The 106,813-nt window shown below is 33.4% G+C and overlaps 14 protein-coding genes, 1 long non-coding RNA gene and 1 other non-coding gene across 22 annotated transcripts; 8 read left to right on the plus strand and 8 right to left on the minus strand.

Moving 5' to 3' along the window:
- The first annotated feature begins 6 nt into the window (after positions 1-6).
- On the plus strand, positions 7-2,187 carry LOC105130072 (diacylglycerol O-acyltransferase 2-like). Its single transcript, XM_011032405.1, has 4 exons — positions 7-436; positions 698-795; positions 1,074-1,161; positions 2,008-2,187. Exons 1-4 carry the CDS (start codon positions 392-394, stop codon positions 2,107-2,109), a joined length of 333 nt encoding a protein of 110 aa, XP_011030707.1. The 5' UTR covers positions 7-391; the 3' UTR covers positions 2,110-2,187.
- Positions 2,188-3,587: 1,400 nt separating this feature from the next.
- Positions 3,588-7,129, minus strand: LOC105130073 (protein FAR1-RELATED SEQUENCE 5-like). Its single transcript, XM_011032407.1, has 3 exons — positions 7,047-7,129; positions 4,553-6,816; positions 3,588-3,991 (listed from the first exon to the last, which is right to left on the minus strand). The coding sequence occupies exons 2-3, from the start codon at positions 6,806-6,808 to the stop codon at positions 3,824-3,826; spliced, it is 2,424 nt and encodes an 807-aa protein (XP_011030709.1). The 5' UTR covers positions 6,809-6,816; positions 7,047-7,129; the 3' UTR covers positions 3,588-3,823.
- A 4,458-nt stretch (positions 7,130-11,587) lies between these two features.
- Positions 11,588-16,751, plus strand: LOC105130074 (uncharacterized transporter YBR287W-like). 2 transcript variants are annotated; one of them, XM_011032409.1, is made up of 12 exons: positions 11,588-11,790; positions 12,327-12,376; positions 12,534-12,707; positions 13,074-13,153; positions 13,257-13,381; positions 14,402-14,523; positions 14,633-14,848; positions 15,030-15,122; positions 15,840-15,940; positions 16,048-16,100; positions 16,212-16,397; positions 16,504-16,751. In XM_011032409.1, the coding sequence occupies exons 3-12, from the start codon at positions 12,573-12,575 to the stop codon at positions 16,626-16,628; spliced, it is 1,236 nt and encodes a 411-aa protein (XP_011030711.1). In that variant the 5' UTR covers positions 11,588-11,790; positions 12,327-12,376; positions 12,534-12,572; the 3' UTR covers positions 16,629-16,751. The 2 variants fall into 2 exon arrangements, with proteins under 2 accessions (XP_011030711.1, XP_011030710.1); XM_011032408.1 differs by having other exon boundaries at positions 12,340-12,707.
- Positions 16,752-18,725: 1,974 nt separating this feature from the next.
- Positions 18,726-21,886, minus strand: LOC105130075 (uncharacterized transporter YBR287W-like). The gene is made up of 10 exons (XM_011032410.1): positions 21,573-21,886; positions 21,280-21,461; positions 21,108-21,187; positions 20,771-21,017; positions 20,484-20,681; positions 20,254-20,346; positions 19,949-20,049; positions 19,608-19,660; positions 19,296-19,481; positions 18,726-19,140 (listed from the first exon to the last, which is right to left on the minus strand). Exons 2-10 carry the CDS (start codon positions 21,412-21,414, stop codon positions 19,016-19,018), a joined length of 1,218 nt encoding a protein of 405 aa, XP_011030712.1. The 5' UTR covers positions 21,415-21,461; positions 21,573-21,886; the 3' UTR covers positions 18,726-19,015.
- A 4,590-nt stretch (positions 21,887-26,476) lies between these two features.
- LOC105130076 (AT-rich interactive domain-containing protein 6-like) lies at positions 26,477-35,808 on the plus strand. The gene is made up of 13 exons (XM_011032411.1): positions 26,477-26,820; positions 27,258-28,032; positions 28,132-28,171; positions 28,647-28,699; positions 29,584-29,629; positions 30,723-30,860; positions 32,265-32,372; positions 32,465-32,516; positions 32,608-32,677; positions 32,790-32,856; positions 32,945-32,995; positions 33,533-33,625; positions 35,436-35,808. Exons 2-13 carry the CDS (start codon positions 27,266-27,268, stop codon positions 35,535-35,537), a joined length of 1,587 nt encoding a protein of 528 aa, XP_011030713.1. The 5' UTR covers positions 26,477-26,820; positions 27,258-27,265; the 3' UTR covers positions 35,538-35,808.
- A 498-nt stretch (positions 35,809-36,306) lies between these two features.
- LOC105130077 (serine/threonine-protein phosphatase 7-like) lies at positions 36,307-40,877 on the minus strand. Its single transcript, XM_011032412.1, has 5 exons — positions 40,324-40,877; positions 38,103-38,597; positions 37,462-37,608; positions 36,724-36,831; positions 36,307-36,620 (listed from the first exon to the last, which is right to left on the minus strand). The coding sequence occupies exons 1-5, from the start codon at positions 40,846-40,848 to the stop codon at positions 36,540-36,542; spliced, it is 1,356 nt and encodes a 451-aa protein (XP_011030714.1). The 5' UTR covers positions 40,849-40,877; the 3' UTR covers positions 36,307-36,539.
- Positions 40,878-48,853: 7,976 nt separating this feature from the next.
- On the plus strand, positions 48,854-51,039 carry LOC105130078 (thioredoxin reductase 2-like). Of its 2 annotated transcripts, XM_011032414.1 has the most exons (3): positions 48,854-49,942; positions 50,694-50,781; positions 50,850-51,039. In XM_011032414.1, exons 1-2 carry the CDS (start codon positions 48,931-48,933, stop codon positions 50,762-50,764), a joined length of 1,083 nt encoding a protein of 360 aa, XP_011030716.1. In that variant the 5' UTR covers positions 48,854-48,930; the 3' UTR covers positions 50,765-50,781; positions 50,850-51,039. The 2 variants fall into 2 exon arrangements, with proteins under 2 accessions (XP_011030716.1, XP_011030715.1); XM_011032413.1 differs by having other exon boundaries at positions 50,694-51,039.
- An 882-nt stretch (positions 51,040-51,921) lies between these two features.
- On the plus strand, positions 51,922-51,994 carry TRNAK-UUU (transfer RNA lysine (anticodon UUU)). The gene has a single exon. It is a non-coding gene; the product is annotated as a tRNA-Lys (tRNA).
- Positions 51,995-52,185: 191 nt separating this feature from the next.
- On the minus strand, positions 52,186-55,585 carry LOC105130080 (3-hydroxy-3-methylglutaryl-coenzyme A reductase 3-like). The gene is made up of 4 exons (XM_011032415.1): positions 54,372-55,585; positions 53,609-53,790; positions 53,167-53,513; positions 52,186-52,977 (listed from the first exon to the last, which is right to left on the minus strand). Exons 1-4 carry the CDS (start codon positions 55,358-55,360, stop codon positions 52,729-52,731), a joined length of 1,767 nt encoding a protein of 588 aa, XP_011030717.1. The 5' UTR covers positions 55,361-55,585; the 3' UTR covers positions 52,186-52,728.
- Positions 55,586-59,280: 3,695 nt separating this feature from the next.
- LOC105130081 (PI-PLC X domain-containing protein At5g67130-like) lies at positions 59,281-62,426 on the minus strand. Its single transcript, XM_011032416.1, has 8 exons — positions 62,064-62,426; positions 61,841-61,963; positions 60,843-60,980; positions 60,645-60,743; positions 60,250-60,553; positions 59,936-60,159; positions 59,733-59,819; positions 59,281-59,467 (listed from the first exon to the last, which is right to left on the minus strand). Exons 1-8 carry the CDS (start codon positions 62,151-62,153, stop codon positions 59,435-59,437), a joined length of 1,098 nt encoding a protein of 365 aa, XP_011030718.1. The 5' UTR covers positions 62,154-62,426; the 3' UTR covers positions 59,281-59,434.
- Positions 62,427-66,941: 4,515 nt separating this feature from the next.
- Positions 66,942-74,395, plus strand: LOC105130082 (trafficking protein particle complex subunit-like protein). Its single transcript, XM_011032417.1, has 9 exons — positions 66,942-67,449; positions 67,542-67,603; positions 67,696-67,810; positions 67,887-68,010; positions 68,390-68,470; positions 68,587-68,928; positions 70,277-70,443; positions 70,529-71,364; positions 72,325-74,395. Exons 1-9 carry the CDS (start codon positions 67,115-67,117, stop codon positions 73,800-73,802), a joined length of 3,540 nt encoding a protein of 1,179 aa, XP_011030719.1. The 5' UTR covers positions 66,942-67,114; the 3' UTR covers positions 73,803-74,395.
- Positions 74,396-79,985: 5,590 nt separating this feature from the next.
- On the plus strand, positions 79,986-89,585 carry LOC105130083 (MORC family CW-type zinc finger protein 3-like). Of its 4 annotated transcripts, none has more exons than XM_011032419.1 (15): positions 79,986-80,208; positions 81,262-81,294; positions 81,555-81,627; positions 82,213-82,366; positions 83,214-83,590; positions 83,746-83,929; positions 84,045-84,146; positions 84,227-84,556; positions 85,129-85,212; positions 85,310-85,468; positions 85,971-86,054; positions 86,730-86,867; positions 87,623-87,735; positions 88,648-88,787; positions 89,206-89,585. In XM_011032419.1, exons 2-15 carry the CDS (start codon positions 81,270-81,272, stop codon positions 89,304-89,306), a joined length of 2,064 nt encoding a protein of 687 aa, XP_011030721.1. In that variant the 5' UTR covers positions 79,986-80,208; positions 81,262-81,269; the 3' UTR covers positions 89,307-89,585. The 4 variants fall into 4 exon arrangements, with proteins under 4 accessions (XP_011030721.1, XP_011030723.1, XP_011030722.1 ...); XM_011032421.1 differs by having other exon boundaries at positions 79,986-80,134; XM_011032420.1 differs by lacking the exon at positions 79,986-80,208 and adding an exon at positions 80,240-80,259.
- Positions 89,586-91,754: 2,169 nt separating this feature from the next.
- On the minus strand, positions 91,755-94,369 carry LOC105130084 (SNARE-associated protein-like protein). Of its 2 annotated transcripts, none has more exons than XM_011032424.1 (4): positions 94,093-94,369; positions 93,230-93,382; positions 92,980-93,034; positions 91,755-92,074 (listed from the first exon to the last, which is right to left on the minus strand). In XM_011032424.1, exons 1-3 carry the CDS (start codon positions 94,304-94,306, stop codon positions 93,000-93,002), a joined length of 402 nt encoding a protein of 133 aa, XP_011030726.1. In that variant the 5' UTR covers positions 94,307-94,369; the 3' UTR covers positions 91,755-92,074; positions 92,980-92,999. The 2 variants fall into 2 exon arrangements, with proteins under 2 accessions (XP_011030726.1, XP_011030725.1); XM_011032423.1 differs by having other exon boundaries at positions 93,218-93,382.
- Positions 94,370-95,679: 1,310 nt separating this feature from the next.
- Positions 95,680-96,864, plus strand: LOC105130085 (uncharacterized). Its single transcript, XR_843183.1, has 2 exons — positions 95,680-95,936; positions 96,522-96,864. It is a non-coding gene; the product is annotated as an uncharacterized LOC105130085 (long non-coding RNA).
- Positions 96,865-97,896: 1,032 nt separating this feature from the next.
- Positions 97,897-100,425, minus strand: LOC105130086 (Pentatricopeptide repeat (PPR) superfamily protein). Its single transcript, XM_011032425.1, has one exon. The coding sequence runs from the start codon at positions 100,012-100,014 to the stop codon at positions 98,311-98,313; it is 1,704 nt and encodes a 567-aa protein (XP_011030727.1). The 5' UTR covers positions 100,015-100,425; the 3' UTR covers positions 97,897-98,310.
- Positions 100,426-103,867: 3,442 nt separating this feature from the next.
- Positions 103,868-105,290, minus strand: LOC105130233 (protein ALTERED XYLOGLUCAN 4-like). The gene is made up of 3 exons (XM_011032639.1): positions 105,161-105,290; positions 104,777-105,060; positions 103,868-104,647 (listed from the first exon to the last, which is right to left on the minus strand). Exons 1-3 carry the CDS (start codon positions 105,288-105,290, stop codon positions 103,868-103,870), a joined length of 1,194 nt encoding a protein of 397 aa, XP_011030941.1.
- Positions 105,291-106,813: the final 1,523 nt, after the last annotated feature.

The following is a 106,813-nucleotide window of genomic DNA, read 5'->3' on the forward strand; positions in this document are numbered from 1 at the left end:
CAACTAAGTAGATTTTCCCCTGTCTGGCTTAGAAAGTTTTGGATCTAGGACTTATGCAACCTACCCTGCCTGATCCTTGCTGGTTCATATGTTGGACGTTGATATATTTTACAGTGTAGTTCTTACATGTTTGTGTGTGTTTATTATTGTTCCTTCTTATTCTTTAGCCCGTCCTTTTCTTCTATTTAGATTGTGATGGAAAGCTATTACTTTTACATCCCTTTTACGTAGAATCCTTGGGACTTGAAATTGACAGACATCATATGCAAACCAAACTGAAAGAGACCGTTGTTTTTTTTCACCCTGAAGAATAGCTTGGTTGTTAATCTTGGGTGCTGCTTGCTCTCAGATTGCTTTCCTCAAGTCAAGAAGAGGATTTATCAAGATAGCCATGGAGAACGGTGCACCCTTGGTTCCAGTTTTCTGCTTTGGTCAAGTATTGATTCTTTTCTTTTTCACTTTGTCACCTGTTGGTTAAATGCAAAGCATAGTATTTTCTTGTTATGTACTCCATTTACTTTGCCAGTGAATGCTGGAACTATGTGGATTGGTCCATTGTAAAAGACATTGGTCCTCTTGTGTACTGCTCGAGGTTAATGTTTCAAGAATTGAGTTTTCATCTTATGGATTAATTCTCCCTTTTCCAATTACACATTTTTCATTGATAACATGGTTAATTTTCTTATTCTTGCTGCAGTCAAAAGTGTATAAATGGTGGAAACCCAGCGGAAAGTTATTCTTGAAAATTTCTAGAGCAATTAAATTCACTCCAGTTGTCTTCGGGGGGATTTTTGGGTAAGTAAAAATTTGGGGAAATTCTAGTTATGTTTAGATAAACTCCATTTGTGTTTAGTGTTTAGGCCCATGGTTATACCCACTGCCAGGTGCAGCTTTCTCCAAAAAATCTGCTAATGTTTAATGAGAAAGACAAAATGACTCCTTTTTTTATTGGGGAAGTGGGTTTGTTGTATTATTTCCTCTGTATATTTGAAATTTGATAGAACCCCTCTTTATATATATATAAGATTAAACAAAAACATATTTGCAATTTATAATTGTTTGCTGCTTTTCAGGACTCCCTTGCCCTTCCAACGCCCGATGCATATCGTGGTTGGTAGACCTATTGAGCTTAAGCAAAATCTTCAGCCCACTGTGGAAGAGGTATGGTGCCACTTAAATCTGCAATCTGATGAATCAGTTCTGACTGGAACTGGTGAACATATCCATTTTGTTTGAAGTACAATAAATTCGTTTTATGTTTTAGATTAATGAAGGATTAATACGGGAGAGACCTCCCCTCTTGCTTTTGCAAGAGCACCATTGAGCTCCAAAGCCCATTGTTCATTTATAGATTCCTTGTTCTTCAAGTATTAGTTAGTAATACTTCCTGCTCTGGTCAGTGGCAAAGCCACCCCAAATTCCCAATTTCATTAGAGGGGCCAAGAAAAACTTACATACCATCAAGTGAAATTTGGTTCCAAGGATGGTCATACTCCCATCATGCCATTTGATTACTGGAGAATATAATGTAATGTGAAGTGTTGACACTCAGCTCAAAGCTCTGTATTGTAAAAATCCATAGCCTGCAATTTAAGATGCCAGCATTTCCCAGTCCCAAACTAGTTACACGCTGTACAAAATGTAGCAGATTGTAAAGCTTTTATAATTTAACAAGCTCAGAAACTCAAGGCCCTAGTACTGGTACAAAAAGAAATCCAGTTAGGGTGGGACTTAAAGCTGCCTGCATTCCTCTTTTCACTATATCTATAGACTAATGACTGAGTGATATTAGAGTGTGTTTGGTATTGCGGTAGCTGTTGTGGTTGTGATTTGAAAAGGTTGTTTTATAAAAAGTATTTTTAACTGAGGTTGGTTTGATTTTATAGGTGTTTGGTTAAAATTGTGGTTGAAATTGAGGTTGAATAAAAAGTAATTTAATGTGTTTGATTAAGAATATTTTTAAAATTGAAATTATAACTGTTGCTCATACATGGATTTATTTTGCAGCTCGCTGAAGTGCACGGTCAGTTTGTCGCCGCACTGGAAGATCTTTTTAAAAGGCACAGAGCACGGGTTGGGTTTGCTGATCTTGAATTGAAAATTCTATAATTTGACTGCACAACTTAGACTTGTTTCTGAATGTTTCTTTTTTACATTTATTAATCTTTTTCTATGTTTTCTTGGTTATATGTTGTATATATTGATTTTTTTTTATGTGTTACAAACTATTTTTTAAATTGTTTTTTGTCTAAAAAAACATTAAATTGATTTTTTAGGTGTTTTTGGATGATTTTAATGTCAAAAATAAAACAATAATAATTTGAAAAACATCATTCTAATGCATTTTTAATTATAAAGTATTTATAAATAACATCATGTGCCACACTATTAAACATTCACTGAAAATTAAACTTTGAAAAGCTAATAAATATTCATTCAAGGAATCCATTGTTCTTGGTTACATTCTTTTAGTTTAGGGAGAATGCACAGAGATGACTTGTAAAGCGACAGTTGCAATATTCATTGAAGGAATCCAATTTCTTGGTTACATTTCTTTTAGTTTAGGGAGGCTGCACAGAGATGACTTGTAAAGCGACAGTTGCAAGTAATTTTGGTATCAGCAGGGTTTTGCATTCCAGAAGCACATGCGAACAGTTTTCTGCAGAAATGATAATGAATTGAGTGCTGTTTACGGCTATGAGTTACTATCATGCAGAAACGATAATGGGCTGAGGTCCTTATGTGATGGAGTTACAAGTGAGGACTTGGGCAGCCAAAAACAGAAACAGCTAAAATTATTATATAGAAATTTGAATGACGTGTGAGGTTCAATGCCATTATGTATGGGCTAATTGGTTTCATTTTCCTGTTGTTTTTTTATTTATCGAACTATCAGGTCAGTACAATACATCACATCGTCTCCACCTCTGTTCTATAAACTCAATTAAGTAGCACATGATGTGCATATGTGTGACTATTCCTGCTAGATGATGAAAGCCCAAGTGAGATTATTTTGCCTTAACCTGAAAATTTGAGGGACAAAAATATAATTAAAGGTCAAAAGTCTATATAGATTTGATCAAAAGTTCAGGAGGTCTCTCGGACAATCAACCTTGTATAACTCTTTGAAACCACAACATCTGGTTCTTGTACATTTCCGTAAAGCAACTGTATCATTTCGGTACAGACCTGACTAGAAATGTAAGTTGAGGCTTGAATGTCTTTTCATCCGAGCCCAGTTTGAACTAACCAGCTTCTTTCATATGTCAACTCAAGCAGTTACTACAACAGAGGATGCTGTGGATGATTTTGGTATTTTTAAAACCAAAACTGGTAAGCCAAGGTTGATCATATAAAGATATTGCTTATCACTGTTAAAGGGGGATTCCTAGAACCTTGGCCATTTTTCGAACCTTGCTTAGCCAGTTCATGTTCAAGTAAATTTAAAAGGTAGCATCTCTCACACGAGTTCCCATTTCCATACAGATGCCATGGCACTACCTTAAGACGATAGCATTTTCACCAAGGCCAAAGTGCAGTATAAAAAGTTTCATAGACTAAAGCCATCAGACTCAATTGACGGGAAAGCAATTGAGGAAACCATCACGACAGGAGGCAGGATGAAAACCATCACCAACTGAGATCAGAACACTATAAAAATATGAAGGATGATATAACTCAAAGCCAAAAAGGGTTAATTTCATCTTCTATCATAAGAAACAAATTACACTTCTCATTTGTGCGTCTCATCTAGCTAGAGAAAGCCGAAGGAAGGGAAGGAGAGGGGGGCGGGGATAAGCTGACACCAACAAAGCCATTTGGGTTAATCTTTCATTCCCAACTTAATATTTTGAACTTTAATAGACAATTGTAATTTCTGCTCCTCAATATCTTTCAGCACTGAAAGCAAGTTTGCTCTATATGCTTCACATTTTTGTCGCGCGCGATCCAGTTTGTGATGCAGTTTCTGGATTTTCTTGTCCTGGTCATCCTGCAAATTGATACATATAATATTCAATTGCATTCAGCTGAGGAAGTAACAAAACAAACACAAGCCAGCTGTGTTTTGTTCTACTATCCCACAAAAGTAGAATGCAACTATCAGGACCAAGCCTCCACATCATCAACTATTAGGAGTAGGAAAAAGAAAAAGAAAATTAAGAAACATTCTGCATAAAAATAAGTATTCTATTCACACAAAAAAAAGAAGATAAATGTTCCAAAACAGCAGATGCAGTGAGAGTTTAGGCTGTTAATGGAAACAAAATCAGATGATGGTATGACAACGATGATGATTACCATGAATCTAAATAGCTTGTTTCTGCTACAAACTACAAAGAGACCCATTGAAGTCGACAAATTAATCTCAACTGACAAAGTCATTAGTTAATCGGAATTAAAAGAGCAATTTTTGCATTAATATCACCTATATTCCAGCATTAACAGAAAAATCTGTAGAAAAGGGAAAAAATAAGTATCAAATATTACTGACAAAGGAAAAATTAAATGAATAAATAACTAAAGTGTGAGAGAGAAGGAATGAAAAACTGACCCCAGAAGCAGGCTGTTCTGAGCCCTGTTGCTGATTATGATTGTTATTATTTGCTTGACTTCCCTGAGGAGGATACTCTTCTCTGCCAGCTCTATTTGCTATTGCAACTTTCCCACCATTCTTTCTTGCAAGAGCCACTTTATTTGCTGCCTCTTGCAAAGCATCCATTGAAACATTGTAAATTTCTAAACTTTGGATTCCATTATCAACGTACTTAAGGGCCTCATGGCGAAGGTTGCTGTATCGAAAGGTAAGAGATTCTCGTGAACTACTAAGAAAATCACTGGCGTGTTCCTCCAATATGACACCACTCTTGGCATTCCTTGTCCATCGTTTCAAAACATAATGGGAAGGCAGTGTAAGAACATTTGTCACCCTAAAAACTGTCAATATGTGTCTGCAAAGAAGGCCGGAGAACTCAAACATCAGACAACTACAAGAGGCTTTCATCTCACGAACAGTAAAGCTAACAGTATAAGCTTTATGACTTTCACCAAACTTAGCAACTCTATAAGTGGTGATTGCACCATCATCCCCAACTTTGGTTGCCAGGAAAGTTAAAGTCTCAACCAGCTCTTCTTGAAATTTTAAAAACAATTTCCTGGAATAGAGCTCAGCCACTTGCTTCTCCATAGGTGAAGGTGTCTTCAGAACTGGGGCGGTATTTATCGAATCATAGTCAGCTTTGACTTCTTTCTCATAGCGGCTTTCCAAAGCCTTCTCATACTGCTTAACAAACAACTGTAGGGTAGTTGAGGCATTGATGTATCCATCAAAGTAAGAGTTGATGCTGTCACTGCGCTGTGTTATAGACATTTCTGCAAAGAATGTATCTCTCAAGTAAGCTGGGACCCATTGGCGTCGATCAGTATAAACTGCTTGTAGCCACTCGTGCTCCCTGAGATTATATCTATTAAGTAGAGACAACCAACAAGACTCAAATTCCTCAACTGACTCTGTGAGGTTAACACATTTATGGAGCTCCGCTTCAAAATTAGGATGCTCAGAAAGCACATGGGACAGCTTCTCCTGGAATTCTTTAAAGATGTGCCACTTGCAGATACGATGACGGGTTTCTGGAAAAACCTGGTTCACGGCTAGACAAATTACCCTATCATGATCAGTAGTGATTGAAACAGGAGGCCGTTCAGACATTGCCATAAGCCATGTTTTGAAAAGCCAGAGAAAAGAAGCCTCGGATTCATTGACCAAGAGAGCACAACCGAACAAAACAGGCTGCCCGTGATGGTTAACTCCAGTGAACGGTGCAAAGGGCAATCGATAGCGATTTGACCGGTAGGTTGTATCAAAGGTAACAGTGTCACCAAAGTATGTGTAGTTAGCCCTTGCCTTTGCATCAGCCCAGAAGATATTGCTCATACACTGATCTTCATCACCCTGCACAGCATAGAAAAAAGCAGAATTCTCAGCCTGCTTGTTTCGCAGGTAGTCCAAAAGGTGCTGAGTGTCACCACCAAGAGTTCTTTGTCGACTGCTCCTCATGTAATTCCTACAGTCACGCTCAGTAAAACCAACATTACTGATTCCACCATATTCTTTGATGAGGGCAGACATAATACCACTGGGACCAATCCCAGCACACTGCAAGGTATCAATCAATGATTTGGCAGAGCCGGATACATGGCGGTGAGAGCGGAGACAATGCACCTTGTCAGGTGGAACAAGCTCGTGGTTATGTTCCCTTACAAATGCCGAAACAACCCACCTACCACAATCCTGGATTTTAACGACCAACATGGCCTTACAACCAACACGGGTTTCAGCACGAGGGCGTTTGACACGCACATCAGAACGTGCAGGCTTATCCTTGTCAATGCGGAAACCCTCTTTTGCACAAACAAAAGACCTCTGAATGATAGCACCATCACGTCTAGACCTGCGGGACATACTGACACGAGTACTAAATCCCACACGACGAGCATACGAATTGTAAAAAGCCTTCGCAGCCTCCTCAGACTCAAATTCCATACCCTCATAAGGCTCAAGATTAGTGTCCCCTTGAGGGATATAGACTTGACCAGAAATGGAATTGTGGGAACTTTGGGGGTCATAAAAATTCAGCAGTAAATGGTTTCCTTCAACTTCTCCATCTCCTGCTTCCTCTTCTTCCACTTCATCAACACCAACATCAACAGACTGATGCTGAATATCATCCACAGTATCGTCTCCCAAACCCATCATGTCAAATTCAATAACTTCATTCCCCATAGTCAGTGGTTCCAACTCCATTATCATATCAACCACTATAAAAGAAAAAAAAATCTAAGCACAGTTGCAAATATTAAGAAATCAAACACTGCTACTTCGCTTCCAACTAAAGACGAAAACTTTCAAACCCAAGGTGAAAAAAGTTCCAATCTTTAAACAGAAAACAAAGAAAAGACACAACACTACCACAAACAGAAAATATATCCTGTAAGAAAGAAACCCATTGATGAAAACTTGAAGGAGAGTGAAAATGAAGTAGACTGACCCACTTGGGCTTGGCTTGTATGAAATAAGGAGTTAAAAGCTTTCACTTTCTCAGCTCCTGAGAGGATACACACATGATGTTGATATGAGTTCACTCAGTCACTTCAAAGAACATTACTTCTTGAAAATCAAACAGCAATGGATGTTAGAAACACATTCGCAGAATCGAAGTTTTAAGGACGAGAACTTAAATTGTGGAAGTAATCAGACAGAGCAGAGCTGCCTTTATTTCCTATTCGGGTTTGGAATAACTACAAATCCGTATACATAATATAAAGTGAATAACATATCAGGATCTAAACTTCATGATCTTTCTAACTTCTCTACAAGTTTCATTCCTTGGTCAATTCCCATCATCACAAAGCTAGAGGAAAGGGGTTACAATTGATTTTATTAAACTTAATTCTATAAATAATACTACCAAATATATGATTTAATCTTATATGAAAAAAGATAAAAGCAAAATATTTTTTTATTTGATAAACTAAGTGACATTTTTTCTCTCTGTAATCTTCTTTTTCATAGCTTTTTTGTTATAATTCCAAATCATCTAGCACCAAAAAATAGAATATTCAATTTTGATAAACTTTTGTTCTTAGGAAGTAGAGGGACTAAAGTATTAGCTTCTCACACATACAAGGCTTAATATACAATTTACTCTTCTTTTTTATTTACTCTTCCTTTTATATGAAAGGTTTTCCTTTTTTATGAGAAAGTTATGAATTGCTGATTAGGGGGGAGTGCAAATTAATGAGAGTGGAATTATGCTGTTAAATTATTTATAGATCCTGTTTTAAGACTTCATTTAATTTGATGGTTAAACTATCATAAAAAAATTTATTTAATATAATATGATCAAAAACTTGGATTGATCTACCCGGTTAATCCAAGAAAAATATAATTAAAATCAATTAATAAAATAAAAAAATTAAATTAATCCAAATTAATCTGGATTACCTCACTTAATTCGTCTCTTGAAATCTATCCTAAATTAACTTTGGATTGGATTTAAAAAAGAAATTGATATATTTCTCTCGGTTGTAAATTCATATTTTTATTGGAAAAAAATAAATTTGTTTTCTTTCTCAAGAAAAAAATTAATGATTAAATAAAGAAAGTGAAAAAATATCTAGGAAAAAAAAATTAGAACACACAATAATCCATTCTATTGTTTTTGTTAATGATTTATCCCCTAGTGTTTATTATATGATGATTTTATCAAAGCTGTGTCAAAGCAAAAGAAATATTACATTTTAAAATGGAACTTCACGGGGGTTAAATTGTGTTTTGTCTTTATTATAATATTAAAAGTAATTAAATAATAAATATTATAATTTTGCATGAGTTTTATTGAAATTCCTCTCTTAAAATTTTGGTTATACATAAAAAAAAATGTTTCTTAAACATGTTTTTTCAAATTATAACTATAAAAAGTACCATAACATCAAACATGTACTGCATCTTCTAACAGTAGAACCGTAACCAGATGGTTGCATAATGTTTTTGAGCCTCTAAAGATACCTGGGATGCATGCATTTAAAATTTATTTAAAAGTGTGATTGTAATTGATTTTTTTTAAAAAAATTATATTAAAATAATATTTTTTATTTTAAAAAATTATTTTTAAAATCAACATATCAAAATAATTTTTTTTATAAATATAATTTACAGCATATTCTCAAACATTCACTGAGCCTAGATAGTAAGCTTTTGTGTCCATATTTCATTATTTCTTCGATAGCAATTGCAATTGCCAGATGCTGAAGCAAATCTAAGCTAAGTCCATTGCCCACTCTATAACTATGCTTCTTAATTATGTTACGTATTCTGCAAAGGTGTTGCCAACAAGTGCTGGATTCAAGACAAAGAACACATCAATTGAAATTGAAAATGCAAATTACATTCTTTCTTTGCTAGGGAACTCTGAATGCTTCATGCACATCAATTAGAGCAGTATAATTGGAACGAAAAAGTTAAGAACGGATCAGTAAACTCAATAACCAACTGTTGATTTGGAACTGCTTATATGAAAATCTATCATGCCCTGAAGGAACTTTCTGGTATACAAGATTGGCATGCATCTCAATGATTTATCAGATATGATATAGGAGATTTTGATCAAATATGTAATCTTATGCTAAGGGTTATAAATTTCAATCTAATTGCTGGATTGGATTGAGATTTTTCTCTGTATTTATTATTTTTTTTGTATTGTTCCTAGTTGCGTCGCTTGTGATGCCAAAAAAAAATCAACATGTATAGGTGAGAGATGGAGTCACCAAACTAAATTTGTGGCAACTTTGAAAATTCAAATATACCTATGAAAAAACCAAATGTTAAAAGTCAATACAAGTTCGAGATGAATTTTGAATGAAGTTGTATAAAAATTAAGTTTAGAAACTTAATTAATTGAATTTTTAATGGGCTAATTTGATTTAATAATGAGCTTAATTAAGGGTTTAATTAAATCTATAAATTAATTTAGGCATAAATTAAAAGAATTAATGAAGTGCAAGAACTTAATTAGACTTTTAATGGGTCAAATTACTTTTATTCAGGATTTAATTATTCAAAAATTTAAGTCTGAAAGCCTAATTTTGATGTAATTGATAATATTGAAATTTTAGAAGACTAAATTCAACTTTTACAAGCTTATTTGGATGAAATTAGGGTTGAAATTACAAGAAAAATCAAGATTCAAGGTTTAATTAAGGGCCGAATTGAAGAACCTCATAATCAAGAATCAAAGTACAAAAAACACATACATTTGATGACTGAAATCAATCAAAATAGGTGTTAATTTGAAAGAAATTGAAAGTTTGATGGTTGATAGGGGTTAAATTAAACAAACTAGAAGTTTTAGAATCAATTGAGGATACACATGCCAGAATTGAAACAACAAGAGCTAAATTAAAGTTTGCAAAATCATAATTAGAAAAACTTAATTTATTGAGTTTACTCTAAATAACGTGTCACTCATCTTTAATAAAGAGAATGAGTTACATGTCATCTAATCTTTGTTTGTCATCTTTTTCAGCCAATAAAGTTGATCAAGTTACCACTTTCAGGCAAATAAATATAGCATTTCTAACCATTTCATAGGCTTAAACCATCATTAATGGACTTATAAACACCCTTTTTTTAAGAATTAGTGATCCTCGTCACATGTTTATAACTATTTTGACTCAATGAACTCAACAATATTTTTTCTCTAATCAACTTCCATTTTAAACTAATTAAGAGCTTGTATTTTAATCAATGAATATGAAGTTTTAAATCTTCAAATTATATAATATTTGATCCATATGATAAATATATATTTCCTCTACAAATATTAACTACTTTTATCTCATTTTTATATATAGTTTTGTTATGATAATCTCTTCAAAGTAGCGCTCATTTGGTCAATCATGATTAAAGAAGAAAACCAAAATGATTGTTTAAACTTCATGATTATCTTCTCTTGACAAGTTTGAGATGAATATTAAAAATTAATTTACGAGTTGCTTAAGATTAATTTGGAGGGGTTGCAGTAGCGAGATCAATTACTCTCTTCTTGTCTTAGAGTTTTGTTAACTATAAAAAGTATTTTAATAAAATAAAAGGAGAAATGAGCTTAGATTTTGACAAACAACACCACTAACAAGATGGAGAAAAAACCTTTGTTGGATTTGGGTTTTTCTTAACTGAAAAATGTGCTTGAAAATATAATTTAGACCTTTAAATTGATCTGCGCTCTCCTGGGAACATGTTCCCTTTATGTACAGGGCTAAATTAATAAAACACAGGGAGAAATATACCGTATACAAGTTTACCTGTTGTAAAATTGTCGCAAGGTGCTAGAAAGAGCAAGCAAGAGTGAATAAAGAGTAATCATTTATTAATGTGTGTAATGAGATAAAATTAGAACAGATTATATTTGTGGAAAGATTTGTAGAAAATATTGCAAGGACGTTAGAAAAGGCAATGGTAATAGTGAATGAAGAAAACAAGTGTTCTAATATGTGTTTTTTTTTTTTTTTTGTGTGTGTCCTTCCTTGCTCTACATGCTGTTTATTTATAAGCGATGTGCACATAAGAATCAACTGACGTAGCTTCCATTAAGTATTAATGGAGCTTCCACTAATTATTAATGGAGCACTAATTGATGGAACTTCCTTTAATAGCATTTAATTGTACTTTTTGTTTATCTTTTTTAACCATTAGTTAGCTTGTGGAGAGCTTGAACCATCTTATTGACTCAAGGAACGTGCATGGGTGCTCCAACAAAGACATTAAAATTGAATCTTGATTTGCTTTCATCCAAAAAGCTTAATGAGAGGTGGAAAATGACTGTTGTATCATTGAATCGAGCTCATATTAGGATGGAAAAGAAAGAGATTACACCCGTCTGTGTTCCAGAACTCCATTTGAAACTTACAATAAACGAAAAAACAGGCAAAGAAAACAGTTGTGTTTTTTCTCCCATAAAATCTTCCTGAATTCCCATTAACATACACCACCCTAAAAATAGTGTGCCATAGTTTAAGACCTTTCAGATATGAAATCCGTGCCCTCTGCCAACAAAAGCAATCACCAGTAGCTAGTCCATGCGGAAGCGAAACAGCTGGGGGTTTCTGTTGGTTTTGTCAAACACTTCACAGAGTGTGCATTTCTTCTCTGCATCTCTTGTTCGGCTAAAGTGTTAAACTGTCGTCACTCGTTTTGATAGTCGAAAGAAAAGAAAGGCTCTCATCTACTTTCTGGTAACTTTTCAAGACTCCTAACTTCTTTCTTTATCAGTCTTGTTTTGCTTTCTTTGTCTCTCTTTTGGGTCATTTTCATTTCCTCTATCAATTCTTTCTGTTACCATCTTTCTATCTGATTGATTTTCAAAAGCATTTCTGTCACAGAGTAGTTTCTTGCTTGCCCAAATTTAGTGGAGAACATAGCATGCATGCTTGATCTCTCATTGCTCGCGTGCCTGCCTTGCATAAATGATATTTGTGCAGTTTCTATATTGTTGGGGTGCAAACTTTGTTGCGTTTTAATCTTTCTTCTCCTCTTATTTATCGTTTTCGAGTGCTAGGGTATGGTTCTTTATATGTGTGATTTTCTGCTCTATTTTAGTTTTATTCTGATGATGATAGCCACCCCTTTTTTATTACTACCATAAAAAAAACTTGGCTCTTTTTGCTTTATTTTATTAGTTTTATAAGCCTAAATTCCCTGTTTTTGAAGATATTTTCTTTATATATACCTTGTGTTAACTTCCAATCGATTTTCCTGTTTCTGAATCAAGCACTGGCTGACAGGTTGCAGATGCTTGTGGCCTCAGACTATTCCAAACTGGTCAGTGAGTTCTAAAGCAGTTGACACCCTCACACGCCTGACTCCACATGCAATCATTAGTAATACTTCAGAATTCAGAAATGTTAATTACGAGAATCATCTTCAGTGACTTGTTAATGTCTGAGACCTGCTTAATGTGCTGTTACCTTTTATTCAGTAAGGTGTAGGATTGAATCTGAGACCTGCTTAAGTTTCTATGGGGCTTTGGCAACTGTTCGTTGTTTCACTGATGCCAGTTGTGAAGGTGCTCCTGATGACTACATTAGGTGTATTTCTTGCAACTGAGCGCATGGATATTTTGGGGACGGATGCGCGGAAGCATCTGAATAGTGTAAGTACCAATATTTTTCCAAGGTATTTTAGAATAGATGATAAATTTAACAAAAGAACTTGGTCAGAAGGATCACTAAGATGTCTGCCAATGTATACTAGACAATTTATTTGGGGGATGACAGATTTTCTTATAGTTTTAAATGTACAGCTGATTATTTAGTATAATGGTCCATTCTTTTTTGAACTTCTATTATAACATCACCCTTTGAAGAATGAAAACCTGTATATATATTTCGATACAAAGTGGGAAAAATTGCAGATAAATTGTTTATCAGTTGCTTTTCTCCTTTCAATGCTGCTCTAGTTGTCCTGCGTCGAGTTCCCTAAGAATAAATGTGGATTTTCTATTTCAATTCTTGTGCAGCTTGTGTATTATGTCTTGAATCCAGCACTTGTTGGTAGCAACTTGGCGAAATTCATAACGTTGAAAAGCATAGCTATGCTGTGAGTTAATTTCTCTAATCGACTTTTCTGCTGCTGTTTTCTTTCAATGTGGTTTTTTTTCTGCTAGTATATTACAATCAACGTTGGTTGAATTCTTATGTAGGTGGTTCATGCCACTCAATATTTTTATCACCTTTATCGCTGGCTCAGCGCTTGGATGGCTACTAATAAAAATTACAAAAGCTCCTAATCACCTGCGGGGCCTCATCGTGGGCTGTTGTGCTGCTGGTGGGTTTCATTATTTCTGGTTGAAGGAAGATATACGCACAGCTTTTAAGTGCTCCTTGCTGATTTATAAATTTTCACAAAATATTAGTTGATTAACCGAAGTCTTCATGAAATAAGAGAGAAGGTCTGAGCATTTTAATTCACTGGCATCGGTATCAATAGCAAATCAGTTTCTGATGATGTGCCCTTTTACTGATGATTGTGATTTGAAGTATAGGTTTTTACATCTTTTACTTGCTTTCTAAGATCTCTTGTCGGATATTAATTCCATGTCAAGGAGGCCTCTGCTTTGTTAACTGATCATCATCCTTCAACTAAAAGAAACAAGTTTTTAAGATTTCTGCTGTAGATTCCTCTCCTTCTGTCTTTCCTGCCATCCAACCCATGCAGATCAACCGCCTTAGAAAAGAGGCTGATGTGCCGTTTCCTGCAAGTGAATTAAGCAGAAATGAAAGTCTAGTAATTTTGCTATCTTTGGTCTGGTTACCATACGCTGTTATGAAACACTTTAGACATTCTGATCTAATTATATATTCCTGTCACACATCAATATTTACTCTTTTTTTCCCCAGCTATTTAGACCCCTCTTGACAGTAATATCATGATTTGTTAGCGGCAGCATTACATTTGTCATGGCGAGTCAATCAATATTTGCTTTTTTTCCCCCAGCTTTTTAGGCCCCTCTTGACAGTAATATCATGATTTGTTAGCGGCAGCATTACATTTGTCATGGCGAGTCAATCAATATTTGCTTTTTTTCCCCCAGCTTTTTAGGCCCCTCTTGACAGTAATATCATGATTTGTTAGCGGCAGCATTACATTTGTCATGGCGAGTCAATCAATATTTGCTTTTTTTCCCCCAGCTTTTTAGGCCCCTCTTGACAGTAATATCATGATTTGTTAGCGGCAGCATTACATTTGTCATGGCGAGTCAATGTATTGAAGCTGTGGCACAAGCTTCATTACATTCGACCTTTTGTACCTGATTTCTAGTTTACATGGGCGGTTGAATGTGAGCAGGGAATCTGGGCAACATGCCTCTCATAATCATTCCAGCTGCCTGTGAAGAAAAAGACAATCCATTTGGCGACGCCAGCATCTGCAAAATGCATGGATTGGCATATGCTACGCTCTCTTTGGCAGTATGACAATGTTTCTTACCTGAATTTAATTTTTTATGTGCTCTAAGAAAGGCAGTATAATAGGTTTTGAATTGTTTAAAATTCTTTCCATTTTTTCTTGATTTTTCAGATTGGATCCATCTTGTTGTGGTCATATGTGTACAATATTGTGCGAATATATTCAAGTACAGATTCTGATGAAACCAAACCGGATGCCTTGCCAGAGGGTCTAGAATCTGCCGTAGAAATAACACCAGGGCCCATGCTTTTCTTAAAAGAGCCCTCAATCGATGAGGGTATGGAGAACTTTGAGCTTGATCGTGCAGTGTCGAACGGGAAGGCGAAGGTTGCTTGAAAACATTATAATTTCATTTCTTTCTGGACTCTCTTATCCTTTTCCATATATTGTTTGATGCTCATTATGAGCACATGTTGAAGTTTTCACGATACTATTGGTTCCTCTTGTTCCCTTGAATAAAATGTTTCTGAGAGCAATCATCAACCTACCAATCAATATTTCTTGACAGGTACCATTTCCAGAAAACATTAAGCGAGGATTTCAGAAGGTTCTGAAGAAACTCAACCTGAAGAGATTGCTTTCACCTTCAATTAATGGAGCGGTACGCTAATGGCAAGTTCTTATTTTTTCTGTGTTGGCCGAAGGGCATATTGATTCCTTATGGAAGTGTATAAAGCATCTATTACTCTTTTTTCTAGTTTGGGAAGTGTATAAAGCATCTACTACTCTTTTTTCTAGTTTGGAGATCATATATAGCAAGACAAGGCTCACATTTCAAATTTGCTCACGTTATATAGCATACTGAAATGATCATATACATATTAGAGACTGCACATTGCAGAAAGGCTTAAGCATCAAAATGATAGCTCATGAGCAAGAATATTGCTGCTGGGTAGCCGATGAGCTTCAGTGGATGAAAAAATACTTCAGAAGCACAACAGATGCATCCCATGCTTTCTTAAAGGATATAAATTCATGCTTCATAGAGGATCAAGTCCACTTCTTCTGTAGTACTATTCCATTCCTTCCATTAATTTTCTAGAACAAGCTGCTCTTTTATAAAGTATTATTTACAACAAGCCTGCTCTTCATACATTCCTCATTGATCTTTGAACCCTATCGAAATTTAAAGACCATTTATGGAGACATTGCCATGGAGCAGCCATCAGCAAGCAGCTTGCTGGTTTAAGCTGGATTGTTTTCCCTCTTCAGTTGTTGATCACATTTAAAGCATCTAATGCTGAATAGACTAAACAGGCTACTTTATATTTCAGTATCGATGCGAGTATTGACCCCCCTTACTGCTTTATTTTTATAGATTGTTGGATTTATAGCCGGTACTATCCCTCCTTTCCGAAAATTGTTGATCGGTGACAGTGCTCCTCTTCGTGTGGTTGAAGACTCTGCATACTTTGTCGGGTCAGTATCCCTCTTTGATGATATATATGAACATTCCCGAGAAACCAAAAAAACATTCAGCTACCTCACATGCTCCCCTAGAGTTCCTTTCTGTTGTGTGTTTGCAGGGAGTCAGCCATTACAATCACCACTTTGATTGTAGGAGCAAATCTTCTGAAGGGTAATCGCGATCATTTTGATTTTTATCATGCTTATTTTCACTATCCTGCCCTTCTTCACTAGTTGAGCTTGCCGAAGCATAGATACAATGATGACCGGAATGTGTTCTCAGGCTTCAGGGGGTCAAAGGTGCCGATCTCAGTGATTATTGGTATCACGGCAGTCCGTTATATAATCTTGCCGATATTGGGAGTTGTTATCATTAAATGTGCAGTCCATTTGGGGGCAGTGAACTCAGATCCTCTGTACAAGTTTGTTCTGCTGCTTCAATTTGCACTGCCTCCAGCAATAAACATAGGTTTTAACATTCATGCAAAGTTCAACGATGTCCTTATCTGGAAACAGATTGAATCGGTTCCTAACTAGAAATCGGTTTTTTCGCATGTTCTTTCCTGATTTGGCAGGCACAATGACCCAGTTGTTTGGAGCTGGCGAAGCCGAATACTCGGTCATCATGCTATGGACCTATGCCTTGGCCTCTGTTTCGGTGATGCTCTGGTCAGCATTCTTCATGTGGCTCGTCAAATAACTATCGCTTGCCTCTTGGATCGCTTCCAACATACTCAATCTAGGCAATGCCATTTTATCCTTCGCATAGATATTTCATTAGTCTTGGCCAATACGAACGTAAATGAAGAAATTATGAAAGGCACAAGCAAAAGTGTGCATTACATAATATAAAATATTACATTATATAAAATATAATGTAATATCACATTGGGAAAAAAAAATATTACATTATAAAATAGAAATTCAGTGGTGGTAAAATTCTAGATTTAATTTATCAAGAAAAAAATATTACATTATATAAAATATTGTTATATCTATTTACTTAGAAGCAAATATACTTGAAATGTATGCATTATATGAATAAAGTTAAAAATCAATAAATAAAAAATAAAGGTAATGAGAAGAGAAATTGGTGGAGAATGAGGCATATTTTGGTAAATTTTGTTCTTAAAAAAATATTATCTATCAAATTTTATTAACCTCGTTAAAATAATATTGTTAATTATGAAAACCAATTTTTTTAAAAAATGATGAATATCATGTTAATAAATTTGAGAATATCTCATAACTTGTAAAGAAAATAATATTGACTGTCAATTATATACTTATTAGAGTTACATACAAGAAGTTGAGAAAGACATTATATGAGTTGGGGAAAAAAAATATCTTACTATAAATACTTTAAAGTGTAAAGATGGCTTGCAAAAATGACAATGTCTAATCCTAAAAGATTAAAATATGATCTAAAATAGCAAATTATGTATTTATTAAATATATTTATAATAGTAGTGGATATCAATTTTTTATATACAAATTAAGTATTAAGGGCATTTCTATCAATACATTAATAAAATCAAATATTCTGAAAGTTATGAAAAGGCACAAGAAAGCATACAACAAACCATAATCTATGATCATTGGTTGATATACTTATTATTGACGTTGACGAAGCAACACAAAAGAGATAAAAAACATAATTAAAAATATAAAATTATATAAAATGGAGATCACATAAAAATCTTAATTTGAAATTTTATTACTTGAAATTTTCTTGTTAAGTAGTCTGTATCTACAAAATATTTACAATTCCTTAAATAAACTTAAAAATTTATGTGAATAATAAAAAAAACTTGAAAATAAAAAAAGTAATAAAAATCCTAAAAAATAGGAAAAGTTGTTCTAAATAAAGCCAATAAAATAATAAAAAGCATCTAAATCAAGTACCAAAAATAATTCTAAATCAATTAAAAAAAATATAATGAATCTCAAATAATAACTCACCCGTGATTATTATCAAAAGACCTTTTTAATCTTTGATTATTTCAAGATTTTAATCCTATAAAAGATAGAGTTTTTAGAAAATCCTAGCAAATTCTTAATTAAATACAATAATTGGATTAAAAATTATGTTCATGTATTTTATTAAAAAAATCTTTTCTAATAGATAATAAAAGTATTTAAAAAGAAAAAGATTCATGATACAAGTCAATTTAATAAATAATAAACACATAATTTAACGTTATATATAAATTATGAACATAAAAGATATCTTTAATATGTATAATCAATGATTTTCATGATATAATTCTATATTTTTAAATTACACATATTATTAATATTTAAATTTGATTTTCAAAGTTGCGATTATTTGGATACGTGAGATTTTTTCTCCAATTTACCCAATCCTTTCCACTACACGTGATAATTATAGATGCATCTAATTGGTTATAGACATAGTTGTGGGATTTACCTAAAAAAGGAAATACATTATTTTAGCTAAAATAATATTCTTAAGTTTCTTATAGTTAATCTTTTCAAGTTTGTCGGATTAATCAGATTATTTAAATTAACTAAGTTAATATTTTCTTTTATTTAATTTAAAATTCAGTCTCAATCAAATCTGATTCATGAATTTTTTAAGTCAATTTAATAACTATTATTAGAATGCAATTACATGAAAAGGTCCGTCGTGACTATTGTCGTTCTAGATTCAGAGGCTGGCAACGGGCCATCAGTTCGGAAAACGGGCTGCGCAGTGAGGAAACCGATATTTCAAATTCCCAGGTTGCCGGAAGCAGAGCCTGCAGACAACGGGTGGTCCGGTCACGTCTTCCAATTTATCAGTCGGACCCATGCCCAAGTCCATGATAATAGAATCACAATTCATAAGCACACAGATGTCCATATCCCAAGATGATTGACACTATATATTCTACAAATTTAATCAAATAATATGGTGGCTATAATTAATAAATATCATGGAACAAAGCTTCATTAGCTTAATTTACTACTAAATTACTGATGCCACATGTGATCGATGTGCCTGAAGGATGAAGATGAGCTTGCGGCGGCCTCATTTTGTCATGGCAGGGTAGTTCCAGGGAATAGAAGGAACCCTAATTGTGCTTACTGCAGCAGCCACATGTAAAAGGTTGACCAGAGGGTAAGAGACAGTGCTGATAAAGCATAGCTCCACAGCATAATGACTGAACATTCACCTTCACCGGCCTCGAAAAGCTGTGCAATCACCCCTGTCAAATTAACAGCAAATAACAAACAGATTAGCAAGCTAAGTACTCGTTAGGTTATTTTTTCACTGGTTTTGTACCTGGCTCGACGATACTTCTTACCGTCAAATCGGAAAAATAAAACATTAGTTCCAACTTTTAGTATCAAGTTGCCATACCTACTGTCATTGCAGGTGGAAGTGCATATTGAAGCAGAAGGATAAACTGATACAAGGAGTCTGATTCAACCATGCCGAGATGATGTGCCGCTTTGACAATACCGATGCCAATAATTGGCAAGAAAATATTTCGCACAGATACAATCCCTGCAATGACTGATACACTCACTCCTGTTTTTCTTAAACCTGAAAGAGTTTGGAGTTGGTGATTAGAAATCTTGAGGATGTAAATTTGATTCTTCAGCAACTAGAGGCAGGATGCGTGTGAAGGAAATTAAGCAAGAGTTCATCTAGGTAGATTCAGGAAATTACCTCTGAGAAGGTTAGATCCTACTATCAGTGTCATGCATGGAATTGTTGCCTCTCTGCAGGTCAGAAAATTGTATAAACAAGATCAACAACAATGTTGCTGTAAGTTCCTAAATAACGAAGAAAGTTACATTCTGGGTTATATTACACAGGACGTGTATGGGCAAATCTAATTGCAAGAAGAAGTGTGGACGAGAGTATATTGATGAAAACAGGGATAACTTTTAATCCGGCTGTTGAATTAGACTAAAATTTGACCACCCAGGCTAGTCCTATAATGGTCAGCTGTAAAGATAGACTTGCCATCATCAAAAGCCAGACAAAGTCCATAATTGATTTATTACCCCAGCAAAGATGCAGAACTATCAATCACTCGAAGAGGAGCACTATCCCCGATCATCAGTATTCGGATTGGAGAGACTGTGCCAATTATAAACCCACAAATCTGAAGGAGATTAAGGAAATCAAAGCAAATTAGTGACATGTAAATTGGTAGATTAGGCACTGACCAACTCGACAAAATTACTCTTCTGGTTTTCCTTTTTTTCTGCATTTATCATTAAGACTCGTATGGTTTGTGATTATCTCTATCAAAGAATAATATTGAAGATTAGAGAGAGAGAAAATTATCATTAAATTTTTAGCCTACCGCTGCAATTGTTGCTGGTGCAAACACCATCTTCGGGTTGATCTTTGCTGTAAATTTCTTAACAGACTGAAAAATCTTCTCCATAACTGTCAACTATCATCAAAAGAATTTAATTAGCAAGGTTACGCCATCCAATATCTGCAGAGGAAGAGCTACATTTTGCATTAAAAAAAAAAAAAAAAACAGATGCTAGCATTTGTAATAATAAACTAAGGCCAAGGAAATCTTACTTTTTCCCCGGAAATAGTTAGAGGAAGTTCATCTTCCTTCGAACAGCCACTGGAGCCAGAGTTTTTTCTTGAAAGAAGTAGTGCTTTATAACTTTCAGAATCTGATATGGGTTGATTTGTATCAGTAACTTCAGCACTCTTTTCTGAATATATCCTCATGATAATATACACATAGGTCCATATATAAATAGCTCCAACCTGCACAATCAGTTTAAATAGTAGCATAAAAAAGAATGTAATTCCTTCTATAACAAAACTGAAAAGAATACTAGAATGGCAGATCGTACCGCCATGGAAAGAGAAGCATAAGTTGTTCCATTAGTGGAGCAGATAGTTGAATCTCCAAATGGGCTATTTGACTCCATGCAGACTGCAGGAACAAGAATCAGAAGCAAATTCCCCAGATTTCCAGCAGAACAGCAACCAATGACAAGGCCTTGGAGGTGCGGCGGAGTTTTTGTGATTTTAATGAGAATCCAAGCCAGTATTGAGCCGATTATGAATGTCAGGAGGATATTTACTGGCATAAACCATCTACACCATCACCACAACAATTTTTTTGTGCCAAGAGTTAGTTTCAAGATTGCCTTAAGAGTGAAAATTTGTGCGAACTGTATCACTCACAAGGTACTCAAACTTTGGAAAGTAATGGTCTCTCCAAGCTGGCTAACCACGAGCGCTGGACTGAACAGATAGAATACAAGCTGCAAATTTCCTTTTTGATGAGATGGAAGGCAAGAAGAAGTAAATGTAAAGAACAGAATCATGTAAGTACACATATATATATTGGACTCACATTATTCATGTAGTGTCTTGCATTCGCTCCCAGGAGATCTATGCGATCGAGCGCTAAGAACAAGCCAAGTCCAGTAATCAAGAGTACTTTCAGAACAGGCATTAATGCCACAACAAAGAGATCAAGAAATCCCATTACACACAACTTCTCTGCAAAACTTGCAAGTTGATCTCTTGACACTCCTATGGAAAAGAAAGGGAAGTTCTTTCAACAGGTAATAGAGCGTTTCCTAAGAACGTAGGAGTGAAAACTATGGAATCGAATCTAATGGAAAGAAAAGGGTAAGAGTGTACCTCTTTCGACAAGTTTGGATGGTCCTTAGCAAACTCAAGCTTCTGTTGATAATTTGGAGGCAAGAATTACAGAAACTGCTTGTTTTTTACAGGCATTAGCTAATGGAGTTCTGATCATTCAAATAGGAAATACCACCTGAATCCTACTCATGATATTCTATATAAGAAATATTCATTTTGAAAAATAAAAAAGCCCCTTACGGGCCACTTAATCAAGAGCTCTTCCTCCTTGTCTTCTTTAGTGGAAAACATTATATCTTCACACGTGAAAATGTCGGAATCTTTTTGTAGATGAAGCTAGCTGGTAGTGTTTTTTTTTTTTTTTTCTAAGTGTGTTCAACTGTAAAATATCTGTACTATTTAATTGATTCATTTTTTATTGCTTTTTCTTTATTTTTCTTATTTTCTAGTTTATTTATTTATTTATTTATTTATTTAAGAAGTTGTAGTGAGACAAATTATTTGGAAAAAAAATAATAAAAAATTTTTAAATTATAATATGTGGCGTGATTTTATTGGATGGAATTTTACAATATTTGTTCTTATTGCCTTTTTTGTATTATTTTCGTCAAATATGAAAACAGTACTAGAACAGGTGATATTTAGAAAATTATTGCGAAGCTCAATCCACACGCAAGAATGGGACAGCTGGTTGGTTTGGCTCTTGAAAGTTGCTTCTTGCTCGTGAATGATGTTTAAAGCGTGTTTACATTATTAAAAAAAATATATAAAAGTAAGATAGAACACTGTTTAAATCATTTAATAATTTTTTTATTTTTAAAAAATTATTTTTAACAGTAATATATCAAATCGTCTAAAATAATGAATTAATAAATTAGGTTAGCTAACTGTCTGAATTAAAAGTTTTTTACACAGAAAAAAAGTGTTTTATATTGTAAATTTTATTTGGTAATGATTATTTTTTAAAGTGTATTTTATATTAAAATATATTAAAATAATATTTTTTTATTTTTAAAAATAGTATATTAAAAAAATTTAAAATATTAAAAAAATTAATTTTTAATAAAAAAGTTAAAATTTTTATAAACATGAATAACACGTGGTTACCGAACGTTACCTTAGGAATTAAGAATTAAATTACAGAAATTTTATGCAATGATTACAATTAAGTCAACTTTGTAATGCAGCCATGTGATTAATTAAAAAGTCGAGACATTTGTGTTTCGCGGGACACCACGCTTGGCCAGCACACCTCACAGTCACCACGGCTGGCTTCACACCAAACAAATCGAAATTGTCTGGGATTGATATAAATAAATAAAAAAGATTCGTTAAAATTTAAAATAAAATTAGTTCAAATTTATTTTTTTATATTTTTATATTGTGTACAGATATCAAGATAAATTTTAAAAAATAAAAAAATATTATTTTAATATATTTCTAAATAAAAATTATTTATCATCCATTTAATTTATTTAATTTGATGCTAACAATTATATTTCTAAACAAATCATTTTTTTTAATTTTTTAATTTTATATTTAAATCTACTACGAATCATATAAAAATAATTTTTTTATTATTTGATTTAAAATCCTAATTTGTTAAGAATTTTTAAGTTTAACACACTAAACTGAATTTAATAATAATATAAAAGAGTTATACGTAGCTTGTATATTTGTTAATATAATGCCGGAAGCTAACTCGTTCGCACTAATTTCTTAGGGAAAAAAAGGTACTCTTGGATTTGTATATCTGCTAACAATATTTTTGCTAGTTTTTTAAATTATAACCTCATATTAAGTGTTTAAGTGTTGATATTAAAAATAAATTTAAAAAAATAATTAAATTATTTTAATTCATTTCTAAAAACCTACTTTAAAAACAATTACGATTGTGTGTGTGTGAGTGTGTGTATTAAATAGCTGATGGCGAAGGTGTCCTCGATTCTCTATTTGGCAATAGACAACGCCACAAATTACGCCCAAAGCCTCATGTAAAAGGACACAAGATAACAGCACAGCACTATGACAGAACATTCCGTCCCACCAGCCCTGGAAAGCTGTGCATCGGCCCCTGCCGAGTCGACGAATAGAGCAAATATTTTACAAAATGATTTACCAGAAGCGATTCAATTTAAGCTTAAATCAAATAAAAGCTCTAGCCCAACATTTCTCTTTTTCGCCTACTTCTGTGCCTGCTGCAAACTTTACAGCCTCCGGAAAACTGTAGCAGAGATTTGCTAGCCCTGAGGAAGCATTTTAGCTTCCTTTCGCAGCACCTGTAGTGGCCCTATACCCCTGGACTTCGTTGTCAAATATCAGTAAGAACTTATGTGACAATACAAGTAGCAAATTTACCAGAGTTACAATGGAAAAGTGGGCAACTGTACAAGTTTTGTGAGTTGAAAAAATAGCAGGCTTCAGGAGAACAGCAGATCAAGAAGAAAAGACATTGCAGTGACTATCATTGGTAAGAAAATTCCGCACTGCCTGCAATCAATGTTACAGCATCTCCAATGGGAGACTTCAAAGAAGAACCAATGGGAAAAAACTAATTTTTTAGCTTTTTTTTTTCTTGATTTTGCTGCTGCAAAAGATTATCTAAAAGAAGAGTCAAAATGGCTTTTATGTAGAAGAAAAGTCATTCTTGTATATCTATGAAAAGAGCTGAAATTTAGACATCACATTCTACAGATCTGGTTCCATGGGAGTTTAGCTGGCTACAGCCCACTAAGATCGTTCTCATGCCAAAATTACCTTATATTCTAAGGCCGTGTCTGTTTTTTAAAAAATTATTTTTAAAATATTTTTGTTTTTATTTATTACTTAAAAAGTTAGTGAAAGAAAAATATTTTTTGGTTAATGAAAAATACATTTTAATCAAAGAAAAATTTGATTTAATTTTCACAAAAATATTTTTCTTTTAAATATTTCAACAATTCAACAATTTATAAATATAATATGCCATATCTATTCAACTACTAAAAACCTTCCAACAAGAGTGCCATATGTAAAAAAAGCTTACAACATATTTATATTTTTTCATAACATACTCAACCATATTAGAAAGTTAAGAATCTTGAAAAAGCATTATTCATCCATATTTAGAAACATTGTAATGGTAATTTTGCTCTTTCCACTAAAAACCTTTAAACTAGCAATTTTGATTGTTTAGTCTTTACACAAAGCATGTTAGTCACTATCAAATTATACAAAGATAAGAAATTTTTTTCACATTTTAAAAGCATGATGAATTGATTAAAATGTTATTGAAAAAAAAATCTTAAAACTAACATTTAGAGGTGTTTTTATCTTTTCATGTTGGTTTTTTTTATAATAATTAAATTGGTTAAGAGATAATTTGGTATTTTAATAAATATAACATATAAATAAAAAATAAAAAGTGGTTGGTGGGTGTAGGGCATGCGTAAGTACATAAAAGGTGTCCGTGTCTTTTAGGTGTCATATCTATACATTCCAATGAACAAAAACTAATTTTTATTGTATTGTTGGACGCGTTGTCATGTTTTTTTTTTGTAGGATAGTGATGTAATTCGTTGTTGGCAATTTTTTTTTCTTTTCTTCTATTTTTTCTCTCAAATCCTTAAAAAATAACAATGCCCATGCAAAAATTTAGAGTTGTCCTCTAATATTTTGAAATTTTACCTTTAGTACTTATTCTTTTGATTTTTAATTTTTTTCTAGTTTTTTTATAAAATTCTAATTTGTTTTTAATTACATAATTTGATTCAGTTTTTGATATATACTTTTTTTCAATGTGGTCCTCATTTTCTTATTGTTTTTTCTATTCTTATGTTCTTTTGTTAAATAGATTTTTCTTTTTAATTTCATCATTTAGTCTAAAACTTATTTTTATTTTTTATTTTAATTTTGATTCTTATTTTTTTGGGTTCTCTTATTCTTTTATTTTTTTTTAATTTCACTATTTTTATCCTCATGGTTTTTATTACTATTTTTTGTTTTAAATCCTTCAAGGGCTAACACTGGTTTTTTTTTTTTTTATGTATTTTCTTTTCAGCTTTTATCTTTCAATAATATAGTTTTTTTGTTCTTTTTATAAAGAGCTTCATGGTCTTCTTCTTTTTGTTTATCGAATTATCCCAATCACATAATTTGGATCACTTATTCAGTGAATTAACTTGATCCATATTATCTGCATTATATATTTGTCATATTAATTTATGTTGAATAAGGTCATTTTTAAACTATATCATTTTAATTTTTCAATGGTTTTTTGTTTTTTTTTTAATAATTGATCCATATGATGTCATTATTTATTTTTAAACCAACTTATTTAACTTAATTGGATCTATAACATAATTTACTGATTTTTCTTGTTGCTTTAAAACATATTTACAACATCTAAATATCATTTTTTATATGCAAATTTTTTTTACCCCCGTAGCATATAGTCGTTCATGACCATTTCAATACATATTCAATAATGGTAAAGTCCATTATTTCTTTTGGATAAACTATTAAGAAACAAGATTGAGATTACTAATATAAAAAATTCAACCAAAATGATGGACCAGCCTAAAACCTAATTAATCTGGGGCTATAATTTTTTAATTTTAAAAAACAAAAAATAAAAAGAATAATTCAATTAAAAACTCTAGGTGACATAATCTTCTAAGTTTAGCAGGTAAAACTTAGTTAAAAAGCCTATTAATTTATTTTTTTAAACAATCTTTCAATAAATATTGCTCTCACTTATTTTTTTAAATAAATAAATTCAATCATTACTATGAACTCGTGACTCAAATCCAACCTTCATCCCTAAATATAGTTTAATAATTGTGATTGAGAGGCACACCCACTACTGTTTTGGGCCAATTTTGAGATCCAAATGACTGGAATCAAACAAAAATCCAACATCATATTTTAGAAGGAATCTCGAAAAACATTAACAAACGTACACGTGTGGTATTATCTGTTTAAGGTAACTCGGGATGTCCCATTCTGTTCTGTTCTGTTGTGTTCTGTCGAAGAAAAAAAATAAAAACCCGAGAGAGACAAAGCGAAGGGAGATATTTTTTTATTAAAGAGAGGGGGAGAGAGTGCTCATAACATTAAATAGCTTGCCAAAAACCACTCAGATATTGCAGTGTCAGCAGCTGAGGCTAAATAGAGCATTCAAGATTTAGGGTTTTCTCCTTTTGTTATGTATGTTTCATTGCTATTTAAGCCTATAAGAATCACTAGACAGCAAATTTCACCTCCTCCTGGCCTTGTTGCTCAACCATTCCTTTCCTTTGCATTGCAGGTAAGTTTCTCTCTCCCTTTTTTTTTTTTTAATGTTTTTGGCTTTTTGTGGTTAAAGGTTTTTTTCTTAAAGTTGTAGTGTAATGGCACTAAAAAGAAAATTAGGTTTAGCAACCCTTAGCTATAATATAACAATTTTATTTTTTTTGTTTTTTGTTTTTGTTTTTGTTTTTGTCATGCATGTGTGTTTGTGCATGTGGTTGTTAAGAGGAGAACAAATGGAAAAGGAGAAAATTAGGGTTCGAACTTTGAATGAATGAGGAAAATGGAGGTTAGGGTGTGTAAAATTTGTGATTATGAGTGATAAGCGCCACTCTTGCTCCTTTAATTGTGGCTTTGAACTTGTTTTGCTCTTTGCAAAGGCGGGGGTCTTTATGTTAGGATTTTTTATTGGGAAAATGAGCTTTATGTTTTTTTTTCTTTATGTGTTGTGTTTAGAATTAGAGATGAGTAATACCAAGGAAAATGAGGACGGATCAGCGCATCAGGCGCCTAGTACTTTAGAGACAGAGCAGCTGATTAACGCACAGGTTCCTGTTGAAAAAGCTGATAATTCTTCTCCTCCTCCTAACCCTGATACTGTGGAAGTTGATGTGCCAGACCCTGTGGATAATGAGAATCCTTCATCTCAGGCTGAGGCAGCTGCTGATAGGAGCACTGGGGAGTTGAATTCCATCCCACAGCAACCCCATCAAGATTCTGCTCCCCCATCTCCATCAGATGATGAAAAAAGTTTAGTCACACCTGAAATTGAATCCATGGAAGATGTCAAAGCCAATGGAAATAGTGATTTGAAACCTGAAACGTGTGCTGGCAATGGAATTGCTATTTCAAGTAGTCATATTGAAACTGCTAAACCCACTGTAGATACTGAAAACAAACCCTCAGACATATCACAGGATACATCTGGTGGTGATCCTGGGGCAGTTCCTAAAGAGAGCAACGAATCTGCTGCACCTCAGGCAGGATTTTCAGACGTTGAAGATAAAGTTGATGACAAGAGAGAATCAGATGATATAGATACATCACCAAAAACTAATGGAAAATTAACACCAAGGCGTTCGTTTCTTTTGGATGAAAACATTGGTGGTAGTGTAACAGGGACAGAAGAGGAACAAAAGGATTTTCTGAGCGAGCTTCATAGTTTCTTTAGTGAGAAGGGCATGGAGTTCAAACCTCCCAAGTTCTACGGAGATCTCTTAAACTGTCTTAAGTAAGTTTCTAATGACTAGTGAATTTCATGTTGTTCATCTGAGATTATTGTCTTTTTTGGAGATACATTTTCTAATATGTACCCTCATATGGTGAAAAGGCTATGGAGATCTGTGATGAGATTGGGTGGCTATGACAAGGTACTTATCCTCTTACCCATGATTCAAAACCATTCCCTTTTAAGCGTGCATCTTAAATTAATTTCTTTGTTAGTTATTATTCGTGCTTGGTGTTTATTTGTAAATTTAACAAACTTGATTATGTTAGAGCTAGGGCAAAGCATAATAACCCACACAAGCATGCAAATGCATTCAAGTGATTTTGAATACACAATTTGGAAGTTATTCACATGGAAGTGGAGGCCTTCTATTTAATGTCACATAGACAGGGAATTTTAAAAGCTGTCGTTAAATACTTGTGAATCTTAAAGGTGAATGGTGCTTTTCATTCTCATGTTTTATCAAATTATCTTGATTGTAGATTTTGCTGGGGCTGGTCATGCAATTTGAGCTGATTTCTGTTGCTATAATTGCTGGAGATTGTTTCCCAGACACCCTTTATTTTCTTGGAGTCTGTTTCTAATGATCATATATTTGGCTTTGTTCTGATTGACAGGTGACCTCATGTAAGCTGTGGAGGCAAGTAGGAGAGTCCTTTAACCCCCCAAAGTAAGGAGCATTATATATATATATATATACTTGTTCAATGTGTTACTGAATACTGATTGTTCCAAGATCAACCATTTCATGTTTTTAAACTCCAGAGCATCTTGCATGTATTTTCTAGCAGGTTTCTTAAACTAGCATGTGGAGAAAAGTAAAAAAAAAAAAAAAGATTTGAAAAGCATTGCATTATGCACAACCGCTGGTGATCGTAAGGAAACTATCCAAATCCATGAAACTGTTACTTGGGTTTGAAAATTAACATTTATGGAACTATTAGACACCATTACAGATTACTTGCTGCTTCCCGACCAACATTTACCATCATTGTCAAGGTTTAAGAAAGAAATATATTTGGATAAGATTATTAGAAGATCAACAACATTGTATACCCATTTCTTTTGTTAAGGAAAGCCAATTTAAGTTCATTTTAATTAGTAAACAATGATAGTTGGATATAACTGTCAAGACAGAAACTATGTCCAAGGAAGATCATTGCCCAGCAAGATTATCAATGAAAGGGGAGAATCTAAGACATATGAAGTGAGCCTTTTGGGGAACAGATTAATAATGGTGGGACACAAGAACAGAAAAGAGCCAGATGAAGCATCTGTATAACCAAACACATTGGCTCATCTCTTAGATGCAAAACACTTCACTTCAAATTGCATAAGTTTTTGACTCATCATGGAAACTCCAGAAATCTGGAAGCTGAGATTGGTTTTATAGTGTTGATTTATATGATGTATATTGGTTCTTTAAGACTTGCAATTAACCATCAAATGGCACATCCACATGTTTACCATGTTACCTTTGTTTCCAGAACAAATGGCCCCTACATTATTTACCTATATTTTAATGTTGTTTCCCCCTTTCCACTGCCTTTGCAGGACATGCACTACAGTTTCATGGACATTTCGAGGGTTTTATGAGAAGGTGACTACATGCTGATAACATGTGCATATACTACATTACCCTTTGCATTCTATTTCCTTAATTGCTAATTAGTGGATAGTTTGAACTTTCCATGGATGTGCATATAAATTATAAACATAACTATATGTACATGTTTATGGTCTTGGTATATTGATCGTGGGGAATGGCGCAGAAGGATCCATATAACTGGCCCCAGCTAGTTTTGGATTGAGGCTTGGTTGTTGTTGTTGTTGTTGTTGTATAATGTTTGTAGTTTATAATATCACTTAAGTTTCTGTTCACTGAGTTGTTGTTTTCTCTCTCTCTCTTTTTACTGTGATATTTATAATGCAATGGGATATCTAGATGTTTAAACTGGGTTCAAAATACTGTCCTTTAAAATATTAATGTAAAATACTGTAAGGGATTATTTTTATTATAAGTTCTATTAATGAGGAAATGAGAGTAGAGATGGAATATGTGTGCGGATAGAAGGGAAAATATTGCCAAAATAGGGGAGAGCAGTTGGGGAGAGGAAACGGAGAAGAGATGAAAGCATCTTGGTTTACAACAAGAAACGGAAAAACATAGATAAATAAAGTAAAAGGGTGGTATTTACAAAAAATCAGGCAGAGAAGGAATGATTAAAAAGTTAACTTGAAAAGCATTAGGGAAACTGATTTGTCTGGATAACTTAGCAAATTGATTTCCATTTAGCTTGATGATTAATTTAAGCCTGTCTAGATAATTGAAATTTTTGCAACAACATGCGAACATGGTAGAGGCAATATGTAACAGGAGGCTACTTATTATTTTCTTTTTTTAATAGTATAATAATAAGCAATGTCATTATTTTGGTTCCTAAGTACATGAAATACAGATGTATTACTGGAATCAAGGCACACCAGATTGATAGTTTTCTCAAGTAGATTGACTTACCTGCTATTATAACTTGAACTTGTTTCAAAATACTGAAATATGGCCTCTCTGTTTTCTCTGTCCTTTGGTTATCCTTCTCTGGCTACAAATTTTGCTATTATTTTGTTATTTTGTTTGCTTATCTAGTGAAAGTTCTGTTTAAAATTATGACTTGTACATTTATGTGTTTCATCAGGTACTCCTTGATTATGAAAGACACATAACAAATGCTGATGCCGGTGAGCTTAGCGTCCCTATTGCTTCCAAGTCTGAGCCCAAGCTGCAGAAACCACCAAAGCTGCCCAAGTCAGAGCCTAAGCATGTTGACAATATGGTAAATTTCAAACTTCCTTGTGGGACTGTATTTTTCAATATAGATCATAACTTTATGATGCCTCTTGTTTACTGTTTGGTGGTAATATTTTTTAATATACCATGTAAAACTGGTTGGTGTATTGAAGACAAGTGTTTATAATGTATCAAGGTGTGCACAGAAATGTTTTTGGTTTTTTTTTTGATAAAGTAAGAAATTCTCATGAAAGAAAAGAATAAGGGTGAGTACAGAGGAAAGATGATGCATTATCCAAATGAAAAAAAGGATCAAAGAGCTAACAAAACTCAGCACATTATGGTTTTTCATTTCTTTGTATATTAGCTAGACAAGTTCCTTAAAGACCTCATGAGCTGAAGATCATATTGGAGCTAAAAAACATTTGATCGCATGAAAGCTTCTTTGATAGGTTGTGGTTGCTAAATATTTTAGCATTCTTCTCCTTATAACACATGCCACATAGCATAATTCCAGAGCATGTTGTAGTTTTTTGCTCTTCCCAAAGCTTTTCAGAAACAGCATAAAGTGTTTGTGGTTGTATGATTTCCAATTTTTCTAGCTTGAATTGATTTTCCTTTGGTCAGTGTTCAGACTAACTGAACCAACCTTCTGAAATTATTTATGTTGAAGTGACGTGGACTAAATTTTACTGGAGGCTGATCATTCTGAGAATTTGTGGTTTCGATTTTTTTTTTTCAGTGGACCATTAAACACAAATTCCAGGTATTTGTGGAATCAGATGGTGTACATAATCTACATCTGGCATAATAATTCAGAACTTTTTGTGAACATGAATTCTTTTCCGTGCTTACATCATGGTACCATATATGCCATACCTTTTTTTTTATTTTTTTTATGTTACTAAAATGTAAGAATGGTAAGAATAATTATTTATATACAGTTCCGCTGAGTTTAGGCCAGAGAAAGCCATCCTTTCTCAAAACAGATTAGCCCGGACCATTCACCATTGAAACTTCATTTTATTGACAATACCACCAATAACTAAGTATGTTATTGATACACAATTCAGCTGAGTATAAGCTGGACAAAAACTCAACCCTTTCTGATAAAGGATTAACCTGGACCCTTTACCATTGAAAATTCATTTAAAGGAAATGCCATCAAGAGAGATTGGATTGCTTCTGACTTTTTTGTTTTGTTTTATTGTTTTTATCAGTCTACCACAAACGCAAATGCCTGCTAATCCTGTGCCCCATGTTTACTTAAGATGTCATTCTTGTTGTGAAAATGCCTGGCTTGGAGATTGACTCAATATGTACCTAAGGATCTTTTGCTCATTTAGCATGATATTTTCTTTCTTCTTTTTTCACCTTAGGCATTGAGTATCCTCTTCTTTTCATTGTTGTCCTTGTGCCTACATTGTCTTTACTTGTTGGTGATATTCAGGCATCAGGATCAGGTAGAACTCGTAGGGATGCTGCAGCACGTGCAATGCAGGGTTGGCACGCACTCCGTTTTCTTGGTAACGGAGAAGTTAGTAGCCCTATTGTTAAGGTCTGTTGAAATCATGTCGAACATTTTTCTGTTTCATTTATGTAGGATTTTCGTGCAACCATTGTTTACAGTGATGTATCTGTATTTTATAGGACAAGAATACTATACCCGCGCAAAAGCGTGAAAAGGAGCTAAAAAACCTTGGTGAGTAACAGGTTTATCAATTTCACAATTTGTTACTTCCTAATATGTTGGTAGCTTACAACAATTTTTAAATCTGGACCTTTTGGCTCAGGTTTACTGAAACGTAAGAAACCATCATATGTGGAACATGCTGTCAAATCTCCACGCTCCAAAAGTGCACGGTTAAGATTCTAGTTACCCAGTTCGTTAGATTTACTCAATGTTATCAAATATTTGTGTTCATGAGAAATACATACTGACATTCATTCGATTGGCTTGGATTTTTTTTAATAGATTGGATGTGGAGGTGACTGATGTTGGAACCCCAGCTGATTGGGTGAAGATCAATGTACAGAAAACAGTAAGTTATTGCATGAGTCTTTTCCTCATTAGAGGGTGACACTGAGATCTTTACTATTTCTAATTTGGAACGATAATTATGTCTACAGGAAGATAGTTTTGAGGTGTATGCTTTAGTTCCAGGTCTCCTCCGTGAAGAGGTGAGTACCAAATTCTTGTTTCTGTCTTCATTTTTACATCAGTTCACATATAGTTCTCATTTTATCATGGAAAGTAATCTGATTTTGTTTATCAGCTGATTTAGAGATTCTTGCCCAACTAGAAAGCACCTCTTTGCCTTGCCTGGTAGCTTGATTATAATTAAGCAGAACGCAAAGTTGCCAAGGCCATTTCTACACTCTTGGTGAACTGCTTTACATTATCTATAGATAGCGGGTGCCTAGTTTTTGTATGCTGCCACCTTGATGAGCATGCTAACACAAGATTGCCTCTGAATCGATAAAGAGTCCAGCCTCACATTATACTTATTTCAGAGATATAAGAATGCGTCTGCAAGATTGGACATGAAAAATATATTTTTTTTATGACTTTCTGGTAGTGTTTTAGATGTCAATCCATTGCTTTCTAGTCGATATATATCACTTTTTTCTTGAAACTAGAAACACCAACATTTATGTAGATGATATCATGCGAGACATCAGTAAATGTGTTATGACCTTGTAATTTTGCAAAATCAGGTACGGGTTCAATCAGATCCAGCGGGGCGCGTGGTAATAAGTGGTGAACCAGAGCACGAGGATAATCCTTGGGGTGTCGCACCATTCAAAAAGGTACCTGTTCCTTTTCTGTTTTGCAATGCCTGTTATTTCCATGCTAGGGTAGATAGTAGATGATACAATCCTTGTAAGCATGTTTCATGGTTTTGCCTCTTGATGAATAGTAAATACTAGCTATTTATTGCGGGTTATAATTTTTTTAAAAAAAATACCTAGTATGCAGGTTGCTTCGACTTGTTTTTTTTTCAAGTGTAAATTGAAAAACTTATGCAAGAAAAATCAAGATATTCTATAACATAAAATGAGATACACTTTTGATTGTGTTTGTTAAACTTATTTATTTAAATAAATAAAAGATAAATCCACACTTTAAAATATCCATGACTTAAAAGATAGATATAAATGAAATTGACTAAATAGACTCGTGCAATAAAAAATATTATGCAGAGCCAAACACATAAGTGATGTAATTTAAAAATGAATATTTTTTTATTTTAAAAAATAAACTTTATTTGTATCAAAAAGTTATGGATGAATTAGAATAATACATCGAAAAATGAAAGAGAAACAAAACAACTAGAAAAAACTTATATTCAAAGAAGGCATGAAAAAATTGTGATCTAGGTTATAAAACTAAGATAAACCCATTGAAAAAACTTGAAGATAATAACAAAACCAATTTAAAAAAAAATTAATGTAGAATAATAAGATCTTACGAAGTTGAATTCTGAACAAATTAAATGTGAAAAGATAAAATCAAGAAAAAAATTTAATTACTCAAAATGATTGAAAAAATGAGTGAGAAAAAACATTAATTAGAAGGATACAAATTGGGATGGTTAAATTGAAAAATAGCTTTAATAAAAGGACAAAAAAAAATCAAAAGAATGAAGGTTAAATTGAAAAAAATAAATTCTACAAAACTACAAAGGATAAAATTAGAAATTAAAAAAAAATGAGGACTGAAATGAAAAACCCGAACACATGAGAAATTGCAATTAAAGGACTACATTGAAAAGAATAAAAACTTCTATAAATGAAAAAGGAACTAAATAGAAAAATAATAGAATGAGGACTTAAATTGAAACGTAAGAAACAAAGAGGACAGGTGGTGTACATTATCTGTCAAGAGAGAGAAAAGAAGGGGAAAAAATCAAACGATCACTGGCGATAATTTAACCGTCGGAAGTTGTCATTTGCCAATCCAAATAGAAGAGGACATGGCGGAAGGCTAGTTACGTCTATTAGGTGGCGTCATAGGCTCGGATGCCACCCACACGCTAGGGCATGTCGATCATGTTCCAGCAGCTTTAAGCATTAGGAAATTCAAAAAAAACTAAAATGTTGAATACCAAAATGTTCTCTATGACCCTGACAATTCCACAAAATACTATTATGGAAGTATAAAATTACCCCAAATGCTAAGCTTGTAAGCTTATGTTTTATCTCATCTAAGGTTAAAGAAGTAATTGTGAAGTAATTGTATTGTAAATTAAAAATTGAAAACTTTAAACCACCCTTATCCAGCAGTGCAATAATTTTTTAACTACGAGGCAAATTTATATTTTTACCGTTAAGAAGCGTGTTAAGAAAGCTCTTGGTCAATATTTTTATATTTTGTTGATTTTAAATTCAAAAGGGTATTTTTACTATGCAAATAAAAAGACATCAACACCCTCACCCAAGAGGGCACCAAGGTAATTTTATTATAGCCCAAGACACATTATACCGTGATTTGGGCCACAGCGAAACACCCACCCACGCCCTTTAGTTTTTTAGGTAATTTGATTGCCGAACTCATGTAAGACTTGCTAGATTTTGCTATATTTCCTTATGGAGTCACTAAGATCGGCATTGATTTCAGGTTGTCAGCTTACCCTCGAGGATTGATCCGCATCAGACAACAGCAGTGGTCACCCTGCATGGACAATTGTACGTCCGTGTCCCATTTGGGCAGCCAGACTAAGCAGTTGAAAAATGTCGTCCATGGCTGTTGATGACTCCCAGTTAGGGAAGTGAATTGCTGGAACTGAATGGATTTCAGTCATGGTTGTGATTGTCTTTTATTAGATTAGCAGAACCTTAACTGTGTTAACGCTATCGAGGTAGGAGGCTTGTCTTTTAATTCAATTCAGAGTTCTCAACGGCACTTGTTACATGTCTAGTCTCGGTTTTATCCAAATTAAACCTGCATATTTTCACAATGATTCTACCTAGTTGCTCTCTGATCTCCTTTACCACGATCTTCCAAATTGGAATCTTGAATTATTTCTCCCTTGTGCTGATTCTTGATAACAGGATTGGGATTAATTATTAGTTGCTCTTTCAAAATCCCAGCTCAGAAATTTCATTCATCACGATTTTCCCTGAAAAATGGGGGGTATAAATTAAGCCCTAAGACTAATCCCTGACAACATCGTAGCTCCGAGGTTTCTAGCCGGCCAATCACCATGAAACCAAAAGATGAACGCGATGCCAACGGGAGAAGAAGCACCAATATGAACTTATTTCCCATCACTGTGTGATACTACACAGCAGAGCAGCTTACGATTCAAGGATCCATTGTTGTGTGAAACAATTGTTGCTGTTGCAATTTTTGAGAGAAACAGTCTCAAGGAAAAACAGCTCGGGAAAGAACAGAAGGGGTTGAAGATGGATTTCCGAGGCAGGCTGCACAAAATATGTCATTTCGCCATGGTAGTGTATGCATCACGGAGACATGGGTAAAAACAAGAAACGAACTAAAGTTACGCAACAACAAAAAATTGCACTATAACCAATCTGTGTTGAGGTTACATACAATTTTATACATGCGTCAGGGGCATCACCATCCCCATGAACCAATATATATTTTTTCTGGCACAATGAAGCAATAAATGATAAGACACACAGCAAAATCATGGAGAAAAACATGTTGAACTTAAAAATATTCAGAATTCCTCCATTAGAAAAGGAAGGGTGACGACCTCTAAGTAGCAGTCACCATTGACGCCAAGTCCAATTCTTCATCAGAGTCAATCACATCTTCGTAATCATAATAAGCATTCACCTGCAATGGAGAGCGAATTTAGGACCTTGCTTAAGCAATGGGCAGCCTATTAAAGAGAATCAATCATTCTGCTAGTTTCTGGGACATTGGTGAAAATTCATACCGCTGGTCTCGGAGTAATTGCTTCAAAAGTGTGGAACTCCGGAACATCAAAATAAGGGGGTTTTAGAACAATATATGCTCCTTTATTGTTGAATCTATCCTCAGTTGCCTAAAAAACAAAATAATTTGTTAAAAAAATAATAAAATGCGGCAAAAGTAATGTTAAATTTTGCTTGGTCAATCAAATAATATCCATTGGTTTCATCTGGCCAAGTAATTCAACCTATGTAATCATATTTAATAACTAATTCAAGTATTTTTTTTCATGTCATCAACATCAAACAAAGTTAAAAGCTATGGAGGGAATGTGTTTTATTTAAAGAAGAATTTGCCTCTTCAGCAGCTCAAGCCAGATTGATTATCTAATGTTGATCACGTCATTTCAAGCATACCTAATATGATTTAACATGAAAACAGGGTCTAAAATATTGTCCAATATGCATAATGTTTCACCATGACAGGATGTTAAATATATCAAAACCAGGAAATTAAGATGTCAAATTGGAAATCATATCTCCCAAGAAAACGTAGCTCACACTTTCTATGTGGAAGCCAAACAAGAACATATACAAAAGCTTAACATCTCCAAAAATGTTAATCAGCACAAGGTTAAGATAACATCATGGAACCCACGCTCAGATATTTGAAGCCAAAGGATGCAAAACTGTCTTTCCTAGATGAGAATGGAGATCTTGTATGAAATTCAAAAAGTATAGTAGAGAAGGATTGTAAAAAAAACCTGAAATTGTGGATAGTCTGGAGCACTAAAGAGAGTAATCAGCTTTCCTGATGGTACAACATGATCTATGGTGTACCCTACATCCATTCCTCCAAGACCCGGCCTTTTTTCCCTTGCATCAGGGCCTTCATGTGATCTGATGATTAGCTAAGGCAACACAACATGAACCATTAACTACAGTGTCAATTCTTGAATAGTAAAACATCATCTTAATAGCAGCATGAATTGCTGAAATAGTGAAAGGCATGACATGGATAAAAATGCAAGAACACATAATTTTTTTATTGTTCATAAATGCAGAAAACAGACCAATTCTTCTTAAATCTGTGAACATAAATTGTCAAAAGTGTTCAAAGTCCAAAGTAACTATTAATAAATTTCCGCTTCAATATGATGTCCAATTGGACCAGTATCATAATTGAAACACGTGAGTAAAAGAAAAGGAATCATCATATCAACATCACAAGAATAGAAAGTTTCTTATAGTTCTGATTGGGGATAGGTCGTTTATTTTAAAATCTATGCTTGAATAAATTAAAATTCGCACTTGACAAGGTAATAAGATTTCCCAACAACATTCCAATAATGACAATTTTCAATGCAATCACGTCAACTTAAATGAAAATTTGAGCTTGCACAACCTTTAGTTGGAACTTCTTTAAAAAGTCTTCAGTACAATCAGGTCCCCATAATAAACCAATGCCTCTCTCTGTATTTGGTGACAGTCCAGATTTCATTGTTGGATCCGACCATAAAACATCTCCAGGAATTAAGTTCAGACCTTCCCATGGAGGGTCAAGAACCGATCTTCGTGCTTTGGATAACTCCTCCAAAGAACCAAGACATAATGGTTTGGTTTCAGAATTTAAAGTTATTCTTCGATTCTTCTTTCCCTTTGATCTCTTCAATGGAGTGATGGACACACTGCGGAAAAGTCCTCCATGAGCAGTATATACATGTCCGGCTATAATAGAGGCCAAGGGAAGGCCCTCAAAGCAGCCCAAACACTTCCGATAAACATGCTTACCTTTATCGCCATACTTCACCAAAACTTCTTTCTCAAAACCATAAACAGATGTGCAATACTTGGATTCATGATTGCCACGGAGGAGATATACCCTTTGAGGCAAAAATACCTAAGCAAGATACAAATTCATAAACATTACTCAATTGACAAAAAATGAAAAAGATTTGAGTTTTAAGTAAGAATTCATGATTTATATCCTAAAGAAAAGAGGGGAAAAAGAAATAACAGATAAACATCCGTGCATGTAAACAGAATCTTAATAAAGAGTGGAAAATATGGAGCTTGGACATCTAGCATACTCAAAAGAATATTAATGAAGAGTACTAATTTTTAAAAGGTAAACTAAGCCCAGGTTGAACAAGGAAAGCATGGAACTTGGACATTTAGAAAACAATGAAGTAGTTATTTAACTGAAGCAAGCACCACCTCCCCGCCAGATCTCTAGTACCATAGCAATATGAAGTCAATTGAATTTTTACAACAAAATGTTGAATTTGGGGTCAAAAGCTTCTTCTTTTTTTCCACTTTGTGCAAGTACGACAAAGAAAATGACAACAATAACAAACAAATCCACAATTCCATATAGCAAAACCCTCCCCGACTAACAATTTTTTTTTATCAAAAGAGCATTTATCACCCCATATCAACCTTAAATTGTCTTAAGATTACACAAATAGTCCAGAAAGATTAGAAACTTGGTATTATAACTAAGGCTGGATGATATATTGGCTTATAGCTTAATAAGAAGTGGGCATGTGACACCACTAACAAGAAAGAAAGGAGGCCAGTTAGTTTGAATCTAAAATACTTGGTTAAAATACGCCTAAAATAAAAGGAAATAAGAGTATCTTTAAGTAGGGATTTTCACACCCGTGCACTCTCTCACAGACACCACTGGCATTTTCTCTCTCCCTGAATCACTCCTCTTCACTCATTGAACCTGTTGATTGATCCCTCCCTCCACCATCTTCCTCCAAGGTGTATATGGTTTGAAGCTTGGACCAGTTCCCATAAAAGAAACCATTTCATGATCCTTTTTTGCGGTTTATAATGTGTATCCAAAATTCCATCCAAGGTAGTACTTGGTATTGTGATACCGATTATTTTTAAAGTATTTTTTTACTTGAAAAATATCAAGATAATATTTTTTCTATTTTTTAAAATTTATTTTTGATACTAACACATCAAAACAATCCAAAATCATAAAAAAAATTGAAATAAAAAATATTCAAAACATTTCAGAAACGTTTTTTTTAACGCAAAAACAATCACACTTTAATTATCCTTCGTCTACCATTCATGATCCAATCAAAGGTACTAACTTAATAATCCATGATGATTACATAACGGTAACACTATCATCATCATCAACCACCAATCATAATTCACAGCACTTAAGTGCTTTATGTGATTCTAAGAAGATACTCTCCTAATACACCTAGACTGCCTACCACGCTATAATCACTCGGCACTAACTCATCGTGTTCATAGTAAACAACGGATATAAATTGAATCACACCAAACTGCTTGGAAGAGTTTATAAAAAATTGCTACATTTCTTCGAATTCGAATACCTTCAAGCACTCTTTAGCATCCCATTATCAATTATCGTTACACTGATCTAGTTACTTAAGCATCTGAGTGAGTTTCCACCGGAGACAACCCCGGCCTAACTCACCCTAAGTCTCCATTTTTGTACATTTTCGACCACTTCCACTCTCATTAAATACCATCCAAGTATCTCACATTTTCTTCATAAACAAAAACTAAAAAGAGAAAATTTTTCAAGAAAGAGAATCACAATTCTTGAAGACTATTGTTTAAGAGAAAATTACCTTCCAAGCTAACAAGAGCAAGAAAGTCTCAAGACCCCAAGCTCCTCGATCAACATAATCTCCATTAAACACAAAAAAACGATCTTCACAAGGAAACCCAGCATCTTGCAACAAAAAAATGACATCATGAAGTTGCCCATGAACATCTCCTACAACTACAACTCTTGAATTATCATTACAGTCATCGATTCTGACACAATTAGGCTCTTTGTGAAGAATTTTCGAGGCGGTGAGGACTAGAGTGTCAAAGACGGGGACAGGGAGGACTAAAGGAAGTTCAGATGGAGAGAGGTTTTTGGAAGACCAATCAAAGGCGGAAATGAGGTTTTGGATCCAGTCGAGGGTGAGGGAAGAATCGGCAGGCCACGAGAGAGGGATCTGAACTGGTGGTGGGATTGGACCTTCTGGGGTGGAGGTTGTTGTTGTCGTGGAGGAGGTGGTGGTGGTGGTAGCTTCGTCTGGTGAATTGGTGGCGGTGGCGGGTTTGGGATCTGACGGAGGGCCAGATGGCAACGAATCTGACATGGTCCTTCTTTGGAGGGGTGTTTACGAGACTACGGTCAGTGTATAAAAATTGCGTGTCTCCGGTCAAAGCTAAAAATTACTGTTGAATTTATTTTTTTTACTTTTTACCGGATTTGTGGTGTTTTTTTTTTTTACTTAGTTTTCATGACATAGATATTAGCTAGTTATTTGGTCTGTATCTATAAAAAAATCTAAAGTACAATTTAAAAATTTCATGCATACTTCTAATTAAAAATTATTCATGTAATAAAAATAATTATTAAGCTAGATCTCTACCTAGCTAAAAAGCTAATCAATCAAACCTATAACAAATTAAGAATTTAATTGAGTTCAACAATTTATTTTTATAATTTTTATTTAAAATAAATATTTATAAAATTAAAAATTAAAAAATATCAAAGTGAATAAGATAAAGATAAAAATAAAATAAATTATATTGCTCAATTAATAATTAACCAAATATTAATTAAAAAAATTAAAAATAATACAATTATAATAAATAAAAATAATAAAAATAAGCTTAGTTCTCTTGTTAGGGAAGGTCCATAGATCTCCAGCCTCTAGAAAAAGTCTTAGGCATATGGGCCTAGAATAGCCCATGCACTTGAGCTTCTTTTTTTAATTTCTTTATGGGCCGGCAACATGCTTTGAAAGACAAAAATAAGAGGTATGTCGCCGGTATTTATATATAAGTTGGGAAATACAAGTGGTAAGATTCTAACCAGAAATATTATGTGGTCCTAATTAACTTCTTAACATAAGATGTTTGAGATATTAATAAAAATTATTTTTAAAAATATTTTTTATTTAGTAATACATCAAAATAATATTTTTATTTTATTTTAAAATTAATTTTTTTTAAAAATCAAAATCTTTTAAAAAACACAGCCTAGGCACAGCGCCAAGCACCCTGTAGTGTGAAAATGAAAAAGGGAGAGGCTATAGCCATTTTCCAGGAGTACAGGTAAGGGGGCTGGGAGGCGTATCTCTTCTGTGCACGAGAGTGAACTTTCCAGATGATGCCTCGTGGACAAATATAGGGTGCAGATTCTCTGGGCTGCCTACCTCCACAAGACAACAGAAATTGATTCAAACACTCCATAGCCATGCATTTCGTTTACCTGCGAAATGTTCTTTAATTGAAACACTCTAACTGGGTACACATTGCAAGTCTTCATATTTTACTTAGACTTCAAATTATTTAAGCCTCCTGGTCAAACTGGATTTAAAGCTCAAATTCCATGGCTGCAAACTTTTTTTTGTGGAGGGAATTCGCCGAAGTAGTTGCTAGTTGCCTTGTAAACTTCTTGTTAACTTCTCTCTGGGAAAAAAATGATTAAAAATATATTAAAATTAATTTTTTTTATTTTTAATACAATCACATCAAAATCAATGAAAGGGGATCATATTTATCCCAATGAGAGAAATAGTATTAACAAGCAAGATGTTACAAAAAGAAAAGAAATGGAGATTCTTGGTCGAGTATCTCTCCAACCCTATATTGAAAGAAAAAAAAAAAAAAACATTCACAAAGATGCAGGAAATTCCCGTTTGAATCCTTTCATTCATGTCCATTAACAAACTTCGTCTAAGAAATTTTATGTTTTAAGATCTCAAATGTTATCAAGAGCCCTTTTTGAATTAAAACCCGTTGGACTGGAGGATTTGAAGCTCATACAAAACCTTGAAGATTTTGAAAATTATAACCCAGTTAAGACACAGAAGTCTCTGACGTTTTGATTAAGGTTGGGATTGTAGTTTGAAGAGTATATTTAATTAAGTTTTACCCCTTTTTTCTAATCGGTCATTCCAAACGACTTTGAATTGAATTTCTTTCGTGGAAATTACTCTACACAAGAAAAAAGAAGCGTTTTTTCAAATCACAGAAAAAGAAAGGAAATAGCACCGTTGTCTTCCTTGGTGTGTAGCATGGAGAACACGCACTGTAGATTGACAGAGCCCCGAGGACAGATAACAAATCAAGAAGACGACGCTGGGATCCCTATGAGAAGAAGACAGTTTATAGGTCAAATTTTGTTAGACTGGCATATTTAACGTAAGAAATTCAATATGTTTATCTAGCAATGCCATGTCTCCCACACAATTGCAAGTTGCTCTTCCCTGATTTCTCTCTTTGATACAGTTTGTTCTTTTGATCTTGTCCTGTAAGGCTATACTTTTGTCACCTAATATGAAAAGGGACACTTCCATTTTCTTTTCTTTTCATTGTCCCCTTTGGCCCTACCATGCCAATCATATCACACTTACTCTTTCTTCATGCTTGTATCAATTACAGCTTAAATTGATTGCTACTATTTTAAGGCACATAACCTGATGATATCCACGTTGTAAACGCATAAATCTCTCCTTGTTAGACCATTCAAAGGCCAAAAAAAAGAAACCCACCATTTTCTAGGTCGCTTGTTAAATTTCATCATTACAACTCAACCTCCAAAAAGTCGTCCTTCAACCCTACTTGCATAGGAAACTTAGGGCGTCAGTTTTTTTTTGGTTGCATAAGCATCAAAGAATGAGTCATATGCGCTACACCAGGGTTGGGAAGAGAAGTCATCATCGTCATGGAGCCAGCTGCACCAGAGGTTTCAGGCTAAAGTATCCCAGAAGATTCTCAGTTCAAAGATTAAGAGCAAGGTTTTTCTACTTATTCAGGTTTTTTAGTAGATGCAGATCCTCTTATGGACGAGCAGTGCAATATTTGAAGAGAGGCGTGAATAGAAATAGAAGCATCATCGAAAGATGTGGCAGCAACGAGAGGGGATTCATGATGGATGCAACCAGCTGCCACTATATGGGAAAAGTTGATGATCAGTACAGGTTCAGATCATTTGGGAGATCAAATTCTTTCTACTCTGAAGCCATTGCGGATTGCTTAGAGTTCATCAAGAGGTCCTCCATTTCTGTGGAACAAAAACAAGTCAGCCCAAGATAATTTTATCCATCGTATGATTTTGTATAAAACATTATAGTATTTCTGTCTCCTTCATTTGTGCTTTTATGTGTTAGATTCTGATCCCCCCCCCCCCTTTCTCTTTTTGCCTCTTCAAGAGTGCTTGAAAGTTGTGCCTGCTCCCCTCCCCTCCCCACCTTGTGTATATATGTAATCGAGAATTTTGGGATGCCATGAATTTTTCTGTAAAAGAAGCAAGACAAGTTTGGAGAAGATTGATGAGAAAAGCACAAGTGAAGTGCTAGAATGTTATGAATTTCTCTCTTAGCAATTAGCATATTGTCCATAAGAAACATTAGAGCAACACCATGAACAGTCGTCGGAGTTAAGGATGCATATAATTTGCAGGAATTGATCACAGCTGTGGCCGTCTAAAGCAGTTGTTAAGGGTATTAGCAGAGGTGATATGACCAGACAATGCTGGGAAGGATCGTGGTTGGTATGAAAGGAAGATTTTAATCAAAGTTACCATAATTACCACCTAACACATTGCCATTATTTGACTAAACAAAGTCAGGTTTCAGACAAAAGGCTAAGCTTTTGTTGAAATTTAGGGCTTGGTGCCGTTGTTTTTTGGACTTTCTATAAAGCTAGCAAGCTAAAGTCTCAATGATGATGTTATTAATCCTCTCAATTTATTTTACTTAAAGAGAGGGGTATCTCGATGATGACCAATGATGGTGCTCCTCTGGCTTTTTCTTGTAATCTGGAGCGCTTGGCATTTATTTCATGTTGACTATGGGCTTGCCACTGGTCACTTCTTGTTTAGGCTGGGCTTAGGTGTCATTTGAATTGAAATTGGAATAGGCTGAGCTTGAGTAATTCTACAATGGCTGAACATTCCTTCCATCGAATATGGTTGTAGATGATTTTTTTTGAAGCCGTGGCCTCGTGGGCTGTTTTTTAGAAAAACGGGGCCTTGAACAAAAACGGAAGAAGAAAGAAAAAATCTTGGTGGCGAAGGACGGAGCTAATAAAAATATAAATATATTTGTTTATAAAAAGAATATTAAAAAAATATATCTTCAAAACAGGAAATACAGATGTACATATCTTAAAAAATAATATTTTTTATTTTTTTATTTTTAGAAAATTTCAAGTTAGCTTAACTAAAACATGTAAAAATAAAAATTTATTATTATCATAATTTTAAAATTCAACTCTAACTTCAACATAAGGCAAAACCCGGATCACGGGTCGAGCGGGTCAAATCGGGCTGCCCCAGGTTAATGTAGAAATAGAAATAGTTATTATCATAGTTTTAAAATTCAATTCAAGAGTTTATTTGAGTTGATTTAATTTTTTATTTTTATTTTTTTTAAAAGAAAGAAGAAGAATCAAAGTATCATCATTTGAACAACAACAACAATAATAATAAATGTTTTTTTACTTATGTTTTATCCTGAGCTAGTTGGGTTGTAAATCGACCTAGATTTTTTATCAGGTCATGTCAGGTCATCCTTTCTTTTATCTTAAAAAAAATTCAGACCGATCAAGACTCCAAATTGGATCAAGTCTTGGGTCACCCTGTCAAGTTAGTTCATATTTTATAACTAGAGTTGTTATAATGTTATTAATTCATCGGTCAATATAAACTAAAACTAAAAAAAAAATTCTCTAATTATTTTTTAAAATATATAAGGTTGATAGTAATATATTAATAATAAAATATATTTTTTACATTTTATTTTCTCTTATTCACTATAACTAAACATGATACATAACATATTCACTTTATATTTTAAATCATTATAAAACACAATTTTATTTTTATTTATTTTTATTATCTTCATTTATTTTATTTAAAAATTCTTAGGATTTGAACCCAGGGTCTCTTGGTTAAGTTCATAATGCAGGGCCGAGTTAAAAAATTATGGTTTTTCGAGAGCCCATCATTTATAGAAGTTGATGGCTCATTAAAAAAGCTTGCATGGCATGTGCCAAAAATTAGCCAATGAATCTGCACGTGAGTTAGCTTCACTGTACACGTGGGAAATCCTGCCTTTGTCAAGTAACTTCTTTAATCTGATGCAAAAGAATAGCACCAGTATCCTTTGCACTGTTGCCACACACACACCCACTTCCAGCTCAGAATGTCTGGAATTGATGCTGTTATTGTTATTTAAAATATTTTTTATTTAAAAATATAATAAAATAAATATTTTTTTAATTTTTAATTTTTTTTGTAATATTAATGCATTAACATAATTTGAAAACACTTAAAAATATTATTTTAAAAAAAATAAAAAAGAATTTTTTTAATTTTTTTTAAAATATTCTAAAAATACAAAAATATAAATAGAACCTTTAAATACTCAAAGCTCCTCAAATGTTTGGTAGTGTTTGGTAGCGTGTTTGTAATTGTTTTTTAAAGTGTTTTTTATTTGAAAATTACATTAGGATAATATTATTTTTATTTTTTTAAAAAAATATTTTTGATATTAGTTCATCAAAATGATTTGATGACACTGAAAAAATATTAATTTAAAATAAATAAAAAATTAAAAAAAAATTAAATTTTCTCAAAAGAGTTTCTGAAATGTAAAAATAAATAAATAAATATTAAAAAAATGTAACTGCAAAAATAAACAAAATCTTAATCTAAATAAAATGACATGTGATATTTTATTCCATGTCAAGGAAATAAAAAAAGAAAAAAAGAAAGATACTAACACATCAAGAGGAAGCAAGCCCGCAAGAGGACAGTCAAGACATGATACATGTTGTCGACACAACATTAAATATATGTTTGGTTGGGAGATAGTTTGTATTTTTTAAAATATATTTTTAATTTTTAAAGATATAATTTATAATTAAAAAAATATTATATTACCACCGAAGCAAAGCAGCTTCGTTGCTAGAAAATGAAGCCAATGTTAATGCCCCAGGATCAAATTAACAGAGCTACTGTGCTCCCTCTCAAGAGACGCATTTTATAATCAGAGTTCTTGTCGTGCAGACATGGTATTAATTTCCTGGTATTCGGACATGCTTTCAGGAAAAATATAGGTCACACTGACAAAACTCGACTTTACATGAAATCTAAGCAAAATACTAAGGTCACATCTCAATATGTTGTTTATTGAAATAATTTTTTTTATTTAACTTTTAAAAAAAACATTTTTATTTTATTTTTTAATATTTTATTTTTTAGATGAATTATATTTTATAATTTATTTTTGTTAAATTGTGTACTAGTATGATAGATTCAATTTTTTTTGTTATTTATAATCTTTAGTGCTAGATTTTATATTTTTTCAAATTATTTTCTAAAATTTATATTAATTTTATTATTCAAGTTACTAGTTTAATAGATTGAATTGAATTTTATTTTTTTTGTTTGCAATTTTTTTTTCTAATCCAATTTTTTAATATTGAGTTGGCTAGAAGTAAAACTTTATAATTTTTTTAATTTGATTTATAAGATATTATTTTAAATTTGTAGCTCAATTTGTTGGTAGATTGATATAGATTAAATTTTTATTTTTAGTTTTTTAAATTAAATATTTTTTAATTATTTTTTATATTTTTTTAATACGTAGCTATTCTAATTTTATAATTAACTAATAGGTTAATTTAAATTAATTCTATTATTTTTGTTAGATATTTTTCATTCGAGCGTATTCCTTTCCAATTTAATACTTTAACAACTCAATCTTTTTCTTTTTGTTTTTATTTATCTTTTAATAATTGATTGTTTGAAAATTAAATTTTTTAATTTTTTTCTTTTTAATTTTTTGAAAGTTTTTTTATTTATTTCAACATTTGATCTCATAGAAATTGTAATCTCTTTATTTATTTTTTATAAAATTATCTTAGTTTTATAATTTATATAGTGGGTTTGACAAATTAATATATTTTAACTAGAGTTTTGTTTTTGCTAATTTTTTTATTTTAGCATTCAACATTAAAATGATTGAAAATTATATTTTATGATTTGTTTTAATTTATTTTTAAAAAATTATCTAGATTTTATATCTCATATTATGTGTTTTGCAGGGTAACCTAAATTGATTAATTTAATTTTTTATTTAATATTTAATATTTTTTTAATTAAAAAATAATTTTTATAATTAATTTTGATTTTTTATTATAAGTATTACGATCTTATAACTCAATTATAAGTTAACTCTAATCAATTTAATAAATTATATTTTAAAAAATTATTTAATATATTAACATATCAATATTTTTAAAAAGTATCTAACACACACCATATTTTAATTTTAAGTTCATAATTATTATTATTTTTTTTAAATAAAAACATATCATCAAACTTTGAATATATTCTTTTTTACTTTTTAAAAGATTGAATGACCCGCAGCGCGAGCGGTCACCGCTTGATAACAAAGGCTTGAAGAGGAAGATGAAAACGAGGCAACGAATCAAATGGAATGGAATAATGTTGTCACTTCAAGTGTGGATCCACTTGTAACTTTCATTAAACTCCTGCATAAAATTACTGCAGTAAAATATTATTCGTTTAAATTTTATTTATTTTATTTAAAATTATTTTTTTATATTTTTAAATTTGTCCTATCCAAAAAAAATTAAAACAATTATTTTTAAATAAGTTGAAAGTATTTTTTATTCAGAAATATATCAAATTGATATTTTTTATTTTTAAAAATTATTTTTGGCATCAACAATACCAAAAAAATATTAATTTAAAGTAAATAAAAATATAAAAAAATTAAATCTTTTTAAAAATATATTTTAAACTCAAAAACAAATAAGGTTAAAAATAGAAACTAAGGCATGTTCATTTATATTTTTTAATTTATTGATTCCAAGCAATAATAATAAAAATAAACAAACATATATGAGTTTATTCATGTACACTATCATTTTAAATTTCAATCTAATTTTAAGAAGGTTTTTTTTTTTTAAATAAATTCACGAGATTAAAATAATTAAATCATGCAGGGAAGACATCAATTCATCCCTTCATAAAAGGTGATAAAAGATACGATACCTTAGCAACATTAACAAGAAAGTATAAAGCTCTCATCTGTTTTGGGGGGAAACTGACCCAGTGGTCATTTCCCGCGCCTTAAATATTCGCAAGGAGATGAAAGGAAAAAGCCCATAAACAATATAATAAAATTAGAGGAATGAATCGTATCAGGCTAAAATCCCTCCTCTTTAAAGTCCGCCATTTCCTTGGCCTAGCCACCACATCCGCCGTCGCCGCATGCTTCTCCACCACCGCAACTTCAACCGCCATGGAAGAACTTAAGACCCGTGTCTGCATTATCGGAAGCGGACCCGCTGGACACACGGCAGCAATCTATGCCTCACGAGCAGAGTTAAAACCAATCCTGTTTGAAGGATGGATGGCAAATGATATCGCCCCCGGAGGCCAGCTGACGACCACAACCGACGTGGAAAACTTTCCTGGTTTTCCAGAAGGAATAATGGGGGTTGAGCTGACTGAGAAGTTTCGGGCTCAATCCGCTCGTTTTGGGACCCAAATTCTTACTGAAACGGTTACAAAAGTTGATTTTTCGAGAACCCCGTTTGAGGTTGTCACTGATTCTAAACGTGTTGTTGCGGATTCGGTTATTGTTGCTACTGGGGCGGTGGCGAAGAAGCTGAATTTTGCAGGGTCGGAAAAGTTTTGGAATAAAGGGATTTCGGCTTGCGCGGTGTGTGATGGGGCTGCTCCTATTTTTAAGGAGAAGGCACTGGCTGTGATTGGAGGGGGAGACTCGGCAATGGAAGAAGCAAATTTCTTGACAAAGTACGGGTCCAAGGTTTATATTATTCACAGGCGGGATACATTTAGGGCTTCTAAGATAATGCAAAGCAGGGCGTTGTCGAATCCGAAGATTGAGGTTATTTGGAATTCTGCAGTGGAGGAGGCTTATGGAGAGAGGGTTTTAGGTGGGCTTAAAGTGAAGAATGTGGTTACTGGGGAGGTTTCGGATTTGAAGGTTAATGGGTTGTTTTTTGCTATTGGACACGAGCCTGCGACTAAGTTTATGGATGGGCAGCTGGAGTTGGATTCTGACGGGTATGTTGTGACTAAGCCGGGGACCACAAAGACTAGTGTTCGTGGGGTTTTTGCTGCTGGTGATGTTCAGGATAAGAAGTATAGACAAGCTGTTACTGCTGCTGGCACTGGTTTGTTTCATTTACTTGACTTTTTGTGTCCTATGATTAATTTTATTGTCTGGTTTTTAAGAGTCGAATCTCATGGTTTCTCTGTAATATCAACATGAATGTTTTGATTGATAGTTTAAAGTGCAGGCATAAACCTCGTAGCATAAGTTATGATCCTGAATCCTTTAGGAAAAATTGATGAATGCATCGTTGTGTTATGTTTGATGGTGGATCTTGAATCTTGTTGGCAGTTTGGTCCTTGTTATGCTGAAGCTTTTCTTTTTAAGTCAAAGGTTTTACCAATGTCAAGGACACGATTTATCCACACCTACTCATGTTGTTCAATTGAGCAAACCATTCCAGAATCGGGAATGAGTTTGTGATTAGCTAGTCTTGAAAAAGCCTACTAATTTGATTGATTTTGCTGAAATAGCGGTCTCTGTCAATGGTTGAATCTACCAGGAACTAGCTATTAGCCAATTGAACGTGGGTTTAAATTTTTGTTTCAAATAGAGTTTCAAAACTCACAATATAACTTCAACCCTGAACCCATGACAGAGGAAGATTGTGATATGATTGATGCTGATGGATTGGTCTTTTTTGATGTTGGGTGCCAAAACTTCTCTTATAATCCCCTCTTGACCTGAACCAATTTGAAGAAAAAAAATTTACTCCTACCTGCTTACCTGGTTCATCGATAAATTATTTTTGAGCTAACATTGAGGCCGAGACTGAGCGATCACTTGAAGTCTGTTGTTTCATGATGATGCAGGCTGCATGGCGGCGCTGGATGCAGAGCATTACCTGCAAGAGATTGGAGCTCAAGATGACAAAAGTGATTGACTATCTACTATATCAAAAGGGTTCTCGAAATAACTTTCTTCACTGATGTGGTGCAGACTTTGGTTGCATCATACAGTCAACACGCGGCATTAGTGCTATACTATATCACTCCCATCATCACTGTGTTTCAAAATAATATTTGCTGCGCATATTCTATGTTCCCTTCTTCCATCCATCTTCTGGGAGTAATTTTTCTTAATTGGAAGAGTAAATCAGAAACGTTATTGCTAATTAGTTTGGATAATTGAAACGAAGCTGATCAAAGCTTCTAAATAAACGCTCTGGTCTGGGTCTTTTTGTTTTTCATCACTTTACTAATGATACATGAAAAAATTTTCATTATAAATTGAAGAATGAGCTAAGAAACCATACTTTATGCCGATGGGAATTAAACATGGCAAAAGATGCGATAAATGCGTGAAGTATCAACAAAGTTTTTGTCTAATACTGTGTTGATGTCCTTTTGGCATGTCGTCAGCAATCATCATTAAAAATTCATTAAATTGTTACTTTTATTTATTTATTTTGGAAAGTACGTAAGTCGGCGTACCAAACAATGGATGAGCATATTCTTGTTTAGATTCACTATATTATTTACACCTTTAGGTCTTAAAAAATCTTGGATTGAATTGAGTATTTATTTGCTATGAGAAGGGGTCTAAGAGTAAGGAATGTTTAGTCCATGTAGGTGCAACAATGATTTATTTCAACCCTTGTAGTTTAAATTTTCTAGTATTGCTAGCTTTTTAGATTTGAAAGTTTGGATTTCAAGACATGGTTTGGGAGTGAGTTTCAACTTTTATTTTATTAAGATTAATTTTTTTATTTTAAATTAATATTTTTAGTGTTTTTAGATTATTTTAATATGCTGATATAAAAAATTAAATTTAAAAAATATTTTAATATTTTAATATTTTTCCAAATAAAAAATATTTTAAAAAATAATTATTATCATACTCTTTTAATTCTTAGCTAACATACATGCACAAAATCTAAGATTATGTCTGGTTAGTTTTTCAAAATAACAATAAAAAACAAATACAAAAAAAATGTAAATACTATTAAATATATATGTTTTTGATATATTTTTAAACTAGCAAATACAAGTAAACATGTTCAGATTTATATATTCATGTGTGGAAGATGGTTTCAGTCAAGCCGTCTTAGCTCAGCCGGTAGAGCGCATGGCTTTTAACCATGTGGTCGTGGGTTCGATTCCCACAGACGGCGAGGCAATTTTGCCGATTTTTTTTTTTTTTTAATTTTTTAATGTGTTCAGATGTTCTTAGTGTATGTTCGAGAGGTTGTACGCTACATCGTAAATGTAAAAGCAGAAGCAAAACAAACACATCTTTCAAATACGGGAAAAAACATTATGTTATGTTTTGTCCAAACATAGTGATAGACAAGTAGAGAGTATCTGGACAAAGCCTGGACTAATCTCCTGGCTAACACCATGTGATTAGCCTGATAGCAATCAGTGAGTGAAGTTACAAAACAAACAACAGACACTTAAAACGGATCTAAATCTGATTAAGAAATGCTCGTTTTCTGAAGTTAATACAGATCTAAAATACAGTTAACAACATGGATTAAATTATTTGAACAATGTTGGTGAAGATCACGGGCTGGAACAGAGAAACCAAGTCTTGATGTGATGCGCAAACAATTGGGATCCCACGCAACAGACAGATTTAAACAGGTCATGGTGTCCCATCCACTATCTCCCCCCCGCCTGAGTCACATGGATCCGGCAACATGAACAGGCTTTGTTTATTTTCTAGATAGATACTAGTTCCTCCACATGGACTTCCCTTTGCGTGTCCCCTCAAGTCCTTAACCCTGCCAGCAACTACCCTTGATTTTTGTACTTCCCACATGTCTTTTGCTGGAGATTTATTTCTGATTTTCATTATAAGATAAAGTCTTGTCATATCAATTAATCAAATATGGGATGATAACATTCAATTTGAGGGTGTTATCTTTGACACGTCTTTGCTAGATCTATTGTATTTCATGTGGCTCTTGATAAGCTGCCCAGCTGCAATCGCAGACATCAGGGACAGCTCCCCTGCTAAAACAGAACCAGCAATGATGGTGGACAAGAGTCTTGAGTTTGATCCTGGGGAGTCCTTGCTAGCACCCTTCACTCCAAGGAGGTTCAAGCAAGCTGACTGAGATGCTAGTTGGGTGCCACCTCCAACTGTGCCCACCTGAACCAAATAGTTGATAGCTTATTAGAAACAAGGAGTTGGAACTTTGTTCTTAATGCCAGAGCTCGAATTAAATAGATTTTTTGAATGCATACCCATTTTAGTACTTTTCAACTGACCTGTTAAACAAAATGTTAAACCAATAAATTGGAAATAAATATTTTAGGCTTATATAGTACAAATCTTTACCTCAATGGAAGGCATGGTGACTGAGATGTGAAGGTCCTTGCCATCATTAACAGCTTCCATCATGGTAATGCAGTGAGAGCTCTCAACATTCTGAGCAGGATCCTGCCCTGTGGCTATGTAGACTGCAGTAACAATATTGCTGGCATGGGCGTTAAACCCACCAAGCGCACCAGCCATAGCTGAACCGGTAAGGTTTTTGAGCATGTTAAGCTCCACCAGGGTGGCTACGTTGGTCTTCAATACCTTCCGAACCACCTCTTCCTTTATGATTGCCTCACATACAACTGACTTTCCACGCCCTTCAATCCAATTTACAGCTGCTGGTTTCTTATCTGAACAGAAGTTGCCTGAAAAATTCAAAACACAGATTGAAAATAATGAATCATTGACCATCACCTGACAGTGAATCCAAAAATGGCAACTAAGCAGGAGGGGATTTTACCAGAGATGCCAATGATCTCCATGTCAGGAAAATCAGTTTGGAGATAATCAAGGACATTTTGGACTCCTTTGGAGACCATATTCATTCCCATAGCATCACCTGTGCTGCAACTAAACCTCATGTACAAGTTCTTTCCTGCTATTGTACATTTAATGTTTTGTAGCCTTCCGAATCTGCTTGACCTGCATATATTCTACCACATTAAACAACTATGCTAGTGTGAAGTAAATAATCCAACCCTAATTTTCATTTTGGAATATAAACATATTCCTAATAGCAACAAGAGTATTAGAAAACAGAACTTCTTGTAGTAGATAATTATAGAATAGGCAGATAATGATTAACTAATGCAAAATAATAATGAAGAAAATTAGAACCCATCAACACCAATAAGATTTCATCCGCCAACAACAAAATATTTCCAAAAGAACAAGAAAATTTCTAACAGGAGAAAAAAATACAGAGACATGCTTTTTTTATAAAAAAACAAACCAAAACCAAACCAAATCAAATAGAAAAATTAAGGAAGTATCCAAAGTCATATGGTACCAACTTTCTAGCTCATTGGATGAAATTAATCTTTTTAACCTAGGGGATGGACAATTTTCAATTTCAAGAAATTAATCATTTCAAGCCAAAGAAGACTAAAAAGACAAGGATTAAATTTGTAAAAGGAAGGTTAAATATATATCTAACCAAAAAATATCTATTTTCTTCAAAAAATTGGGGGAAAAAATCTAAGAATTAGGAGAAAAACAAGAACCTGTTGAAAACAACACAAAGGGTGTCAAAATTTGCAGGATCCTCGATAAAGAACTTCAACTCTGCAGCCCTTTTAGCAGTCCCAAATCTGACAACAGGAGCTCTAGTCATGCCATCTCTAAGCAAAACAGAACTAGCCCCACCTGATGCATAAATAGCCTTGCACCCTCTATTTGTAGAGGCCACCAAGCACCCCTCAGTAGTTGCCATTGGGACCGTATACTCCTTCCCGTCAAGCAACAAAGGCCCTGCAACCCCCACAGGAATCTGCACATACCCAACAGGCATCTCACAACATTGCCCCAATATTGACTCATAATCAAACCCCTCCAGTGGCAATCCTTCCAAAGACCTCCCTGTCATTCTCTGAAGCGCTTCACGACGAATAACAGCTGCCCTTGTGCAATCTCTAAGCTTTGATTCCAGAGAATACGAAGGAATGTCCCCAGATACTACAGCTTTGATAACCTCCTCGTCATCACTGCCTAACAATGGTGTTTGAAAGATTGTGCTAACAGCTCTCGCACTCGGAACCGGAGCAAGAGCGCAAACAAGTGATGCAGCAGGACTTTTTGCAGGGCCTGAACATATTTCTGCAGCACAAAGCCCCCCCTTTTTCTCCATCATACGATCTTCCTCTACGTCCCAAGAATCCTGTGACCCTCGAGAGATAAGAGATTGAGCGATGCCAATCCCAAAGAAACCAAGAAGATAAACAACCGAAGCAGACAAACAAATTATCCCACCAATTTCAGGGAAAGTAAGGATATGAAGGGGAGTGGAGTTGCGGATCTTTTCACGCCATCGGTGGAGGAGGAAGTAGGCTACGGTGAAAAACAGCCCGAAGAACAAACCGTTCGTAAGGTAAAGTGGTAATGGCAGGGCATCCGACGCCTTTAAAGACGTCGGAGTTTGTAAATTATGATGATCATTGTGATGGTGACGCTGACGATGGTATTGTTTCAGGGGTTCGCCGGCGGCTTTGTCCATGTGGACGTCGGATTTGGGTTGAATCCGGCGAACCTCGTGCGTTGAAAGTCCGATTCAAAGGGCGAAGATAGTGATAAAAAAACATATACTAGAAATGTTAGAGAGAGAGAGAGAGACGGAGAGGCGGAGCGGAGAGATAGGACGGTTTTGGAGGAAGGCGCGCGCTGTATCGCAGCTCACATGCACGGCATGTTTTTGGATCATGCTGTTCTTAAAAATTAGAATATCAATTTGGTAGCAATCACGTCTCGTAGTTGTAGCCCATAATTTGTTTTTTCCTTGTTCTAGGTCAATTGTGTTTTCGAGTTAATTTATTCATGACAAGGTCATTTGAAGCATGGATAGAGTTGAGTTTCAATTAGAAGAAAAATTAATTTGATGTGATTCAACTGAAAACCGAAATTTCTGTTCTAAATTTAATTTATTTAAAAAAAAAAACTATGATAAAAGACCTAATCTTATATCGACTTAATATATTCAATATTTTTTTTTTCTAAATATGATTCAAGATCCATGAATATATTAACACATGTAAGAGAGATTGCTAATAACATGATAAATTATGAAAGGATACATCACCTATTTAGTGATTTCGTTATAATGGGAAACATAATGTTTGTGTTGTAGTTGATACTAAAATCTTTCTTTTTTTTCTTAGGTTAATGTTGATGGTTTTATACTATCCTTTATAAAATTTGGTAGGATACTGCAATCATCCCTCACTTGCATGTGAGGTCATGTCCTAACAAGAAAAGAAAATTTATATTTTTTATTATATTTAAGTTTGATTTTTTTTATATATACTTGTTATCTCTGCAATGTCTTACTTATTTATTAGATTTGTAGAGTATTTAATGAACCTGAAAATTAATTGTGCTATGTATAAACCAACCCAAATACTTTAAATTATAACAAAAAATAAAATAAAATTCTAGAAATTACCTTTTCAAACACTTTAAATTTTAAAATATATATTTAAATGACAAATTCAATTATATACCATTATAAGAATACTCTTCCTGCATTGTCATTTTAGCATTACAAATCATGGGAATGGAAAGAAAGGATGGTGGGAATGAAAAAAGTTATAAAAATTGAAGTAAAAAGTGAATTGCCTTCGATTAATTTTTCCATAAAATCAATATATATATTATTAGAACTTTCCTATAATCATATAAAATTTTAATGTATTTATTCAATGTTATGACATGTTATATGTATACATAGAAGTTTAATAATTCACATGTAGATAATACATCATCTGATTTATCTAGATTCTAGTCATTGTAATGGTCAGAAAATCAAAATTTAAATTTGTTTTACTTAAAAACTTATTTTTCAATCTATTTTGCCCTAAAACATCTATAAAAGATTTCGTATAAATCATAATAAACTTATCTATGACCTTATAAAACCCAAAAAACTTTCTAAAAACTGAAATCAACTTGAGTAATGAAATCAACTCAGGCTCGTATATGTTTTTTCATGAACTTTAAAGGTACAAAAAACCTAACGTAAACTCCCTTCTCTACCACTAGAATTCAGTAATTTCTCTCCCTCTCCTCTCTCAACTAGAAACTAAAAAATAATAAAAATAATTTTTTATACCAAAATTATATCAAAAAAATATTGAGGTGTTGAAATTGTAAAATTTATGTGATTTTTAAAATTCAAGGATCAAAGTGTATTTTTTACAAAACTTGTGACATGTCATTTCTGTTTGACACTCTTTTCATTTCGGCCTCTCTTCTTCTAATCCCACCTTTTCATAAGAAATAAAAATTAATTGGTTTTCAATTAGGAATAAATTGATGCAAAAAAACATAAAATTTTGCACAGCTCTCTAATTATGGTGTGTTTGGTATTGTGGTAGTTATTGTGGTTATGGTTTGAAAAACATTATTTTATAAAAAGTGTTTTTGGTTGAGGTTGATTTGATATTTATGTATGTTTGGTTAAAACTATGGTTGAAATTGAGGTTAAATAAAAAGTAGTTTAATGTGTTTGGTTAATAATGCTTTTAAAATTGAGATTATAAAATAATTTTAAAAAATATATATTAATATTAATGGTTTTTAATTTAAATATTGTAGATTTAACTATTACTATTACATCATGAAATAAATAATACTTTATATAAATTTTTTTTATTATTCCATTAAACTATTTATAATTTCATCACGTATGAAATACATCCGACAAGAATTACAGTTTTTTTGGTTTCTTAAGCGAACAACAATATTAGGTAAAATATAATTAGGAATAAAATTAGAATTACGATCAAATTTTGTAAAGGCTGCGTCATTAAGCAATCTCTGTCTAATTTATATAGTGTCATTAAATAATAATAAACACTAGTTTTTTTGAATAAAATATAATTAAAAAATAAAAAATAATTTTTATTTTGTATTTTACTGGAACGGACTCAGTTTAATGCATGTTGAGTTTTGGACCAGACTCGGTTCTACCGGAATTAGTTCGACCAAAACAATGTAGCATGCTACCCTATTGATGTTAATTACACTGTTTACTGAACGGTGCAAATAACAGTACAGAGTGAACAGTACAATAAACATGAATAGTATAGAAGAAGCATCAATTAGTTATTTTTTTCCCTGCATTTTAGACGCAAAAATATTGTAGAACCCATAAACAGTAAACTATGTTTTTTTCTTTATTAAATAGGTTCTATCTACATTTTAAATAAAACATAAATGTAATTTCTTAGACAAACATTGCCTTATTAAATCTTCACATAACTTGAATATAAAAAAAATAAAATTTGCAAATTAGAGCTTATTAACTAAAAAAATTTAAAAAACTCAGGAAAATCTTATAGAGTTTTTATATTGGATAATATACAGTTGGTTGCTCATTGTTAGCGACTACTAACTAAAAAGGTAGTCCATATATAGTTGATCACTCTTGGGATTTCTTTTCATTTTCTAACCAATTCATTTTCATAATTTTATCACTATTTTTTTAGCTCATTATATCATAGTTTCAGAATCAAATTTTGCTAAGCATGGCAAGTTGATTCAGGATTTAATAAATTTAAAGCTAGAATCGGATTGAGTTAAAAAAAAAAAAACCATGAATGATATGATAAAAACTCAGATTATCTTAGTGATCCAACAAGATTTAATTAAAAATTTAATTTAACTTGTTGATTTTTTTTAACAAATATAATATTATTTTAATTTATAAATATGAGGTCAATCTATAATAATTTGATAACCTATCAAAACTCATTATCGGAAACTTAAATTGGATTAATAACTAAACCGAGTTTAAAAATTTTGCATTGTACAATGTGGAAACTTAAATATTAAAGCACATTTGTTATATAATTTTGTCGTATTGCTAGCATTTTGCATCCCACATGCTGATTCCTCAATTTAAAATGTGCATAAATTAAACTAAAATAAAATATTAAAACACATTTTAATAACATAAAGCCTAGATCTTTTAGTTTTTGACTGGTTTCCATCACTCAACGGACATTGAAACAAGTACTTTAAATCCTCGCTGGATTTGTGTATTGAGGTCCATATCCTATAAAGCTGGATGGATTCCTTGCTTATCCGTGTTTTTTTTTATATATTAAATATTCATTTCTTGTTCATTAAATTGAAGGTCTTCGAGTAGATATTGATTATTCAACTTTTATTTATTAAACAATATATATATATATATATATATATATATATTTCAAATTAAGTTTGAGTCGGATTTTATATTAAATTTGATAATATTTATACTGTATTAATCACCTATCGAGTATTATCTTAAAAAAAATCTACCCATTTAAAAGAGGCTAGATTATTATTTATTAACTTCGGATTAAATTGTCATATCTTTGCGAGCCCATCTTCTATCGCTTGAGTTTGGGGGTGTAAATTTCTTGGACAAGGAGGAAGTTTCTTCAATTTGGTTGACGTAGTATTCTTTGGCTCCAGCATTGTAACTACACAATGTATAACATTTTCTCAAGTACTATTGGATCAATTGTATTACAAAATACAAACCTCCCAGATTCCTAGTCTACTGGGTTATGGATGGTTGTCATCGCTATTAGAGAGAGCAGGCTCCTGAAGTGGATCCAGGCTGCAAGTAGAAGAAAATACATTGCATGGTTAGATAAATTTTCCAGAAATGGGATCACATTATCATGGAAAACTTGATTTGGGTAGAAGATTGATGAACTAATTTGACCATGTTCTATTGTCCACATGAGTTCAAACCAGAAGTATAAGTTAATGCAATCACCAGACTGTAATATAAACACAAAAATGTGGTTTGGAATAGTAATGCAAGCACTAAAATCAATTTGATATGGTAATTAGTAAACTTAATCCTTGTTAGAACTTACCACACATGCATGGATATCATCACACCCGCACAATAGCTTTCCATTTAGAAAGTCCACGGCTTGAAATGATCCTCCTCCTTCACTCCTCTGCAGGGCCACGCACCCAGTAAAAAAAATATTATGTTTCTTCTGAGCTCTTGTATTCTGTTATGAATGTTAATTTAACTTGAAATTATTAGATAATTTGCATGTGATAAGTATACCTTGTAATAATTTACAGCAACAAAATTTGCCCATCTGTTGCCAGCAGCACCATCACAAGTACGAAGCATGTTTATGAGATTTTCTGAGTTATCTTCACAGGAGAGTTCCTTCATGGAAGTAGACCTAAAGTAATTTACCAACACCAATGATCTACTCTTGTCGTCAAGAGGTGGTGACTCTTTTCTGTTAGGGCAGCTTCCTGCTTTCATGCCATCATCCCCATCTGCCACAAAAAAAAAAATGTTTAAACCAATATTATATGCATATGGTATCACAAATCCTACAGGTGAAAAATTGAAAGAAAATTTCTTACATTGATTTTCGACCATGTAATTCCATTGGTAAGCAATGCCTTCACTTGCTTCCTTGGATTGAATTGAAGTGAAAACAAGTAGCCTTTGGTTGTTCTGAACCATGTCACTAACTAGTGGCCAATCTTGACCATTTTTGGGCATTTTTGACATAGGAAACCAATATTTCATTAACCCAGCATCGGCGAAGACCTTGGTCAGTCCATTGGGAGCTTGAACATAATCTTCTAAGATTAATGTAACAATCTCTGTTGGATTTGCTGATAAGAAAGCTTCAATTTCCTTAAGAGTGTCAATAGCTGGACCCTGATGGGGCAAACATTTACATTTCACATATCATAAAAAAACAAAAGGAAAAATAAAATCATATGACTCGACGGGGAATCAATGTACATACAAATGCAGTAAAGTCATAGCATTTTCCTTTAAATGAATGGCATAACCATACATCTCCACGAAAATCATAGGTATCAAGCATCAAGGCTCGAGCTCCATTCTGCAGTCAAATTATTAATGGAACTTGTTAATTGACAAAAAAAAGGTTCGACCATGGTAAAGAAAGAAAGGAAATGTGTAAAGAGGAGAAAACATTTACATTTAGTTGCTCTGTGATGCTGTCTTCTTGATTGGTGACTGTGATTCGAGGGATTCCGGTGTGAGATGGGTATCCATCAATAGCAAATGCATTGTGCGTTGTCAGAAATGCATATTTGTTGAGCGGCAGGGAATTGTTCTATTAAGAAGAGAAAGAAGAAAAGCTACTTAATTTGTGTATTGGTTGTTAGATAGGAAACCGAATTATAGTTTTATCATATAATCCTCCTTCAATCTCAATTCATATTCTAGTAGGACAAGGGTGTTCAAAGATACTGAAAATTTTTGTTTAAACTAATTGGTAACAATGATTCAAGTTGAAAATGATGTTACAAACAAAAGATTCAATTTTTTATGCAATATCCAATTCCAATTCCGCAGCTTTCCACTCGGAATTTTCAGCTTCTTTATAATTCTGAATCTACCAGTTTCCTGAGCCGCAACAAGAGTTCCACATACTCTGCAACTCGGTATTAACAGTCACTGAAATTCAGTCGATATTCCTCCATCTTAAGGAGGGGCCCCTCTTCATTTAGGCAGATCTCAATCTATTATTAAATGGACCATGGCCAAGGCAGGCCCTCCATTTCAAAAACAACAGTACACTAGCCACCCTAATATTCGTCCAATTTGCGTGGTGCAGAGTGAATTCCTGGTGGTTGTGGCTGATGGCCTTCCTGGAAACTGCCAGGAAAGAAATCCTTGGTTGATATAGAACATTCCCATCAATATCCATTCCAATTCTCACTTGATGAAGAAAATTTATGGCCTATATCTATTACTTTTCCTCTTTTGATTTGTAACACTCACGCTCCCCATCTTCATGGTATCATCATGCAACAGGCCTAAAACAAAAGTATGTCTTGTGTTCATCGTGTAAAGACAAAAAGCAAAACAAACCACTCAAGATGAATCAATCAAGCGTGTGCGAACTAAAAGTTGCCCCAGCAAACTCAGGACCCTCATAATTATTGACCAAAAAGAGAAATAGGGAAGTACCAGAAGCTTGAATTGGTTTGTGATGGTTGATCTTACACATCTAGAACCTGAAAATCCTGCTGGACAAGAGAAACAATAGAGTCCAGCTTCACAATCTTGGTTCGATGAACATTTATCGAGTATCTAAATATTGAAATTTACAAAGATGGATTAGCAAAAAAAAAAAACAATCAGAGCTTAAAATGGTTCTTGACGACGTGCAAGTAAAAGAGAAGACACAAACCTTGCATTCTCCATTAGAGCAAGCTGTCGCAACATCAACAAGGACCACTGAAGATGTGATGATCAGAAACAAGTTCTGAGAAAAACCCATGTTGACAGGGAAACGAAAGGATGTGCAGCTGTTACAGGAGAATAAATTAAGGAGAGAAAAGAGACCTGGACATACATGCGTGCGAGTAATATTCAGTGCTCTATATCACTGTATGTATGTCAAGTGTCATTGAAACGATGAATTTGGTTTGTTTGATATTTTCCTGGACAACTAATGTGAACTTCTCTTGTTTTGTGGCTGAGAAAATAAAAACTTCACGAAACTCTACTGGGAACAGGACAGGTGAGGAGTTGGCCGTCTACGACTTCCTTTGCAAAACAAGATATTTCAACGGGTGTAGGCCATCAACTTGCTAGCGTCGGTTTTTTTTTTTTTTTTGAACATAAAGAAAAATAAATATGCACTCTTTTAACTATTTCTTTTATATAAAAAAAGATTGTAATAATAAACTCAACATTTTATCCATGTATATTTAATTAATTAAATAAAAAAATATAAATTAAGAAATTTAATATCACAATATGGAACTTTTATCTAATTATATTTAATAACTTTATTTCTTGAAAATAATATTTTGTTTAATAAAATAATAATAATAAAAGACATGTTTCATAAAATAATTGGATAAAATTAAGAACAAATTTTAAGTAGGGGACATGGAAAGAATATCTCCTAATATCATTAAAAATATAAAATCTTATATGTGAATTAAGTAAAAACTAAATGTATTACATTAAAAAAATATCATAAAAATTGATTTAAAATGTGTGAAAATCCAAAAAAACAAATAAAATCAATAAAAAAATTTAACATTAAATAATAAAATTAAAAAAAAATCAATGAATAAAAAAAATACTCATACGCACAGACCTTATATAAGTGAGTTAGCATACTTCGCTAGACTTCTCTCTCTCCCTCCGTCTCCCCTCTTCTTTCTCTTTCTTTTTTTTTTTTTAAAGGGTGGATGATCTGAATTTTACTCTTACATTCTTTAAAGATAAAAAAAAAAAAAAAGAATTGATGATATTTTTCCTAGTAAGATAAACAACACGTTATTTATTTCTCCGATTCTAGCCACTATAAAGGCTTGAAAATCAAGAGTGATGACTTTTTTATCTAAATATTTATTTCTCAACCATTTTTTTTTAAAAAAATTAACTCGAACACTTCATATACATAAATTTTTATATAACTTAAAATGACGTAAAAATTGATCTAAAACCAAAAAACCTTTTCAAGCTAAGATCTACAATATGGGGTAATAGAAAGGTTAAAGAACACCTATTTAACTCTCCTTATTGACATTAAAATTAATTTTTTGTGGATTATATCAATGTCAACTAATACTTTTTTTCTTTACCATTGACATCCAGTGACTTTTTCTTTTATTTTTTAAATAATGGATTGAAAAGTAAGAAAAATAAAGGTTTGTACCACAATTGAATTTTTAAATATCAAGGAACCAAAGAAATTATAATTTAAAACATAGAAGGACCAAAATAAATTTTTTCCCCATTTTTTAAACTACTATTTTTTTGCCGTTGTTTTATATCGTGGTCCCTCAGTTGCAATTTTGTCTCTCCTTAACTTAAATTGGTCATGGGTTTTTTCATAGTAATTGCCTTCTTTTTTGTTATAATTTTTAGCTATAGCTTTGTTTTTAACTATAGTTTTATGTTATCAATTTTATTTTTAAAAACCCATTTTATTTTTATAATTGATTGATGGCTAGGTTTAAGGATCAGTCATTGCACATTATTTTTTAAAATTGATTTAGCTCATCTTGTATGGTTAAAATCTAATTTGCATCTTTTTTTGTTTTTAGAAAAGATCTGAGAAATAAAGTTTAAGGACTAAATTGTAAAAAAAAATCATCATGAATTGCTATAATAAAAACATGATACATTTTAGAGTTTTTTGTAGTTATAATTACTTTGGATCATGGTGAAACTTCATGACTTGCTTTTCAAAGAACAAATTAATTTTTATTTTTTTAATAATTTTTAAATTCTAAACAATACAAAGTAATAAATCTTGTAGTTATTGCATCAGATTTTGTTCATGATTTGATACAAAATATAGGTTGAGCGAGTTAATATATATCAATAAAAATGATGTTTTTTTTTTTTAAAAAAAGAAGAAGCTAAATTAAGTTTTGACCCGCTATGCGTTTTGATCCGTCCAGTTTATTAAGTCAACTTTAAACTTTGAGTTGACTAATTTTTTGAAATCTAGCCGGGATTCAGGCCGGATCAGCCGCATTCCAAATTAGCCATTTAGACAAAGTCTAGTAACTGTGATCCAGTACAGGCCCAAGTCCAGAACCTTCCCCATAAATACAGTAACTTATGGGCAGTATGAAATAAAACTCAAACGCGCACACCAGGTTGTTAAATTGTCAAGCAAAAAAAAAGAGAGAAACCCTAAAACCCTCTCTGCTGAGCTATGGATCCCCAACCAGAACCTGTCAGCTACATCTGTGGAGGCAAGAATTTCACGTTCTGTTACAGAAAATGAAATAGAATCGTGGGTTTCTTTTAAATTTTTCTTTTGATCATGTTTTGTCTATATATTTCTTAATTTTTGTAGATTGTGGAATGGAGAATACTTTAAAGCCAGGAGATGTTATTCAGTGCAGAGAGTGCGGTTACCGTATTCTTTATAAGAAGCGTACTCGTCGAAGTACGTTTTTATTTTATTTATTTGATTGATTTTGTTGTTTCCCTCATGTTTTTTATGTGGGCTTGTGTTAGTTAGATTAAGTTTTTGAGGTGGTTATTGTAGTATTTCTTTGTTTTGGGTGGGGGATTGAACACTATCACTGTTTTGTTTGGTTTTTTGAGGGGTTCCTGTTGGTTAAGAATTTGCAAATTTTTTTCCGATGAAATAGTTGTGTTTAATTTGCGGGTTTTGGTAATGGTGGTGGTTTGTAGATATTGCATTTTGGTGGTGTCATGAATGTACATTTTAGCTTAGAAATTAAGGTGCTTTGGTTCGTTGATGTGGTCACATTGCTGTTTGGTTGTTTCTGCTTCCTAAATAGTTGCTAACTTCAATCATGGTGGTGGTCGGTAGTGTTTCACGCAATTCATGTGAAGCAGCTCAGTTTTTGTTTTCTTTTTCAGTGGTGGTTGTGCATTATGTACACATCAAGTTATATTGTTTTAGATAGTTCGTCATGGTAGAACATTAAAGATTATGCTTGTGTGTTGTGTTTAGAATTAATGGTAGGAGTTCAAAATCAATGTGCGTAATTGACGCAAATGAAGAGCAAAGGTAGTGACTTCAAAAAGTGTGTGCAAGGCACAATAATTTGGTTGACTGGCTAAGCATTTATGTCTCTAAATGTAAATGATTCATCAATGTATGCTGCATTGGTCGAAAAAGCATTGGAAACCCTGCTTCAGAATTTTTTTCCTAAATTCATGTAATGCACTGCCAGTCTATGCATTTAGTAGCTAGGATATATCACGTTGGTCTACCTAGGACTTGTGTTGTTTCTTGATGATTTTTCCGTGTGGCTGTTAACTACCTATCTATCATATGCTTCCTTTTATCCTGTGTGGTTTTGCCATCAATAATTCTGACTATTTGTGTCTGGAACTTCAATCCACAACCCCTGCACATGATGATTTTAAGGAATTGGTGCTTAGGTATGTGTCTGACATGTAAATTCTCTTCTTGCAGTTGTGCAATATGAGGCACGCTGAGGGATGGATGGGGATGTGCATTTTGCGCCTGAGTTAGCATCAAGGCATGGTTGGCTTATTGGATGTGTTATGTCTACCTTTTAGTTTCATGAGACCACCAGCAGTATAGCTGATTTAGTATTGGAATCATATGAACCATATATAATGTGAAGTGTTTCTATTAGACCTTGCAACTTGTTAATGGATGAAGATTAAAAGTTTGTGCTTGTGACATTCTGATATAATGAAAGGTTGTTGATTATGTGCTGTCCGTGTTTAAAGTTGTTTCAGAAAGTGAATTGCTTTGAATTATAAAGGTAACTCCTAAGTCCCAGCATCCATGTTCCCTCCCATTGCCCCAATCCTGAACTGAACTTTCTCAAACCTGCTCGTCCATGCTTGATTGCCAAAATCCAAGTACTCTCAGTCTGTGTATCTGTTTCAAGTGTGAAACCCAACTGTTCACGCATGGTGCTTTTGATGCGGATTGAACATATCATTTCTAGCTACGTGAAGCATGCAGGAGGCGTGCTATCTGTTTTAACTGAAGAACCCGAGACTGGTCTAGAGCGGGGAAATATTGCTCTGCTTCTAGTCCATGTTCCTCACTAGTAGTAGTTCATACGTAGCAAAAAATTCTATCAATCAGTGTCAACTAGAGATGTGGATAATTCAAGGCACAATGGCATGGTATGCTTTTCCTAGTTGAATGAAACCAAACTTCTCATAAGGAGGATATATGGGGTCTCACTCAGGTGAGATTTGCCGATCACTTGTGAGATTCAGGCAGTTTAGAAGGCCATCACCACTCTTATTTTTTCAGAATCTCTCTCTTGTTAGTACATGGGCAATCACCTCGCAAGCACAAATTTATGCTTAGCTTAGTCAAATAAAATGGAGCAACTGGCGATGTATCTTCACAGACCAATAACTGTGAGATTGCTGGGCGACAGGGATCATGCTTTTCCCTGAGGCAGGGAGAAAGCTACAGTCAACATGATTTTCCTAACGCTCTCTTCTAAAGACACACACACACACATGTATATAACACAAAAAATAAAATGTAGGCAAAATATATCGGGCAAAAAGGGAGAGGGAAAACCAGAAGTTTGTGGGCCGGAATACCGGATGCAGTCAACAGATCCACTTCTGGTGGATCACATGGTCCAGTCCGATCCAGCCCACTAAAGATGTGAAAGGAGAAAAAAAGAATTGTTCATTCCTTCCCTTCAAATCGTCCCCGGCAGAAAACAGCCCGAAGATTTTGACACAAATCCAAATCCAAATCCAAATCGATTTATTTCAACAGCAATGGAAGAATATCCAGAAGAATTACGCACGCCACCGGTAGCGCTAGTTTCACTAGTAGGCTGCACGGATCACCACCCGCTAATCTCCTCTTTTCTCAACGCTGAACAACCGCCGATAAACACTCTAGCCTTACCCGATTTCTCCAAAATCACCCTTCTCCTCTCCAAGCCGACCAAATCTGATCCAGCTAATAATGGAGGAATTTTAAAGAGAGATTGGCTACTTAAACATCGAACTCGAGTTCCGGCTGTCGTCGCTGCTCTTTTTAGCTCTGGTCATGTTTCTGGCGATCCTGCTCAATGGCTTCAAGTTTGTACTGACATTGAAAATATCAAGTAAATAAAATCTTAATATGTAGTTTTTCTTTTCTTTTCTATTAATTTCGCTCCGTCTTGCTAATTATTTTTGTTGTGTTGTTGGTGAGCAGAAATGCCACTCGGCCGAAGAATATTAAATTGATTGTTGTTGTTGTGCAATCTTCTTCGAATGGTAATTTTCTTTATGCTGTAATGTTCTAATTAATTGAGATGGTAAAGTTGATGGTTTTGGTAATTTTTAGATTGTTACTGATCATGATGCAGATGAGATCAGTGAGGATCGAATGATTGCGTTACGCAAGCGTGCGGAAATTGATGCTAAATATCTTGTTATTTTCAATGCTAGTGATGATTTGCTACTGAAACAATCACTTGACAGGCATGTTTTGTTGTCTTGTCGTTTGTGATCTATGTGATTTTATGGTCAATGTGAATGTGGAGTGCGGATTTTGCAGGCTGCGAGGCACGTTTGCGGAATTAGCAAATGTGTATTATAAAGATGAAGGGCGGAAGATTAAAACTCGTGTTGAAAAGAAGAGTTTCAATTCTCATGAGTTGAATGTTCGCTATTGCTTTAAAGTAAGGGTTTTCATTTTTGTTTGATCAAGAGATTAAAACTTGTTATGTGATTATTGAATTGTGCTGATGAAGCCTGGATGGTTATATTGTGACTTTAATTGTGTCATGCTAGTGAACCCTCTTTTGAGTAATGAAAAATCCTTTGATTATGTGTAACAGTAAATGTAACACAAACCTTTGATTCACTGCTAACTTGGAATGAGCTTGGAGTGTTTTGTTGCTTGTTCTTATGAATTTGTGTAAGCATAGATAATGTACTAGTACTTCCACAAAAGACAATATGCAAGGTCTATCATTTTAAAAATCATTCATTGTGCAAGTCAGTTTAAATTGCTCACTTTGTTGTCGGTTTAAATTGCTCACTTTGTTGTCTTGCTAGGTTGCTGTATATGCAGAGTTCCGGAGAGATTGGGTTGAAGCTTTGAGGTTTTATGAGGATGCATATCAAATATTGCGGGAGGTATTCATGTACCCATACAATTCCAAACACGTCTTTTTTTCATTTATCCATGTTCATGCTACAGAATGTTTTCATAGATACTATTCCTTTACTTGGACTAATAAGTTTGTCATCAGATGGTTGGGACAGCAAAGAAGTTGCCATTGATTCAACGCCTGGTTCAGATAAAAACTGTTGCAGAGCAATTGCATTTCAAAATAGCAACCCTGTTATTGCATGGTGGAAAGGTGGTAGAAGCAATTACATGGTTCCGCCAGCATAATGTTTCATACAGGAGGCTTGTAGGACCCACAGATGTTGCATTTCTTCACTGGGAATGGATGAGCAGACAATTTCTGGTATTTGCTGAATTGCTTGAGACAAGCTCAAAAACTATTCATAGCAATTCAAATACAACTTTAGGCACTACAGACCTGGCTGTGACTGAGTGGGAATTTCTACCAGCTTATTATTATCAGGTGAGTGACTTTCTATAACTTCCTGGTATTTTAACTTCTTATTGTGTTTGGGAGCAACTGCTGTTTCCCCATATTACAGTTGATATATGAATGTTTTCACCCTGTCTTTTAATTAAAAAGGAGCAGCAAAAGGAAAGATGAGAAATGATTTTCACCAAAAAATTTAGCATCTTATTGGCATACTCATTTTGAAATCCTAAGGGAACAGGTTATTGCAGTCCAAGATTTGACCAATGCTGAATTGTTAATTAATCAGACATATTTTTTCTTTTGTTTTCCTTTCCTTTTTGTTCTCTTTTGTTCGTTTTGTTTCTTTTTTGAAGAGGGGGTACTTTTCTTTTCATGTTTTGTGCTTGTCCTGCATGTAGTTTTAGGGAGAGGTGAGCGCTGGAAAGTTTCTTATGAGAAAATGAAGGAGAATCTCAATGATTTTTTCGTTCACTACCTTGAGCATAAAAGGCAAAGGTGTCATGGATCCATTTATGTCTAACTTTCTTGACTTTTTAATTAATTTAGAATTCTTACTCATACCTGTTGCTAATAAAGATCCCCCTCAAGAATTAGTGCCATTCACATTGGGGACTACCCAACTTGAGCAAAATCCTTCGATAATGATTTGTTGCTTCGAGGATCACCAAGAAGCTACTCGACCAAGGGAGGAGAAACCATGGGAATCGCCATTCATTCTTAACCATTCTACCATGCAAAACCTAGTAACCAGGGTAGTGTTTGTGGCATCATAGCATGCATCCATTCAAATTATGAGCTTTGATGCTACTTGGGAGATAAACATAGAGGATTTTCTTGTGTGACCGTATATGATAGTCTTGATGTCATGTTTTGATATTATCTTAAATCTCAAATTTAAGGTGATGGTTCATGGATTTGCCATGCATATTAACCTCTTTTCTTTATTTCAGTCTGAAGTTACATTAACCCATAGTTATCACCATAACAATCTAATAACCATGACTACACTGTCAGTGTATTGTATTATCATTTTCCAAGGACATGGACAATGATGTTTTTCTATATATCTTGTCAATATTTTTATCTACAAATGCACCTCACATTGAAAAGGTACAGTTTACACTTGAATGGATTTTTAGTCAGTCCAATCTCTTGGCAAGCGGTGTTGGTTTTATTATATCTTAACTTCTCAGATTGCATCTTCTTTTTGAAGATTCTAGTTGCATAACTTGCAAATTATATGTGTGAGCCAACTTAATCTCATTCTTGCTTTATTTATTTAATTTTTTACATGTTTGTGTACCATCTAGAAACTTGGTACTTTTTAATCAGGCTCTACTTTTTACTGAGTTGAACAAAACATTTGATTTCAAAACAGTTAGCTGCACACTACTTGAAGGAGAAGAGAACTACTTTGGAACTTTCAATAACAATGTCTGAAACTGCAGATGAAATTGATAGTAATGCTGAATCTGTAGCACCTTCTATTTATGTCGGTCAGTTTGCTCGGTTACTTGAGCAAGGGGATGCCTTAATCATGCAATCGTAAGTTTGACTGATTAGTATTCAAAATGTTTGCTTTGCGTATTCCACTTCGACTAATTATATGTGCTGTTTATTCAATCTGCAGTCTTACTGATGAAGAGTACACTCATTATGCTATTGCAGAAGGAAAAAGATTTCAAGATTCCTTTGAAATTATTGCTCTTCTTAAAAAAGCTTATGAAACATTCTCTAATCTCGAAACCCAGAGGATGGCCCACTTATGTGGGTTCCACATGGCAAAGGAATACTTTGGGGTAGGTGATTTAAGTAATGCAAAACAATTACTTGATGCTGTTGCATCTCTATACAGACAAGAGGGTTGGGTCACTTTGTTGTGGGAAGTCTTGGGTTATTTGCGAGAGTGCGCAAGGAAATCTGGTAGAGTGAAAGAGTTCGTTGAGTATTCTCTTGAATTGGCTGCATTGCCTGTATCATCTGATTCTGGGATCCAGTCTCTCAGGTATAAAGAATGTGGTCCTGCTGGTCCTGCAAGTCTTGCGCAGAGAGAAATTATACACAAGGAGGTTTTTGACCTTGTTAGTGGAGAAACCGGGTTACAGTCAATTGAAGGCAATAGTGATCTCCAAGTGAATGGAGAAAATCCACTGCATCTTGAAATTGATCTCGTTAGTCCCCTTAGATTGGTACTTCTTGCTTCAGTTGCTTTTCACGAACCAGTTATTAAGCCAGGAGCATCCACCTCGATTACAGTGTCACTTTTATCACAATTACCTCTACCTGTTGACATAGATAAATTAGAAGTACAGTTTAATCAATCAGAGTGTAACTTTGTCATCACGAATTCTGAAAGCCCATCAGCTGCAGTATCCAGTGGCCAACAAGGTTGGCGAATTGAAAGTGCTCCTTCTTTGGCACTTGTTACAAACAAATGGCTTAGGTTAACGTATGATGTCAAACCAGGTCAGTTAATTTATTTTATGAAATTTTTAATTTACATTCTCATCACAGTTTACAGAAGTCATAACTCACACAAATTAGAAATGGTTTCACTTGGGAAGTTTGAACCAGGTGGACAACAAATCCAGACTTCTGGGGTTTATTATTTGACCGTTTGATGATTTGCATTGGATTTTTAATTGTTATTTGAGATTTTGAAAAAAAAATTATTTCCTATCTAGTGTTTGAAGTGTGTATCAATCAGGTCTATTCCATTTCCTAGTTAGGATTCCCTTTATCTATTATATTTCATATTTTTAGTAGGTTTGGGTCCCTAAATAAGAGCAGCTATCACCCTGATTTTTGCGGTTGTAATTTAAGCACTGAGATTGAGATTAAAGTTTGTTTCTCTCTCTAATGATATTCTTGTTTTTCTATAACCCTGCTTTTTTCTTCTCTCCCACTTCCCTCTTTCTCTTCTCTACCCCCCAACTCCTATTTCATTTCCTATACTCAGTAGTACGTAGGGGTGATCCATTTCATGCTCTTGATCTGGGCATTGCTGTATATTGATTATGCCTCCATAATCTGGTGGTGTCTCCCTCTCCTCCCATTTTGAATTTTAGCCTAGTCCTTGTGCATGGTTTTATGTGAGAGAGATAGAGAGGGACTTACTTAATACTTGTCATGAATTCATTGTTGATTTTGAATATAAATTACCTTATAAAATATGTCCATGGTCCATACATGTTGGTGCTACTGTGTGCTCCTTTTCCTATGAATCTCAAGTCCCTATACAGTTCATTTAGCAATTTGACTGGATCGAATTGGCACTACCTTACCCTAATTGACAAAGATGATGGATCCTGTTGAAGATTTGAATATTTGGAGCTTCTTAGCATGTTATCTTCTTGTCTAACATTCTCCTTGCAGTATGATTGGTGAGATCATGTACTAATAATGTCCACATTTGGTTTAATGCAGAACAAAGTGGGAAGCTAGAGTGCATATATGTCATTGCAAAAATGAGACCCCACTTCACAATATGTTGTGGTGCTGAAAGTCCTGCTTCGATGGAGGATCTACCGCTTTGGAAGTTTGAAGACCGTGCCGAAACTTTTCCAATGAAGGATCCTGCTCTTGCATTTTCTGGTCAGAAGGCTGCCCAGGTTGAAGAACCAGAACCACAAGTAGATCTTATTTTAGGAGCTACTGGGCCAGCATTAGTTGGGGAATGCTTCAAAATTCCTGTCACTGTGGTCTCCAAGGATCATGCCATATTCTCTGGTGAGTTGAAAATCAATCTGGTAGATGTAAAAGGAGGTGGGCTGTTTAGTCCCAGGGAAGAGGAACCATTCTCTATGGATAGCCATCATGTTGAACTTCTTGGAGTTTCTGGGCCAGAAGGAGAAGATGAATCTCCAGTGGGTCCTGACAAAATTAAGAAAATTCAGCAGTCTTTTGGTTTGGTTTCTGTTCCTGTCTTAAAAGATGGAGAATCATGGTCCTGCAAGCTAGAAATTAAGTGGCATCGACCCAAACCGGTGATGCTCTTTGTATCATTAGGCTATTTTCCAGATAGCAATGAATCAACTTCACAAAGAATCCATGTCCACAAGAGCTTGCAAATTGAAGGAAAGACTGCTGTTGTGTTTAGCCATCAGTTTATGCTGCCATTCCGCCAGGATCCACTGTTGCTCTCAAGAATCAAGTCTGTCCCTGGATCAGATCAGTTGGCGTCACTTCCTCTGAATGAAACTAGTGTACTAGTCATTGGTGCCAAGAACAGCAGTGAGGTTCCTTTGCTATTACAGTCAATGTCTATTGAAGTGGATGATGGCGTTGAGAGGCAGTGTACCTTGCAACATAGTGGCATGGATCTTTTAAGTCCTGCCCATCTAGTTCCTGGAGAAGAGTTCAAAAAGGTTTTCACTGTCATTCCTGAAGTGGAATCTACAAGTCTTGATTTGGGGTCAGTGTCTCTAAGATGGAGGAGGAATTCTGAAAAGGAAGATCTGTCCACTTCTGATGCAAAAAAAGATTGGGTTTTGACCAAACATAAACTTCCCAACATAAAAGTAGAGTCACCCCCATTGGTATTGAGTCTGGAATGTCCTCCTTATGCTGTTCTTGGAGATCCCATTATTTACTTGATTAAAATTCGGAATCAAACACAGTTGCTTCAAGAAGTCAAGTTCTCACTGGCAGATGCACAGAGTTTTGTGTTATCTGGGTCTCACAGTGACACAGTTTTTGTTCTTCCAAAATCTGAGCACACCCTTAGCTACAAGCTTGTGCCATTGGCTTCAGGTTCACAACAATTGCCTCGAGTTACAGTGACCTCAGCAAGATATTCAGCTACATTTCAACCCTCAATCGCTGCATCCACTGTCTTCGTCTTCCCCTCTAAACCTCATTTCACGACAACTGATATGGGAGACAATAAACTGGAATCCATCTGAGCCGAGTAAATAATGCTCCCTTTGCTGGTAAATATTTTGCAGAAACCAGGTCCAGTCATTGAAGGATGCATTTACTAATCAGTGTATCATTGCTCTGCCGTATGGGAGGATGCGTTGTTGTTAATTGGACCTTATCTTTCTGGAGACTTGAAAAGGATAATCCAGTTGAGGTCTTCCAATTGGATGAAATCTCTTCAGAGAGCTTGAGTTTGGGATCCTGGTACTTTTTTCAAACAAATGCGCACTCATCCATCCTGGTATGTCACATCGTCATTGTTAATTTGTTATGGTTAGTACAGATAATGATATGCATGTTTGGGAAGATTGATTTCCTAATAGGAAATTCTTATATTCCAAAGGAAATATTTAAGTAGGTGTTAAAATGTTTGACAACACAGTCCTGTTTGCTGGGTGTCAATTTATAGATTTTGCAGTGCCAACATGGGAGTTGAAGTTTGCATCAGATGATAGATAAAGTTAATCATGCTGTTAGATTTGTAATATTTTTTTTTTTTTAATGTTCTCATAATAAAAATGTGAAAGGAAATACATTGATGCACTTGGTAAATTAGGGGTGATTTTCTTCTCTGTTGCAACAGCCATCTCTCTTTCTTCAAACGGTCCACTAATGATAGGAGCCAGTGATGCCATGGGTGGCTGTGCTAATTATGTTAGAATGATGATTAACCTGTTTCCATTTGAAAGCAAGCTCCCCCCTACCATATCTTTGAGTGAAACTAAGCTGAAAACGGATCCTCGCTATATAACTCTGGTTGAGCAGTAAAGAATATGAACGCCCCCAAGGAGTTTTTTTATATATAAAAATAAGCATAATATTTTTCCTTTGTAGGAGTCTCTAGAAACCCCAGTATATCACCCAGTAGGGCGTGATTAGGACAATTCCATCACAATAGAGAGGAGGCAATGATATTGATTTAAATTATTACACTCGAGGATGATTCACACCAATGAACAGAAACACCTTCACGTCGAGGAACAATCCCTTACCTGCAAGGTCCGCGGGAGCGGCCATGGTTATTAGAGATAATTGTTATAAGAGATAAGAGAAAGATACAATTTCACATCAAAGAAGTAGGAGGAACATGATCTCGACTCCCACCACTTTTCTCACACTCATTGCTGCCTATGGCAGCTTTCACTTTCTCCTCTCAAGGTGAGGGACCTACCGATATTGTATGATATTAATTATAAGGAATTCGTTGAGAAATATTCAATAAATAATTAATAATTGTTGAGATCATAAAGTCCATAGGAAAGAATCAAGACCATGTTCATATCATGAGTGGAAAAATCATTTCTGGTCAATTATGTTGACGCCTCATACATCATTATAAATTTAGTTTCTACATCTTTCTTCCACCTATCAAGGTGTCCATAATGGAATGTATTCTCCTTGCATAATTATTTGCTCCATGTCATTGACACAGCTCAATGATTGAGATAGAATCTCTGCAAGGACAGGAAGCCCTCTGAGGTTTTGATCATCCAGCACGAGTCAGGCAAGAGCCAACTTGCATTTGACCTTTAGATCATTGATTTAAAAAAATATACATGTACACGTTTCCAAACAGGTTTGGTATTGGGATGCATTTAATAAAATTGGCGCCATCAATTTGATAATATTAATAATATTTGTTCTTTTTTTTTTTTTTTCTTTTTCTTGGGTGGAGGTGTGGTGGTTTTTTTAAAATAAAATATATATATTTTTTGCTTTTAAAAAGTATGGTTTGTGCTTTAAAAAGATTGTATTTTTATTAATAGAAAAAAGCAACCATACCTCCCACCCAAATATATGATTTGTATGAAAAATATACTTAATTAACACAACATTAGCATAGATTTTGGAGTTAATAAGCATTCATCCGCTTAATTAACACAACATTGGCATAGATTTTAACTTCATGCCCTTTTTAGCGGTTTCTAATTCTGGACCGCTGCACAGAAAACAATTGCATAATGTGAAGGCAGATGGGCCTCTGACCTGATTTATTCTTCTTTTTCTCGTAATTTCGATGGCCTTCATATATCCTTGAATAATTACTAGTTATTTAACATGTGTTTTTATTGTGGATATATATATATATATATATACACACACACAATATTTTTCAACATGTTTTTATATGAAAATCAAAATCAAAAAGCTTATGATAATTTTTAAATTGAAAATTATGTGTTAATAAATAAATAAAAAATTATTAACAATAAATAAAAATAAAAATTTAAAAGTTGAAAGTCAGATATAAACAAGAATATTCGGTCTCACAATGGATCTCTGAGACAGTTGTGTTTAACAATTTTATTCACAAAAATTGATTTTTTATTTGATTAAATGATAATAAAATAGACACACGTGAAATTAATTAAATAAAATAAAAAGAAAAAAAAAATTGCAATGTTACACATATTAAAAATATTATCTAAAAATAAATTTTATTAATTTTTTAAAATAAATTTTATTTATATAAAAAATTATAGATGAATTAAAATAATATCTTAAAAAACTAAATGCATACAAAATAACTAAAAAAATATTATTTAAAAGAATCTAAATAACAAAGATAAAAGAAAGAAGATGTATTAATTTACATATAAATTTTTAAATTATTTTTAAAAAATATATATAAAGGCATTAATTAAAAAATACATTAAAAAAAATAGATATTGTTGAGCTTGGCATGCTAGGTCATGCGGGGGCTTGTGTGCTTGGATTCTTAATTTTCTGGCTTGTGTGCTTGGGATCACCAGCCCTAAATTATTTAGATAAAATAAATAAATAAGACAACTTGTCATGTGATACTGCCTAATTTTTTGACATCGCAACAATTGAAAAAATAGAACATAAGTTTTTTTTTTTATCTAAAATCGATTTTTCAACCCAAGACATCGTATGTAACTTTATAAATTTATTTATAGTCTAAAAAAACAAACAAAAAAAATCTCTTAAAAATAAAAACAAAAAATCTTACCAAACTCATATCTTTTTTTATATAGTTTCAAGTTAAAACTCATTAAATTAAAAAATACAATATAAATATTGATTTTTTTAATGGCTAGAATCCATCCCAACAAAAATCTTCTCTTTCTAGCAATAAATTTAATTTTCTCTAACTTCTCTTGAACAAGGGGTTAAAAAAATAAAATAAATAAAATTTGAGATAAAAATTAATTTTTCCTTTAAATTTTAAAAAATAAACGAACATGATATTTATAATTTTAAAAATACAACGACTACAATAAATATTTTTATTGAACTTTGTTAAAACCACTCATTCCTTCATTCCGTGTTTTTTATTTTGTTTCCTTATTTTTCAATCACATTACTTCTTGGTTCAATTAATAAAGAAAAAGAAAAAATGCATTATAAACAGTCCATCCACTGCACCGTACAAGGGGATTCGCTCTACATTTTGCATGTGGATTTCCTGTGCGTTTTAAATTAATAGTTAATAGATTCAATATATTTTCAATTCAAGCCACATAATTTTAATTTTTATCGATTCGAATCCTGAGATTTCTAAAGAAATTCAATATGGCTGCGAAGTGCTGGAAAGGATAATGATTTCAAAGACGAGTTTGCGCGCCCATGAGAGTTTCATACAACATAGGCCTTGTTTGGTTTTTTCTTTCTTTCTTTCTTTTTTATTTATTTATGCAAAGCACTTTCCTGAATTTTTATTATTATCAATACCGGGAAAGTACTTAGTTTTCAGTTTTCCCCGTACCTTTTATTTTTATTATACTAATATTTTTAGTTTTTTTTTCTCATGACTGAATTTTTTAAAACAAATAAATTTTTATTTTTTAAAATTATTTTTATTGATTTTTTTGAATATTCAACTGATTAAAAATTTAACTTTATCATTTAAAAAATTATAAATTTTTATAATATTTTCCTGTATGGAGATGTTTTTAAATCTTTAGCTTGCTTGAAAAGATAAATTGGGATTGAAAACGATTTTTTATTTTATTTTTTTGGACTAATTTATTGATGTTTTAAGATGAGAGATTGATTTATTAACCTAATAATAATATTTATAAAGTGTTTTTAAGTGAAAATAGATTGAAAAAAAAATGGATCCAAAAAAATTCCAAAATCAAATTCCCAACAACCTGTCCAATATTTTTTTTTATGATGATCATTTTTTTTTATATCAAGCTAGTTGAGAATTTAATTTTATATTTTTTTATTAAAAAATTATAAATTACTATAATATTTTCCCCGCATGGTTTTTGTTTTGATACAATATTTCTTCACATATTTTTTTAAATTATCTTTATTGAATTTATTTTTATAATATTTAGCTGATTGAGAATTTAGCTCTAGTTTTCCCCGTATGTTTTTTTCTTTGCTTTTTTATTTTTTGTTTTTTGTTTTTTTTCCAAAAATATCTCTTGTTTTGGTGTTTTTTTTTCATAATTATTTTTATTGATTTTATTTTTTTAATATTAAGCTGATTGAAAATTTAGCTTTATAGTTTTATTGTGGGTTACTACAGTGTTTCCCCGCATTCCTATAATATTTTTTCATATTTATCAATTTTTTTCTAAAATTATCTTTGTCAATTTTTTTTTCCATATAGAGCTGATTGAAAATTTAACTTTATAGTTTTTTTCTTTAAAACGCTACTGATTGTTGCGATATTTTTTCATGTTTTTTTTATCGATTTTTTTCTAAAATTATCCTTTTAAAATTTATTTTTTTCATGCCAAGCGGGATGAAAATCAAACTTTATAATTTTTTTAAAAAAACATTATTAATTACTAAAATATTTTACCGCTTAATTTTTTTGTTATAATATTTTTATAAATTTATGACAATGTACAAGCATGTAATAAACCAACACTAACATGAAGGCATAGCAACTAGTGTTTATTATATTGTGTAAAATTCATCAATGAAACTCACTTTTAACTAAATAAAAATATAATTTTTAGATGAAAAAAACATTTTATGGTTTAAAAATCTGAAAAATACTTTTCATGAAAGATATAAAAACTAAAATGAAACAATTCTTGATTATTTTTATTTATATACAAACACACATATATCGATAAAATGCTTCCAGATACAATATTATCAGAAAATAATAATTTAATAGTATATTTATATAGAAAATAATATATTAATATATATTAATATACAATATACAAGTATATTAATATGATATATTAGTGCACATGATGCTTTAATTTAGATTATATTGCTAAAAAATACATTCAAATACAAAACATATCTTATTATACAATAATTATATATTTTAAATCATATGAATTGTGTTATGAAATTAGGATATAATAAAAAAAATAATTTTAATGGTCACCATAAACCAACAAATGTATAATTGTCTATGATATTATATTTAAAATATTTACATCTTGTAAAAAAAAACTACATATAAATATAGTTATGATAATTTTTTTTTCATTGTTGCACTTTTTTTATATCTTATTATTATTTTTATTAAATTATGTGATAAGACAATTACATGTAATTTTCCATGCACATATGAACTTCAAAAAAACATTAATAAATGATTTTTTATTTTTTTCTATGTTATGGCCAAAACATTTAAGCGTTTTCATCTCAATTTTTATAAATTATTAAATATAAAATAATAATTTATTTTTAATAATCCACTTTATATTAAAATCATTTTCCATTAAAATTACTCTCATCAAGCAACCAATTTATTCATCATGTGTGTTCTAGTCTTACAAGAAAAACATTTAATTTAATAACTTTTAAATAAATGAAAAAAATAACTATCTTTTCTCATCTTTAAAGTGGAAAATAATAAAAAATAAAATAAAATATTATTATTTTTTATTTCTCATATATAACCTCTATCTAATTTTTTTAAATAAAAAACTTATGAAAAATTAAAGGGTATAACTTTCTTATCACCTCATAATGAAAGCCGAGAGTGTAGTTTCTTTAATATTATTAAAAAAATTTATAATAAAAAAAATAATAATAATATAATAAAATTTATAACACATTAAAAATAATAAAATTATCTTATTTTTTTTGCTTGTCTTTTTATATAAAATAAAAAAAATTATTTAAGCTTATATTTCATCACCGGGATGAAAAAATATACCTTAAGACTTAAGAAAATGTTTAAAATTACTCACTGTCACCGCCCACCAATTATTCAATCCAAAAAAAAAAAACAGCGCCCTCAAATCTCTTTCCCCTCCGGTCCCTTTCGAAACAAAGACAAAACAGCCAGCAGGACGTGTACTTTCTCCACCACCACCACCACCACCACCACCGCCACTACTCAGGAAAAACGCCGCACTGAACGGTGCCTACACTCTCCTCTGTTTCTACTCTCCCTCTTCCTCTCTCACTCTCTTCCTCACGTATCTTCCTTTCCCGGTTAGTTATTTAAAGTTGTCTTCTTTTCTCTGTTAGCAGCATTAGTAGTTAGTAAAAACCTCCTTAGCTTCTTGTTTTTGTTTCTTTCTAACTTCTTAGTTCTCAAAGTATCAATTTTTTAAAACTAATTTTAGTGTTTCTCGACGATCACACTCTCTACGTATCCGAAAATATTAAGCGAGAAGGTTTTTCTTCAGAAAGAGAGAGGAGGAGGATTTTGATTTTCCTAGCAAGTTAGCTTCTGTATTGCAACTGGCTTAGTCTAGGGTTTTTGATTTTTTTTTTTTAAATCAGTCGTAATATTTTTTTATTCTTTCAGAATGGGATTGCATGGTGCTACATTTTGATTTTTTTGCATGTATACTTGCCTTTACATTTAGGGTTTCTAAGTGACCGTATACCAAAATTGGAAAATTGCGAGTTTGATTACTACATTTGGTGTTTTAGACGTTGTTATTACTTAAAATATGATTTTTATCTGGATTATGAGTAATTAGGTTTCTTGTGTTTGGGTGAGGATTTATTGAAATTAATATAATGTGATTGTATAGATGGATTCATTTATTCTATGCCTTTTGTTCTATTCATACGCATATGATATGCATTAAATTGATATTTCATGCAGTGATACTATTAATTTGTTGTTAAAGCTCAATGACAAACCTTTGTGGAAGTTGTGATTGTGCTCGAATTCTAGTTTGGTTCTCTGTGTATTCCTTTGTGGAAGTTGTGATTGTGCTCGAATAGTTTGGTTCTCTGTGTATCTGGCAACGATTGAAAACAGGTTAATCATCTTATGGAAATTCAATGCTGATTCCTTTATGGTTAAGAAAAGTAAAGAAAGTTTATTTGTTCGAAGTTGGGAAGTTTCAGTTTATTTTCAAGAATTTCTGAAGAAATGGCTTGAAGGGATGCCAGTTGACTGTGCACCATTTCGGAGAATAGTTGATGCTGTCGTTTGTTTGTAGTTCTTAACAATGTTGTTTGCTTGTGCTGTTGTTTTTGGTTTAACATTCCATTATCTTATGCTTGGCATTTGGTTTGATTTGGCAGGTTTATAAATGGGAGAAGCAAATCTGGCTCCAGGTTAGTTTTTATCCATTTCTGTAATAAAAGCCAATTTTGTTACGTGATAGAGCGTACCCGTGTTGGTGTTTGTTGTGTTGATATTTAAAATACAAATGAGTGATGAAAGTGGCAAGTGCCCTGTAAGTGCCAAGTCAATATGAACAATGTATTTAAATACTATATAGAAGCTGTGTTTTGGATTCAGAAATTCTTATTTCTGCATCTGGAAGGTTTCTTTGCATGAAGTCTGTGTTGACATGGTAATTTTGATTTTCCAGACCCGTACGTTTTGCTTATGAAAGACAACAAACCTATATGCCGGACACAGTGCCTAAAGCCTCCTGCAGAACTGTATGTGCTCATTCTCTGGTCATTTTTTTTTTGATACTATTTTCTAAACTTGTTCTGGAGTGTAATTAACCGCGATTCATCACCACATCATTAGTAGGTAGAATCCGGGGCTCACTGTATACCGTAATGGTTGGTTATGGTCTGCTGTACTTTGAGTCATTTCTGTGTAAAAAGATATTTATCTGTAAAAAGGAAAAACAAGACTAAAGCAAAAGGCTTGTCCTATAGAATCAGGCAGAGAAAATACAAGAAAAAGACAGGTCATTTTGCTAGTGTTCAACCATGTATTGATCATGAATTAACAAGAGCGACCATCCGGGTGATAATACTAATACGAGAAACTGACTTTTCTTTTCGAATGCTCATATTCCAGGTTGTTATAGTCAGGTAATTGCTTAGTTCTCTGCAGGAATTCTGCTGTTAAAAGGGGTATTTGTTTTATATTTTTTGTTATCATGCCATTACCTTTTTTTATTGTAAGTGCAAATCACTGAATAGATATACTTGTTCGATTCAACATCTGAACTTATCCAATAGTGTTGATGAATAGAAATTTGAATTTTCTGACTGATAGATAATTGTCAGGCCAAAATGCTGGAGTTTAAGTGATATAGTTCCAAGAGCCAGGGTACATATCCTTGGTGATCTGCCTAGTTGCTTTTTGAGTCCTGCTCCAGAGTCTTCTCGTGACAGATCTGAATGGTGCAGATTTTTGACTTATCTTCGAAAGAAAGACTCGGTAAGGGCTGCCTATTATTTCAAGACTGGAAACATGTCTTGACCTGTTAATAATTTTAATGACTTATCCATCTGAACATACTTACCCTGTACTAGCCAAAAAAAAAAATGTAAATTGAATTTTTTGCTAGTTATCTAAATTTGAGCCATAGATCGATAGCATGGGGTCACTCAAATAACTACAGTTGGAATGCTAGTGGTGCACTTTCCTTGTGTAACTAATATATAAACTGAAAAATAAACGGAGACCATTATTTTGTGTTAAATAGGTGTGCCAAACTGACACATACTGGTTTATCAAATGGATTTCTTGGATTCTCATGGTACCTGTTTGATAAATAAGTCATGCTTGTGTCAGGTTTTGATGTGAATATTTGATCTGTTGCGTTTGAGTTGACAGTTGTCCAAATGATTTTACCTCGACTGACTCGTGGCACAAATTTCCTCCCATAGTAGAAATACATACTTGCAATTTACTATGTAATACACTGTTGCAGATGCCAACATTGATCATTATTTTCTGGATGAAATTTATTCAGTCTTGATATTTTAGCTTCCTTTAACTGTTTTTCTTTCCCCCCCTCCCAATGGGTATTTTTCTCTAAATTTCAACTTTTCTCTGAGTAAAGGAGCACTACAACCATTGATCTTTCTGTAGTAAAATTTAGAAAGTAGTCTTTATCTGTGCATGCGAAATGGAGAAAGCAAAGTCCATAGGGTTAACTTCTACCAGTTTGGAAAAATGAGGCTTACTTTTTATGTTGATTGAGTTAAATTTATCACTATTGGTGTGTTATGTTTTGTTCCCTGAAGCATAACTTATAGAACTGACACCATAACTTTTGTAGGTTGGAATTGCAAAAGTTAAGTCCTGTCAATTCTACATACTTCCTCCTGATGAAGACTCAAATTTTAGCCATGTCCAAGTTGTTTATCGGGTGGAGAAAACATGCAGTGGGAATGATGGTCAAGAACACTGTGAAGATAATGGCTCTCCTAGTGACAGGTTTCAAGGCTCTCTCGAAGATCACCATCGTGGCAATACTGCAACTGAAACTTGTCAGAGACACCAGCCTCTTGCTGCGAAACAGGTTCCACCATCAGAGAAAAATTATGCTCAGGCACATCCAAGCTACCTGGAAACTCTTGGTCAAGTGCATTATGCATGGATTTTTGGTGCAATAGCTGAGCTTGTTGATAATTCCAGGGATGCTGAAGCAACTAGGTAATTTAAATTGAGCAAGTTGGTCAATTATTTCTTTTCCTCTTCTTTCATATACATAAATTTTAATTTGTACATTTGCATTTGAATTGTCTTGGTTTCATTGTGTTATTGATTTTGTTAGATGTGCTTCTAATCTCTTGGCTTATTTTTGACAGACTGGACATTTCTATTGAGGAAATATATTCAAAAAGAGCTGGCAAAGAAATTCCTATGCTGTCAGTTATAGATGATGGTCATGGCATGATCCATCAAGAGGTAGAGAAAATGGTTTGTTTTGGGCACAAGAAACCTGAGGCCGATGATCCAGATCGCATTGGAAGATTTGGTGTTGGATTTAAGGTAGCCTTTCTTGCTTTTATGTTTGCGGTTCTAGTACTAAATTGTTGTAAGTGCCTGTAAATTGTATTTATCAACTACTAACACCTATGCAATCATCTGGATGTGGGTTTCTCAGACTGGAGCAATGAGATTAGGCAGGGATGCTCTGGTTATAACTCAGACTAATGATTCCAGATCCATAGCCTTTCTTTCACAATCTTTAAATGAAGGAAAAGATGTACGCAGTGACCTACTTCTGTTTTTATGTGTTAATTAGCTTTAATATTTGTTTTGTCACCTTAATTTTTTATTCTGCAGAATCTTGAGATACCCATTGTAAGCTACCGCAGAAAAGGACAGTTTATGGAAGTTGACACTAGTGTCCAGTCGGAAGCTTTAGCAAAGTACAACCTGAAAGTTATTAAGGAATTTTCGCCTTTTGATAAATATTTGATTGGTGCAAAAGCAGGTTTATTCCGTGAAAACCGTACAGGGACACAAATTTTCATATGGAACTTAGATGAATGGGGATCACAATATTGTTTGGAATGGGATCGTGGATTGACTGGTGGGAGCTCCTTTCATAAAGGTGACATTCTGGTCCGTTCTAGAAGGCTCAGATCTCGTCCTGGCCAGATTAGCAAAACGGTAGTGTATTCTCTTCTCTTGATTTAGTTTGATAGTGAAGTAGAAACAAGTAGCTTTGGTTTGCGATGAACTTTGCTTCATAGTCAATGGATAATTAACAAGAACATTATATAAAACTACTGCTAATTTGAAATGGCATGGTTTTGAAATTTCTCACTTTCTTTTTTCCATCACTCTTTCAGAAGACCTGTTACTGCAGAAATTCTTTGTTTTCACTCTTAGAAACAAGTATAAAACAAGTAGCTTTGGTTTGCGATGAACTTTGCTTTGCGGTCAATAGATAATTAACAAGAACATTGTATAAAACTACTGATAATATGAGATGGTATGATTTTGAAATTTCTCACTTTCTTTTTTCCATCACTCTTAAAATTCTGAAAATCTGTTATCGCAGAAATTCTCTTCTTTCGCCCTTTTTTTTCTTACAATTGTTTTACTCTCTCATCATTTACACTATAATTGCCATGCATGTCACATTGTGTCGGGAAATATGTATGCAAATGCACACCATGTGCCTCAATGTCTATGCTCTATATTCAATCTCACTTATCTTGTGTTTTCTTTAATTCTAGGTTTTTTTAGATTACTCACTTAGGTCATATCTTGAAGTCATCTTCTTAGTTCCACGAATAAGGATTTATCTGCAAGGTTCATTGGTATGTGCTTGTTAATAAGATCTCTTGGTTCTTAGGTAGTGTCTGTTATTAACTATTTACCTTTCTCATTTCATATTGGTCATTATCTTTTGAGAAGGTTAAAAGTCGACCACTGGCAAAATATTTGAATCAGACTTCGGAAGCAACTGGTAGCATCATGGGGAAACGTGTTCATTTAACTCTTGGTCGCTCTCAGTTGGAATTTGAGCAGGCAAATTGTGGAATATTTTTGTATTGGCATGGTCGATTAATTGAGGTGAATTTCTGTTTTATGATGTAACTTTTTCCATTCTTTACAACTTGTGACATGCCTTCTTGTGTGTTTTCACTTTTCTCGTCCTTTCACCTATCTTCTTTAATGACATTGGAGCCAATCGAGCTTTGGTTTGCATTTTATGATGCTCATTGAAATGTATATTACCTTTCTGTTCCTTGGAATCATTTTTCATGGTTAATCAGTTTGCTAGGGCTTCCAATATTTCTATAGCTGAGTTTCAAGTTTACATTATATTAACTGTCCAAAAAGTTATGTTAACAGGGACCTCTCTCTTTCTAACCGGAAGGGAGATGCTAATCATGAATGCTCTTGAATTTGGTTTTTAAACAGATTTTTATATATGATTATAGTTGCCTTTCCATTTCTTCCTGGGGCAGGATTCTTTTTCCCTTATAATCTCAAATCAATTCCAACGCATTCCTTTTATTAATGTGCCGTCAGGTTTCATTGTTTCAATCTGACATTTGTCTTCCCACTGTAGGCCTATAAGAGAGTTGGTGGCATGATTCACAATGGAGATTGGGGTAGAGGCGTGATTGGTGTCATTGATGTTACTGATTTAATGGTAGCAATGTTTCTTTTTAGATATTTTCAGTTGTTTAGCTTATTTGTATGTTCTATTTCCCATTGCACGTTTGGTACAGGATAGAGATGCTTGCAAGAAGACTTGCTTTCTTAGACTGCATTTGGTCTCGATTGGTTTGAAGGACATGTAGACATATATTTCTTGCAACACTATTATGTTTGGTAATCTAAAATGAGCCTGGATACCTTTACTCTTTTCTAGTCGTTGAAAGTCTGGGATAAATACTTGAAGTTTACAAATAAAATTTAATTGTGCATGGAGTGCTATGTTGCATGGATACAAACAGAGCAGAAATTTGGAGTTCATGGTCCTGTTTTATACATACAAAGTAATAATATGGATATTATGCTTACAAGAAAATTTGGTATATCTGTTCATACAAGATCTTGAATGCCCTTGCCTCCAACTTGCATTCATTTTATAGGATGCATGAGAAGATAATGATGCTGGTATTATTATAGCACCAACTGAAGTTTTCAGCTTTCTGTAGCTATGATGGTGGGCTTATGTTTTTAGTTTTCTGATTTTGTGGAAATTGAAACTGAAATCTAACTCTATTAATTAACCAAAAGCTGGTTGATAAAACCAAGGATATGTGTATGTCACGAATCTGTTCATTTCAACTGATAAACCTATTTTGGCAAACTGGAACAGAATGAAGGAAATGGCCGGGTGGGCGTGCATAATGCCAAGCAATCTTTCCTTGATTGTGAACCATATGCTCGACTAGAGGCGTGGCTGGGAGTGAAGGCAGATGAGTATTGGACTAATAATTTTGAAACGCTGAAGTTGGTAAGGACCTTTTATTTATTGTTGGATTTAAAAAAAAAAACAATTATGAGATCAGTTTTCCGCCACTGATTTTCTGTGTATATGTTCTTTTAGAAGTTTCTTTCATCAAAATGCAACCTTCATCATACTGATGGATGCTCTTAAAAGATTTTAGAAGATATATGGCATATGTAGAACACTTTATTTTGCCAAATATAACAATGAATGAAACAAACATAGTCTGACAAAGATGGATTAGTCGATTGCTGGGAAAATAGTTTTCAAGTCTCTTTGAAAAATGTCTGAATGGTGGGTTGATGATGCGACATAACAGGCTTACTGTGTTGCTATCCAACTAAGAAATTGACTCAAGTGGCCTGGTGATATATAGTGGGGACATTCTATTTTAGACATGCAGCTTGTTGCCTTGTTCTACTTTCTTCTATAATCTATTTGAGAAAAATGTTGTTTATTTCTTCTAGACACTTTTGTCCTCCAAATTTCAGTAGTAACCAGCAAGCATAGAGGTTATGTATTGGGAAGATGAACTATCTTTTGATTTGCAATGACTGGTTGCCATGTATTTTTAAAATGAAACAATCTTAGATTTGGGATTGATTCAAATATTGAATAGTGTGGCAAGAACTTTTTCTTGTCAGTTTCCCCATTTTTTTACATTCACTCATAGCGTGTTCTTAATGAATCTTTATGGATTTCCTTATTTTTTTTCCAGTTTCCCTAGACATGTTTCATTTATGTACTCTTTACTTCTCCAGAAAAAAGGTGGTTCCCTGTACAAACCTGACCACGAATGGGTGCAGTGTGATAAGTGCAGGAAGTGGAGGATGTTGAGTTCGGGGTTTGATGTTAAAACATTACCTGAAGAATGGTAATTGCATTTCATCATATGTTTTACTGTTCATTTGTTCACAGTAGATCATTCATTCATATCCTTGAATGCTCTTTCTTGTGCTTGTCTTGTATAGCATGATTCATTATTATCCAATACTCTTTTGGAGAAATACTTGTGTCAAAAGACAGGAGGATGTCTTTTGCCTTTTTTTTGGCTATTCTATGTGGTGAAGGCTGCGATTCCTTCTATCAGCCAGGTCAATTTTGTAGTAACTTTGTGGTTGTATAGGAGAGCTGGATCCATTTCTTTTGTTGGGAATGTTTTGAATTTTCATTGCGCCTTGGTAGAATATAGTTTGCGACCTGGCAGGACAAGGAGATCAATTCATCAAATTTGAATCTTGAGGGTGGATGGTTGACTGATACCCCCTTGTCCTGGATGCTGTCAACCAGGGAGAGGCTTGCTATCACACTCCAGGAGTATGCTCCGCTGTAAAGGGAAAAGTCTTTTCTGGTCCCCAATATTCATCTCACCATAATAGATCTTTGCTTAATGTGACAATGTTGTCCTTTTCAATTGGATGCGACATTGTCTTTACATGCCTTCAGCTCCTCCTGTGTCCTTACCTGTTGTCATCTGTTGGCGACAATTTTTTCTTTTCCTGCATATTCTGTTTGTATTATGCATTGGCTCTTCCCTGCAGAGGAAACAATGAATGTCATCTTATGCTACCTATATAAAGTTTATTTGGATGAACAAAAATGGTGACTTAGTATGCAACCTGGAGATTTTATTGAACAATATTAGCAGACATGCATGTACTTGCGTTCATTATGAGAAGGATTGGTCTGCATTTATATGCATCTTGGTGTCCATGGATTGTATGCTTGTTTTTGTTGAACAGGTGATAATGCATCTTTTTTTAACTGTAAGGTTCTATTGTAACAGGTTTTGTTATATGGGTCCTTTCAATGGATCATGTGAAATTCCGGAGCAAAAGGTTGATCGTGGGGTGATCACAGTGTCTGCAAAACAAACTAGACAGGATATAAAAGATGTTGACGATGATGCTATGATCAGTTCAGATGGTAAGCCATCAAAGTCTTTTATTAATAAATTTTGTGCTGCGCCAGATAATTAAAATATCTTCTGGGATGGCCTACACTAATGGAAATTTTGTTTTTTGCAATCACATTGCTTGTCTTTGTTTCTCTTTTTTTATCCCTTTTCTTTTAGTGCATCGATTCATGAAAGTATGCTTGGATTTCAGTATGTTAGTATCCAATTCTTGGTGTACTTTCACTCTATCACTTCTGATATGTTATGGAAAAATAAGCTATTTTTATGATGTTCACTGTGCAGTTAAAATATGATGCTTGATTCAATGAACAAACCGCATTTTAACCATTTTTGGTTATGCTAATGTCAAACGGTGTTAAATTGTTCCAGGTTTACTGGTGACCAGTTACCATATCGATTCTGTTTCTGATACTTGGTTTGTAATAGGTATTAGCGATGAAGATTCTAATCAAACCGAGAGGGATGGCAAGCGAGATTTAAAGAGGTTAAGGAAGGGACTGCCAAGGGCCTGTAAGAAGGGACCTTGATAACTGGTGGTAACTCTGGTTTTATCAAATGTTGATACAGCAATAGTTACGACCATTTTGTTTTGAAATGTGCGTTAGTGCAATTGCATAGAACTAGAATACCAGAATAGGTCACCAATTCTCCACATAAATCATAGCATTCCAACTGTAACTAGTTCACTGGTTTTAACCTAGTCAAACTATACCATCTTTTGTAAAGAAGAGCAACATCCTGTTCCTGAACTCTAGTTACTTGTGTTTTACTCCTCTTAAGGTATAAAACTGATTTTCCTTGCAGTACATATTGAGTTGCAACTTCCAAATCACCACCCATTTTAAGTATTATGGGATTTTACAATTGTTCTTTGCCGCATAGAACTAGAATACCAGAATAGGTCAACAATTCTCCACATAAATCATAGCATTCCCACTGTCCAATTGTAACTAGTTCACTGGTTTTAACCTAGTCAAACTATACCATCTTTTGTAAAGAACAATATCCTGTTCCTGAACTCAAGTTACTTGTGTTTTACTCCTCTTAAGGTATAAAACTGATTTTCCTTGCAGTACATATTGAGTTGCAACTTCCAAATCACCACTCATTTTTAAGTATTATGGGATTTTACAATTGTTCTTTGCCGAGACAAGTACCGGGGAGAAAAAAACCTGCCCCATCTAGTTCCTTTTTTCATTGCAGTAACAATTTTTAGTACATGTTAAGGAACAAATTCCGAATCATCACTCACATTTTCAAGTGCTCTGGAGATTTACAATTGTTCTTTGCAAGTGAAGAGAAAAAAACCTGTCCCGTTTATTTCCTTTTGAATGAGGTAAGATTGCATTCTAACAGGATTTGTACCTTCATTTTGTTATTTGAGCAAGGAAATTTCACATGCTTTTGTGAATAATAATAATAATGGGATGGTCAATTTCTTCTTTTCAATACCTAATCTCACACTTCCAATCCAAGGAAGAACTGTCAATTTTTGGGATAGATTTCCTATCCAGAGAAAGAGAATGTGAACAGGGTTAAAGTAACAGCAAGCTTATTATAAGAAGCAAACTGTGTCGCAAGACCTGTTCTTATAGTTTTCTTTCTGCCTTCTTTACGAAACACCTAGCCATGTAAATGAAATCTAGGCATTAGATACCTCAGGCATAGATAAATCAAATCACAGAGTTTTGTCTTGTAATTATGCAATCTCAGTCGAAAGATGGTGATTGTAAAATATGTTAATCACTGTAAAATCAGTTACTGGGTAAGTAATTACATCACAGATTGCATAAAAACGTTTGAAAAACCAAAATTTTTTATCTCAAGAAGAGATTTATATAGTAAAAAAGAAACAAGAAAAGAGCAAAAGGATGCAAGAGAAATCAGATGGTAGTGCATGTTTTTGAGATCATCATGGTAGTTTGATGACAGAATTTACTATGATAAGCATCATCATATTTTCTTTCTTGAATGCTCAACAAGCAGTACTTGAACAATAAATCAAAAGCCGAAGGACAAAAATATTATGTGAAGAAGAGAATCAGATATATGAGTAGTCAAACACCATCAAGCATCAAAGAGTTGATACTTGTAAGACTGGGGCGACAATGACTATCATCATTTTCTTCTTTATCAAAACGTATCACAACATTACAAAGAAAAAAGTTAATGTAAGAGAAAGACACGGTTGATGTAGCAAAAACAGAGAGATGACCTGAGGGCAGGTTTGTGTGACAGAACAAGAAACGGAGGGTGTATTTAAAGAGGGATATTAGGGTTTTTAGGGTTTGGAGGTTTCGTGGGTTTGTTAAGCCCAACTTCAGAAAAATCTCTTGGGGGAACGGGTTCTAGGCCTGCCTACGGCTAATTTTTTATTTACTCTTCATGCTATGAAAAATATGTTATTTCTCAATAAATAAAAAAATAAGAAACAAAATGCTAGAAAAATAATATTTTTAAAAAAATAAAGAAAAAGTAAAATCTTATTTATTTTGAATTTTTATTTATTTTTTAAAAATATTATTTTTCTAGCATTTTGTTGTTTATTTTTTGAAATGTTTGGGCTAATTTTTTATTTACCCTTCATGCTATGAAAAATATGTTATTTCTCAAAAAAAAGAAGTAAATAGGTTACCCCAAACATATAATAGTCTTTCGTATAACTATTTTTTATATTTCTTGAATAAAAACTTTTCAAACTTGTATATATTTATTTTTCTTTATTAAATGAAAACATTTCAAACTTATATAAATTTATTTTTATTAAATAGAGTAGAATGAGCTTGAAATTTGTTTAAAATTACAATATTTTATATTTAATTTTTATTGAATAAAATAAAATAATAAAATATTATCTCGTAACCACTACTGAAATATCAGCACTCTAATATCATATTAAAAAAAAATTAATTTATATAATTTTTTAATAATTAGAACAATAAATGTTGCTGTATTAACATAATAATAATAATAATAATAATAATAATATTCTTGAATTGATTTTAAATTAGATTTACCATTACAATGCAATTTTCTTATGAAAAGTTATTGCATTCAGTTTAACATCAGCTCCTTCGAGGGATAAAATTCAATGAAGCATAAATATGTTGGCAACTTTTTTAGCAAGGGTAACGACAAATACAAGAGTCACTAGGGTTTTCAATTGTCAAGCAAAACCCATGAGCACCTTCTGCCAGTCTTTTTTGTACACAAGCAGCATGGCATTGTAACTCATTGCAGCCACCTCCCCATAGCTTCTGAAGGCTAGAACCACCTTCAACGTTCTCCTCCTCGCCTGCATGGATTCAACAATATCCACAAATATATATTACCATAAGCTTGCGTGAGTTACATGGAGTTGTGTTTACAAAATCATCGAAATATTGTTAGATGAGAGTTTCTATTCCTTGCTAGTCATTAGAAAAAAAAACATGATTGCTATGCAGGATGGCTATAAAGCCTGCAATGGCTCTATAACTTTTCAAAAGTATTTTTCCTCTAAAAATACATTAAAATAAAGTTTTTTTTAATTTTTTTTTTAATTTTTAACATTAAGTACGTCAAAATCATAGAAAACACTAAAAAAAAATACAAATTTAATGTTTTTTATACCAAATTCACTTTAAAAACACACTATAACACAGTTTCAAATGTAAAAATAAATAGCTACATAGGTCTCCACTTCTAATTATTTTTTGGAAAAGAGGTTCGCACATAGTTTTAAAACCAAATGGGAAATATTTATCTGGAAGAATGAAAGATGACAAGCAGAAGAATGGTGAAAATTGAGAGGCTTTTCATGGTTTCTGTGAAAAATGCTTTACGTGATGATGCCCTTTACAAGCTAACCTGATGATATAGGTAGAATTAGAGAGGAGCATTAACTGGATTTTATAAATCAAAAGAGTAATTTCAATAAAATCAACAAAAATCAAAACATTCTATGGAATTTAATAGCATGTCCTTGAGTCAAGGCTGAGTTTTGTTGATATTGATTGATAAACGTTCCCCCTTGATCTTAACTTGTGGAACTGGATGGCATCTAAACATATAAAACACATGCTTTTGCATTTGGTAAACCTTAGTTTAGCAGCAAAACTTCTGGGAGATATACTGGTTCATAATCCTATAGTCACCGCCCCTTACAGCAGAAAATGATGCACAAACCACACAATAGGAAACCAAAACTAAATAAGGTACCTGAGCCTTCAACACTAGTACTAGTGTTGCGATGAGCTGTCCAGAGTTTTCTTCCCTGCAAATTATATCCAACTTTATGAGTTCAAAACACGTGACGCAACAACAACAAAACTACATAAACAAATTTGCAAAGTATTTTGATATAAGCACTAACACATAACAATAGAATTTGCAGCTGAGGAAACTTAAAGGAATGATATAAAAATAGATCATGTAACAAAAGAAAAGATATAGGTACCCTGAAGCATGCCTACAGATAGCAGTTGGTCTATATTATCAACACGCTTCTGTATTGATTTTAGAACAGAATTCAATGATGAAACTCTCATTCGAACACCTGAAATCTTTGCTGCATGCTGCATGATAAACGGCAAGGGTGCCTCTTCCAACAACTGATCAAGCTCTGAAAACACAACACAATTTTTTTTATCGATGATCCAGACTCAAATGCTCAATAACATAGAATAATCAAACACCTTAAGGATCAATGCAGAAAAAGAATAAAGACCAATTCAAATTGCATCCACTACGGGAAGCTTTGTCCGTCTTGATTTGAACTGCTTGATACTGGAGCTCAATGAACTGCTCCATTCTTTCAATATAATTATAGATGTTGTGGCTGTATATTTTTTTATTAAATATTACATACTCCAAAAGATAACTAGGTATGTGGGCATGAACAAACTCATGTTAAATCCATCAAATTATCATTAATAAAGAAAATGAGAAACTCTAATAACTATCCCACTTATTGCTAGCATCAAATCACCGTTGTGTATTCAGTAGCATAAAAAAAACAGTTGATTTGTACTAATCACGTTACAGAGATAGATTAAACTGACCATTTATGATATTGGATCCATTTCTAAATTGCTCAAAAGCATTTCTCCAGAAGAAAATAAATCACTTTGAAAACAAAAACCCATCAAAAGGGTCTCATTTTAGCAACCTAAGAAGGCCTAAAAATAAAATTTTATAACAAAACCAGGTGACTTAAAGATTACAAGTAGAAAAAAGCCAAGGTGAAGACGCTACTTATCTTATCTCAAGCACCTTCTCTAAAAGCATAGAATTACAAGACCATAATAAGATTAAAAAGGAAGAAGAATTTACCTCTAGTAAGACGATCAATAGCAGAATTCAGTTTGTCTTGGCTATTGAGAGTGTTTTGAGCTTTAGAGTCGAGATCCTTAATAACATTGGTCAGCATCGTTGATAAAGCCTTGCCTAATGAATCACTGGGGCTGCTATTGGATTCAGATTCAAATTCTTGAGGATTATTTTCGTTGGAATCTGGATTTTCACCCGTAGAAAGTGATGGATCCATCTATGATGACAGTCAGCATGAGAGCCCTTTCCCTTTGCTCTGTTTCAGTGGAGTGGAATTCCTTTCCCAGGAGAAGCAAATGGCATTTATGAGGGAATTGGATTGCCCAGTGGGCTTCTTCTTGGGTATTTGGTCTGGCCCATTATGGGCAAGTCTAGGGTTGGAAAGGATAAAAATTAAGTTTTAATTGGTATTGAAAATGAGTGGAACCAAGGTGTTGCACTTGTGCTCAATTCGCTAACATGGAAAGGCTAAGGTTTAAGCTTAAACTCGCCTTGTCTGAATTATGCTAGGGTCAAGCTTGAATAAGATTTAAAATCGTCTTAAATTCGGATTATTTGAATTGATTAATAAGCTTTCATATTAATTTAATTTAATTTAAATATTTGTTTGTTTATCACATTAACTAAATATGGAGATGAAAAAATATGATGGGGACAAAAAAATTAAAAAATATATGTAACACTAATAACATGTAAAATCAGCTTATTTTACAAGATTTCTCTTAATTCTTATATATTTGTGTAAAACCTTTAAATAAATTAGCTTAACAAGTCTAGTTAATGCATTTATTCGATTTTTATATATATATATATATATATCAAATTTCTTGATTTTTTTTAATGGAGTGAGCTTAAAAAAGAAAAGGGCTGGAATGACTCATTAATCTGACATAATGTAAAGCATAAATAGAAACTAAGGCTATGGAAGTTATAAGATTATGTATAGATAAAAACTTTAATATATTCTAACAAAGTCTTTGAATTATTTACACAGAGGTAAACACCTACTTAACTAAAAGAATTCAAAGTTAATTAGAAGAAAAAAATTAAAAATTAAAAATAACTAAAATTTAATTAAAACAATAAAATAACATCTCATTCTAACATTTTTTTGATTTTGGCTGATTATATTAAGCTATGAAACTAGACTGATAAAATAATCTATTAAAATCATAATCTAATTCAATGATACTATACATTTCATGTAATTAGATTTTTTTTTTGGGAGCTTTATTTTATTAAAATCCAGTCCATGAACACATTTACAATGTTATAATTTTTAATATTAGAGTTTATTTGAAAGTTGGTTGTAGTTGTTTTTTAAAATATATTTTATATTAAAATAAATTAAAATAATATTTTTTAATTTTTTAAAAATTATTTTTGAGATTAGTATATTAAAATAATTTAAAATATATTAAAAATTATTTTTTAAAAAAATACAGTTACACCCCCTTTCCAAACTATTAAATAATGGTGATATCATAATATTAAAAAATACAACATAAAACCATAATAGAATTTACAGAGTTCAATTCCTTCAAAAATTGCTAAATAATATAAAAAAAAAAGAGAATTTACAGAGTTCAATTCCTTCAAAAAATGCTAAATAATATCAAAAACAAAAAAGAGAAAAGAAAAAGAAAGAGAAAAGAGCAAACATATTGGACAAGAATACCCCTCAACCGTGACTCTCAAACCCTAAAAACCCTGTGCCTATAAAATGCGTTGAACCCCATCTTTCTCTCAAAAACTCACTCTCCAGGAATCTCATCCACTCTACATCGGCTAATTGAGAAAGAAATCTACAAGGAAACAGATACCTCTGATCCAGGATGAGAGCTAAGGTATGTCTTCCGCTCTTCATTTCCCTTAATGGGTTTTAACTCAGAATGATTCTGTGCAACGGGTGTTGTTTAGATTATCTAATCTGGTATAGATAGTGAATGTTTATCATGATTTCTTAGGTCTCTTCTTCAAGTTCGTTTCTTTTTTTATTTCTGTGGAATCTTTCTTTATGTTTGTAATCTGGGATTTTAGTTTTTAGCTAGATAATCAAATCTGTGTGCTTTTCTAGTCTAAAGCATGTGATTTGTTAGGTTGGAATAATGCTTGTTGTTGCTTCTTTTTTTACGAAACAAGGGATTTTGCAAATGATTTCGTTAATCTTGGAATTTACATGTTCTTAATGCTGTTTAGACACTATTTTTATGCGATGTTGAGTTTGCCGTACAGTTTTTTCTTTTGCTGGTTTTAGTGCCTTTGTTTCGCGTAACTTGGTTTGTTTGATTTGAGATCCATTGATTCTTTCAAGACTTGGTGCCTATTTAAACATGTAAAGCGTTTTTGAGTTTGTGACCGCTGTGGAATTCTTGGGATCTGTTTCGGAAGGTTTTTGACTAAACTATTTTGTTATTTTTTATTCTTTTCAGTGGAAGAAGAAGCGTATGAGGAGGTTGAAGAGGAAGCGCAGAAAGATGAGGCAGAGATCCAAGTAGGCTGCGGGCTTGGACAAGATGGATCTTTTTTCTACTGGTACATGCCTATGATGCTTATGGCTTGGTGCTGCGTGAAGCTGTGGGGATGAGGGATGTGTATAAGGGAATGTTTCATCTTGTAGGTTTTCAAGACTGCTTCTGCATTTAGTATTCTGTTGGCTTTAATTTTGTGTTGTATTTGACTTCTTTACTTTAATATTGCTTATGGATGGATGAATGAAACTTTTTTAGAAAATGATTAAAACAGAAATGAACTTCTATGAATTGTTTTCCACAATGGTGATCAAGATTTTTACTAGAGTTTGAGCATAGTTTAGAGTCTTAACTTCGTGGCTGATTTTTTAAACACCTTTCTGATAGGCGGTAGGTTTCTAATTCACTAGGAATGCAAGAAGCGGCATCTGAAGGTCGTTTTAACCATTGGGTATGCCATGGAATAGCACACCTTGATTTACTTCTGCCTTGTACAAGTTTATCACTCCGTGGCTATTTTTGAAACAGACCTATCTGATACGCGATGGGTTTCTAATTCACAAGGAATGCAAGATGTGGCATCAGAAGGTGGTTTTAACCATTAGATATGCCATGGAATCACAAACCTTATTGATTTACATCTACCTTGTACTGAATTTCGTCTGCTTTGAATTTGAGTTTAATTGTTAGTTGTTACCCCATTACGCAAAGTGACTGGAATCTAGAGTGGTGTAAGGATTGTTCGTGTTGTATGGCTTATGTAAGCCTTTTTGGATTCATGAGTTGCTATGTTTGGGTGTATAGTTTATGTAAGCCTTCCCTCAAAGAAAAACGCAAAAAGATTCTGAAAGTACATAAACTGCTGTCCATGGAAGACAAAAACATACACAAATCTGGAATTGTGATAGATGTTCGAATTTTGTTGGCAAAGCCTCATGAACTACTTCCCCGGGTGGAGAATGCTTTTCCAGGCTTTTCATCCCGGTTACGGAATTGTGAATACTGAACAAAAGGAGCGAGTCTAGCAATAATATGGTGAGGGTGATCCTGCCTTGTCAGCTTGATGGCAAGCCGCGGGTGAAACAGGATCTTGTTCTCTCTCTTTGAAATCAACGGATTTTGCCTCTCTGGCATAAGATGAACATTAACACGAACATGAACAAGTAAATGCGCAAGGCACGCAGACAAGATGGTTCCTATGATGTATGTTCTCATATTGCAGGGCAAAGCAATTTACATCAACACAAATGGCACAAAATCAGATGCAGAACCTTGCAAGAATATAGGGGTCAGCCAGGATCATACTGCATACATAAGGCGAGCGGAGCAACAAGCATTTTCGATCACGAGTGAAAAGCCCAAGTCATAATGAATAATTTGTACGATCATGTCAGATGAATCGTGAAATTTGACTTGCACAGCATAAAATAAAGATGCAAGTTCTCTGTACAATTTTCAGCTCACAGAACCCACGGTGATGCGAATACAGGAATAAAAGTACATAGCCAAGAATCCTATTGTTTGAACCTGTGCTCCTTCCTCATTGTCAAAACATTCAACACATTCCAGTGTTGTGACAATCTCTTTCAATTTCAATATGCAGAATTCTTGATTTCCCAGTCTTGATCGGAATGTCACAATACAAATTTCTGACGAAGCGTGGACATTGGCATTGATGAACACGCTTGCTCAAAGTACCTTCATTCCATGTTCCCCTTTCGTGTTCTTAATCTGGATGATGCATGCAATTTCATACTGCTAAAGCCTCGAGGTTGTATTGCAAAACAAGTCTTTCTGCTGTATTTCGTCTCATGACTTGTCTGAGGAGCAACTCTTCTAAAACTTCTGCTGCCAGCTCCTTTTCTTCTTCATGGGCAATCCCTTCTACTATAATGGTATAAGTTGTTTCATTCGGTGTGTATCCTTTCTCAACCATCATCTCAAAAATATCCAGGGACAAATCTGTTCTACCAGATTTACAAAATCCAAGTATAAGGGCATTGAAATTGTCAAGAATAGGCCTATAGTCATTTTCTTCCAAAAGCCTGAAAATCTCCAAGGCCTCGTCCAGCATTCCCTCAATGCACAACCCTCTAATCAAAGATGAATAGGTATAAGGATCAGGAACAAATCCAAACTTTGTCATCTCGTATAAAAGCTGAAATGCTGGATACGTGTTCCCTTTTCTACACAAGCTCGTAATCACACCTTTGTAGAAGTCATGGGTGGATGACCTTTGCTTATTACCCAAGTTTTGAATTATGGAGAATGCCTCTGGCACCCTTCCCTGCTTGCAAAGCACAGCAATGGCATTAAACGTTCCCTCATTGGGATTACAGCGGTGATGAATCATTTGGTCTAGACAATTAATCACAAGGTCCAACTTCCCCTCTTTGCAAAGATGAGCAATTATAGGGTTATAGGTTGCGGCAGAGGGCTTAAATGATGCCCTCACCATTTCATCCAAAACTTCAAATGCATGTTCAATCCTGCCATGGAAGGCAAGTGAACCAATTAGTATATTGTATGTAACCAGAGAAGGTGAACGCTCCTCAGAATCCATCTCAGCCAGGAGCTGGTTTGCCTCCTCCCATCTTCCTTCATAGCACAAACTCCTGAGTATAATATTATAACTCACAACATTCGGATTAAAACCCTTTGATGGCAAATCCCTGAAGAACTGAATCGCCTCTTCCGTCCTGCCTTCCTTGCATAATCCAGTTAATAAAACATTGTAACTAACCAAGTTAGGCTGCCAACCCTTCGCAATTATCTCATCCAAAAGCTTCATCGCTTCATTCACACCTCTCTCCTTGTAAGCTGCTTCAAGCAAGAAAGAATAAGTAAATTCATTCGGGACCAACCCTTTCCACATCAGCTTATCTAGTAACTGCAAGCTTTGATTCAAGTTTCCATGCATGCAAAGCCCTCTAACAAGCGAATTATAGGTAACCGTGTTGGTTGGATAGCCATTTTCCTCCATTTTCTCAACTAACTGCATTGCATACCCAATATTCCCTCTCTTACACAAATTGTTCACCAAAAAAGTATAAGAAGCTGCATCAGGAATAATACCAGACTCAATCATCATTTCCATCACCCTCGTCGCTTTCTTCATCTTATTCGACTTGCACAAATCATACAACAGCTGTGTTGCTTGAGCAACATCAGGTTTATGACCCTTCCCAACAATAAACTCTAAATGGAAAAACGCATCATTAAGCCTAATCTCCCTATTTCTTGTGCCATTCCTACCAACCTTCCAATTGGGCAGTGTCAAAACAGAGTCTTTAGGTGAAATTGTGATCTGGGTTGATGCCAAAACTCTAGTGAAACCTTTATTTAGTGAAAAAGAATGGAAATTTGGGACATTAGAAAAGAACCCACAAGCTGTTCGGGCAGTCTCTGGAGAAGGGTTTGTTAAAGGAGTCACCGAATTCACCAAAGTTGCCATTGCCAACAGAAAATGAAAAGCAAAATTCAAAATTTCAGCTTTGGCTCTTTAGCACAGACCAAAAAGATCAAACTTTGTGGTTTCCCTAAGTGATTGAAGACTTGAAACTTTAGACTTTAAGCAATAACAACCTAAAAGAAAAACATAAAAAAAGAAAAAAATTGAAGGAAACAAAAAGTGTTAACATACACTGAGTATCACTTAACTTTCACTGAGTATCAGTTATACCATGCAAAAAGTTGAAGCCGAAAATGGAGGACTGGGGTTGAGGGAGGAGAAGAAAGCTAGCTGTGTTTGGAGGAGGGTCTTCTTGTGCTGCTCTTGAGGTTCAGTCCAGTCTCATTCTATCCGTAACTTTGCAGCCCTTTCATTTCATTATCCTCCTCCAAGTGTATGCTGTAGAGGATACCGTCAAAAACACCAAAGAGAGAGACGTTTCCACACTCTTATTTTTCAAACTATGCTCGTGGTGTAGAGCACGCGTTGTCGTTTACCTAATTACAAGTCTAATGCATAGCTGTCCTGGTAAGAAACAAACTAAAAAAATGCCTTAAGTTTGGGTAAGCGAGTCAATCGTTTCATTTTTCTTTTAAATTTTTTTAGTGTTAATCCCCTTGTATTAAGTTTATAATACGAATTTAATTTTTTTAATTTTAATTTTTAAAAATTAATTTTTTATTTTTAAATTATTTTGATATACTAATATTAAGAATAAATTTTAAAAAATTAAAAAATATATTTTCAAATAAAAAATATTTTAAAAAACAACAATTAATACCAAGCTTCATATATATTTTTTTATATAATTAAAAATATATAATCAAGTAAACTAAATTTTATTAGATTAATATATTTTATTCAATTTATAATAAAATTTTATATCAACTTATCAAGAGAAATCAAGTCAAACAACTATAATCTTATGATCCTACCTATATTTTTTACTAGGTTTAGGCATGATTAATAAAAAGAAAATTAAATCATTCTTGAAAAATGATATAGATCCAACAATTTACAGATTTATTGAAAATGATGTAATTAATTTTTATTTTTAAATGTATTTTAAAAATACATTTTATTTGAGAAGAAAACATATTGATTTTTTTAGTATTTCTTGATAGTTTTGATGTGCATATTTAAAAAATTATTTTAATAATTTTTTTTTAAAAACTATTTTTAAAAAATACACTGCGCCAAGATATTAAATACACAATTTACATTTACTTTGTGAAAATTTTTCCATTTCAAGCACACATAGGAGGTTTAGCTAATTGATGCACCTATTAATCATCGATGCCAAGTAATGAATCATTTATAATTAGTTGTTTTCTATTTAATTATCTCCTTCGAATTTTAATTTAAATTATAAAAAAATAATTTAAAGTTGATAACTAATTTTAATTTAAATTAAAAAAAGATATTAACTTACGGAACTTAATTGATTCATAATTCGATTGATTGAATAAATCTATTTCAAATTCAATCAAATCAACGCCAATAAATCTAAAAAAGTATTATGGGATCGAGCTGTTGATCTGTAAATTAACTTGGATTTTCTGTGTGATAGCTGGGCGGGGTCTAACAAGCGTGAATATCGACGTGCAAACAAGAACACGAGCCACCTAGCATTTTCAGCCATACCTGTCAAACCCAGCTTAGAGAAACCAACACGCAAATGCTCCAATGACTGCATGTAAAATGGAGGGGCATATGCATCTTCTAAGCCAACACATAGAAGAAACATTTCCTAAATTACAGATATCAGACAGATCATAGAGAGAAAGATGGCAAAGAATAAGGATGATGTAAAGCATGGAACAGCACAGGCAAAGCTATCAGAAGATGAAATGTTAAGGGTGGCATACAAGCATGGCAGTCCCCTAGGAGGAGGGAAGATTGAATTCCGAACCAGACGTTGATCTCTTCTCTAGCATTAAAAACACTTAGAGAGAAACATTTACAGATATCAGACGGATCATAGAGAGAAAGATGGCAAAGAATAAGGATGATGTAAAGCATGGAACAGCACAGGCAAAACTATCAGAAGATAAAATGTTAATGGCAAAGAGGGAAGATTGCTGATTCCGAACCAGTTGATCTCTTCTCTAGTGGTCATAATAATAAGCCTACCCATACTGCTACATCCAAAATGTCCAACCCTGACCAGTCTCAGCCTCACCATGACAACCCTCATGGTGCTGCAAGAAAGATTAAGAGTGCAATATATATATATATTTTTTAATATCAACGTATCAATACGATTTGAATGCTAAAAAAATTAATTTTAAACAAATAATTTTTTTATTAACCCATACTGCTACATCCAAAATGTCCAAACCTTACCAGTCTCAGCCTCACCATGACAACCCTGATGGTGCTGCAAGAAAGATGAAGAGTGCAATATATATATATTTATATATTTTAATATCAACGTATCAAAACGATTTGAATGCTAAAAAAAATTAATTTTAAATAAATAATTTGTTTATTAAAAAAATAGCTTTTAAAACATAAAAATATACGAGTTGTATCACTCCTCTTGCGTCCACCAAAGGTTGAGGAGTGTTAATGGACCGTTTTCTTGTATTCTTTTTCTAGTTTGCTTCAAGAAAGTCGAGAAAAGAAGTGATAAGATCAAGCTGATGTTAATTAATGGTTTTAATTTGACTAAATTAAGGTTGCCTTTTGTTCCATGATTTCCAAATCCTATTGTTATAGACTTCACTGGCGGGTCAACTTGGAAGTGAGTTGATCTGGTTAAATTCATCAATCCATTAAGATGAATGGCTTGATTAACTGGTTAAAAGTTGAAAAAAAAATGATATTGTTTTATTACCAATTTAAATTAATTCTCTTAATTTGTAATCTAGATTTTGTGTGAGTCTTCTTGTTGGATTTCAAATAACCAAAAAAAGGAATTTAAACGTTCAGCTATAAAGTGATTGTATCCTTTCTGCATTCAGCCAGACACCTGACTACTAAAATAATCAATATTGCTTCAGAGTCTTTTCCTTGGAAATTGGCTGAAGTTGCTGCAAATTACCTTACCCCTTTCCACCGTCAACTATGCCACTCTGGTGATCTTGAAGCGCTTAATGAAGAGCTAGTTGATATGATTCGTGGTCCTTCTGTCCAGTTTTCTCAAGAAGGGCAGTAATACTTTTCAAATTTATTTACTTTTCCTTGGATGGTTTAGATTTTCAAGGATAAGAGAAGTTGAAACTTAGAATCTCAAATGCAATGGAACAGAGGTATACAAATGTGTTTAGCTGCTGGTGAGTTCATGTATAGTTGGATTAGTCATATTTTAATGAAATACGATTTTGATACTTGGTCTTCTGCGAATCATTTCACTTAACCAATGATTAATCGAATTCCATAAATGGATATCCATGATCAGCTTAGACTTTTGCATGTACTTCTTCTGCATCAGATGATTTTCAGGGTCGTCGTTTCTTGCATTTCTGGAAAGAGCAGTAGACGATAGTGTTTCTTGAATTTAGGCGCTACTACTTCATGACTTACTGACCCTACATTGATGGATCCTGGAGGGTCCTTTTTTGCAAATCTCGAATCTAAAATTTGTTTTTGAAGGACACTGCTGAGTTTGCTTTAGTTTTTCCATTTCCTTTTCTTTTTTCTAAAAAAAAGGAGGTGGATTATACTAGCACCTAGGATTTCATGCTTCCAGGAGCTTTTGAGAGGATGGATGCATTTTCTGCCATGGTGTTCAATATAGTTTGCATGGTAGAAAGAAATTTATTATCATTTTTATATCTGGGAAAGAAATGACAGACCTATCAATTATTCCCCATGCAAACCTGTAGGGAGAGTACCACATTTTAGCTCCAGGTCATGACCAGGTGAAATCGGTAAATGCATGTCTTCTCAGCAATGCTATCAAGAAATCATTCCATGCATCGATGGGTCCTGGCATGCACCAATGGACACAGTCGTTGTAGCCTTTCATCCATTTGTTACCCCAGTAGGAATTAGGGTGCCCGTCAGGTCTCATCAGCATAGCCTTGGTGACATCCAAAACTTCAAATTTTTTCCTTCTCCTTGCTACTGGTCTTACTCTTTTAATTTCTTCTACTTGCATGCTTCTGATTTTCCAGTCTAAACTTGCCAAGTCGATCTCTTTCTCACCGAGTGGATGCGTTCTATTGCAGCTCCCTCCTGTGTCCCATGCTCCATCCGCAAAATGTGCAGGTGAGAATGTCCTTAACACAGTCAAAATATTCCTGCACTTTTTGCAGTTGTTGATATAATTGAGCACAACCTTGATTACCATCTGGAGGGCGGAATCAATGTCCAAGCTTTTGATGCCTGGTTCACCGCAGAATATGCATCCTATGTTCTCGCCTTTCTCGTACAGGTAGTTCTTCCTGAAGAACCAATGAGCATCCGATAGGATTGCGTAGTCTATTTCTGGGAGTTTGCTTGCCCAGTTCTTGTCCATCTTTTCAAGATGCAGGTCAAAAACACCTGTAACACTACCATTAATCACCCTCTCCTCATCAAGTACTAGGAATCTAGTCCAGATGACCATTAGGGTAAAATTACTGTGAGGAAAATACCATGTTCTCGTACGATCTTCAGTATCCTTGTAGATGCCCAGTGGCATTTCTTCCTGAAAAAGTCCAAAATCTGTTAAGACACAGAGGTCATAAAAATGGGGGATTCCGTTCCAAAATCAATGGGATATACAATCCATTGATTTTGCCAAGTCAACTACAGGAAAAGAATTACATGAACTAACCGATGACAAGAGGCAGAGAAGTGATTCTACATGGTTTCGAGCGACCGAGTCTCCGATAAACGCCATCGTCTTTCCCCTGACAATCTCAAAAAATGTTCCGGGATCAAATCTTGGAAGCTCACACCCGTCGGGTTTCCACCTCCACTGCAAAAATCCTGAGTCTGGCCTTCCTTGCATGAAGCAATTCTTCGATTCAGGGATAGATGAACAGCTTACATTTGTATATTGAGAACCTCTCAGGTCTTGAACCCAGTGTCCACAAAACAAGTCACATCGTTCTTCTTCTAAAGAATTGAAAAAAAAGAAAAGGATTGACAGGAAAAAAATCAATAAACAGAAATGGGATTTTCCCCCCCTTTCCTGACATCAGAATTCAGAATTTACCCTTCTGCAGAGAAATCAATAGCTGTTGATGAAGGTCCTCGTTATTTGACAAATCAGATGTCTTCGGAGAAAAGAGTATGAACAAGCTGAAGAGGAATATTAACCCTACTGTATAAAAGAAACGATTCATGTCGGAGAAGGACAAAAATGGAGAAAAGGGAGCATCAAGGGTTGAGTAAAAGTTTCTACCATTGACAATCAAGAAATTAAAAGTGATGGATGTAAAAGGAACAATGCCTTTTCTGATCAAGCAAGAATGCTATAAATGGGAAATAATCTTTATCAAGGATTCCTATTTTTAGTCTACATGGAAGGTGATTGAACAGCATTTGTGGCAGTGAACATGTACAGAAAGTGACACCAAAAACCAGGGTAATGCTTATTGTCCATTCATTTTCCGAATAAAATCTCTGTCCCTCTTTTTGCAGAAAATCTTAGATCAAAACTCTGCAAACATTAACATGCACAATTGGACCAATCCAAAACTTCATTGACAGCTTTTGATCACTAGGTTGCCTTCGAACAGTGATGGTAACAAAGACATAAAATATTTTTTTTCAGCGACGGTTTTAAAGTGGTTTTTTTCCTTTTCTTTTAAAGTATAAAGTATAGTGAAATATGTCGATTATTTCTCTATTTATTGCATCCAAACCTTGCTTGAAAGCATGAGGCTTTAAAAGGATTCAAATAGAAGGCCTAATAATAGTAAAGAAATCAGTTTTTACTCTAGTTTAGCTAGTTTCGTAACTCATGCTCATTAGTCAACAATGGTCAAACTCCTTTTATTATGAAAAAAATCTAAAAAAATGGGCGGCATTGAGAAAGTCATTGGTAATATCAATAAACATGGACCCGCGACCTAACCTTGAAAACGCTTGACCTGAGTGATTGCCAAAGCTGAGATTCAAATCAAACCGTGTGGGATTTGTTACGGGGTGAGTCAAATGATTGGACATGTCCAAAACTATCTAAAAAACATGGAAAAATATGGATAGATTTAAAAAAAATAGTATTTTTGTTTGTTTTAATACTTGGAGGACAACATATTAAATCATACATGATTAACTAAAGTAAATATTAAATATACAATTCAGATCATAAACATAATTATAATATGCTTAATCAATAAAACAACTCTATTTTTCCTTTTCCTTTTCTTATTCTATTGTCAGTTGGACGTTATTTAAACTTGGATTAGATAAATTAAATATACAATTCAGATCATAAACATGATTATAATGTGTTTAATCAATCAAACAACTATATTTTTTCTTTCCCTTTTCCTATTCTATTGTCAGTTGGACATTATTTAAACTTGGGTTAGATGAAATCAGGTTAGATGAAATCAATATTAAATCAGATATTTAATATAAAGTACAAGGATGAGGTGAGATGAGGTCCGATCTCTAATTGAAGAAGTATTATCAAATTAGAAATTAAACTGAATAAAAATTGAGATTTAATTGAAAAGTTAATAGTGAATTAAAAATTAAATAAGATTTGAGGATTTATTATCAAATTAATGATTAAAAAAAAATCAATACATGCTAAGCACACACCAACATGTAAAAAGTATTATTATATTTAAGCAGTGCGTGTAGGCTATTGCAGTTTTAAAAGACAATCTTATTTAGTTTTTTTAAATTGTTTTGC

Source organism: Populus euphratica, unplaced genomic scaffold (genome assembly GCF_000495115.2).
Source record: "Populus euphratica unplaced genomic scaffold, PopEup_1.0 scaffold95.1, whole genome shotgun sequence".
Classification (NCBI taxonomy): Eukaryota; Viridiplantae; Streptophyta; class Magnoliopsida; order Malpighiales; family Salicaceae; genus Populus; species Populus euphratica.

Coding starts and splice junctions, on each gene's coding strand:
- LOC105130075 (XM_011032410.1), bottom strand. CDS start 21,414: ATGGGATTTCTTGATCTCTTTGTTGTGGCATTAATGCCTGTTCTGAAA. Junction 20,682..20,770: donor ATGCTTCTCTTTCCATGGCG/GTACGATCTGCC, acceptor CTGATTGTGCAG/GTTGGAGCTATTTATATATG. Junction 19,482..19,607: donor AGGATCTAACCTTCTCAGAG/GTAATTTCCTGA, acceptor AAACTCTTTCAG/GTTTAAGAAAAACAGGAGTG.
- LOC105130084 (XM_011032423.1), bottom strand. CDS start 94,306: ATGGATCCATCACTTTCTACGGGTGAAAATCCAGATTCCAACGAAAAT. Junction 93,383..94,092: donor TATTGATCGTCTTACTAGAG/GTAAATTCTTCT, acceptor TTGTGTTTTCAG/AGCTTGATCAGTTGTTGGAA. Junction 93,035..93,217: donor ATCTGTAGGCATGCTTCAGG/GTACCTATATCT, acceptor TATAATTTGCAG/GGAAGAAAACTCTGGACAGC.
- LOC105130077 (XM_011032412.1), bottom strand. CDS start 40,848: ATGTCAGATTCGTTGCCATCTGGCCCTCCGTCAGATCCCAAACCCGCC. Junction 38,598..40,323: donor TGCTCTTGTTAGCTTGGAAG/GTAATTTTCTCT, acceptor TATCTTGCTTAG/GTATTTTTGCCTCAAAGGGT. Junction 36,621..36,723: donor CAATTACTCCGAGACCAGCG/GTATGAATTTTC, acceptor TCTCCATTGCAG/GTGAATGCTTATTATGATTA.
- LOC105130233 (XM_011032639.1), bottom strand. CDS start 105,290: ATGAATCGTTTCTTTTATACAGTAGGGTTAATATTCCTCTTCAGCTTG. Junction 105,061..105,160: donor ATTGATTTCTCTGCAGAAGG/GTAAATTCTGAA, acceptor TCAATTCTTTAG/AAGAAGAACGATGTGACTTG. Junction 104,648..104,776: donor TTCTCTGCCTCTTGTCATCG/GTTAGTTCATGT, acceptor GGACTTTTTCAG/GAAGAAATGCCACTGGGCAT.
- LOC105130080 (XM_011032415.1), bottom strand. CDS start 55,360: ATGGACAAAGCCGCCGGCGAACCCCTGAAACAATACCATCGTCAGCGT. Junction 53,514..53,608: donor GGAGATCATTGGCATCTCTG/GTAAAATCCCCT, acceptor TGAATTTTTCAG/GCAACTTCTGTTCAGATAAG. Junction 52,978..53,166: donor TCACCATGCCTTCCATTGAG/GTAAAGATTTGT, acceptor TATTTGGTTCAG/GTGGGCACAGTTGGAGGTGG.
- LOC105130081 (XM_011032416.1), bottom strand. CDS start 62,153: ATGGGTTTTTCTCAGAACTTGTTTCTGATCATCACATCTTCAGTGGTC. Junction 60,981..61,840: donor CAAACCAATTCAAGCTTCTG/GTACTTCCCTAT, acceptor TCTTCTTAATAG/AACAATTCCCTGCCGCTCAA. Junction 60,554..60,644: donor GCTATGACTTTACTGCATTT/GTATGTACATTG, acceptor TTGCCCCATCAG/GGTCCAGCTATTGACACTCT.
- LOC105130074 (XM_011032409.1), top strand. CDS start 12,573: ATGGGGCTTTGGCAACTGTTCGTTGTTTCACTGATGCCAGTTGTGAAG. Junction 13,382..14,401: donor CGTGGGCTGTTGTGCTGCTG/GTGGGTTTCATT, acceptor GAATGTGAGCAG/GGAATCTGGGCAACATGCCT. Junction 16,398..16,503: donor GCCTCCAGCAATAAACATAG/GTTTTAACATTC, acceptor CTGATTTGGCAG/GCACAATGACCCAGTTGTTT.
- LOC105130076 (XM_011032411.1), top strand. CDS start 27,266: ATGAGTAATACCAAGGAAAATGAGGACGGATCAGCGCATCAGGCGCCT. Junction 32,678..32,789: donor CCACGCTCCAAAAGTGCACG/GTTAAGATTCTA, acceptor TTTTTTTAATAG/ATTGGATGTGGAGGTGACTG. Junction 32,857..32,944: donor AGATCAATGTACAGAAAACA/GTAAGTTATTGC, acceptor TTATGTCTACAG/GAAGATAGTTTTGAGGTGTA.
- LOC105130086 (XM_011032425.1), bottom strand. CDS start 100,014: ATGGCAACTTTGGTGAATTCGGTGACTCCTTTAACAAACCCTTCTCCA.
- LOC105130073 (XM_011032407.1), bottom strand. CDS start 6,808: ATGATAATGGAGTTGGAACCACTGACTATGGGGAATGAAGTTATTGAA. Junction 3,992..4,552: donor CAGAACAGCCTGCTTCTGGG/GTCAGTTTTTCA, acceptor ATCAATTTGCAG/GATGACCAGGACAAGAAAAT.
- LOC105130083 (XM_011032419.1), top strand. CDS start 81,270: ATGGGAGAAGCAAATCTGGCTCCAG. Junction 81,295..81,554: donor AGAAGCAAATCTGGCTCCAG/GTTAGTTTTTAT, acceptor TTGATTTTCCAG/ACCCGTACGTTTTGCTTATG. Junction 86,055..86,729: donor TTGATGTTACTGATTTAATG/GTAGCAATGTTT, acceptor AAACTGGAACAG/AATGAAGGAAATGGCCGGGT.
- LOC105130078 (XM_011032413.1), top strand. CDS start 48,931: ATGAATCGTATCAGGCTAAAATCCCTCCTCTTTAAAGTCCGCCATTTC. Junction 49,943..50,693: donor TGTTACTGCTGCTGGCACTG/GTTTGTTTCATT, acceptor ATGATGATGCAG/GCTGCATGGCGGCGCTGGAT.
- LOC105130082 (XM_011032417.1), top strand. CDS start 67,115: ATGGAAGAATATCCAGAAGAATTACGCACGCCACCGGTAGCGCTAGTT. Junction 67,604..67,695: donor TGTGCAATCTTCTTCGAATG/GTAATTTTCTTT, acceptor ATCATGATGCAG/ATGAGATCAGTGAGGATCGA. Junction 67,811..67,886: donor CTGAAACAATCACTTGACAG/GCATGTTTTGTT, acceptor CGGATTTTGCAG/GCTGCGAGGCACGTTTGCGG.
- LOC105130072 (XM_011032405.1), top strand. CDS start 392: ATGGAGAACGGTGCACCCTTGGTTCCAGTTTTCTGCTTTGGTCAA. Junction 437..697: donor CAGTTTTCTGCTTTGGTCAA/GTATTGATTCTT, acceptor TTCTTGCTGCAG/TCAAAAGTGTATAAATGGTG. Junction 796..1,073: donor GTCTTCGGGGGGATTTTTGG/GTAAGTAAAAAT, acceptor GCTGCTTTTCAG/GACTCCCTTGCCCTTCCAAC.